This window comes from Lissotriton vulgaris, chromosome 12 (genome assembly GCF_964263255.1).
Source record: "Lissotriton vulgaris chromosome 12, aLisVul1.2, whole genome shotgun sequence".
Taxonomy (NCBI): Eukaryota; Metazoa; Chordata; class Amphibia; order Caudata; family Salamandridae; genus Lissotriton; species Lissotriton vulgaris.
In genome coordinates, this window is record NC_141700.1 from 699647198 (window position 1) to 699791376 (window position 144179).

The 144179-nt window shown below is 46.3% G+C and overlaps 1 protein-coding gene across 1 annotated transcript; it reads left to right on the forward strand.

Annotated features, from left to right (window-relative positions):
* Positions 1 to 19184: 19184 nt before the first annotated feature.
* LOC147678029 (uncharacterized) lies at positions 19185 to 98760 on the forward strand. The gene is made up of 12 exons (XM_086945929.1): positions 19185 to 19360; positions 39790 to 59886; positions 65053 to 65181; positions 65899 to 66014; positions 69013 to 69077; positions 75458 to 75591; positions 79448 to 79507; positions 81740 to 81908; positions 93079 to 93246; positions 94272 to 94369; positions 95238 to 95329; positions 96610 to 98760. Exons 1-12 carry the CDS (start codon positions 19255 to 19257, stop codon positions 96643 to 96645), a joined length of 21270 nt encoding a protein of 7089 aa, XP_086802055.1. The 5' UTR covers positions 19185 to 19254; the 3' UTR covers positions 96646 to 98760.
* The last annotated feature ends 45419 nt before the right edge of the window (positions 98761 to 144179 follow it).

Genomic DNA, 144179 nt, shown 5'->3' on the forward strand with positions numbered 1-144179 from the left:
ATGAGGCAACATGTAGGGCGAGGAGGCCGATGCCGGAGTAAAATAAAGAGAGCAAGCTGTCTACGTGGCATCTCGCATCCCACTGTGGAAGATTCAACTTTGAATAATTGCGCAATGGCCCACGACCCACTTGGGATCATCATTAAGTACTTCAAGTTCCAGAAGGCCACGCAAGTGACACGCCTACCAAGGCGGGAACCTGTACTCACCTGGTACTTATAGAACTGTGTTGCCGTTGCAGAATATGAGCGTCCACAACCCCTGAAGAAATGCTTATGGCATGAAACTGTCGGGTGGACAGAACTGTTGGCGGAGCAGCGAGCAGTTTGTGCTTTCTTCATCCTGCATCCTTAATAAAGGCGTATCTTCAATCTTTGTGTGGCTCCCCTACAGCAGGCACATTTTTGGTTTGATATATATATATATATATACACACACACACACATATATATATATCTTTTGGAGGGAAGTGGTTTGTTTATGTTTCGCGCCAAGCCAGGAGCGCGTCCCGGATGGTCCTGCTGACAAGTGACACGAACTAGACTGGCACCGCGCTGCTTGCAGTGAGTCTTGTGCTCGAGGGATCGAGTAGTTCGTTGTCCGCCAAAATTACTTGGGAAGGAGTGCTTGAGGTGGTAATTACCCCGTCAGGACGCTGTGTGTTCACACGGCTGTCCCTGCATAGCCAGAATCCACGTAACTTGGTCCAGCAGCCCGAGGGGACCTGAGGAGGCACTTTGGGACGCGGAAGTGTCAAAAAGAGTCACACCATACGAGGCTACAAAAAGACATTGGAGCGGACATTATTCTGCACCCATATCACCGGCCCAGCTGCAAGACCATGTTGCATGCTGGGAGTTGGAGTCTCTTCATACCTACGTGACGTCCAACAGGTGAGCCAACGCTTAAGGGAGGAGTCCAATGTCGACTGCAGCACTCGCAAAGCAGCCTTGATGGAATAATATGTGACTTTGTGTTGGGGCGTGAGCACTGAGGAAGGCTTTATGACAAGCCGAAATGCATTTGCTGCTACCAACGAAGGCAACCGTGAAATAAAGGGCTTTCAAAGGATCCCCCTCTGACCTCCGCGCTTTTCTTTTGGAGGGAAGTGGTTTGTTTATATTTTCGCGCCAAGCCAGGAGCGCGTCCCGGATGGTCCTGCTGACAAGTGACACGAACTAGACTGGCACCGCGCTGCTTGCAGTGAGTCTTGTGCTCGAGGGATCGAGTAGTTTGTTGTCCGCCAAAATTACTTGGGAAGGAGTGCTTGAGGTGGTAATTACCCCGTCAGGACGCTGTGTGTTCACACGGCTGTCCCTGCATAGCCAGAATCCACGTAACTTGGTCCAGCAGCCCGAGGGGACCTGAGGAGGCACTTTGGGACGCGGAAGTGTCAAAAAGAGTCACACCATACGAGGCTACAAAAAGACATTGGAGCGGACATTATTCTGCACCCATATCACCGGCCCAGCTGCAAGACCATGTTGCATGCTGGGAGTTGGAGTCTCTTCATACCTACGTGACGCCCAACAGGTGAGCCAACGCTTAAGGGAGGAGTCCAATGTCGACTGCAGCACTCGCAAAGCAGCCTTGATGGAATAATATGTGACTTTGTGTTGGGGCTTGAGCACTGAGGAAGGCTTTATGACAAGCCGAAATGCATTTGCTGCTACCAACGAAGGCAACCGTGAAATAAAGGGCTTTCAAAGGATCCCCCTCTGACCTCCGCGCTTTTCTTTTGGAGGGAAGTGGTTTGTTTATATATATATATATATATATATATATATATATATATATATATATATATATATATATATATATATATATATATATATATATATATATATATCACACAGACAAAGGAATATTGAAGCCTAATTCAATGAAACATCCTTGTTTAATGAAAGGTGTCAAAAGTTGCAGCACTTCCTGATGCATTTTGGCTCAATTAAACATCCGTCATTTGGCTCACTTGTGAATACATTTTAGAAAGGTGGGTGACCCAATATACCCTTGCCGGATCGGGCAAATAATGTAGTTTAAGAAGGTGCGAGCAAGGGAATTCGTTATAAGCTAATGCTTAGTTTACAGGAGTCAGATTGCAAAATTATCAAAGATTAAATCATCCGACTGAACCACATTGGGATCTGTACAATTTTTTTAATCTCAAACAAACCTATTTATGAGGCATGAGACAAGTAATCAAAAATAGGAGAAATAGCAACACGGGAAATCTTTGTATCAAAAGATTGTTTTATATATGCAAATATATGAATTTTAAAACTTCAAAGGGTACAAATTATATTGAAGATTCAATCAAAAATTCAAATGCCAAAGGAATAAACAAATTGTCCTCTCTAACATCTGAAATATAAAGCCCAAGCCAAATAAAAAATGACAGATGACTCCTATTGTTGTTATAATGAAAGTCAAATCCGTAATTAATAACCAGCAGCAAGATGGACTTTTTGTAAATAAGGCTGCATGGGAAGCTCCGAAAAGTGTCAGGAAATGCTACCACTTTTGAAAATCTACATTAAACATGGATGTTTCATTTAGTTTGGCTTCAATATTCTTTGGTTTGTTCAATTGAATTTAAGGGAGACTCCATGCCCGTTTGTGAAGCCACCCTGCAGGGTCAAAGGCCCCAATTATGGAGACTGTTGTTTGGAGATATATATATATATATATATATATATATATATATATATATATATATATATATATATATATATATATATATATATATATATATATATATATATATATATATATATATATATATATATATATATATATATATATATATTCACTTAAAAAAATTCACAGACAAAACAAAAGGTTAGAGGGACGTTATAGTTAGGAAATACAATTAAAAATAACCTTAGAAATTCACTGAAAAAAAATGGTAACTCACTGAAAAAACAAAGGTTACAGGGACATTATATTTATGAGATTTCACTTGTTAAAAGCACTGAAATTCCGGCAGGTATGGTTACCTTAGCTAACTATAACTTATGCCCCTGCAATGACATCAACTATTACATCACTCGTGACTTGGTCAGTGATATCACTGATAACATCTCAATTGACATCACAGATGTGAGTGTTTTGCAAACGTTTGTTGAGTTTAAAGATAGATTCTAAGCTACTACATAAGTTAAATGAGTATACTTAATTAGTACTAACAAGTAATACTATTTCTAACATATGTTATCTGGGTGGCTGTGTATGAGTGGGTGTCTCAGTGGCCATATGAGAGAGAGAGAGATAGAGAGAGAGTGTGTGTGTGTGCATGTGTGTGTGTGTGTGTGTGTGTGTTTGTGTGTGTGTGTGTATGTGTGTGTGTGTGTATGTGTGTGTGAGTGGCTGTATGGATCTGTCAGTGGGTGTGTTAGTGGCTGTGCTGCTTTCTCAGTGGGTTTGTGAGTTGCTCTACGGGTCTGAATGAGTATGTGAGTGGGTTTCTGGGTAAGTATTTTCTAAGGGTTTATAATTGTTAAACATATTTCATCATCATAAGATCTTTATTTCGGTAAAATACCATAAAAGCACAGATAAAAATGTATAGCAATAATATACTTGGGTGACATTCACAGTTAGACATAGCAAAAGACTTTACAGATCACATTAAAAAACTAGCGCAATAAATAAGTTTCTGATAAAAAGACTAAACACAACAGGATTAGTCACTTGACTTATATGTCTAACTTAGCCATGGGTAATTAAAACTGTGCGGACATGCCACATGGCTATCAGGAAATGTGAAACAGCAAAAACGATGGGTCCGGATGTGTCAGTCTTTAAAACTCTAAGTGCATGTGTACATTGCCGGAAACCAAGATTTTTACACAAGGGAACAAGCCAATGCTTCCTGGGTTTATGGTATGCAGGACAAAAAAAGAGGACATGTATCTCAGATTCGCTATCACATTCACAGAGAGGACATTTTTCAGGGGCAGGAGTAGACCAGTGACTAGTAAAGGCTCGTACAGGTAGTACTCCATGCCTCCATTGTACATACAATTTTCTGGCTAAAACTGGTTAAATGTCATCTAGGAATCGTGCAAAGTGGTAGGAGTCTTTGACCATAAGTAAGGAAGTAGTTCTAGAGCCATTCTTGGGATTGCACAGGGCTGCATTCAGATTCTCAGCACAAAATGCCTTCGCGAGCATTCCGGCCCGAAATCTCTTTACAGCCCCTCTCAGGATCAGCCCATAAGACAGGAAATCCCAGCCTTGTAAGTTCCTTCTTAATAAAGGTGAGCCAGAGAATTTTACATGCGCTCATACTGGAGAGTATTTCTCTGAGCTCCTGTCTGTAATTAATCAGCTCTGGTGTGGCCCTAAGCCGGCGCCAGTACCTTAAAGGTTTTAAGGCTAGCTCCTCATCGATTGGCCTAATCCCCATATCAAGTCTTAAAGGAAGAAGCGGGGTACTGGAGGGAAGGGCTAACAGGTGTCTTAAAAATAAATTCTTGACCCTAGTGATTTTGGTTTTATTGCAGTGTCCCCATAATGTGCCACCATACATGCTAGCACCCCTAGCTTGTGATTATAGACCTCCAGCGGGGGTCCAACTGGTTTTATCGTTGACACATTGGATAGTCTGAGAATTCCACCCACCAGTTGGGCAAGTTTTAGTTGTGATTTAGTTTGCTGGGGGCCCCACGACAAGCTCTCATTAATCGTGACCCCCAGATAAACAAAAGTGCTTACCCTTTCCAGTCTTGTTTTGCCTAGAGTAGGGTTAGGTCTTGTAGCTCTAGGCGGATTGAAGATCATATATTTTATTTTCAGCGAGTTGACCTCCAATCCCCGTGCTGTACAAAATTCTACAAAACCATTCAATGTACGCTGGATGCCCATTGGGGATCTGGAGAGCAAGAGGATATCGTCGGCGAACATTATCGCTGGTACCCTATTCCCGGCTAGCTTAGGCGCATTGTTGTTCTATACTCCATTTAGAGACGTGATTACCCCATTGACTTGGAGGCAGAACAGGGTCGGTGCAAGCACACAAACCTGCCTTACCCCCCGGTCAACGGGGAATCTGGGTGTCAATTCACCGCTCTTCCCGCATCTAACTTGGGCAAAGTTAGCCACATGTAGCCTCATCAAGACTTAAAGGAGATGAATTGGAATGCCCAGCTCTAGAAGGACTTTTCCCTGGGTACAAGTTCAAAGGCGGAGCGAAGGTCAACAAATACCATACAGAGGCTGCCACCCTCTATACACACCGTTTTCCAGTGCAGAAGCACTAGTCGAAAGATTTGGTCCACGTTGGAGGTATTCTTCCTAAACCCCGCCTGATAGGGGCTAAGTATAGCGAACTCCTCCATCCAGTCCTGCAGCCGGTCCAGGATGAGTCTCACAAAGATCTTCTGGGGGACATAAATAAGACTTATGGGTCTGTAGTTGGATGGGAGCAGAGGTGAGCCCTTTTTGAAAATGGGGATTATCTCTGCTCCCAGCCAAGTACTAGGGAGAGCCATACCTCTAAAAATTGCGTTAAAGACGATCCGGAGATAAGGACCCCAGATTTTGGGCTGGTGCTTAAAGAGGTCGCCCGGAAGTTTGTCCAGGCCGGGTGCTTTGTGTGAGGCAAGTTTATTAATGGCATGCACACTTCGGCCACCGTAACCTCACACTCCTCAGGCTGGATGGTAAAGGGGCCAAGGGTAGATAAATTAGCAGAGTCATCAGTGGGGGCCTCGCTGGAATACAAGGCCCGAAAATGGCCTTCCCATACTTCTGGTGCTAGATTGGGTTCTAAAGCTGTTTTCGGTTCACCAGAGCCTGTATTAATTATTAAACATATTTACTAAACTACAACAAAAGTTAAACTAGTATACTAAGTGTACTACTAATAAGTGATACTATTTCTAACATATATTATGTGAATGACAGTGTGATTGTATGTATCCATATGTGAGTGGGTGTCTGAGTGACCGTATTGGTGTGTGAGTGGGGGTATGGGTGTATAAGTGTGGGTTTGAGTAGCTTTGTGGGTGAGTAAGTGTCTGTGGGAGTTGCTGTATGGGTAAGTGAGTAGGTGTGTGAGTGGCCGTCTGGGCGAGTGAGGGGGTACCTCAATGTGTGAGTGAATGACTGGTTGTGTAAGTGGCTATATGGGTGAGTGAGTGGCTGTTTGAGTGGGTGTTTGGTTCAGTGAGTTGGTGTGTGAGTGGATGTATTGTAGAGTGAGTGTCTGTGTGAATGGGTGTATAGGTGAGTGAGCAGATGTTTGAGTGCTTGAATGGATGTGTGAATGGGTATGTATGAGTGAGTGGGTGAGTGAGTATGTGAGTGCTTCTATGGATGAGTAAGTAAGTGGCTTTGTTCTGAGAGGTTTTCTGTGTAAGTGTTTTCTAAAGAGTTTATGACTGTTAAACATATTTACTAAGCTACTACAAAAGTTAAATTAGTATACTAGGCGTACTACTAGTGAGTGATGCTACTTCTGACATATATTGTGAGTGGCTGTGTGATTGCACATAGCCATGTCTGAATGGGTATCTGAGTAGCTGTGTGGGTGTGTGAGTGGCCGTATGGTGGTATAAGTGGGTGTGTGAGTTGCTGTGTGGGTGAGTACATGGCTGTGTGAGTGGCTTTATGGGTGAGTGAAAGGGTGTGTGAGTGGCTGTGTGGGTGAGTGAGTGCCTGAATGACTGTATGAGTGAGTGACTGGGTGTGTAAGTGGCTATATGGGTGAGTGAGTGGCTATTGAGTGGGTGTTTGGTTAAGTGAGTTGGGTGTGTGAGTGGATGTATTGGAGAGTGAGTGTTTGTGTGAATGGTTGTATGGGTGAGTAAGCAGATGTGGGAGTGCTTGAATGGATGTATGAATGGGTAAGTGCTTGTGCGGGGGTGTGAGTGGGTGAATATGTGAGTAGTTGTATGGATGAGTGAGTGGCAGTGTTGAGAGGCTGTATGGGTGAAGGATTGTGTGTGTGAGTGGCGGTATAGGTGAATAGTTGTGTGTGTGAGGAGCTGTATGGGTGACTGTGTGGCTGTGTCTGTATGGGTGAGTGACCAGTTGTTTGAGTAGCTGATTTGGGTGAGTGATTGTGTGAGTTGCTGCATGAGTGAGTGAGTGGATGTGTGAGTAGTTCTATGGATGAGTGAGTGGTTGTGTGAGTACTTGTATAGGCCTGTGAATGTGAATGTGTATGTGAATGATTGTGTGGTTGTGTAAGTGGGTGTATGTGAGATTGTATAGAGGTATGAGTGAGTGTATAAGTTATTTGAGATGTCATCAGTGATGACACTGATCATGTCATCAGTGATGGAATATGGGAGGTCATAAGCAGTGTATTGTGGGGACGTACGTTATAGTTAGCTCAAGTAACTATAACTGCTGACTTTCAATGGTTTTGTATGAGTGAAACCTGAGTCTAACTATAATCAGGGCCACTGGAATTATGCGATTCTGTGGACGTGGTCATTTTCACATTACTCAGATTTTACAGTGAGGATCACATTATCACCTTTTCGGGCCACTTAATGGGCCATTGAGCATTCAAGTGGTTGCACTCATGATCCCCTGCAAGGCATGTTTACAGCCCATCCTCGTAAATCTGCCAGAAGAACCTTATGGTTTCAACCCTTGCCCTGCTGTAAAAAATAGACGAGCTTTAAATAATTACTCCACCCACAGCTTCTCCTTATAGAAACATGTTGGCAAATGCCACAGAGTAGGTAAAATATGAAAACCTGTCCATGTTATTTGTACAAAGTTACAGAAGGTTAAACTTTGTAATAATAAAAACAAGTGTTCCTAAAAGTCATACACTCTTTTTTCTATTTGGATTTTCAGGTGTAAAATGTCAGCCTGTGTTCACAAACAGAAGACAGCTGAACACAATGTAGTAGCTCTTAGCTGGGGATAAATTAAAGAAAGTTCTGCAGTTCAAACCAGGCCTTAAAAAACAGATAATGGAAAATCCTTTTGTCTGCATACCTTTATGAAAATAGCCCTTCTGAACTAAACATGCAGTTCACATAAAACCCCACCCAGTTTATTTTATGGATTGCCGACATGTCAGTATTTTTTTATCCACTAGCAAAAAATAAAACTCATATTTTTTGTAAAGTTGACAGTAATGTATACTGTAACTTTATGCAAATGACAATGAAGTCAGCCACTTGGTCTGTAGGTTGTTAATGCAATGTTACTGTGAAAATAACACACCTAGAGACATGCAGATGCTGTTAAAAGGTAATTAATTAAAAAAACAATGAAACTTTGACTTTGTTTATTTTCTTGTGCATAAAAAGCAGTGAGTGTAGCTGAAAATGTAATTCATTTTCATGTTGCTCCTTCCTGCTAGAGCCTTTCACTGTTCTCTATATACGTATGCTTAAGTTTGCAGCTCTTGTCCTCATATGTGTAAACAGTGTAACAAACTCGGCTGATGCAGATCACAGCTTTAGTGTATACAAACCAATTTACTCTGTTTTCCCATGTTATTACCCATAGGGATTTTGAACATGAATACAACCCGAATTGCTGGACAGAAAGGCATCAAATCTACCAGAAAGGTACCTTGTGGTCCAGAAGGCACATCATTTTGTAATTTTGGTGTAAATCCATTCTGTAGTTTTTGAGAAACTAAAGGAAAATCAGATTTGTATATTTAGGGACATGGATCCTCTGAGGATCCGACAGTCCCCGAGCTGATATCTGATTGGCTGTCAACACTTCAACTAGGAAGTGTTGGCAGTCATCTTAGGACACACCTTCAGCCAAGTCCCACCCTCAAAAAAATGTAAAAGAAGAAAAGGGGGCAGGGTAGGAATACCCTGACCACCTAGCCCTGGGGTCCCTCTTCGACAATGTTATGTGACAATCTTACATGTACTGGGAGAAACAACTGCGGCTCCTTTATTAGAGCATAGGGGGCGTTGCTCGCTCCTCCGCCCCCATCTTGGTGAAACGTGTACTGTTATTATAGAGTGTCCAGGGCCAAGTGAATTTATAACCCCAGAGGCCCATTTATCCCAGGTGAGGCCTCCTTTGCTTACAGGTTAGAGTGGAGACAGCACACTGACTGTTTTGAAATGAACTCCCTACTCTTTGTTTAAACATGCAGATACTATTTAGTTATTTATGAATGTTTATTTGTAGAAAGGGAGAGAGGATGTGGTGTACCGCCAAGAGCTGCCTACTTTGGAATTGGGAAATCAGGTTTTAGTCTCGGCATCGGCTTAACACCTTGTGAATCTGGGCAATTCACTTAACCCCCCCCTGCCTAAAAAAAACAACAACAAAAATTAAATGTTTCCATATGTGATGTTACTGGTTCTCATGTACTCCAGTACTTTCGGGTCCAGTTGGATTTATATAAAACTTTAAAATATGAGCCCACAGGGTTAAAAGACGATTGAGGCTCAATAAGCTTAACTTTTATAAACCCAACGCAGCCCCAACCACTACCCTGCCCATCATTCTTCAAGGGGCAGTAATGTCAGAATGAAGGAAAAAAGAGATTACGAAAATAGGAGATTTGTATGATGTTAGCGCCCAGCTTTACTCCTTTGAAGAGCTACAGAGATCATTTAATTTGCAAATGCCAGATTTATTTAAATACCTACAAGTATGAGATTTCAAATTTCAAGAATTTGAGATTTCAATTTCATGATGAAGATTCCGTTGATAGAGGCTATGAGACAGAGATATAGATTAGGAGCTATATAAGCAGTGTTAAATCAAATGTAAAATGATGATGTAAAGGTACAGAATGAGAAATTGAATCAAAGACTGGATTGTGAGGGTATGCATCTTCAAGAATCTCTAGCACTAGCCGATAAGAACATCTTACGACAAAACAGAAAACCTAGCATTTTGAGAGAGCATTTAACTTATACTACACCCTCCAAGAATGTCTAAATGGGGTAATTGTGATGGAAAGTGTAGGAGATGTGGCACAGAGCAGGTGGATATTGTGCATATGTTTTATTCATGCTCATAAGTGATACCTTTAATACAAGGGCTTGGTGAATTTCTGAGTAGTAATATTAAGGCGCCAATGGCGGTCACTTCATAACACCTTGGCTGCGGCGCGAATTCCGCCGCGGTGCTAGGCATTCCATTCGCGGACGTGGCTCGGAAGGCCCCCGGACGTCGTGCGCACACGCCCACTGTGACTCATGATGGCCGGAGGCCATCATGAGCACGGAAGGGGTTAATGATGATGATGCCCGGGGGTGGTAGAGGACGAAAATAAACTTAAAAATCAACAACACTTGGGGCCTTATTTATGAAGGCCTTGCGCCGCCGGTGCGTCACTTTTAACATGGGAAAAAGTGACGCACCAGTGGCGCAAGGCTTTCATAAATGAGGCCCTTAATTTTTATGGCGATGGCTGTAGCAAGATTATGCAGTGCATCAATCTGGCTGAAACCAGAAGGACCATGTTTTGAAATGTGGGGAGCTGGGTTCCTTGTAGTTTATAATGTGAAGATGTCTTTGTACAAACTCAAGGGACAGAGGCGGCATGGGTGGGAGGGGGGGGGGGATGAATGTGGTCCCCGGTAATAGAATGGATGGAGGGCTAGATATGCTTTAATTTGGGGATAGATTAGAAGAAAGCAATGTCCGATATGCAGAGATAGAATCCACACTGGATTTTCACTTTATTAATGATTTGTAAGTATGTCTTGAATCTCTATTTATTTAGGAAATGTAATTAAATCCCTATTTATATGTAATTTGCACGTTAAAAGTACTGTATAATCCTGTCTCAACAAATTCTGTATTGGATTCTTTACTAAATTAAATAATAAAAAAAGAATGAGACTACAGGGCCCATCAGAACCATGCGAGCAGGTGTGAAAGGCCCAGAGTAGGTATGGGCGGAAAATCCGTTTCGCTCGCGGATTTTGCAGATTTTCGGGAAATTCGCAATCCGCGAGATTCGCGAATCTCCCGCAAAATCCGCAAATCCGCGAGCAGCGGATTTTGCTCGCACTGCTCGCACTGTTCGCGTGAGTTCGCGGCTTCCCAGTACAACTTTGCGCCCCGCGAATAAGTGCTCAATTGCAGAAATACGATCTTAGCAAAACTGAAACTACTTACCAGGTTCAAAAGTTCAGGCTCATCATTAGTAGCCATTTCCTGTAGTGCTTCCTGAGGGGCCCCTCCAGAGTTCAGTTGCCAGTTGCAACTATTATGTGACCCTGCTCTGAACCTCAGAATAGTTACACATATGCCACAAAGGTCCTGAATTACAGCTAAGGGAGACAAGCAGGAGCCAGGCTGGAAGTTAAAATCCATTAATCAGCCCCTAATTCATTATTGTCAGTTGGGGCAGGGCAGGTGTTGTAACTAATTTTGCAACAATGAAAGCACTTAGCAAGTGCAAAAGATCACTAATCAGGGCGCACTAAGGAAGCAGGTGCCAGCTAAAAAAATATTCTGTGACACATTAATCAGCCCCAAATTAATTCAGGTCACTTGAGGCAGGGAAGGTGTGCTTTGCTTTGCCGAAAATAATGTACACTGGACAACCAGAGGGTGTGGTGATGAAACAGAGGGTGGCATGGGTGGGCCAGAGGGTGGCATGAGTAGTCAGAGAGTGGCAGTGGTGACAGAGAGTGGCAGTGATGAAGAAGAGTGTCCCAAACAGGCTGGACACGTAGAAACAACAAGTTCGTAAAACTTGCGACCCGACAGGTAAGTTTGCAAATTGCGAAATTGTAAAAACCCTCGTGAACTGGCAGACACACGGGCGAACACAAAAAAAAAAAATCCGCAAATTCGCGGGAATTCGCGGATTTTGCGGATTGCGAGTTCGCAAATCCGCAAAATTCGCGAACGCGAGATTCGCAAAATTCGCCCATGCTTAGCCCAGAGACAATCACTGGGTGTTATCCCCTTCAGAGCCAGGACAGGTTGCTGGACAACTGATACGTGTGTGTAGCATTCCAGCTTCGTGTCTGTTCCGCCCTACGTCAACATTCTTCATGACGTATTGAACGCATTAACCCTGCGTTCTCAACACGCAAAGGTCAAAGGCAAAGCGCCGCGCAGCGGCCATCTTTTACAACTATTTTTTTTTGTTTTGTTCTGATTTACTTCGTGTGTGTTTACCTTACACACACTATTTGGAAATACCAAACGGTGGCATTTTCCTCTCCGTTTTAAAACTGCACAAACGCTCAACTATATTTAATGAAACTGATTTATTACTTCCTTCACCTTGTTGAGTAAAGAACACGATTGACTTCATCGCAATTACCAAGAAACGAAGTTGACTACGGTGACTACGTTTATTTTATTAATTTATTATTTTCATTATCCATCCAAACATTTAACCAACCTACCTACATTGCATTTTTTTTTTAGTTGCTTTTCTCTAGTTTTCAACTGTTTTCATTTGTGCAAGCTTACTATTCATTACCAGAAATGTCTAACAATATTGTTGCTCCCTCTCATTTCCTACCCACTGCTGGGGATCCTAAGGTTGAATGGGACCTGTGGTATCCCACATTTCTGGCCTATGTGGATGTAGTAGAAGAGGACGGATGTTCTGCTAAAAGAAAATTAGCCTTGTTAAAGAATTGTTTGGGTGGCGCAGGTCTTAAGGAATTGGAAAACTTACCTCCCATCGATGGAGCAGGTGATTTTAACATTTTTGAGATCGTTGTAAAACAGTTGGCCACTAGATTTGGTAGGAGAATAAACGTAGTTATGGAAAGGTTCAAATTTTATTCCCGTGCGCAGAAAGACGATGAGTCAATTGAGAATTACATAGCTGTGTTACGAACTTTAGCTGCCTCCTGTGCATTTGAAACAATTAATTTCGAGCAGGTATTAAGAGACCAGTTGATGATGAAGACCAAAAGCAAAAAAATACAAGAACGGCTGTGGATGGGTACCGAGTCTTCCCTAAATGCTGTCATTAATATAGCTAAAGGGATTGAACAATCGGAATTCTTTGTAACTGAGATCAGAAGTCATGATGTTAAAAGTAAAGTAGTAATCCCAGAGGTTGCTTTAGTAAAGGAGTTCCATAACCAAAGAAAATTTCCCATTCCTCAGACTAGGTATTTTCCTAGAGACAATAGAGCCCCTGGTAAGAAAAATCCTATTATTTGTTATAGGTGCGGTGCGAATGACCACGTTGGCAATTATAAGGGTTGTCCAGCGTGGAATAAAATCTGTGTTAAATGTAAAAAAACGGGGCATTTCAGTAAAATGTGTAGATCCCCACAGAAAGTGAATTTGTTAACTGATCTCGACTATGAAGTCTCTGAAGAAATCCAAGAAATCAACACTCTGCTATGTGTTGGTGATTCTACTTGTCCAGGTTTTCCCAAGGATAAGGTTTTTATCAATGGTATAGAAATCACTATGCTTATAGATTCATGTGCTTGGTACAGCATAATTGGTAGTGACATTTTTAACAGGCATTGGAATTCCTCATGCTTACTACCATCAGATATTTGTCCAGGTGGATACACTGGTCGGAAGATTGATTTGTTAGGATACATGTGGGCAGATATAGGATTTAAAAGTAATAGCATCAAAGGGAAAGTTTATGTAGCATCCAAGGGTGCTTCTATTTTGAGTTGGCCACACCAACATGAGTTGAAAATCAAATTAGATCCTAATGCTTCCCCACCTGTATATATTGTATCTCCTGCTGAGGATGAATTTACTGTGTTGGTCAAGAACAAATTCCCTGAGATTTTCTCTGAAGTCTTGGGTGAATTTGTAAATTTTAAACACAAAATCATCTTGAAAGAAAATGCAACACCAGTCCGACACAGGGTCAGGAATGTCCCATTGGCATATCGAGATAAATTAAAAACTATTCTTTCGGATTTGGTGACTCGTGGCATCATTGAACCAACCGAGTCTTCCCCCTGGGTTTCCCCTGTAGTTTTGTCAATTAAAAGTAATGGGGAACTTCGTCTCTGTGTAGACCTCTGCAGTCTTAACACTGAAATTTGGGTGGACAGACATCCTTTACCTAACATTCATGAGCTAATTTCCACTCTTTCTGGTGCTTGCGTTTTCTCAACCCTAGATTTAGCCAGTGCTTATCACCAGGTTCTCCTCCATGAGGACTCTAAATTTCTTACCACTTTCATAACCCCTGAGGGCATGTTCCAGTTCCGTCGCATGCCATTTGGCTTAGCCAGCGCAGCGTCGGTTTTCCAACGCCTCATGAAAGAGGTTTTGGAGGGTTGTAATAGTGCTATTGCCTTCCAAGACGACATCTTGATATATGGTAAAGATCACGAGGACCATGACAGGAATTTGGACAAAGTACTGATGTCTGTCAAAGCTAAGGGCTTGACTTTGAAGCTTTCTAAGTGCAAATTTAGACAGAGCACTGTGGAGTATTTGGGACACGAAATCTCCGCTCAGGGTATCAAACCAAAACTCAACCACATTTTGAGCATAACTAAGGCGCCTTCCCCTAGCAACAAAGAACAATTGGTGTCCTTTCTGGGTCTTACCGAGTTTTATAGCAAATTTGTTTCAGATTATTCCTCCAAAGTTCATGTTTTGAGACTGTTATTGAAAAAAGATGCAAAATTTGTTTGGAAGGATGAACACCAAACTGCTTTTGAGTTACTTAAAAAGGAGATTATCAATGCCCCTTTCTTGAGACCTTTTGACTTGGGTAGAGAATGCATTGTGTGTGGACGCAAGCAACGTGGGACTTGGTTCTGTGTTGATGCAAAAGTGTCAAGGTGAGGAATATGTGGTCTCCTATGCCTCCCGTACCCTTCGTGGGGCAGAATTTAACTATTCCACTATAGAGAAGGAACTGTTGGCGTGCACCTGGGCTGTTGAGCACTTCAGGCAATTTATTTGGGGAACAAGATTCCGTTTGCGAACGGACCACAAACCCTTGATAAGCATGTTGACCGCTGGCGGTGGTCGTACTTTGACTGCACGCTTGGCGCGCCTGGCTGCTAAGTTACAAGAGTTTCAATGTGTGGTGGAATATGTCCCTGGTCGTCTAAACGTCCATGCTGACTGTATGTCCAGATTGCCTTGTGTTTCCTTAGTTGCCACGGACTCCCTTTGCGATGTGGATGTAGTTTTAACTGTTGATGATGTAAACGATGCCAGATGCAATACCACGTCCAGTGTCATCTCTGAGTCGAATTGGCGGGATGCCATGTCTAAGGATGTTTCCTTGTCCAATGTGGTGGATTTTCTGAAGCAAGGGTGGCCTGAAGAGAGGAAACTTTCTGGCGATATCCTCTCTTTCAGCAAAATAAAGGAAGAACTCATGTTTGACCAGGGTTTTGTAACCAGGTGTGATAAAATAGTACCTCCTTCCGGTCTACGTGAAAAAATAATTTCTATGGCTCATGAAGGTCACATGGGGATGTCTAATACTAAAAGACGTATCCGTGAGTTCTACTGGTGGCCTGGCATTGACAGGATGGTAGACAAATGGGTTAGTTCCTGTTCTCCTTGCTCCAGTAGTGATAAATCTGCTAAACCTCTGGCTGCCAAATCTGATGTTTCACCTATTGAGTACTCCATGTCCCCTTGGAAAAAACTTGGAATTGATATTGTTGGCCCTTTGGACTTGTCTGACAATAAATCTGTTTTTATTTTAGTTTTAATTGATTACTTCTCCAAGTGGCCGGAGATCAAGGTTGTGGACAAGACCGGTTCTTCTCAGATTGTTGAATTTCTTGATGAAGTTTTCTGCAGGGAAGGAATTCCAGCTGAGCTGGTTTCAGACAATGGTCCACAATTCATTAGTAGTGAATTTTCATCCTTTCTCAACAGATGTGGAGTTGTTCATAAAAGGGTGTCAAACTACAACCCTCAAGCCAATGGCCTTACTGAGCGCTTTAACAGGGTCATTAAAGAGTCGTTACAACTTGCTATTAAAAGCAAATTGGATTGGAGGAAGTCCCTTCGTGCTTCTCTTCTTTCATATCGTACTTCCCCTAACTCAGTTACGGGGTTTTCCCCTTTTGAGCTGTTAAAGGGTCGTAAACCTGGTTCCAAACTTCTACCTTGGTGGATGAAAGTAAAGATCCCTCCCTTGCCTAGTGCTGATCCTTCCTTGGTTAGAGACAAGGTGTTGAAATATCAAGAGAAGATGAGATGTAATTCCACTCGCCTTTCTAAACCTGGTATCAAGATTGGTGATTTGGTGCGAGTCAAGTTTGGTAGATCTTGTGGTTCAAGGTGGAACAAATGGTCTGATCCGTGTAAAGTCACTGAAGTCTTTAGTAAGGCTGTCAGAGTGGATGGTGGCAAAGTGTGGAATTTTCGCAGAGTCTCTCTGTGTAGAAAACCCAATGTGCTAATGAATTCTCTACCCTCCTCAAATTTTCCCCTTGGCGCTGATTGCCACCCCTCTGATGACTGTCACCCTGCTTTGTTGGATACTTTTTGCAGTGATGTTCAATCTTCCTCGAGAAACAGTGATGTTCTTGTTCCCAACATTGTTGTTCCTCCTCCCAATATTTTTGTTCATTCTGAACAGTTTTCCCCTGACAATTCTGTTCCTTCTCATGTTATACAATCTTCTGATGTACCCCTAAGAAGAAGTTCTCGCATCAGGTCAACTCCTGTTAAGTTACGTGATTTTGTGCACTAGTTTTCTTTTCTGATTTCTTTTATTTCTCTTGTTTTTGGTTATGTTTCTTTTTGTTTTTTTTAAGGGGGGGAGGTGTGTAGTATCCCTTTAACTGTGTGCTACTGCCTTCGCTCTAGAATTGTTATGCTCAGTATGTGCATTCTACATTCTCTGTGTGGTGGTTGACCATATCTCCTGAGGCTTGCCTACAAGTGGTTGTACAAGCTGTTTCCTTGGTACTGAATAAAGTACTCTTCTTCCAAACCGTGTTTCAGTTTACTTCAGTGTGGAGCTGGGATGGTAAATTCTCCCAGGTTAATGGTTAACGCTGCTTCCGATGCATCTCGTAACTCCCCTGCCAGTTCCCACCCCTCACTGAGGACCCCGGTGAATGTACAGTGCCTCACATGGCCCATGTTAGCCCAGCTCTCCTCATGTCACCACCACCAGGCCCTGCCACCCTCTGAGGGCCCTGGAGGATGTAAAGAGCCTGACAGAACGAATGGTTAACTTGTCAGTGTCCTCATCTCCCCTTAACCCCTTCTGCAGCCTGGAGCCCTGAGGATGCACCATTCCTGACAGGGTATCTCATAGGCAATCTAATCAATCAGTCAATCAATCAATCGTTCTTTATTCGATTTTTGTCATGGATACAAAACCATAAAAGCAATGTCACAAATAAAAACATTTCGCAATTAATGTTAAAAAGGTGTACATCCAATACGTTATCGTATTAAAAAATGTGGGATGAGGAGACTCATCACCATTTCACAATTACATAAAAATTCGAATTTTAATCAATCAGTCAAAATTGGTTGAATGCCCTTGCACCTCACCACTTTCAAAAGTCACTAGCCGCCACTGGAAGAAAAGTGTTTTTCTAGCACACAACAAAATGAATATGTCTGTAAATGAACTGTGCATATATTTCAGAATATATCAGAATTAGGAAAGCACAAATGAAACACCTTTTTTTGTAATTCGGAAGGGTGGTGGAAACAAATATATTAATATGATCAAAATAACTCAGTACATTTGGTGATGCCATTTCCACACATTATTGTTTGAGTGCTTTATTGTTTTTTCAGTAAAACTGCATGAGCAATTTCAATGGTCATTTCAATTGAAAATGTATTGTCTGTATTGGCACTGCGCTACCACACCATGCATATTCCACACTACACTACAACACTACACTCCACTCATTGCCACTTCACTCTAGGCCAGTCTACAACAGTCTACGCCACTCCACTCTACTCCTCTCCACTCATTGCCACTCCACTCTAGACCACTCTACTCTACGCCTCTCCACTCTAAGCCACTCTACTCCGTCACGCCACCCTACACACACGCCACGCTACTCTTCACCAATTTTCTCTATTCTACTCTAAGCCATGCCATTCTGTGCCACGCCACTCACTTTTAGCCATGCTGGTATACAATGGCTAAAACACATTTGGCAAAACCAATAATAGCTCTTGCACAGGCTAGACCTACTACCTTTGCAAATGCTTGCTTTCACACACGTAACCTTGACGCAGTGGCATTATAGTGAACATAACCATTTACTGGTCGAAACGTGTCGTGAGCTGTTTTCTGGAATAAATATTTTGAAAATCACTACATCCTGAGAGCATGTCTTCTTTCTTTAGGATTCGTTTAGTTCATGTATTGGCAGCTCCGCCAATCCGATGTGGCAACCCCGCAAGGCTATGGAATCTACTCCAGCTTCGACCCCTTACATGGTACAGAATTGACTCTCGATCAACTCATAATCTATATCTGGCAACTGGTCTGGAATCTCCTCCTGACACTATCTTTTATGTGATCCAGAATTTGTTCCCGATCTGCTCCAGGATGTAGGCCTGGTCTGAAGTGACCCGCTCAGGTGTCAAGAGGACACTGGACAATTCTTCTCTGCTCCGGAGTTGACCACTGTTGAGCTCCAGACCCTGGCTCATAGCGGAATCAGGATCCGTCCGACCTACTCTAGAATCTGCTTCTATTCTACCCTTTGACCTGTCCCTGGTCTGCACCACATGCTCCACTCGGATCTCCGTCACAATGTTACCCTGGCAGGCTTCGGAATGTACTCCTGATTGTCTCCACAGGGTGCCCCAATCTTCCCCAACATGCACCCCAATCTCCTCGAATGTCCATTCCTATTCCGCCTCCAAGGCTCGTGGTTGGAACGACGTCCATTAAAGTGTTAAATTAGCAAAGTATTGCGAAATGGCGTGTCTCATTCACACTGCAGAACAATGCGTGTGCCTAGAAAATCTCTGCCCGCTCTCGAGGCACAGGAATGCCACCTGAGCCTGTGAGCCTCCATGCAACCCAAGAGTGGTCCGCGAAGATGGCGGCCCAGTGACGCGCGCGGCTGGAATGCCTCCCAGGCACCCTCTCCCGGGCTATGAGACGGGGGCTTCTGCTGTGTCACCATACCTGAGAATGCAACACTATAACGCGCGGCCGCGCCCGCCCTTAAAATAGAAGTACGTCAGCAGAGGGTGCAAACAGGCAGCGTGCCAGTGATGGATGGCGCGGCGGAATCAGGTAGTGCCCGCATCTCTTATCAGCAGCAGGTATGTTTGCTGTTGATGTGTTCACTCCCCCCTTCATAAGGCACACAGCGGGCAGGGCGCGTCAGAGGCGAAGGAGCTGCGCCAGGGACTGCTCCGGGGATGGAGTCGGACCAGCGAGGTGTGGACCAGGGGAGGATGAAACGCGCTGCCTGGGCTCTGGGTGGCATCGTGGTGCTCTGCCTGACGGTGCCCCTGCTGCTCGTCGGTGAGTGCCAAATGTGCATAATCGGTGCTTTAAATGGGCAGGAACTCTCCGGTACCAAGTACATGCACTTCTCTAATTTGAAATGCAGGGTATCTGCACTTCTCCGCGCCGCTAGAATACATTTCCTGGGAGAGTGGCAGCACTTTTCAGGAGCAAACTAGTGCTCTGAACAGTGAGTACCAGAATGTATTTATTTACATTAAAAGCAGTGAATACATCTATTTCATTTCGTGGCCTTCACAGCGGGGAAATTCTTACCGCTTTTGGCAGGGTGTCTGGCAGCTGTCAGCCACCAGGGCACCAAACCGATGAGTTTAGGGGCTTCTCTCGGGGTGAGTGCCGCCTCACGTGGATCCTTTATGTGGTCTACATGGGTGAGGTGTCACGGGTGTCTTTAGTGAATCACTCGTATGCTCCGCATGCTCGTCTGTTTCAGTGTAGCTCTTACTGAGTGAGTTCCTATGTCTGTTTAGGCGAGTCCTGTGTATGTGTCTCGCGGTGGGTGAGTTGATTATATTATTTATTTATTAAGAGATTGTATAAATAGCCACGTGTCACCTTAGCCATTCCAGAGAGCTAGGAGTAAACCATGCACATTGTTGCTTCTGGGACGTCCTCTGCCGTCCCTTGATATGATTAGCGCTTCTTTAAACTGCTAAATAAAAGGAGGTTAAGGCACTGGATCCAGCCGGATGCAAGAACTGGTCCTAGAAGTGGCATACCTGAGGCTCCCCACATAAAAATCCCACCTGATTCGCTCACTTTTCAAGCGGTTTCTAAATCGAGTATAACCCTACAGATGGGACCTTTGGTAAAAAATGTCCTGATTCTTGAACCTAGAACATCCAAAGATCTGCCCAGTGTCTTTTTTTATGACAAATTCTATGCATGTTTTAATGTGTCTCTTACTGGGTGAGTTCCCGTGACTCTGCTTCGGTGAATCCTGTGTATGTGGCGTTTGGTGGGTGAGTTCTACACCTCTCTTTGGGTAGTCAAAAGTAGGCTAGCTTTTAATGTGTGTTAGTGAGTTCGCCTGACTCTGCTCCAGTAAGTCATATGGACAGGGTTTTTGGTGGGTGCGTTCTACGCCTCCTTTGGGTGTGGAAAAGGTATGTGTGCACCCTCACTGCTTTTGATGTGCTATCCTACAGATGTCTCCAAGTTGATGTTTGTGGATCAATCCATATTTGGATGCTTGACCCCCATTTTACGCCTGCCCCTGTTTGAATCGATGAGCGCTTACCTTTATGTGGAACTTGTCGAGTGAGTCATCATAGCTCTTACTATTGAAGGACTGGTCATTCTTAGCACTTGAGCACCCACAGCTTACAGTAAGACTCCTTCGACTAGCTGCACCCTCGCTTGTCCTCCTTAGTGCCGAGAAACCCTGTTGGGTAGCTGTGCGCTTTATAAATCTTCTAAATAAATCAAATAAGAGTGTCCAAGTGTCTTGTGGCCACTGAGCCCTCATGGCTCGTCGAGAGTGAGGCCGCGTGGCTCTTTTTGGAGGAGCCCCCGTCTGCATGCATGACTCTGAGGGTGGCACACCATGTATTTTTTTGAGTGAATCACATGTCACACTTTGAGTGAATCTCAGTGGTTCTCTTTGTGGGAATCCCAAGTTGATTTGTCCACTTATTCTCCCTTCAAGTGACAAGGCATGGGTTAGTCTCTTTGGCTTTCTTTGGGTTGGGTGAATGTTTGCATTCACACATGGTCTTCTAGTGGCTTGTTATGGTATGATCAGGGCCATTGGAATTATGCGGCAAAGGAGGATGTAACAGGGTTCACTTAATTATGTGGCAAGAAAATGCTAATTATACTGCATAATGGGACATTTTATGATGGTATCAGTTCATTAGTTTGTCATTTTTGCTCATTTTAACACCGAGAAACGTTTGTGCCTCATTAGTTTTAGTATGACACCAAAGCACAGCAAAACACAACTAAAAGGTGAACAGTCAACATTTGGAAAAAGGCCTTCTGTTGCTCAGCAACACATGTGGCAATATTTTTTGTAACTTTTGAACCGTTTGAGATAGAAACATATTTGCTTTTTTGTTAAAATCTGCAATTTATGCAGCAGATGTTGGATTATGTGGTGAATGTGCCCAAGTCATAATTATGCAAAAAATGCAGTGGCCTCAGAATAGCATAATTCCAGTGCCCTGGGTATAGTTCCTAGGGGTTCTCTTTCATTGATTCCCATAGCTCGCTCAAGTGTCAGTGAGTCCCATGTCTCCCTTTTGGACAGTCACTGTAGCTCTCTTGGTTGAGTCTCATTTTTTAAGTTGCTCTCATTGGGTGAAATCTCCTAGCTCTCTTAGGTTTGGTTCCCATAGATCCATTTTGGTGAGAATCTGTGCTTCTCTTTAGGAGAGGGCATATCTCTCTCTGGCTCTAGCTGAGTCTCTAAACTCTCTGCGGACAAGTTTCCATGGCTGTCTTTGGGCGAGTCTCTATGTCTATTGCTTTTTTTGGGGAGTCTCTTTGGCTTTTACAGGGTGACTTCCACTGGCTCTTTATAGGTGCCCCTTTTGGGCTTTTGTTGGGTGATGCCCAAAGGGACTCATTGGGTGTCTCTCCATGGCACCTGGTTAGTTCCCATTGCTCACTTTCTTTGGACGAGTTCCATTGGCTTTCTCTGGGTGAGTTTCTATGATTCTCCTTGGGTGAGACTCTATGGCTCTATTCGGGTGAGTTCCTGTGGCTCTCATGGTTTAAGTTCCCATGGTTCTTATTGGGTGAGCCTCTATGGCTCTCTTTAGGTGAGTTCCCATGGCTCGTTTTGGGTGAATTCCCCAAGTTCTCTTTGGATAAATTACCATGGCTCTCATTGGGTGAGGCTCTATGTTTTCTTTGGGTGTGCTTCCATGGTTCTCATTAGATGAGTCTCTGCCGCTCTCATTGGGCGATTTCATTGGTTCTCTTTGAATGAGCCTTTTTGAGGCATTTTTGGATGGGTTCAATTAGTTCAGTTTGGGTGGATCCCTGTGGCTCTTTTTGGGTGAGTCTCCATGGCTTTCTTTGAATGAGTTCCCTTGGCTCTCATTGGGTGAGTCTCCATGGCTTTCTTTGGATGAGTTCCCTTGGCTCTCATTGGGCGAGTCTCCATGGCTTTCTTTTAGGTGAATTCCCATGGTTCTCATTGGATGAGTCTCCTTGCTTTCTTTAGCTGTGTTTCCATGATTCTCATTGGATGAGTCTCTGTGGCTCTCACTGGGCGATTTCATTGGTGCTCTTAGAATGAGCCTTTAAGGCTTTTTTGTATGAGTTCATTTAGTTCAATTTGGCTGAATCCCTGTGGCTGTTTTGGGGTGAGTTTCTATGACTCTCTTTGAGTGAGTTCCCATGACTCTCTTTGGTGAGTTCATCTGGTTCTCTTTAGATGAGTACAGTTCCCATGGTTCTCATTGGGCAGTCTCTATGTTTTATTTGGGTGTTTTTCCATGGTTCTCATTGGATGAGTCTCTTTGGCCCTCATTGGGCGAAGTCCTTGGATCTCTTTGAATGAGCTTTTGAAGCTTTTTTGGATGAGTTCATTCAGTTCAGTTTTGGTGAATCCCTGCGGCTTTTTTGGTCCTTATTAATACTCAGCTCATTGCTGCATGCACTGGTGTATCTGGGCACCTGACGCAATGGCACTTTACGTAAACTGTGGGTCGTACTGACACTAGACCCTATTGCGTTCAGATGCATGAAGGAAAGACCACCTCTCCCAGGATTAAATCTCTGAAGCTTTACCCTCTCAGATCACCAGAAGCCGTTCTGCCTGTGCTATCCCAGAAGGGGGTGGGGGTGGGGGTGCAGTGCCTGGCCCTACCAGTTGCTGTCTGAGGCCCATCCATGGCCTTGGCGCCTGTGCAAGGCTGACTTGTGCATTAACAGCAAGGATGCCAGCCTTAACCAATCCAAAATTCAAACAATCAGAGTGACAAGCTGCTCATATCGTTGCTCTGATGTAATGTTTATTTTGTAGGAGTTTTCTCACCAGTTAAGAAATCCTTATCGCGTATGACACGTCACCGCTTAGGACTTTATTTAAAAGAGCACAGAATGGAGGACAGAGGCAACATTGATTCTTCCAGAAAGCTTCGACCATGCAGAGCAAATAGCGCCACTGACGCTGATTGAGTGCTATACAAGGGATAAAGGAGTTGAAAACCCACACCCTTGGAATTCACATGTTTCGACCCTGTGTCATTCCTTTGGCCTTCAACAGCCTCAAATTTGCTTCGGAGGGGCTTGCTGAAGAGCGCGGAGTGAACAGAAGAGAAGGGAGGCAGGGCTCTGGGAGCAGTGTTCACTTCCTCTTCCTGCCACTCCCTTCATGACCCTGAGAACAGGGGTAGCAATGGCTGTAGGATACACCACAACACCGTGTCTAAAATAAGTCTCTGAGGGAGTTATAAAAATTTATGAGACCCCTCCAGAGTTGGAATTGCAGATTTTGGTGTAATTTTGGTGGGACAGGCCTACTGTTGATTTGTAGTAGCAAGGGCAGTATCTGGTTTTCCAAATGGAAAGCAGGAGACAATGGCTGCTAGCCCTAAAAGACCTTCGTTATAGGGGTGATCTAAAGAACGAGCCCTGGAAGACAGCATTTTGATTGATTTGATTTGTCAATTTATAAAGCGCGCAAATGCCCGAAGGCGTCTTGGCGCTATGACAGACCCTCGACTCTCGAGAATGGTAGCTAGAGCTGTGCAGAAAACAACCAGGTTTTTACTTCCTTCCTGAAGGATTCCAAGGATGGGTTGATTTTTATAGAAAAAGGCAGATGATTCCAGGTTCGCGCTGCATGTACCAGGAAGCTTCTTCCACCCCAACTAGCTCGTCTGAATTTTGGGACCCTAATGAGTTTCATTTGGCCGGATCTAAGAAGTCTGGTTGGTTCGTATTGTTAAAGATGTGACTTCAGGAATTGTGATCCTGTTCCATGAAGTGCCTTGTATGCCAGGCACAGTGATTTGAAATGCACCCTCTTTGCAATTGGCAGCCAATGGAGGGTTTTTAGTTTGTGGCTGATTGGCTCAAACTTGGGTATGCCTAGAACCAGCCTGGCTGCTGCATTCTGCAGGCGTTGTAATTTGGCTATGATTTTTGTCCTAGCTCCTAGCATTACCCAAGAACATGTCACCAAGAGATGGCCTTCCACAGGATCTGCAGTGTGAACTATTACCCAAAACTGCTTCTCAGAGAGGCCACATCCCAGAACTTGCCCTGTGCCGTATTACACTAGAGAGTGTCACCGAGAGAAGACCTCTTCCCAGAATTTGCACGATGACGTTTAACACCCAAACAGCGTCACCAACAGATGGCATCTCCCCATGATATGAACCCTGACGTATGAGTTCATATGATACAGTGTCTCCCCAAAGGTCCCTGTCATAAGACAGTACCTCTCTCGCCAGAGCATGTACTGCAGTCTCGTCGATGCAGAGTGTCTCCTTGAGACCTCCGCGCGTCTCCCCAGTAGTGTGTCTCCCCGGTCTATGTAATGCTTCTCCAGCATATGCCATGTGCGTGTCTCTCACACAGTGTCCCCGCTCAGATAATGCCTTCTGGGGCTCAAGGCTTTTCCACAGCCATCATATTTCATGGATTTTGTTTCTCCACACAGGGCCTCACACAAGTATTATTCCTGTGTCGTCCCCTTCAACACAGGGTTTTAAAAACGGTGAGATGGAAATTATGCGGCATGGAGTACCACATGTGGCTGGACTGATTAAATTATGCAGCAAGACAAAGTTATGCAGCATAGCGTGGCATGCTTTGACTCAGTTTTATTACTTAGCTTTTTGGCCACATTTCTACTGTATCAGAAAAGGTTCACCTCCTTAGAAGCAGTTTTACACCTGTGATGCAGCATACAGCAACTGAGACGTGACCGGCTATTTTGCAAAGGGGGGTGCCACCTCGCAGTCCTACCCACTGGCCTTACCTTTATAACGTTTGACCCGTGTGAGATATAAACACTTATTTGCTGAAATCTGCTAAGCATGCAGCAGAATGTGCATTATAAGGCAATTGTGGTACTTCTAGAATTATGTGGAAAATGTCAAAGAATCGTATAGTTCCAGTTGCCCTGAGTATAGACGTGCCCCAGATTCTGTTGCACCTCTGCAGAAAGTCTCAAGACAGCCTCCCAAACCGTGCACCGCCAAATAGCAGCGCCTCTCTTGTAAAAAGTCTTGCACGACAATCTATGCCTACTGGTAACAAGGTATTACGGTCCAAAATAGAGAGAAACTGGGCCTTGTACATTAATGGGAGCGACAAGACCGCACTGTGTACATTTAGACAATTACATTTCACATGTTTACGAATTCATGAACTTTTTAGATTTTGAAGAAAAACACTAGCACTGTTCTTGTCTTTGCTGTGTCTTGGCCATGAAAATGACTTAGTTTGTGATATTACAGGCAGCTCACTGCAAAGGCGCATATAAGGGGTACTTGTTGTCAATTTAACTTTAACAGTAACTTGCTCCTGCATCGGAGTGGCTTGGGCGGCTTGTGATAGTGATTTTGTTTAATAATGAATTGTTGTTGTGGTAATCTCTAAATTAGGCCGACAGCGCCACCCTGTGGTAGACTGTCAAGCTCCAGTGTTGACAATTAAGTGCCGGTGCCGGGCACCGGAAACCACCGGCTCAAATTCAGCCCTTGATGTGTTTGAAGCAGTGTTGATGTGGTTCGTTGACACAAGAACCTTTAGTTTGGCTACCTCTTTGGCCAAATTCCTCATCAGCTTGTGCTTCTCGTGACACTTTGTGAAAATAATAGATGATAGCGACTGGTCTGTCTCAAAAGAGTGCCCGGAGCACCATCCCTTAGCGTCTTTGATGGAGGTCCCATGTAAAATGGAACCTGACTGGACAGATCGGTCGGTCCCACGCCTGCACTGTGGCATATCTGTATCCGTGGGCTTGGCCTTCAACATTGCCATCGGGCCTCCTGAAAATTATGTGTGATGCGATTTCATGGCTGGGCTACCACCTGGAACTGACTTGGGGGTCTCCATGGTGGTGACTGTTTACAAGTAAGGAATGCCTGAAAGAGACAAGACCAGGAAAGACACACAATGCAGATAGTTTGGTCTACAGCTGTGGTGGGTGACAGCACCATTGTGAGCCTGGAGTCCTACATATCAATAGAGCTACTCTACATTCAAGGTGGAAAGTGAGAGGAAATCGATGTCCCCTCTGGAATTATTATCAACAGTAAATTGTTATTTCTGAAAAGTAAGAAGCCCAACCTAACAGTTAGAAACTGTTAAAGAAAGTAGAAAAATGTGTCAAAAGTGCCTCGGATGATCCAAATAGATATTTATTTATCATAATCAAAAATATATGGAGGTGGCACGGAAAAAACAGGTGACGCAGCAACCAATGTGCACTAGTGTAAAAAAGTTGAAAATACAAATATTGAAATAGAAAACAAAGACTTAGAAAAAATGACACTTGTGCCTCTAGTTTGCCCCAAATGATCATTAGCAATCAGTAGTCAATAGCGTTTCAACTCCTTATATAGAAATTGGAATGGTCTCTGAATGTGAACCCCCCTCTTGAACATCCAGGTTTTGATCTTGTGAGAGACGGGAGGTGAAAGGTGGGAGAAGGTTCATAAAAGATGACAGTCCACGGCAAAGAGCTCCCTATGTTCCCCTGCGCAAAAGACCACGTGTGTACCCCGGTAGCTTTTTCGTTGGATAAGTGTGTACCCGAGTCAACCTGAGGATAATATATGGGGTGATTATGCTTCTTTTTGTGTTTTCTTTGAGCCGGCTGTTGAAAGCTGAACAAGGAACCCATGGCCAAGACTTTGCGGTGTTCTGTCAGCTTAGATATGCAGCTAAGTTTCCTCGTTGGCAGACGATCAAGCTTTGACCTTCTTTGCGTTGGAGCCTGGAATTTAGTGGAAATGTAGTAAGCTTAGGAGGGACAGGCAGTCCCTTGAGACCCTCACGGGTGAGTAGTCGTACTTGACAAGTACTGATTGATTGATTGATTGATTGATTGATTGATTGAGGAGTGGGATAAAAGTGTTCTTCACACAGATCTCTAACCAGGACCTCGGAATATGAGTCATGAAAGTATGATCATGCCTGGCCACTGTTACTCCATGAGGGGTTGTTCGTCCTTCTATATCCAGAGGTGGAAACAGCTTGATCTCAACAGAGTAACCCATCCTTTGGCAATGACCTTGCTCAGAATAAAGAAGTGGGCTAATTTAAATGTGCTGCACATTTTCTAGGAAACACGTCTGACTCTCCATCACAAGACAAATATCACCCTTTCCCCGATCCTTGCTACACAAACCACAGTTCATATACAATTCACATAATGGCTACTCGGTGGATATACTGGTCAACTTGTGTTTTGGCTCATTAGGCACAACTATAGGGCCTTCATCAGGGTAGACCACAGCTTTCCAAACTTTTCATGTTGGTGACACACCTTTTTGTGAAAATATTTTCAGGGACACGGTAACGCGAGCGAGCGCAGCGAGCTAGCCCGAACCACCCACAACCCCACACACAACCCCCCACACACACACAACCCCCCACACACAAACCCCACACACAACCCCACACCCACCCACCCACACCCACCTCCACACACACTCAAACAACACCCCACGCACACAACCCCACACACCACCCCACACACAACCCCACACACAACCCCACACACACATCCCCACACACACATCCCCCCCCACACACACACACACCTCCCTCGCACACACACAACCCCACACACAACCACACACACACACACACAACCCCCCACACACAACCCCCACACAAACAACCCCCCACACACACAACCCCACACACAAACACCCACACAGACCCACACACACACCCACACACACACACCCACACACCCACACACAACCACACAACCCCACACACACAAACAACCACACAACCCCACACACACCCACCCCCAGATAATGTACGTATGTTTTGTATGGATCTGAAAAAAAACACATTGTTCGTAACAGAGCATGAACAGGAGATTTGCACATTTGTGATATTACATATTATATATTTACAATCACAATACATTCCACACATATTTACAATTTTATGCACAGTGAGGTCAACTAATTTGCCCAGAATCACACATTTTAAAGTCAGGTGCCAGAGCTGGAATTAAAACCAAAAATTCCAGATCACTTGATTTGTCCAGTTTATTGGTAACATTTGCAGAGGTGGCTAAGGTTGTCCAGGAAAACACTAATGCCAGGAAAAGTCCAGGAGGAGTGGGACTGACTTGTTAAAATACTGAGAAGCAGTCCAATTTAGAACCGTACCTGAATGGTCCAAAAGTGCCCTGATGAAAAACGGGGCTTCGTGGCTCAAGGAATTGATGGAAAAAAAGCTGTGGGATCAAACTTGGATGAAAAAGTGAAAAAAGTCCAGAGACAATATAATCTGTACATCTATTTCGTAACAAAAAGCATAATGGATGTTTGGGACATATAGCCACAAGGGCTTGACTGTGTTCCTGTTTCAATACACAAGAATATGTGACAAAAGAGGTCATAGGTCAGGGGTAGAATGAGGACATAGGAAGATCTCAGATGGTAGAATGTTATGTCTTAAATCCTACTGATAATATTAATCAGGAAGCAAGAGAGGATGAGATTCACATGTGATCTCACAGCAGATATATTGTTTCCCGTAAGCCACTGTTTCACACCATGTCCCAGTAGCCCGACCAACCAGTCACATAAAAAAATAAAAGTCCAAAATACAGCACTCAAATTAGATAGCAGACTAAAACTATTGGACTTCTGATGTCTGGGTCATGTATAACTGGGCTTACTCACTTTAAAGTTGGGCAGCCAGGGAACGAAATTAAACATTTAAATATTAGTTCATTGGGAAAAGGCAGATACTACTTAAAACTGACCTCATTTGCCTTCAGTTCAGAATGTTTCTTTTATGTAAAAGTTCTATTCTTAACAAAAATGAAAAAGAAAGCTGTAACTGAAGCTAAGTGCTGCCTGCCGTCTGGTGCCGGTTTCTAATGAGATCACTTCTCACCTATCCGTTAAATGTCAAGCATCCCAGCTCAAGATAAGAAAGCTCGGCAGTAAACATGCAAATGGTATGAGAAACTAAGACTTGCTCATGCCAAACCGTGACAAATACATATGGATTTGTAATAGCGAAGGCCAAGGCATTATTTTAGTGAGGAGGAAATCTTTGAGATGACCAGCCTGGTTTAAGCTCCTCTTCTGTTTGTTCTGTCCAGGGCTCAAACAAGACAGATCGCCAGTGATGCAGCAGACATCGCCTTGCCACCCTCTCGGCTAAGTGAAATGCTTGTCTCCGAGATTACAGTAATTACCACCGCAGTGTGAGCTCCAAACACGCACTAAAGGAAACATCAGCACGTCAATGGGCAGATAAACAGTCATTCATGCTTTAAGACATCCCCCCCTTCCCTGCAGCCCTAACATGCGCGACACACCTACGCATGGGGCGCGACACAGTAACGTGTAGCGCCACACAGTTTGGAAAGCTGTGGGGTAGACATAGCTTAAATGCATGCGGTTTAGGCGCTCCTCTGCTCAGATCACTGACAAAATATAGAATATAAAAATATAGAAGACAAAAATATCGAGGTAAAAATATAGAAAGTAAAAATATCAAAGTCCTATCTTCAAACAGGTAAGTACAAAAATATCGAATCAAAAATATCAAGAAAAAAATATATAGTTAGACAAAATATCGATTTTTTAAAAATGTCTTAAAAGTAATTTAAAATGAATTAAATAATAATTATAATTAACTAAAACATATTTAAAAATACATAAATAACTTCAAAATTATTAAATAATTAATTTACGTTAAAAAAGAAACATACAATTTGATTTTTTAACACATATATATATATATATATATGACCAAGGCCACTGGGACGGCCGAAACGCGTCATGACAATCTGTCTGTTGGCTAAATAAAGAATGCTGAGAAAAAGGTGGTCCTTGCCTCGTATTTCGCTGATGGAAAGCGTAGCTGCTGCGAGGTATTGCAGATATATATATATATATATATATTAACATAATATTAATTAAAAATATACAATATTTTTACAGTAGAATAGCGGGAGGGTACAATTTACTATTACCACTCCAGCAACTGCAACAGTAGGGTAAACGTTGGATAGCGTAGGGGTAAAAATTACTATTCCCACTCCAGTGAGTGCAAAGTAGGGAAAGCGTTGGATAACGTAGGGGGAAAAATTATTATTCCTACTCCAGTGAGTGCAACAGTAGGGAAAGCGTTGGATAGCGTAGGGGTAAAAATTACTATTCCCACTCCAGTGAGTGCAACAGTAGGGAAAGCGTTGCATAGCTTAGGGGTAAAAATTACTATTCCCTCACCAGAGAGTGCAACAGTAGGGAAAGCGTTGGATAGCGTAGGGGTAAAAATTACTATTCCCACTCCAGAGAGTGCAACAGTGGGGAAAGCGTTGGATAGCGTAGGGGTAAAAAGTACTATTCCCACTACAGAGGGTGCAACAGTAGGGAAAGCTTTGGATAGCGTAGGGGTAAAAATTACTATTCCCACTCTAGTGAGTTTAACAGTAGGGAAAGTAAACATTTAATATATTATTACAAATACATTAAATATCAATACCAATAAAAAAATAATTAAAATATATTACAAATTTAAAATTATGTAATAATGAATCAATTAAAAATACAAATACATATTAGTTATTAAAATTAATTTCCTATTAATACAAATTAATTACCAATTAACAATTAAATTACTTCCCACCCTATTCCCCAATAAACACACAACCCCCTACGGAAAATAAATTAATAAAACTAACATAATTATCAATTAATAAAAATGAATTACCAATAAAAAAATAATACCAATTAAAAATTTATTAATTACAAATTAATAATTAATAAACAATGAATTCAAAATAAATACCAATAAATAAATTAACATATTTATTTAATTACAATTAAATTACTTCCCACCCTATTCCCCTATAAACCCACAACCCGCTACGGAAAATAAAATAAAATTAACATAATTATCAATTAATCAATTAATAACAATTAATTACCAATTAAAAATCAATTACCAATTAAAATTAATTGTTTACAAATTAATAATTAATCAACAATTAATTCAAAATAAATACCTATAAATAAATTAACACATTTAATTGATTACAATTACATTATTTCCCACCATTTTCCCCTATATACCCACAACCCACTACAGAATTAAATTACACAAAAATGAAATAACATAAAAAACACTTTAAAACATTTGATATTATTAAAAATTCGATATATCTTAATTATTATATTATATACTCCTATATTTTAACTTTCTATATTTTAAAAATTGATATTAAATTACTTACCTTCAAAACGATATTTTTCACCACTATATTCTGTCCATTCGATATTTTGTCCATTCTATATTTTTACTTCGATATTTGTGCTATTCTATATTTTTGAATCGATATTATGTCTGTATACCCACTTCTTAGAGATGCAAGTAGAGTTATATATCAATGGGGTGACCTGTGAGACAACTGGACCCGGGTAGTATATTGTACAATGAAGAATTGGTCACAGTGACAATCATTTAAACTTCGATATATTAAAAGCAGACTTAAACTTGCATTAGAAAAATAATTGAAATATCACCATAGAAGATCAACAAATGAATGTGATTTAATTTCTTCGCAATGTTAAGAATTAATCAAACATTTCTGACAATATATGTACGAAATCAACCATAAATTGGTGCTCAAGATAAGGGGGTGAGGGGGTGAGTGTTCAGGAGGAGTTGAGTGATGATGTGAAGGAGAGGGAAGGTAATGTGTTTTAATTACATCCAGAAATTATTAAATCTGTCCCACCCAAATGTTTGGCCTACACATACATTGTAAATCATAACACAGCAGGTACAGATTCAAAATCTCTGTTGCCTATGTTTGACAGTATATACATAAGACAATCTGTTGACGTTTAGACACCTGAAAGCATAAAGGTGATTTCCGCCTTATTGGGGGGTCTTCATCAGGACCATGGGGGACTTGTGAAGTGGGAGGGGAAAGCCCAAGCACCAATGTTGAACAGCATGATGTATCCGGCTGTGTAGTAAAATAGAGGGCCCACAGGGTCCTAGATGTTAGAGAAATGAAGGCCACATTCCTCAATTGAAAGTGGTTAGTGTCAAAAAGTACACGGATGATTAGCAACCTGACAGCAGCTCTGGTGGAAATCCACGGATTTGGTGATATTTCAATTATTTTTCTTATGCAAGTTTAAGTCTGCTTTTGTTATATCAAAGTGCAAATGATTGCCATTCTGAGAAGCTTGGTAACATTGCTTGCTGTGTGCTACCCCAGGAGTGCAAATGCAACATTTGGCAGGACAAATTAGAAAAGCATGCAGCAGGGACATCAGGATGCCAGCATGAATATATCAAAATGGTACAAACTGGACAGCAAAGCAGGAGCGATGTTGACATCTCTGTCTCTTTGTTTAGCATTCCCTGATAAGTGTTCTATCACAGTAACCCCTTGTGGAAATTCTCCGTGCTTGAATGAGCTCTTATATTGTATCTCCAACTCAAGGTTCCATGTGATAAGTTGTATACTATCGTGTCCTCTGGATAGAAATCAGCCTGAGTAGAGCCCTCTCGGATGGTGCTTCCCCTAATCCAGGGACCTCCTGATGAAGAGCTTCCCTGGCATATCCCTGGTCTGATGAAGAACCCCCCTGGCATGTCCCTTGTCTGATGAAGAGCCCCCCTGGAACATCCCTGGTCTGATGAAGAGCCCCCCTGGCATGTCCCTTGTCTGATGAAGAGCCCCCCTGGCATGTCCCTGGTCTGATGAAGAGCCCCCCTGGCATGTCCCTGGTCTGATGAAGAGCCCCCCTGGCATGTCCCTTGTCTGATGAAGAGCCCCCCTGGCATGTCCCTGTTCTGATGAAAAGCCCCCCTGGCATGTCCCTGGTCTGATGAAGAGCCCCCCTGGAAAATCCCTGGTCTGATGAAGAGCCCCCCTGGCATGTCCCTGTTCTGATGAAGAGCCCCCCCTGGCATGTCCCTGGTCTGATGAAGAGCCCCCCTGGAACATCCCTGGTCTGATGAAGAGCCCCCCTGGCATGTCCCTGGTCTGATGAAGAGCCTCCCTGGCATATCCCTGGTCTGATGAAGAGCCAACCTGGAACATCCCTGGTCTGATGAAGAGCCCCCCTGGCATGTCCCTGGTCTGATGAAGAGCCCCCCTGGCATGTCCCTGGTCTGATGAAGAGCCTCCCTGGCATATCCCTGGTCTGATGAAGAGCCCCCCTGGCATGTCCCTGGTCTGATGAAGAGCCCCCCTGGAACCTCCCTGGTCTGATGAAGAGCCCCCCTGGCATGTCCCTGGTCTGATGAAGAGCCCCCCTGGCATGTCCCTGGTCTGATGAAGAGCCCCCCTGGCATATCCCTGTCTGATGAAGAGCCCCCCTGGCATGTCCCTGGTCTGATGAAGAGCCCCCCTGGAACATCCCTGGTCTGATGAAGAGCCCCCTGGCATGTCCCTGGTCTGATGAAGAGCCTCCCTGGCATATCCCTGGTCTGATGAAGAGCCAACCTGGAACATCCCTGGTCTGATGAAGAGCCCCCCTGGCATGTCCCTGGTCTGATGAAGAGCCCCCCTGGCATGTCCCTGGTCTGATGAAGAGCCTCCCTGGCATATCCCTGGTCTGATGAAGAGCCCCCCTGGAACCTCCCTGGTCTGATGAAGAGCCCCCCTGGAACCTCCCTGGTCTGATGAAGAGCCCCCCTGGCATGTCCCTGGTCTGATGAAGAGCCCCCCTGGCATGTCCCTGGTCTGATGAAGAGCCCCCCTGGAACATCCCTGGTCTGATGAAGAGCCCCCCTGGCATTGTCCCTGATAGAAAGATCCCTGGTCTGTGCTGGTCTGAGCATGCCTTGTGGATTGAGGTGATTCCATGGAGAAAGAATTCCCAAAAATCCCTATGCACCTTATGACTGTATGAATTTATAAGAAACTGGCTAATGTATAATGTGCAGGGTGGTTGATTTGCATTGTGAAATAGCAGTCTTTCTCAGCAGGACCACTGCAGGTTTACATCAAAAGCATCCTTACTGTCAGCATGACGCTGCTGGTGACTAAAGCAGCTGGAATGGGGTAATGTCAGGTGGGGAAGGGCCGAGTCTGAGGCAATCCTGGACAACTCCAACCCATGAAGAAGTTGTGCAGTAGTGACTCATGTGTACTCTGCGGTGCGGGGGTTACAGGAATCCGGGTTGGACAAAATAGCTTTTAGTGCCACTGGGGAGGGCGCAGAACCTTGCATGACCAAACATTACCCGCACATTCCGGCCCGTTGCTGTTGAAGCGTCAATTGAGCTCCTGAGCCTTGTATAAGTGCTGAGCACCCTTCGGCCTTGATTCACAGGTTTGTTAGCTCGAAACTCCACCCGTGAATTTAGATGGTCTGCATTGAACCCTACCTGGCCAAATGACTTCACCGTCACGGGCTCAGACTTTCCTACAATGCCTTCGATGGGGTATGGGGAGGTCGCCCCCAAAATGTAATTTTGAGACTGCGTGTGGACTACTCCTCATAAGGCTTAGTGTAAAACCCTACTCAATTGTATAGTTGGAGTCGGATCTAACTTCTCACATAATGCCACCTTGAGATAGAGTGTAGGCTTCTCCGATATGGCAATTCACCCCAGGGTGGATGAGACATAAGAATGGTGTTATCAAGGGAGGTTCAGAAGAGCTATGGTCAGCAGGAAGGGACCGGTCCAGAATGGATGTGTTTAGAGTATGAGGCTTTCTCCGGAAGTTGTAATTCCATAGGTCGGGCTTAGAACAGCGGTACCTATAGAAACCTGGTACTTTTGCTTAGATGTCATTCGATTGACAGCGTTTCCCTGGCATTGACATTGTTCACTTTGTGCTAGGCAGATCTCAAGGAAGAAATTCGATCAGAAATTAACAATCCCTATATATTCTTTGGGTGACGGGGTCTTAGATACCACCCTCTCCAACATGCAGGTGACAAAGTGGTCATGAACTTCGGCCCCATGGGCCTTCAACAGGTTTTGGCAACCCTAGCTAAAAGAAAGGCAATCCACTTGGTTAAAAGAAAAGCAGTCCAATTTGTGACAGGGTAAAAAGAAAACAAATAGTGGGGATTAAATGAAACAGAAATAGAAATAGGTAATAAATGCATTCCTGAAGATTCACATTTGGAGGAAACAGCTGCCTCAAATCTCATATTCATAAGACTACCCCCAGAGGAAAGCAAAATATAAGTTGGATGGCGCACCTTTTCGCAAATTTGGTGAACAATTGTCTCATAATGTTTAAAAAGTTTGACCAAAAGATTCCCTCCACAGCACTATAAGGCAGCGAGATCCATACAGGCATCATTAATGGCCTCCGAGAAAGTGCAAATTACACATTTGTGGTCAATTCGGGCTACATACTGTGATTGTACCGGAAACTGACTAATTATCCACTGAAGATAGAGCAAGCCTGAGTGAGGCTGGCTGAACTTCACCTTTGATTTGCAAGTCAGGTAAACTTTAGGATTATGCACCCATGGTCCTCACAATTGGGCTGCCTTCCATCCGCATGAAAACCTGCTATGACGTGCTGGGTATCTCGTGACTGAAGAAGAACATGGCTCTCCAGTTAAGATTGGGGAGCAATGGCTGCTGGCGCCTGGTCAGCGGACGGGGACTCGGAATTCAAGGACATGCTCAGGGCAGTAGAGGTGGGTGAGGCATTGGCCCACAGGGAAGAATAAGGGTCCCATTGTGAGTAAGGCAGTCCAGTGGATTGTAGTAGGGGCGTGTCTGTGATCAGGGCTCTGGACATCAGTCTTTCTGCAAAGTGGGAAAGGTTTCCTGCATTGTCAAAGGGCCGCTGAAACATTCCTTACAAGTCTCTGGACTTGCATCTTTGCAGACTCCAGAATATCATCTTAACAACTGCCCATGCAGCAAAAAAAATGACATTATTGAGCATGCGACTTAGAAGATGGTAAACATTTTCTTTTTAAAACAAATGCTATTGATTTATTGTCAAGAAGTGCTATAGATGACAAATGCACTGAGCAGGGCTGCCATTCACTGAACTGAGGAAGGATGTCCAAGGAAAAATGTTTCCTTGTCTGGACAGAAGATGAAAGTGACCATTCAATAAATTGGTGTTACAAAATGCAAATCACGCAGACGCATAATAAATATCTGAATTATATAAAATGCTCTCTCTATGGCAATGAATTTCAGGGGTTTACTACAAATTTATTCGAGAAGCCGAGAGCCGAAAAAACTTGCAAGTGGTGCAAGTCGGACCGCTCTAAGATCTGCATCTTCCAAACAGTTTAGAGTTGTACAGACCCTGGTGTATTTTATGTTGACTTTTACCTATATAGCCAATATGCCTTCAAAAAAGCAACACAACAGAGCCATCGCTCTATAATCCTCTGTTATTGTGTATGGATGAAACAACATGTGATACAGATAGGCCTGTAGTAGTTGTTCTTATTAGAGTTTGCTTACTACTCTACTGTAATAAGAAAACAAGCATGGGCAAAGCCAAAAGGTCTACAGTGCCACTCATTTGGCTTTGGCAATGCTTTTTTGTTTTGCTAAATTTTCTTTAAAATATAATTTCTCAGGAAGCTCCTCATCAATCTAAAAAACTATGGTTAAAGGAAAAAATATTTTTTGGGGTATCAAAATGTACATTGTCATAGTAGTCTATGGGACCTAAGAGAACGACTATATTTGTGTGGGCGCGCTCCTTGTGAAAGGGTAGAATGCCATCACTCACAGTGAACTCAGCCAATAGGTGAAACGGGCTGCCCCATGCTGTATGCTGTAGTGGGTGGAAGAAAAATGACACTGTAACAGAACAATGGGCAAAGAGGGTTGGCTAATAGCCCCATATGTAATTACGTGATTCAAATAATTTTAGTATTATCAAAAGGATTTAGCTAACATTAGACCTAATGACATGGCTACTTAACTCTTATAAGTTATAACAGGTGAGGTGGTAATTAAAAAACCTCTGCAAGAAGCAGCAGACAGTGTGAAAGGCAGGTCACCAAGCAGAATTACAATCCCCTTTATACAAAGAAAGGAGAACTAGCTTTATCGTTTTTTCTATTGAACTAATTGTCACTGACAGTTCAAGGAAGATAGCTGCTAGGGAGAGAGTTATGTCAGTGTCAGGGAAACAGGATTCTATCTGCAGGTCATCGCACCTCCAATCAACAGCCTCTTTTGAAAATATCTTATTGCGTTGAAAAAAAATGCATTCTGTTAAGTATTATGGGTTGCATTATGGTGTTTCCTTCACAGAACTGTTGCCACACCAATACTGCATGTCTACAACCATCTTATATGGTTCATAAGAAGGAGCGAGAGAGCAGATAATGTAAAACAGAACTGGAGGAAGGACGATGGTGTGACCATGTATATAAAATACACCACTGAATTATATAGGGATATTGCAAGTCACCCTAAAGTTATGCTACTTTATACAGGGACTCAGGAATATAAAAAAGAGTTCGGCCAGCTGCTTGAATTATTCTCAGTCACTGGCCTTTACTTAGGGCCGCATCCCACCCTACCATTTTTTTACCCACCATGCCCCCACAGACAGGAACCAGCCATATGCAAATCAACCGTGGTCCTACTCCAATAGCAACAGTCAAGCCCGAGCTGTCAGGCCAAATCACATCTGACCCAGAACTCAACAGCAAAACCAGACACGTTTGGGCCTATTCGGGCCTCTTCAGAAGAGCAGCTTGGGGATTCTGTCTGGATTCAGGGCAACTCATAGAGGAATGTAAAGAAGTGATGGGTGGGAAGAATAGCTTATTACAATTTTTAAAGTGAAGCAGTTGGTTGAATTCAGAAGGAAGGTAAGTGTAAAAAAACAGACCAAATGAAGAAATGTATGCAGTTAATTAACTACCGTATAAATGTTGGACAAAGTAAGTACTGGTGCAGGTTGTAAATGGAAAGCTTCTTTAATTATTTATGCAAACAGTTAATTCAATATTGAAAGGGGTCTGTTAGGGGAGTGGACTGCCTCAAGTATGCCTGTTAGCCCATCTTATTCCAACTTATAACTCAAGAGACTTGGGGTAGGAATTGGCCAAGATGGACCTGATGAAATTTCTTTGATACAAATTAAGGGGCATTTATACAACAGATGGCGATAAATATTGCAAAGCGCGCTTAGCACTTTTATATTTATCGCCGTCTATCGCTGGAATTTATCGCTATGCGTGCCCTTTATTTACAATGCTTAGTGCAATGGAGATATAAATTCCAGTGATAGCGGGGTAATCGCCGTTTTGTTCGGAACATTGCTGGTTTTCCAGCGATGTTGCCTGCAAAAGGCGATATGCTTGTTGATACGACCATGTGGTCGTAACACAAAAATTCATCCCCCATGTTAGGTATGGGTTAGTCATGATTTTAGCAGACGTTAGTTATTGGCGAAAACAATGTTTTTCACCCAAAACTAACATCTGCTAAAATGCGTGGGCCACCGTGTAAATATTGCGATGTGCACATCAGCGATATTTACAAGGTTGTACTGCCCAGTGACGCCCACTTTGCATCTCATTAGAGATGGAAAGGGAGGCGTCGGAAAAAAGGGTTCTAACGTGTGCTAATGCATGTTAGCATCCTCTTGTAAATAGGGCAATATTTTTATCTCCTCTTTTTTGGCTTTAAAAGCCAAAAAAGCGGATATGGCCCTTGTATATATGCCCCTAAATCTCCTGACCCCGGAAACAGCTTCTGTGTTTTAGATTTGTGCACATTCACACGGGCACGTCAATGTTCATTCCTAGGCATGTTGGATCTATGGTTTCTGTTGTCAAGGCCCTAGGAGCATAGGCCGTGTCATAATGCTGTTTTTTAAATCCTAACCTAGAGGTGCTTCTAGGCATAGCAAGCTGTACGAGTTTTTAAATCTCAATGCCTCCCAACTCAATTATAGCATTCTGTACTTTCAGATAAAGTGTTCTTGGTTTAATTCTAGGTAAATTGTTGGCTGAGAGTGATAAGAAGAATATGATGTTTCTAATGAACACTCCTGAACTGGATTTTATGTTTTTATTGTGCTGAATGTTTCAAAATCATATAGATTGACGGGATACGAAAGCTTCATTGACCAGAGAATTTGTGTGCTTTAATTTGTATTTTGCAAAGGTTTTATCAAATCATGCAATAAAGTTTTCAAGTGAAGTGTGCTTTAATTCAAATGCATTTAAGAAATAGATTAACAACCAAAGGTTAGTAATCTGGGTATGATGTAGTCCGAACAGTGAGTCACCACAATACTCACAGTTACTTTTCATCATCAGATCTACAGAACCCTTGGATGCGGCAGGAGGAGCCAGTGAGGACCACAGAGCCAGAGGAGAGGACAGCCAAGTACCAAGTCGGGTTGAGCACCAATGGCCTTTGCACCTCCGAGTGTGGAGAGCACAGGAAGGATGGAGGACCACCCATCCACCCAGCACACCACGGGCATCAACAGATGCACCAGACAAAGCAACACAGGCAGCCAGGAGAGCTCCAGGAGATCTGGGTAGGTGCCAGCTACAACCAAAGACCGGAAGAGGAGACGCAGAAGACCAATCAGGAGGTGGAAGTGCGTAAGATCAGGAACCGGAGAGAGGAAAGTAGCAACAGCGCACCGATAGAAACCTCCTCGAGCAGTGACAAGATAAACGGGAGTCTGACTAGAGCTGATAGTCTAGACACCACCGTAGTGAGTATGGGCACACAAGAGATTGCGACAACACCAGAGAGTACGAGAACACAAGAGTCCATAAGTGCACTGGGGAGTAGGAGCACCTCTGAAAGTGTGACAAACCTAGGGAGTCATACCACACCAGAGATTATACCATCATCAGAAAGTCTGAACACAACCAAGAGATTGACATCATCAGTGAGAATAACAGCGCAACAGTCAATAGGCACACAAGAGAGTCTGAGCACACATGACAGGATGTCAACTCCAGAAGCTTCGAGCACACCAGAGACTCCGAGCACACCAGAGAGCCTGAGCACACACGAGAGCCTGATCACACACGAGCGCATGTCAAATCCCGAGACTTCGAGCACACCAGAGAGCCTGAGCACACACAAGAGTATGTCAACTCCAGAGAATCCGAGCACACCAGAGAGGCTGAGCACACACGAGAGTATGTCAACTCCAGAGACTTCGAGCACACCAGAGACTCCGAGCACACCAGAGAGCTTGAGCACACACGAGAGTCTGTCAACTCCAGAGACTCCGAGCACACCAGAGACTCCGAGCACACCAGAGAGGCTGAGCACACACGAGAGTATGTCAACTCCAGAGACTCCGAGCACACCGGAGACTCCGAGTACACCAGAGAGCCTGAGCACACACGTGAGTATGTCAACTCCAGAGACTCCGAGCACACTAGAGAGCCTGAGCTCACACAAGAGCATGCCAACTCCAGAGACTCTGAGCACGCCAGAGAGCCTGAGTACACACCAGAGCATGTCAACTCCAGAGACTCCGAGCACACCACAGAGTCTGAGCACACACAAGAGCATGTCAACTCCAGAGACTCCGAGCACACCAGAGAGCCTGAGCACACACGAGCGTATGTCAACTCCTGAGACTCTGAGCACATCAGAGACTCCGAGCACACCAGAGAGCCTGAGCACACACGAGAGTATGTCAACACCAGAGACTCTGAGCACACCAGAGAGCCTGACCACACACAAGAGCATGTCAACTCCAGAGACTCCGAGCACACCAGAGAGCCTGAGCACTCACAAGAGCAGGTCAACTCCAGAGACTCAGAGCACACCAGAGAGCCTGAGCTCACACAAGAGTATGTCAACACCAGGGACTCCAAGCACACCAGAGAGCATGAGCACACACAAGAGCCGGTCAACTCCAGAGACTCCAAGCACACCAGAGAGCCTGAGCACACATGAGAGCATATCAACTCCAGAGACTTCGAGAACAACAGACACTCTGAGCACACTGGAGAGCCTGAGCACACACGAGAGTATGTCAACTCCAGAGACTCCGAGCACACCAGAGAGGCTGAGCACACACAAGAGTATGTCAACTCCAGAGACTCCAAGCACACCAGAGACTCCGAGCACACCAGAGAGCCTGAGCACACACAAGAGTATGTCAACTCCAGAGACTCCGAGCACATCAGAGACTCCGAGCACACCAGAGAGCCTGAGCACACACAAAAGTATGTCAACTCCAGAGACTCCGAGCACACCAGAGACTCCGAGCACACCAGGGAGCTTGAGCACACACAAGAGTATGTCAACTCCAGAGACTCCGAGCACACCAGAGACTCCGAGCACACCAGAGAGGCTGAGCACACACAAGAGTATGTCAACTCCAGAGACTCCGAGCACACCAGAGACTACGAGTACACCAGAGAGCCTGAGCACACACGAGAGTATGTCAACTCCAGAGACTCCGAGCACACCAGAGACTCCGAGCACACCAGAGAGCCTGAGCACACACGTTAGTATGTCAACTCCAGGGACTCCGAGCACACTAGAGAGCCTGAGCACACACGAGAGCATGTCAACTCCAGAGACTTCGAGCACACAGGAGAGCCTGAGCACACACGTGAGCATGTCAACTCTAGAGACTCCGAGCACGCCGGAGAGCCTGAGCACACACAAGAGCATGTCAACTCCAGAGACTCTGAGCACACCAGAGAGCCTGAGTAAACACCAGAGCATGTCAACTCCAGAGACTTCGAGCACACCGGAGAGCCTGAGCACACACAAGAGCATATCAACTCCAGAGACTCCGAGCACACCACAGAGTCTGAGCACACACAAGAGCATGTCAACTCCAGGGACTCCGAGCACACCAGAGAGCCTGAGCACACATGAGAGCTTGTCAACTCCAGAGTCCCCGAGCACACCAGAGAGCCTGAGCACACACAAGAGCATCTCAACTCCAGAGACTCCGAGCACACCGGAGAGCCTGAGCACACACGAGAGCATGTCAACTCCAGAGACTCCGAGCACACCGGAGAGCCTGAGCACACACAAGAGCATTTCAACTCCAGAGACTCCGAGCATACCAGAGAGCCTGAGCACACACAAGAGCATCTCTACTCCAGAGACTCCGAGCACACCAGAGAGCCTGAGCACACACAAAAGCATGTCAACTCCAGAGACTCCAAGCACACCAGAGAGCCTGAGCACACACAGGAGCATTTCAACTCCAGAGACACCGAGCACACCGGAGACACTGAGCACACACGAGAGCATGTCAACTCCAAAGACTCCGAGCACACCAGAGAGCCTGAGCACACACAAGAGCATTTCAACTCCAGCCACACCGAGCACCCCGGAGAGCCTGAGCACACACGAGAGCATGTCCACTCCAGAGACTCCGAGCACACCAGAAAGCCTGAGCACACATGCAAGCATGTCAACTCCAGAGACTCAGAGCACACCGGAGAACCTGAGCACACACGAGAGCATCTCAACTCCAGAGACTCCAAGCACACCAGGGAGCCTGAGCAAACATGAGAGCATGTCAACACCGGAGACTCCGAGCACACCAGGGAGCCTGAGCAAACATGAGAGCATGTCAACTCCAGAGACTCCGAGCACACCACAGAGCCTGAGCACACATGAGATCCTGAGCACTCATGAGAGCATGTCAACACCAGAGACTCCTAGCACACTAGAGAGCCTGAGCACACACGAGAGCCTGAGCACACATGACAGCATGTCAACACCAGAGACTCCGAGAACACCAGAGAGTCTGAGCACACACAAGAGCATTTCAACTCCAGAGACTCCGCACACACAAGAGAGCCTGAGCACTCACAAGAGCATGTCAACACCAGAGTCTCCGAGCACACCAGAGAGCCTGAGCACACACAAGAGCATGTCAACACCAGAGACTCCGAGCACACCAGAGAGCCTGAGCACACACGAGAGCATGTCAACTCCAGAGTCTCCCAGCACACCAGAGAGCCTGAGCACACACAAGAGCATGTCAACTCCAGAGACTCCGAGCACACCAGAGAGCCTGAGCACACCCGAGAGCATGTCAACTCCAGAGACTCTGAGCACACCAGAGAGCCTGAGCACACACAAGAGCATGTCAACTCCAGAGACTCCCAGCACACCAGAGAGCCTGAGCACACACGAGAGCATGTCAACGCCAGAGACTGCAAGCACACCACAGAGCTGGAGCACACACGAGAGCATGTCAACTCCAGAGACTCCGAGCACACCAGAGAGCCTGAGCACACACGAGCGTATGTCAACTCCTGAGACTCTGAGCACATCAGAGACTCCGAGCACACCAGAGAGCCTGAGCACACACAAGAGTATGTCAACACCAGAGACTCTGAGCACACCAGAGAGCCTGACCACACACAAGAGCATGTCAACTCCAGAGACTCCAAGCACACCAGAGAGCCTGAGCACACACAAGAGCAGGTCAACTCCAGAGACTCAGAGCACACCAGAGAGCCTGAGCTCACACAAGAGTATGTCAACACCAGGGACTCCGAGCACACCAGAGAGCATGAGCACACACAAGAGCCGGTCAACTCCAGAGACTCCAAGCACACCAGAGAGCCTGAGCACACATGAGAGCATATCAACTCCAGAGACTTCGAGAACAACAGACACTCTGAGCACACTGGAGAGCCTGAGCACACACGAGAGTATGTCAACTCCAGAGACTCCGAGCACACCAGAGACTCCGAGCACACCAGAGAGGCTGAGCACACACAAGAGTATGTCAACTCCAGAGACTCCGAGCACACCAGAGACTCCGAGCACACCAGAGAGCCTGAGCACACACAAGAGTATGTCAACTCCAGAGACTCCGAGCACACCAGAGACTCCGAGCACACCAGAGAGCCTGAGCACACACAAGAGTATGTCAACTCCAGAGACTCCGAGCACACCAGAGACTCCGAGCACACCAGGGAGCTTGAGCACACACGAGAGTATGTCAACTCCAGAGACTCCGAGCACACCAGAGACTCCGAGCACACCAGAGAGGCTGAGCACACACGAGAGTATGTCAACTCCAGAGACTCCGAGCACACCAGAGACTACGAGTACACCAGAGAGCCTGAGCACACACGAGAGTATGTCAACTCCAGAGACTCCGAGCACACCAGAGACTCCGAGCACACCAGAGAGCCTGAGCACACACGTTAGTATGTCAACTCCAGGGACTCCGAGCACACTAGAGAGCCTGAGCACACACGAGAGCATGTCAACTCCAGAGACTTCGAGCACACAGGAGAGCCTGAGCACACACGTGAGCATGTCAACTCTAGAGACTCCGAGCACGCCGGAGAGCCTGAGCACACACAAGAGCATGTCAACTCCAGAGACTCTGAGCACACCAGAGAGCCTGAGTAAACACCAGAGCATGTCAACTCCAGAGACTTCGAGCACACCGGAGAGCCTGAGCACACACGAGAGCATATCAACTCCAGAGACTCCGAGCACACCACAGAGTCTGAGCACACACAAGAGCATGTCAACTCCAGGGACTCCGAGCACACCAGAGAGCCTGAGCACACATGAGAGCTTGTCAACTCCAGAGTCCCCGAGCACACCAGAGAGCCTGAGCACACACAAGAGCATCTCAACTCCAGAGACTCCGAGCACACCGGAGAGCCTGAGCACACACGAGAGCATGTCAACTCCAGAGACTCCGAGCACACCGGAGAGCCTGAGCACACACAAGAGCATTTCAACTCCAGAGACTCCGAGCACACCAGAGAGCCTGAGCACACACAAGAGCATCTCTACTCCAGAGACTCCGAGCACACCAGAGAGCCTGAGCACACACAAAAGCATGTCAACTCCAGAGACTCCAAGCACACCAGAGAGCCTGAGCACACACAGGAGCATTTCAACTCCAGAGACACCGAGCACACCGGAGACACTGAGCACACACGAGAGCATGTCAACTCCAAAGACTCCGAGCACACCAGAGAGCCTGAGCACACACAAGAGCATTTCAACTCCAGCCACACCGAGCACCCCGGAGAGCCTGAGCACACACGAGAGCATGTCCACTCCAGAGACTCCGAGCACACCAGAAAGCCTGAGCACACATGCGAGCATGTCAACTCCAGAGACTCAGAGCACACCGGAGAACCTGAGCACACACGAGAGCATCTCAACTCCAGAGACTCCAAGCACACCAGGGAGCCTGAGCAAACATGAGAGCATGTCAACACCGGAGACTCCGAGCACACCAGGGAGCCTGAGCAAACATGAGAGCATGTCAACTCCAGAGACTCCAAGCACACCACAGAGCCTGAGCACACATGAGATCCTGAGCACTCATGAGAGCATGTCAACACCAGAGACTCCTAGCACACTAGAGAGCCTGAGCACACACGAGAGCCTGAGCACACATGACAGCATGTCAACACCAGAGACTCCGAGCACACCAGAGAGTCTGAGCACACACAAGAGCATTTCAACTCCAGAGACTCCGCACACACAAGAGAGCCTGAGCACTCACAAGAGCATGTCAACACCAGAGTCTCCGAGCACACCAGAGAGCCTGAGCACACACAAGAGCATGTCAACACCAGAGACTCCGAGCACACCAGAGAGCCTGAGCACACACGAGAGCATGTCAACTCCAGAGTCTCCCAGCACACCAGAGAGCCTGAGCACACACAAGAGCATGTCAACTCCAGAGACTCCGAGCACACCAGAGAGCCTGAGCACACACAAGAGCATGTCAACTCCAGAGACTCCCAGCACACCAGAGAGCCTGAGCACACACGAGAGCATGTCAACGCCAGAGACTGCAAGCACACCACAGAGCTGGAGCACACACGAGAGCATGTCAACACATGAGACTCCGAGCACACTAGAGAGCCTGAGTACACACAAGAGCATGTCAACTCCAGAGACTCCGAGCATACCAGAGAGCGTGAGCACACAAGAGAGCATGTCAACTCCAGAGACTCCGAGCACACCACACAGTATGAGCACACACGAGAGCATGTCAACACTAGAGACTCTGAGCACACCAGAGAGCTTGAGCACACACGAGAGCATGTCAACACTAGAGACCTTGAGCACACCAGAGAGACTGAGCACACGCAAGAGCATGTCAACACCTGAGACTCCGAGCACACCAGAGAGCCTGAGCACACATGAGAGCATGTCAACTCCCGAGACTCCGAGCACACCAGAGAGCCTGAGCACACATGAGAGCATCTCAACTCCAGAGACTCCAAGCACACCAGAGAGCCTGAGCACACATGAGAGCATGTCAACACCGGAGACTCCGAGTACAACAGAGAGCCTGAGCACACATGAGAGCCTGAGCACACATGAGAGCATGCCAACACCAGAAACCCTGAGCACACCAGAGAGCCTGAGCACACATGAGAGCATGTCATCTCCAGAGACTCCGAGCACACCACAGAGCCTGAGCACACATGAGATCCTGAGCACTCATGAGAGCATGTCAACACCAGAAACTCTGAGCACACCAGAGAGCCTGAGCACACATGAGAGCATGTCATCTCCAGAGACTCCGAGCACACCAGAGAGCCTGAGCACACATGAGATCCTGAGCACTCATGAGAGCATATCAACACCGGAGACTCCGAGTACAACAGAGAGCCTGAGCACACATGAGAGCCTGAGCACACATGAGAGCATGCCAACACCAGAAACTCTGAGCACACCAGAGAGCCTGAGCACACATGAGAGCATGTCATCTCCAGAGACTCCGAGCACACCAGAGAGCCTGAGCACACACGAGAGCCTGAGCACACATGAGAGCATGTCAACACCAGAGACTCCGAGCACACCAGGGATCCTGAGCACACACAAGAGCATTTCAACTCCAGAGACTCTGCACACACACGAGAGCCTGAGCACACACAAGAGCATGTCAACACCAGAGTCTCTGAGCACACCAGAGAGCCTGAGCACACACAAGAGCATGTCAACACCAGAGACTCCGAGCACACCAGAGAGCCTAAGCACACACGAGAGCATGTCAACTCCAGAGTCTCCCAGCACACCAGAGAGCCTGAGCACACACAAGAGATTGTCAACTCCAGAGACTCCGAGCACACCAGAGAGCCTGAGCACACCCGAGAGCATGTCAACTCCGGAGACTCTCAGCACACCAGAGAGCCTGAGCACACACAAGAGCATGTCAACTCCAGAGACTCCGAGCACACCAGAGAGCCTGAGCACACACAAGAGCATGTCAACGCCAGAGACTGCAAGCACACCACAGACCTGGAGCACACACAAGAGCATGTCAACACATGAGACTCCGAGCACACTAGAGAGCCTGAGTACACACAAGAGCATGTCAACTCCAGAGACTCCGGGCACACCAGAGAGCGTGAGCACACAAGAGAGCATGTCAACTTCAGAGACTCCGAGCACATCACAGAGTATAAGCACACACAAGAGCATGTCAACACTAGAGACTCTGAGCACACCACAGAGTCTGAGCACACACGAGAGCATGTCAACACCAGAGACTCCGAGCACACCAGAGAGCTTGAGCACACACGAGAGCATGTCAACACTAGAGACCTTGAGCACACCAGAGAGACTGAGCACACGCAAGAGCATGTCAACTCCTGAGACTCCGAGCACACCAGAGATCCTGAGCACACATGAGAGCATGTCAACTCCCGAGACTCTGAGCACACCAGAGAGCCTGAGCACACATGAGAGCATGTCATCTCCAGAGACTCCGAGCACACCAGAGAGCCTGAGCACACATGAGATCCTGAGCACTTATGAGAGCATGTCAACACCGGAGACTCCGAGTACAACAGAGAGCCTGAGCACACATGAGAGCCTGAGCACACATGAGAGCATGTCATCTCCAGAGACTCCGAGCACACCAGAGAGCCTGAGCACACATGAGATCCTGAGCACTCATGAGAGCATGCCAACTCCAGGGACTCCGAGCACACCAGAGAGCCTGAGCACACACAAGAGCATCTCAACTCCAGAGACTCCGAACACACTGGAGAGCCTGAGCACACACAAGAGCATGTCAACTCCAGAGACTCCGAGCACACCGGAGAGCCTGAGCACACACAAGAGCATCTCAACTCCAGAGACTCCGAGCACACCAGAGAGCCTGAGCACACACAAAAGCATGTCAACTCCAGAGACTCCAAGCACACCAGAGAGCCTGAGCACACACAGGAGCATTTCAACTCCAGAGACACCGAGCACACCGGAGAGACTGAGCACACACGAGAGCATGTCAACTCCAAGGACTCCGAGCACACCAGAGAGCCTGAGCACACACAAGAGCATTTCAACTCCAGCCCCACCGAGCACCCCCGAGAGCCTGAGCACACACGAGAGCATGTCCACTCCAGAGACTCCGAGCACACCAGAAAGCCTGAGCACACATGCGAGCATGTCAACTCCAGAGACTCAGAGCACACCGGAGAACCTGAGCACACACGAGAGCATCTCAACTCCAGAGACTCCAAGCACACCAGGGAGCCTGAGTAAACATGAGAGCATGTCAACACCGGAGACTCCGAGCACACCAGGGAGCCTGAGCAAACATGAGAGCATGTCAACACCGGAGTCTCTGAGCACACCAGAGAGCCTGAGCACACATGAGAGCATCTCAACTCCAAAGACACCGAGCAGACATGAAAGCCTGAGCACACACAAGAGCATGTCAACTCCAGAGACTCCGAGCACACTAGAGAGCCTGAGCACCGACAAAAGCATTTCAACTCTAGAGACTCTGAGCACACCAGAGAGCCTGAGCACCCATGAGAATAAGTCACCTCCAGAGACTCTGAGCACACCAGAGAGCTTGACCACACATGAGAGCACGTCAACACCAGATACTCAAAGCACATCACAGAATCTGAGAACATATGAGAGCATGTCAACACCAAAGTCTCAGAGCACCCCAGAGAGCCTGAGCACACACAAGAGCATGTCAACACCAGAGACTCTGAGCACACCAGAGAGCCTGAGCACACATGAGCGCATGTCAATGCCAGAGACTCCGAGCACACCACAGAGCTGGAGCACACACGAGAGCATGTCAACACATGAGAGTCCGAGCACACTAGAGAGCCTGAGTACACACAAGAGCATGTCAACTCCAGAGACTCCGAGCACACCAGAGAGCGTGAGCACACGCGCGAGCATGTCAACACTAGAGACTCCGAGCACACCACAGAGTCTGAGCACACTCAAGAGTATGTCAACACCAGAGACTCCGAGCACACCAGAGAGATTGAGCACACACGAGAGCATGTCAACACTAGAGATTTTGAGCACACCAGAGAGACTGAGCACACGCAAGAGCATTTCAACTCCTGAGACTCCGAGCACACCAGAGAGCCTGAGCACACATGAGAGCATGTCAACTCCAGAGACTCTGAGCACACCAGAGAGCCTGAGCACACATGAGAGCATGTCAACTCCAGAGACTCCGAGCACACCACAGAGCCTGAGCACACATAAGATCCTGAGCACTCATGAGAGCATGTCAACACCAGAGACTCTGAGCACACTAGAGAGCCTGAGCACACACGAGAGCCTGAGCACACATGACAGCATGTCAACACCAGAGACTCCGAGCACACCAGAAAGTCTGAGCACACACAAGAGCATTTCAACTCCAGAGACTCCCCACACACAAGAGAGCCTGAGCACTCACAAGAGCATGTCAACACCAGAGTCTCCGAGCACACCAGAGAGCCTGAGCACACACGAGAGCATGTCAAGACCAGAGACTCCGAGCACACCAGAGAGCCTGAGGACACACGAGAGCATGTCAACTCCAGAGTCTCCCAGCACACCAGAGAGCCTGAGCACACACAAGAGCATCTCAACTCCAGAGACTCCGAGCACACCAGAGAGCCTGAGCACACCCGAGAGCATGTCAACTCCAGAGACTCTGAGCGCACCAGAGAGCCTGAGCACACACAAGAGCATGTCAACTCCAGAGACTCCCAGCACACCAGAGAGCCTGAGCACACACGAGAGCATGTCAACGCCAGAGACAGCAAGCACACCACAGAGTTGGAGCACACACGAGAGCATGTCAACACATGAGACTCCGAGCACACTAGAGAGCCTGAGTACACACAAGAGCATGTCAACTCCAGAGACTCCGAGCACACCACACAGTATGAGCACACACGAGAGCATGTCAACACTAGAGACTCTGAGCACACCAGAGAGCTTGAGCACACACGAGAGCATGTCAACACTAGAGACCTTGAGCACACCAGAGAGACTGAGCACACGCAAGAGCATGTCAACACCTGAGACTCCGAGCACACCAGAGAGCCTGAGCACACATGAGAGCATGTCAACTCCCGAGACTCCGAGCACACCAGAGAGCCTGAGCACACATGAGAGCATCTCAACTCCAGAGACTCCAAGCACACATGAGAGCCTGAGCACACATGAGAGCATGCCAACACCAGAAACCCTGAGCACACCAGAGAGCCTGATAACACATGAGAGCATGTCATCTCCAGAGACTCCGAGCACACCACAGAGCCTGAGCACACATGAGATCCTGAGCACTCATGAGAGCATGTCAACACCAGAAACTCTGAGCACACCAGAGAGCCTGAGCACACATGAGAGCATGTCATCTCCAGAGACTCCGAGCACACCAGAGAGCGTGAGCACACAAGAGAGCATGTCAACTTCAGAGACTCCGAGCACACCACAGAGTATGAGCACACACGAGAGCATGTCAACACTAGAGACTCTGAGCACACCACAGAGTCTGAGCACACACGAGAGCATGTCAACACCAGAGACTCCGAGCACACCAGAGAGCTTGAGCACACACGAGAGCATGTCAACACTAGAGACCTTGAGCACACCAGAGAGACTGAGCACACGCAAGAGCATGTCAACTCCTGAGACTCCGAGCACACCAGAGATCCTGAGCACACATGAGAGCATGTCAACTCCCGAGACTCTGAGCACACCAGAGAGCCTGAGCACACGTGATAGCATCTCAACTCCAGAGACTCCAAGCACACCAGAGAGCCTGAGCACACATGAGAGCATGTCAACTCCAGAGACTCCGAGCACACCACAGAGGCTGAGCACACATGAGATCCTGAGCACTCATGAGAGCATGTCAACACCAGAGACTCTGAGCACACCAGAGAGCCTGAGCACACATGAGAGCATGTCATCTCCAGAGACTCCAAGCACACCAGAGAGCCTGAGCACACACGAGTACCTGAGCACACATGACAGCATGTCAACACCAGAGACTCCGAGCACACCAGAGAGCCAGAGCACACACGAGAGAATTTCAACTCCAGAGACTCCGCACACACAAGAGAGCCTGAGCACTCACAAGAGCATGACAACACCAGAAACTCCGAGCACACCAGAGAGCCTGAGCACACACGACAGGATGTCAACTCCAGAGTCTCCCAGCACACCAGAGAGCCTGAGCACACACAAGAGCATGTCAACTCCAGAGACTCCGAGCACACCAGAGATCCGGAGCACACCCGAGAGCATGTCAACTCCAGAGATTCTGAGCACACCAGAGAGCCTGAGCACACACAAGAGCATGTCAACTCCAGAGACTCCGGGCACATCAGAGAGCCTGAGCACACACGAGAGCATGTCAACGCCAGATACTGCAAGCACACCACAGAGCTGGAGCACACACGAGAGCATGTCAACACATGAGACTCCGAGCACACTAGAGAGCCTGAGTACACACAAGAGCATGTCAACTCCAGAGACTCCGAGCACACCAGAGAGCGTGAGCACACAAGAGAGCATGTCAACTCCAGAGACTCCGAGCACACCACTGAGTATGAGCACACACGAGAGCATGTCAACACTAGAGACTCTGAGCACACCAGAGAGCTTGAGCACACACAAGAGCATGTCAACACTAGAGACCTTGAGCACACCAGAGAGACTGAGCACACGCAAGAGCATGTCAACTCCTGAGACTCCGAGCACACCAGAGAGCCTGAGCACACATGGGAGCATGTCAACTCCCGAGACTCCGAGCACACCAGAGAGCCTGAGCACACATGAGAGTATCTCAACTCCAGAGACTCCAAGCACACCAGAGAGCCTGAGCACACATGAGAGCATGTCAACACCAGAGACTCCGAGTACAACAGAGAGCCTGAGCACACATGAGAGCCTGAGCACACATGAGAGCATGTCAACACCAGAAACTCTGAGCACACCAGAGAGCCTGAGCACACATGAGAGCATGTCAACTCCAGAGACTCCGAGCACACCACAGAGCCTGAGCACACATGAGATCCTGAGCACTCATGAGAGCATGTCAACACAAGAAACTCCGAGCACACCAGAGAGCCTGAGCACACATGAGAGCATGTCAACTCCAGAGACTCTGAGCACACCACAGAGCCTGAGCACACATGAGATCCTGAGCACTCATGAGAGCATGTCAACACCAGAGACTCTGAGCACACCAGAGAACCTGAGCACACATGAGAGCATGTCATCTCCAGAGACTCCGAGCACACCAGAGAGCCTGAGCACACACGAGAGCCTGAGCACACATGAGAGCATGTCAACACCAGAGACTCCGAGCACACCAGAGAGCCTGAGCACACACAAGAGCATTTCAACTCCAGAGACTCCGCACACACAAGAGAGCCTGAGCACTCACAAGAGCATGTCAACACCAGAGTCTCTGAGCACACCAGAGAGCCTGAGCACACACAAGAGCATGTCAACACCAGAGACTCCGAGCACACCAGAGAGCCTGAGAACACACAAGAGCATTTCAACTCCAGAGACTCCGCACACACAAGAGAGCCTGAGCACTCACAAGAGCATGTCAACACCAGAGTCTCTGAGCACACCAGAGAGCCTGAGCACACACGAGAGCATGTCAACTCCAGAGACTCTGAGCACACCAGAGAGCCTGAGCACACACAAGAGCATGTCAACTCCAGAGACTCCGAGCACATCAGAGAGCCTGAGCACACACGAGAGCATGTCAACGCCAGAGACTGCAAGCACACCACAGAGCTGGAGCACACACGAGAGCATGTCAACACATGAGACTCCGAGCACACTGGAGAGCCGGAGCACACACAATAGCATGTCAACACTAGAGACTCTGAGCACACCAGAGAGCTTGAGCACACACAAGAGCATGTCAACACTAGAGACCTTGAGCACACCAGAGAGACTGAGCACACGCAAGAGCATGTCAACTCCTGAGACTCCGAGCACACCAGAGAGCCTGAGCACACATGAGAGCATGTCAACTCCTGAGACTCCGAGCACACCAGAGAGCCTGAGCACACATGAGAGCATCTCAACTCCAGAGACTCCAAGCACACCAGAGAGCCTGAGCACACATGAGAGTATGTCAACACCAGAGACTCCGAGTACAACAGAGAGCCTGAGCACACATGAGAGCCTGAGCACACATGAGAGCATGTCAACACCAGAAACTCTGAGCACACCAGAGAGCCTGAGCACACATGAGAGCATGCCAACTCCAGAGACTCCGAGCACACCACGGAGCCTGAGCACACATGAGATTCTGAGCACTCATGAGAGCATGTCAATACCAGAAACTCTGAGCACACCAGAGAGCCTGAGCACACATGAGATCCTGAGCACTCACAAGAGCATGTCAACACCAGAAACTCCGAGCACACCAGAGAGCCTGAGCACACACGAGAGCATGTCAACTCCAGAGTCTCCCAGCACACCAGAGAGCCTGAGCACACACGAGAGCATGTCAACGCCAGATACTGCAAGCACACCACAGAGCTGGAGCACACACGAGAGCATGTCAACACATGAGACTCCGAGCACACTAGAGAGCCTGAGTACACACAAGAGCATGTCAACTCCAGAGACTCCGAGCACACCAGAGAGCGTGAGCACACAAGAGAGCATGTCAACTCCAGAGACTCCGAGCACGCCACTGAGTATGAGCACACACAAGAGCATGTCAACACTAGAGACTCTGAGCACACCAGAGAGCTTGAGCACACACAAGAGCATGTCAACACTAGAGACATTGAGCACACCAGAGAGACTGAGCACACGCAAGAGCATGTCAACTCCTGAGACTCCGAGCACACCAGAGAGCCTGAGCACACATGAGAGCATGTCAACTCCCGAGACTCCGAGCACACCAGAGAGCCTGAGCACACATGAGAGTATCTCAACTCCAGAGACTCCAAGCACACCAGAGAGCCTGAGCACACATGAGAGCATGTCAACACCAGAGACTCCGAGTACAACAGAGAGCCTGAGCACACATGAGAGCCTGATCACACATGAGAGCATGTCAACACCAGAAACTCTGAGCACACAAGAGAGCCTGAGCACACATGAGAGCATGTCAACTCCAGAGACTCTGAGCACACCACAGAGCCTGAGCACACATGAGATCCTGAGCACTCATGAGAGCATGTCAACACCAGAGACTCTGAGCACACCAGAGAACCTGAGCACACATGAGAGCATGTCATCTCCAGAGACTCCGAGCACACCAGAGAGCCTGAGCACACACGAGAGCCTGAGCACACATGAGAGCATGTCAACACCAGAGACTCCGAGCACACCAGAGAGCCTGAGCACACACAAGAGCATTTCAACTCCAGAGACTCCGCACACACAAGAGAGCCTGAGCACTCACAAGAGCATGCCAACACCAGAGTCTCTGAGCACACCAGAGAGCCTGAGCACACACGAGAGCATGTCAACACCAGAGACTCCGAGCACACCAGAAAGCCTGAGCACACACAAGAGCATTTCAACTCCAGAGACTCCGCACACACAAGAGAGCCTGAGCACTCACAAGAGTATGTCAACACCAGAGTCTCTGAGCACACCAGAGAGCCTGAGCACACACGAGAGCATGTCAACTCCAGAGACTCTGAGCACACCAGAGAGCCTGAGCACACACAAGAGCATGTCAACTCCAGAGACTCCGAGCACATCAGAGAGCCTGAGCACACACGAGAGCATGTCAACGCCAGAGACTGCAAGCACACCACAGAGCTGGAGCACACACGAGAGCATGTCAACACATGAGACTCCAAGCACACTGGAGAGCCTGAGCACACACAATAGCATGTCAACACTAGAGACTCTGAGCACACCAGAGAGCTTGAGCACACACAAGAACATGTCAACACTAGAGACCTTGAGCACACCAGAGAGACTGAGCACACGCAAGAGCATGTCAACTCCTGAGACTCCGAGCACACCAGAGAGCATGAGCACACATGAGAGCATGTCAACTCCCAAGACTCCGAGCACACCAGAGAGCCTGAGCACACATGAGAGCATCTCAACTCCAGAGACTCCAAGCACACCAGAGAGCCTGAGCACACATGAGAGTATGTCAACACCAGAGACTCCGAGTACAACAGAGAGCCTGAGCACACATGAGAGCCTGAGCACACATGAGAGCATGTCAACACCAGAAACTCTGAGCACACCAGAGAGCCTGAGCACACATGAGAGCATGTCAACTCCAGAGACTCCGAGCACACCACGGAGCCTGAGCACACATGAGATTCTGAGAACTCATGAGAGCATGTCAATACCAGAAACTCTGAGCACACCAGAGAGCCTGAGCACACATGAGATCCTGAGCACTCATGAGAGCATGTCAACACCAGAGACTCTGAGCACACCAGAGAACCTGAGCACACATGGGAGCATGTCATCTCCAGAGACTCCGAGCACACCAGAGAGCCTGAGCACACATGAGAGCATGTCAACACCAGAGACTCCGAGCACACCAGAGAGCCTGAGCACACACGAGAGCATTTCAACTCCAGAGACTCCGCACATACAAGAAAGCCTGAGCACTCACAAGAGCATGTCAACACAAGAGTCTCTGAGCACACCAGAGAGCCTGAGCACACACGAGAGCATGTCAACACCAGAGACTCCGAGCACACCAGAGAGCCTGAGCACACACGAGAGCATGTCAACTCCAGAGTCTCCCAGCACACCAGAGAGCCTGAGCACACAAAAGAGCATGTCAACTCCAGAGACTCCGAGCACACCAGAGAGCCTGAGCACACCCGAGAGCATGTCAACTCCAGAGACTCTGAGCACACCAGAGAGCCTGAGCACACACAAGAGCATGTCAATTCCAGAGACTCCGAGCACACCAGAGAGCCTGAGCACACACGAGAGCATGTCAACTCCAGAGACTCCGAGAACACCACAGAGTATGAGCACACACGAGAGCATGTCAACACTAGAGACTCTGAGCACACCACAGAGTCTGAGCACACACGAGAGCATGTCAACACCAGAGACTCCGAGCACACCAGAGAGCTTGAGCACACACGAGAGCATGTCAACACTAGAGACCTTGAGCACACCGGAGAGACTGAGCACACGCAAGAGCATGTCAACTCCTGAGACTCCGATCACACCAGAGATCCTGAGCACACATGAGAGCATGTCAACTCCCGAGACTCCGCGCACACCAGAGAGCCTGAGCACACGTGAGAGCATCTCAACTCCAGAGACTCCAAGCACACCAGAGAGCCTGAGCACACATGAGAGCATGTCAACACCAGAGACTCCGAGTACAACAGAGATCCTGAGCACACATGAGAGCATGTCAACTCCGGAGACTCCGAGCACACCACAGAGCCTGAGCACACATGAGATCCTGAGCACTCATGAGAGCATGTCAACACCAGAGACTCTGAGCACACCAGAGAGCCTGAGCACACATGAGAGCATGTCAACACCAGAAACTCTGAGCACACCAGAGAGCCTGAGCACACATGAGAGCATGTCAACTCCGGAGACTCCAAGCACACCACAGAGTCTGAGCACACATGAGATCCTGAGCACTCATGAGAGCATGTCAACACCAGAGACTCTGAGCACACCAGAGAGCCTGAGCACACATGAGAGCATGTCATCTTCAGAGACTCCGAGCACACCAGAGAGCCTGAGCACACACGAGAGTCTGAGCACACATGAGAGCATGTCAACACCAGAGACTCCGAGCACACCAGAGAGCCTGAGCACACACAAGAGCATTTCAACTCCAGAGACTCCGCACACACAAGTGAGCCTGAGCACTCACAAGAGCATGTCAACACCAGAGTCTCCGAGCACATCAGAGAGCCTGAGCACACAAGAGAGCATGTCAACACCAGAGACTCTAAGCACACCAGAGAGCCTGAGAACACACGAAAGCATGTCAACTTCAGAGACTCCGAGCACACCAGAGAGCCTGAGCACATACGAGAGCATGTCAACTCGAGAGACTCCGCGCACACCAGAGAGCCTGAGCACACCTGAGAGCATGTCAACACCAGAGACTCTAAGCATGCCAGAGAGCCTAAGCACACACGAGAGCCTGTCAACACCAGAGAATCCAAGCACACCAGAGAGCCTGAGCACACACAAGAGCATGTCATCTCCAGAGACTCTGAGCACACCACAGAGTCTGAGCACACACGAGAGCATGTCAATACCAGAGACTCCGAGCACACCACATAGTCTGAGCACACACGAAAGCATGTCAACACCAGAGGCTCTGAGCACGCCAGAGAGCCTGAGTACACACGAGAGCATGTCAACTCTAGAGACTCCGAGCACACCAGAGAGCCGGAGCACACACGAGAGCATGTCAACACAAGAGACTCCGAGCACACCAGAGAGCCTGAGCACACATGAGAGCATGTCAACACCAGAGACTCTGAGCACACTACAGAGTCTGAGCACATACAAGAGCATGTCAACTCCAGAGACTCCGAGAACCCTAGAGAGTCAGAGCACACACAAGAGCATTTCAACTGCAGAGACTCCGAGCACACCAGAGAGCCTGAGCACACAAGAGAGCATGTCAACTCCAGAGACTCCAAGCACAATGGAGAGCCTGATCACACACAAGATCATGTCAACTTTAGAGACTCCGAGCACACCAGAGAGGCTGAGCACACATGAGAGCATGTCAACACCAGAGACTCCAAGCACACCAGAGAGCCTGAGCACACACAAGAGCATGTCAACTCCAGAGACTCCGAGCACACTAGAGAGCCTGAGCACACACGAGAGCATGTCAACTCCAGAGACTCCGAACACACTAGAGAGCCTGAGCACACATAAGAGCATATCAACACCAGAAACTCCGAGCACACTAGAGAGTCTGAGCACACACAAGAGCATCTCAACTTCAGAGACTCTGAGCACTCCAGAGAGCCTGAGCACAATTGAGAACATGTCAACACATGAGACTCCGAACACACCACAGAGCCTGAGCACACACAAGAGCATGTCAACCCCAGAGACTCCGAGCACACCAGAGAGCCTGAGCACACACCAGAGCATGTCAACTCCAGAGACTCCGAGCACGCCGGAGAGCCTGAGCACAGACGAAAGCATGTCAACTCCAGAGACTCCGAGCACATCGGAGAGCCTGAGCACACACCAGAGCATGTCAACTCCAGAGACTCCGAGCACACCAGAGAGCCTGAGCACACACCAGAGTATGTCAACTCCCGAGACTACGAACACACCAGAGAGCCTGAGCACACACCAGAGCATGTCAACTCCAGAGACTTCGAGCACACCAGAGAACCTGAACACACACAAGAGCATGTCAACTCCAGAGACTCTGAGCACACCAGAGAGCCTGGTAACAACAGAGAGGTTTAGCACACTAACGAGTATGACCACTCTAGAAATTCTGACAACCTTGTCCACACCAGTGAGTTTTACTCCACCAGAGTCAATAATCACACCACTCAGTGGGAGCACCCAGGAAAGCCTGAAACCCCCAGAGAGCAAATCAACACCTGAGATTCTGAGTACACCAAAGAGTTTAAGTACACCAGAGAGTCTGAGAACAACGGTGAGTGTGAGCACATCAGTGATTGTGCCCAAGCCAGAGAATCTTACAACCTCAAAGAGCTTGCTCACAGCAACAACTTTAACAGTATCTGAGTCAACAAGCACACCACACAGTCTGAGCACACATGAGAGTTTGAAAACACCAGAAAGGCTGTCAACACCAGAGAGCCTGAGCACACTAGAGAGTTTGAGAACACCAGAGAGTCTAACTAAGTCAGAGATTCCACCATCACATAGCCTGACAACTAATATGCAGACAGAACGAGAAAGTCGACAGACAACAGAGAGTCGTGTTACCACAGGGAGTCAAATGTCCACGGCGAGTACGAGCAAAACAGAGAGCTCCATCAGCACCGGCAGCCACATCACCACAGTGAGTAACATCACTGCGGCGACTCAAAGCACCTCACGGAAAACCAGCTCCACTGAGAGCCACAGTACTTCGAGATCCAGCAGTGTCAGTCTTTCCACGGCTCATTCTACAACCTCTGTCACTACTCGTTCAAGCACCTCTCTGTTTCCGACCACCACAAGACCCACAATAGGTAAGTGAGCTCCGCGCTCTTGTCAGCTTTTAGTAATCAGCCCCATTGTGGTTACCGAAAGGGTTAGGGCTTGATTTAGAGTTTGGTAGACAGGTTACTCCATTTTAAATGTGAGGGATATCCTGGCCATCTTATTACAAGTGCATCAAATTCTATAGCACTTGTAATGAGGTGGGCAACATATCCATCAAGTTGTTTTTAGAGTAACCCTCCAGTAAACTCTTAGGGCCTGATTCACTGCTCTCCATGCCACTGCACTCTCCTGTGCATCATTGCCCTCTATGCCACTATAATCTATTCTGCATCACTGCACTCTACTCTACTCTACTCTACTCCACTGCACTCTATGCCACTCTACTCTATGCCACTGCACTCTATGTCACTGCACTCTACTCTGCACCACTCTACTCCGCACCACTCTATGCCACACCACACTACGCCCCATCACGCTGCTCTTGCCCACTCTACTCTACTCTGCACCACTCTACTTTGCACCACTCTACTCTACTCTTCACCACTCTAATCTGCACCCTTGCCCTCTAGATCACTTCACTCTACTCGCACCACTCTACGCCAGTGCACTCTATGCCACTCTGCTCTTTTCTACACGACTATGCAGCACTGTACCCTATGCCACTCTGCTCTTCTCTGCACTGCTCTAGGCCTGTGCATTCCATGCCACTGCACATTCCTGTGCACCATACACCACTCTAACCTTCTCTGCATCACTGCACTCTACACTACTCTACTACACACCACTGCACTCTATGCCACTCTACTCTACCACACTGCACTCTAAATCATACCATTGTATGCCACAGCACTCGATCCCACTGCACTCTACACCACCCTACTCTACTCTGCACCACTCTACGCCACTATACTCTACTCTTCAACATTGTACTCTGTGCCACTGCACTCCTCACCACTACACTCCACACTCCTGCCTTCTATGTCACGCTAATCTTCTCTGCAGCACTCTAATGTACTCGGCATCACTCTACTCTATGCTACTGCACTCTGCACCTCTCTACTTTACTCTGCACAACTTCACTTTACGCCACTCTACTCTGCACCACTCTACTCCATGCCACTGCACTCTATACCACTGCACCCTACATCACTAACCCTATGCCACTACACTCTACTCTACAGCACTCTGTGTCACTCTACTCCACTGCACTCTACAGCATTCTACTCTGCTCCACTGTTCTTTATGACAGTCTACTTTGTGCCACTGCTCTCTACTCCGTATCACTATACTCTATGCCATTACACTGCAAACCCCTCTACCCCACTGCCCTCTAGGCCACTTTACTCTACACCAGTGCACTATATGCCACTCTACTCTGCACCAGTGCACTCTACACCACTGCACTCTATATCACTTCACTCTATGCCACTCTATGCCAATCTATGACACTCTATGCCCTCTATTCTATCAAAAGGAACAAATGATGGACGGAATGCTGAACAATGCAAACATTCACCCCCAGTCACAAGGATCTGGGTTTAATCCATCGTTCCTTTGCTCACCACGCCACCCTAGTTTGGACCCAGCCACATGCAAATCCGTCTTAACCCTGCCCCTCCTGAGAACAGTCCAGCCCGAACTTTCAAGCCAAGTCCTCCCTGGATCAGAAACAATCATTCTGGGACCGGTTTCGTGGCATCACCCCATATCAGCCAGCCTAGTTTGAATCCAATGGTACATTGAGCACGGGACCCACGTCAAGGCATACCCTCCCACTTAGTGCTCACTGCGCCACTGGATTCAAGCTAGCCTGACTCTATTCCACTCCACTCTACTTAACACCACGTCACTTTAAGCCACTCTATTCCACTCCACTCCACTCCACTCCATGCCACTCCACTACTCTACTTCATTCCAGTCTGCTGTTCAACAAGGAGAAAAGACATTAGCAAAGCCAATAGCTTTCATGTAGGTGAAACATATTGGCTTTGCCAATGCTGTTTTAAATATGTCTTCAGTCTGTGACCTATTATATTCTGTCAAGGGGACTTTCATTCTCCCAACCCAGTTCCATGAAGACTCTGTTCAGATCCTCCTGAACCCTCTCCCCTTGTCAAGCCTAAAATAATGTCCCATTCCTCCATTTGATCGCCCCTACGGTCGCTACGGTAGTCATATCCTAGAGTTGTTTAGATGTCTCATGTGTGAGCATCTATTTTCATGATGCCTATGATGTCTTTTGTCTTATGGCATGATGTCATATGATGTTTTATGTTTTATGATGTTTTATGTCTTGTGATGTCTTATGGCTTATGATGTGTTATGATGCTGACCAAATATTTCTTTAGTCACTTCTCTGGTTTGCCTTTAATAACTTTGTCATTCAGGCTTCTGAAAAGCGACTCCGGGCCTTATATAGAGTTTAGCAGACAGGATACTCCATCACAAATGTAACCGATGCCCTCCGCCATATTATACATGCATTATAGACTATGGCGCTTGTAATATGGCAGACGAGATATCTGCCACGTTTTGATGGAGCATTATTTCTGTCACCCTCTAAATAACCCTATCAGTGTTCTTACCTATTTTCTTACTTATCATTAAAATTGAGGTGACATATGTTCCATATTTAGAAGTTATCGCCCTTAATATGCTAAACATAAGACGTCAGTTTCTCCAAAGTGTCTTACACTCTTTCGATATGATAAGGGCGTTAGCTGACGTAAGCCCCTACATTACAGTGACTACAGTACCCTACTGTTTATTTGTCTGGATACTGCACACTACTACCCGACAGGGGGTGTTGTCTTACAATATTGACTATTGGGCATACCTATGCAAAAGGACTGGTTGGTGATGCCATTAATGTATAATACTGGTATGTGGGCGTGTTTATTGCTCAGTTCTGGTGTGATGGTTACTGCACTATACTGGCTTATTGGATAGTTAGTGCATTACACTAGGCATTATTTTAAGTCATGTACTGAGAAAAACACAAAATACAAATAGAAATGTCCATATAAATCCTTGTTTTATTTTCTGTCCTTTTCAAGGACGCGTGCAAAATATTTCTTCAGATAATTAGGAGCACATGTATTACAGTCCAACAGATAAATCGATGACTTTCTTCATATACATGTGGTAATAGAACACAGCCTCGATGACAATCTTCATATACATAACACAGCCAACACAACACGTGTTTCGCGAAAACATTACAATGGGTCATGTAGTGACTACTACCCACTCCAAGTGGACGGCAGTCCCCCTGATCTACAAGCTCATTGCATTCCTGTCCCGTCTGTGTTGATTGTCAACATTGCTAATCAGCAGACCCCATCAGATGTTGGCACCCTTTATCTTGAGTTGGTGGCCCCTTGTATTATATGGTGTTGGTCGTTTTCCCTTCTATTGTTACTGCTCTTGACACATGTTCTGGTGGTGGCACTGCCCCAGTGCATTTGGTCTCTCTGGCCATTTGTCGTTGGCTACTTTATCCTATGCCATATGTTGTGATGTATCTCCCGACCCCATAGCCTATGGGCAAAATACTCCTTGAGCAGTTTTTTTCCTGTCCCATGGACCACTGGTTGTCCTTCGCCGTGTGCTGTTGGTACCCCAGTCTCTTGAGATGTTTTATCCAATGAGCAATTTTGCGCGTGTGCTGTCATGGTGCAACATTGTTTACAAAATGGTACACAAAACATCATCTCGTCTCTTTCTACCTCCTATACAGAGCACCTTCCAAATAGGTACTTACCTCTGAAACAAATATCAAATTTGAAAGGAGCACACAGAGCCTGGGGCAAACCAGAGCCCTATGCTTGGGGGTGGGGTCCACGGAGAGTATTCCAGTTTCAGAAAATTTCAATCTTTGACCATTGGAGTGACAGTGCATTCCTGAGTATGCTTGACTGTAAGGATGTTTTTTCTGCAATGGTGGCAAGCTCAAGGCAGATTTGGGTGTGACTGTTACTGCCCGTGAGTGCTCACTGCTTGTGAGCAGGCTGACACTGTGATGGCTACAAGCATATCTGAGTGTGCCTGGTCTGTGTGTGCCTCGCAGTGTGCCTGGCTGTGCGAGTGGTTGTGAGTGTGCTCAGCTGTGTATGTGCCTGGCTGGGTGAGTGCTTGTGCTCAGCTGTGGATGTGCCTGGCTGGGTGAGTGATTGTGAGTGTGCTCAGCTGTCGATGTACCTGGCTGGGCGAGAGATGGTGAGTGTGCTCAGCTGTGGATGTGCCTGGCTGTGAGAGTGATTGTGAGTGTGCTCAGCTGTCGATGTACCTGACTGGGTGAGTGATTGTGAGTGTGCTCAGCTGTGTATGTGCCTGGCTGTGAGAGTGATTGTGAGTGTGCTCAGCAGTGTATGTGCCTGGCTTGGTGAGGGATTGTGAATGTGCTACGCTATGGATGTGCCTGGCTGAGTGAGTGATGGTGAGTGTGGTCAGCTGTGGATGTGCCTGGCTGGGCGAGAGATGGTGAGTGTGGTCACCTGTGAATGGACCTGGCTGGGCGAGCGATTCTGAGTGTGCTCAGCTGTGGATGTGCATGGCTGGGGGAATGAATGTGAGTGTGCTCAGCTGTGGATGTGCCTGGCTGTGAATGTGTCTCTCCGAGAATGTTACTAGGTGCGGCTGCGTTTTTCTGTGTGGGCACTCAGATGCCAATGTGCCTGGTTGTAAATGTGCCACACTTTGAGGTTGCCTGTTTGCGAGATCACATGTTTGTGTACTTCCCTGAGATTGGTATGAATGAGAATGTGCCAGGCTGTGAAGGTTCCTTACTGGGGTGGATATTTCTATTTGTGTGGCTTTGCGAAAGACTCTAAGTGTGCCATTTTGTGAATGTAGCAGTCTATGAATGTGCCAGTTTGTGAATGTACCTGTTTATGAATGTGTCCGTTTGTGAATGTACCTATTGATGAATCTGCCAGGCTGTGAATGTACCAATTTGTAATTGCGCCAGGATTTGAATGTGCCAGGCTGTGATTGTGCTAGCCTGTGAATGTGGCAGCCTGTGAATGTGGCAGCCCGTGAACGTGCCAAGTTGTGATTGTTCGTTTCAGATTGTGTACCCTGCTATGACTGTGCAAGATTGAGTGCCAGTCGGTGAACATGCCAGGCTGTGAGTGCACCTACCTGTGCTTCTCAAGTGTAATCTAATTCAGGACTGTCTCTTTTGTCGACAGCGAGCACCACTCCGGTGCCAATCGCCTGCCAGAATGGTGGCACCCCAAACACCGACAACACCTTCTGCCTGTGCCTGAGCAACTTCAACGGTCCGCTGTGCCAGTTTTCTCAGGACACCATCACCATAAGTAGGGCATTATATTATTTCTGTATCTTTAACTGAATGCCAGCATTTGTGAGCAAGGTATGAGGATGCTTAGGGGCAGGGCATGAGTGATTGAGGAGACCGGGTCTGGTGGCATAGTGGACAAATGCGTGTAGGGACCTGTGTTTCACCTCAAGGTCACAGTTTCAAATTCTGGCTGGTCCACTCAGACTTTCATCCTTCTGAGGTCGATAAAATAAGTACCATTAAGTTGGGTAACAATAGACATGTGCTATTCAGCACCAAGATGCCCTTCTGGGTGAACGTGCTCTTTACAAATACACATGTGATGCTAAGACATGAGTATGTTTTCGAGTGAGTGCATGACATGAAGCGGTTGCCAGTGCGTGAGAGCAGCAAAGCAAGACTGAAAACCAAAATCAACCCTGGCAAAAATGCACGACCGAGCCCTACCCTTTAGAAGGCTGCAACAAAGGGGCATGATAGCCTCACGGCAGCCAGTTAAACTTTGAAAGCTGTCCCCTTGTCTACCACCTGCCGTGAAAGTCCCAGAGTGTCATCATGGCCTGTCTACCCTAGGGGGCAGGATGTGAGGGTGTACAAAGGCAGGTTAAGAGGGATCTTGCAGGGAAGGGCATGTGGGTGTGTGGCAAAGCAGGGTAAAGATGTGCAGGGGGTTGATGCCACGTGTGGGAGACATCTTGGACCAGGGCACTAATGCTTTCTTCTCTCCTTCCAGCCTACATCAATGCGACCGTGGCTGTGAACGTGACAGTAAATGAAACTTTCAACCCCAGCTTAAATGACAAGCAATCAGTAACTTATATCAATTTTACCACAAGATTTGTCAATCAGGTAAGGAAGAGCAACAGCCAGGGAGAGATCCTCCTTTCACTGATTGCCTGGCACCTAACACCTGTCTCCTCCTGCTCCACTGTCCTGCCTCCTTCCTACACAATAATGTACAGCGGGTGTGGGATGCCATATTAAACACAACAGGCCTACAACATTTTGCATAAGCTGAGATATTATCAAGTAATAATAATCTTAAATTTCACTTTCAAACAACTTCTCAAATTAGTAAATGTTTTTATTAAGAATAAATCTCACAAAATGTGCAATGAACCAATGATTAATTGGATTTTGAGGTATTTATTCCAGATAGTCAAACTTTCATACACACTTGTTTAGAGGATTAATTTGAAGATTACTGTCCAGCAATACATGGTAGGTAGGTTTCTCCAATGAGTTCAAAATAAGCACACAGACAAGAATAATTGTATCAGCCTCTGTCTCACATATTCCCCAAAGCAGTAGGAAGGTACTACGAGACGGATTACGACTACGGCGGTCCATTGGATCGCCATAGTCGTGGTGGTGCACCCTCTGCCGCACTGGCTGTCTGACTTCCGTATTACGAGTGCGGCGGTGGGTCCGCCACAAGACCGCCAACTGTGGGGGATTCGGGATCCTGCGGCGGTGGAGCACCGGTCAGAGGCTCCAATATGCTGGTGGTGCCGCTGCAGCACTGACAAGAATATTATGAGTTACCTCCCTGCCCTCTTTTTCATGGTGGTGAGCCCGCCATGAAAAGGGTGGTGATGAGGAAACTCAGGGGGCCTTAATAGGGCCCCCTGTTGCCTCTGTGCATGGGGGTGCATGAAGGGGGGTGGGCACGTGTTGTGCCCTCCTGTATTTTTGCAACCCCTGTTCCTGCACGGGAAGAAATGCACAAAAATTTGCATTTCTTCCCGTGCAGGAACATGTTTTGGAAGTCCCACGGCAGTGCCTTTTTAAGGCTCACATGTGCACCTTAGAAAGGCACCGCCGAAGCAGAGACCACCCACCCAGGATTAATTCGTAATCCAGTGGGTGGTTTGACTATGGGCATGGCAGTCTTCCAGTGGGGCGTTGGCATGGCGGCCCACTGGAAGACCGCCTAACTCATGATGTACGTTGAAAAAATGTAAATTGTCCAAATCAAAAAAGCAGAGAATTTATATGTAGAGTGGCAGAAGGAAGTCTGGCAGAGGTTTGTGTACATGCCCACTTTCAAGATTTTACAGAAAAGTTGAAGATGGTGTATTTATTTAGAACAGTAATTATTATAATTCCTAAGAAATATGTTATTTCTTAACATTACTTTAAAGGGAAACTGAAATATACTGATGTTTAGCCATAACCACTGTGAATTAAATAAATATATTTTAATAAATTGTTAATTTAATACATATTTAATTTAACAAGTTAATGTGCTGTAATATTTCATTGCATTATTTCCTTGTTTATAATAAATATTTTAAATTAATGTACAACTATAGTAAACTTTAATATTTTTCCCTATACGTTTCCATAGGGAGATCTTTGCCACTGTGGCGGAGTCAGTGCCGGACTGGCTAACGGGCGTTTTGGAATGCTGCTGAGCTGAGAGCTGATTTCGTTGATAGAGACCTGCGTAACAAAATCAGCCCCCACCGCAGTGGAATCAGCCCCCAGCTCGGCAGCATTCCAAAACGCCCGGTAGTCAGTCCGGCCCTGGGGGGAGTTCTCTAACTGATGTGAATCGTTGCTAGTAGTAACTTTACACTCGTGAATCCGGTCTAGACAGCTCCACTTCTGAACTGAGAATGTGAACACATGTAAGTCTATGGTTTGGTTAAATTTGCACCCGGAAATGGTGACTATCAAAAATGTGTAGACATACCAAGGTCCAGTGGTAAATCAGGACATCTGTAAATCTACATATGTATATTTACCTTTGTGAATTGGGCCTATAGCTTCAATTCAATGCTACATGCCAGCAGCAAGGCCTATTCACAGAGGCAAATATGCAAGTGGGTTAATCTACACATGAAAATGCACTCTCAAACTTTACAGTGAATTCACTGCTTTTGGCTATCCACCATTTATGGCTGTAAATTTACTAGAAAGTATAGACTTAAACCTCACCACCCACTGGCATAGGGGGTCGAGCCAAATTTACAATTTTAAAGTTACTACAGACAAAAATGACCCAAAACAGTAGTACATGTTCTCCAGCTCATACCTGGAGTAAGTTCAGCACCTCCAATGGCCAACCACTGATACTACAACACTGCCCTAGAATATAATTGAGACAGGGACATAAAACAAAGCACCATAGTAAATAATGTTAAAAAAGAAATTAATTTACTGTGACTTTTATAATATATATATATATATATATATATATATATATATATATATATATATATATATATATATATATATATATATATATATAATATATTCACTGAAAAAAACAATGGTTACAGGGACGTCATAGTTAGGTTCAGATTTTACACACACAAAACCCTTAGAAATACAGCAGTTATAGTTATCTCAGGTAACTATAACCTGTGCCCTAAGGTAACAATAACTCATGCCCCTGTGAAACAGGGCCTTATTTAAAAGGTGGCATTAAGCCACATTAAGGGGCTTAGCGCCGCCTTGTAAGTAAGGCGAAGGGTTTATCGCCACAGGAACAACACTAGGAATGACATTCCTGTAGCGATAGGGGCTTGTAAATATGCCCCAAAGTTTTTAAAAATGTAGAGTGAAAACCTGGCCTGGCAAATCGGGCTGGACTGTTCCCAGGAGGAGCAGGGTCAAGACTGATTTGCATATGGCTGGGTCTGAACTGGGATGGCAAAGCGAGCTAAAGAACGACGATGGATTCAACCCAGATCTGTGACTGGGGGTGAGTGAATGAAAGGTTTCGGTGCTCCGTCCATCATCTTATAGTGTTTGCAGTGCACATGTATCTACAAATGTCTCCTTTCAATGTCTCCCTTCCCTTCACCATCTTCATGAACATACTTTCTTCTCTTCATAGATGGGAAAGGTGTACCGCCCTATCCTAGGAGATGCATACGAAACCGTGGAGATCATAAGAGTGAGGTGAGAGTTACCTGCTTCACAGAGATGTGTTTAAACTAATGATTCCGATCCGTAAAAGGATCTTTCTTCAGCCTGTTAATATTTTTCTAATGAAAGTTATAGAGTGCGCTATGGCCCAGTATGGGCAACTTCGCGCTAAGTGGAAAAAATGGCACTGTTGTCCCTATGGTGCAAGGAGGTAGGGACGTCATACTAATCCACTGGTTCCCAATCTGTGCGTCGTGGCACCCCAGTGCGCCTTCAAACCTAGTCTGGCGCAGCACACCAAGCAGACAGTTTGGGAATTTACATGAATTTGGCTGTTAATCATGTATTTCTAAAGCACAGAGCTCTAGTTTCACTCCCTCAGCTCTCTCTGGCCAGTATGTGACAAGGAAACATTAGGCCAGTCATCTGAAAAACATTTAAATCAGTAGTTTGCAGTTAAAATGTCAAAGCCAAGTTATTTATGATGCTCAGGGCGTAATTCACTTCAGTTATCACTGAAAAAAATGAATTAATTCACAAATACAAGTTTCATGCTAAGTGAAAAAAACATACACAGGCTATCCGAAGTGTTCAAAATTCATAAAAGGAAGGCATGGCATCTGCAGTATTAAGTGAAAGTTGATGTTGGAGTTCATTCAGATTGCAAAAGATGAAGTGAATATTCTGAGTTAGAAGCAGAAGTTGAAATTGAAAGGTCAGAAACTAAAGTGTAAAAAACATAGGACAAAGGTCAGAACAAATGCCCATAAATAAACTCATGTCACTGATGAGACAGAACTGGAGTCCTAAACCAAAATAATCGAAGTCCAAAACTGTGGCCAAACCAAGGTGACAGGAGAAACACTGGTAAAAAGACAGTGTGTGGTGGGAGAGACCTGGGAAGGACCCATCTGGGTGCCCAGGGAGGAGCTGGCACAGCACTGATGTCATCATCATTTTGGAGCTGAGAGAGAGGCTCCGGTAGCATGCTCCCGTCATCTCAGAGCCCAGAAAGATGCTGAGAGTGCATTTTTGGGATCTAGGAGCGGCCTGCGGTGCATCAATGGGAGCCCTCAGTTCTGAGCCATGAGCTCTCCTGGCAGGTACCAGGCCCTCCCCAGGGGGCATGCACACAGTCAGAAGGCATGATGACACAGACAGGAGGCAAGGACACCTAGTCAGGAGGCAAGGACACACAGGCAGAAGGCAAAAACAGACTGAGGGCATGAGGACAGATACAAGATGCACGACCACACAGACAGAAGACACGAGACAGACAGCATGCATGAGAATGCAAAGTCTGGAGTTAGGAAGAAGCAGACGGGGGACTACACAAAACACACTCCTAAAGAGGACAGTGCTAACCCCTTCCACGCGGGGCTAATTCCCCCGCGGTGCAGGGGGGAGAGGGGGCCGCGCACGGCGCCGCGGTGCTCATGACGAGCCCAGCTCGTCATGCTGCACTGTGGAGCTGTGCTCATGACGAGCTGAGCTCGTCACGACTCCGCCCACTCCCTTGGAGCGGCCGCCCTGCGTGGGCGTTCCGCGGCAGTTATGATGGGCTGAGCTCGTCATGAGCGTCAAAGGGGTTAAAAGGAAGCAAGCCAGACAAGGGTTAACCTGGTGTCATCAGACTGGAGGCAATAATGTGCAAAAACAGAAAAACTAGACAGCAGGTGCAGACTTCTCTATCAATGAACCCAGGGTCTGAAATATCATTCCTGTATCTATCAGGGTCTCACAAACCCTGCTCAGGAATGACCTAAAGACGCACCTCTTCAAAGAGCACTACATAACAATGCAGTAACAACTTCTCCAAGAACCCAGTGTCCCTCCAATCGGTTGTTGATACTGCATGGGGCTCAGTAGTGGAGTGGATAGGATTGCATCTCTGATTTGAATACCTTAATTGGCTTCATCCCAATTATTTTCAGGGAGAAAAATGGAAATACTCCTGAGGCTGGGCATACATCCCCCACCTGTCCCCCAAAAAAGTAACAGACTGGGGAGCTGCGGTCAGTGCCCAATAGGTCAAGGGAGCCGCAGTTCAGAAAAGTTTGGGAACCACTGTACTAATCTCTCATCACCAAATCCAACCTCCCAAATGGGCAAGTCGGATTTCCGGAAGTGTGCGGGGCCGCCGAGAAGCAGTTCGAAGTGACGGGCATTTATTTAGAAAGTTAATCAACATTAAAGAAAGCCGGGGCCTAGCTGAGGGACAGCATGGTAAACCAAACAGAGGACCTTGAACCCTGCGAATTGGAAGTCAGAGGAAAGAGGTGAAATGGACCGAGAAGGGAGAATAACCGAGGAGCTGCGTTTGAATTCTGGACAGTCTGAAAATCAAGAAACTAGGGACGCCCACTTAGAGGGAGCTGCGAAAATCGAGCTATTACAACATAAGAGCATGCACCACCATTTGAGAAGCTGATAATGGGAGGGATGGCGTCATTTTGCAAAAGCATGCAGTAAAGAAGGTGAAGGTACTTAAGAGAGAGTGGAAGGAACGTGAGGCTTTCCAGGGAAGTTTACAACTAGCATTGAAATACAGGAGACAAAGGGGGGGTATAGAGCTACAACTGTACAAGAAGCAGAAGGATGGCACTACATTTCCTTGAGAGGAGCCAGTTAGTAAACAGAGGTCTGTGAAGTTTTTATTTCTGCAAGCAAAGCCTCGTGTAGATCCTGATAGTGGGCCAATCTGCAGTTAGTGCTTAATTTGTGCCTGTGTTTTCCGGTGCTATTTTTTAACACCAGCGCGCTTACTTAGGAGAGTACACCACATGGTTGTGTTTGCAGCCTATTTTTTTTTAGCACAGCACAAGTGTTTAGCAATTCAAGGTATTACAAAACTATCAAACTCTCACTTTCGGGCCATACGTACAGCTTGGGGTGAACTGCAACGGTCAAAATATCACTCTTGTTTAAGGGAGGTAATGCTGGCACTGCCATTCTGCAGCAGTGGCAGCAGTTGTGGGTGGTGATAATAAGAAAACCCACATGCAGAAAAGTTTGTCAACTAAAGGTGAACTCAAGGTGGTAATCACATTATTTGTGAGAATTGCAAAATATTTGCAAGACAAAAAAACCTTTCAGCTTCCAACAACCCTATTTAAAATGAAGGTCACAGTGTTGAAGTTAACAAGTAGGCACAAACACACCATGCACATCTCCTTCTCATACATATGGTTATATGGAATCAGTACTGTAAGGGCTCGGATGTGCCCAGCTGCTGAGGTCAGCATTGGAGGTGGCAGAGGGGGGGGGGGGGGGGGGGAGTCTGATTTACAAAGGTAAACTTACTCTTCTGTGTAAGTTTACTTTTTTTTGGTATTCACAAACCATGAGTTTATTTTACTATTAGTCATTTTACGACGGTGAAGACTCTGCACATAAAAAGACACTAGTGTTTGTCCAAACAAAAGACATAAAAAACATACTATACAACTAGTTGTACCATGACTTTTTCATTGAATTTCATGAAAAGTGTGTGCACCAGATATTTTTTCACAAAATTCGGGATGCTGTTACATTGCCATTTTCCACCTGTTTTGAGCAATTCATATTTCTTGAAGTTCTCGTGGTACTTACTTGCGTGGTAATAACCAATTTGTAAAGTCTGCGAAGCCGAGTGGACAGGCTTTCAGCTACCGGGTGACCAACGTGGGGCCTTAGGTGGCAGGGATTGTCAAGCCCACTCTGCCCCTTATTAGGGTGTAATTAAACTTCCACAAGTCACTGCTCAAAATCCCTCCCTATCATCGTGACATATTTGTTTGCTAGTCGTCTCTACTGCTGCACCTGCTTCCAAGTTGGTGTGAAAAGGTCCAACCAATTGTTACCTTGGCTCTATCCCGAATTTTTTTCTAGATTTATATTTTATTGAGTTCTACTATGAAAGAGCACTAATTCGCCTTATGGATAAGACTGTGCAATATATAATGGATATAAAACCCTCAGACAATCATGAGAACAATTCTGAAAGTCATTGAGGTGTTGCGTGACTGTAGAGAGGACCTATGGCCGTGTTCCTTGATAAGGCCATTGGACTCCGAGGTGGCTTGTAATATCCTTATAATGTAATAAAGGGGATATTTTATTACTGGAAATATATGATAATATGATCACCTTTCCCACAAACTGCTTAAATCCAGTGCCAGGTGTAGGGCAGTATGCCCGGTACAGATGCACCGGCTGCAAAATTAATAGGGAGGTGAATCTTACGGGAGAAAAAGCACCTGCTGCATTGTTCTTGTGGTGACAAATGCAAAAAAACAGTTGATGGACAGAATGCAGAACAATGTCATACATTCATCCCAGTACAGAGATCTGGGCCTAAATCCATCGTTCCGTCCATCATCTTGTGTGTTTTGCAGTTCACCCTATGTGGGAAGGGTATGTCCAGAAGTGGGTCCCGTGCTCACTACGCCACTGGAGTCAAGCTATCCTGGCGGAAGATGGCTGATAGCCAGAAACCGGTCCTAGGATGCTTGATTCCGGTCCAGGAAAGACATGGCTTGGCAGTTCGTTCTGGACTGTTCCCATGAGGCACAGGGTCAAGACAGATTTGCATATGGCCATATCTGTACTGGGGTGACTTGGTGAGCAAAATAACAATAAATTAAACACAGATCTGTGACTGGGGGTGAATGCTTTGCCATTGTGCAACATTCCGTCCATCATCTTGTGTGTTTTGCATTGTTCTTGTGTGCCCAGTAATTTCCAAACATCAATATAAATGCCAAGAAAACTCTGGTGCGATCTGAGTTTTGCCCAGTGGCATGTTTGGCTCGTCATAAGTATTAATGTGCATCGTTCAAAGTCTGTGTGATATGCAGATCAGACGAATGCTTTCTATGTAGATAGGCCAATGAATCATTGTTTTTGTCACAGAGATGATTTTTGATACTTGTAGTTCATAAATTACAATCCTTCCTATATTGCACAGTGAGCTTTGAACTGACGTCATAGAGCTGCATGCAAACTACAATGGATGTGTTTAGAACCTTATATTTTTCCCCAGTCTTTCAGTATATTAACGTTGATAAAAAGGGCTTATTTTGGGTAGAAATTCATTCTTATTAGTAAAGCCAACCCCAACCACTGTGTTACATTTTAAATCCTGAGTTTTGGATTCTTCAGACCAAGCGGAGAGGATGTGGTCTGATGGCTAGAGCTGCCGACCTTAGAGCTGGGAAACCAGGTTCGAGCCTTGGCGTTCGGCTCAACATCCTGTGACTCTGGGCCAATCACTTAATCTCCCCATGCCTATCAACAATGAATTTGTCCTTGTGTAATGTAACTGGTGCTCATGTAAAGAGCTCCAATACCTTTGGGTCAAGTTCACCCTATATACTGCCTAGAAGTATGGATGACATGCATACATTTTGTAGTCCTCGTTGGCTTATGGAACATTTCCTACACATTGATTTACACAGTTGCATGATTCATTGACCCCAAAAAGCAATTCGTACATATAGCAAAAATATATTAGAATCAGTTTAATATAAATCCGATTTAACAAATGCGGTGGCCCAGCTTGAGTTGAAACATGCAGCTAGTCTGTCTTTATTGCAATGACAGACAGCCTGGAATATAGTACACATGTTGCCTTAAATATCTCCTTCCTGCTGATCACTTGTTCTTCTTAGAAAAATATGTAATCAGATGGAAAATCATTTTCTGGTTTCTGTGTTTAAACTGCAGCTGTAAGATGCTCTGTGAATTGCCTTTCACCCTGGGTGTTGGGTCAGACAGCAGGCATTGTGACACGAGAACTTAGATGTAATACCTTTTTACAACTGAGCAGCTACATCATTTCTTTATTACTGGTGATTAGAGATGTCACAACTCGACTGTAAGAAGGAAATTTATTCTCTTCTCAGTTGACAATAATGTGAGCAACTACCCTACTAGTGGTTGGGGAGGACTTGCTCTTAACCCCTCCCGTGCTCATGACGAGCTCAGCTCGTCATGAGGCACAGTTGCGCTGTGCTGATGACTCGCTGAGCTCGTCATGACATGCGCTGCGCTCACACGCGGGGCTAATTCCACCGCTGTGCTGAGTGCTCTGAAAAACGGGCGCGGGAATGACGAGCTCAGCTCGTCATCAGCACAGCGCCACTGTTGCAGCGTGACGAGCTGAGCTCGTCACAAGCACTGTGGCGCTGCGCGCGCCCCACCTCCTCCCAGCGACGAGGGGGAATTAGCCCCGCGGCGAAGGAGTTAATGACCCCAGAGTTCTGGCTGGACTACCATTTGACGTCAAGCCCAGAACCTTCAAAGTGCCTCTGGCACATATTCATCGGGGTGACGTGTGCCTGTGTTCTGTCATGCATGTGCCTTGAGTCATCAAGGTGTGATGAGTGCACTGCCCTAAGATGATCCCTATCTCTGTTTCTGTTTTCTACCAGCCCTGGCAGCATCGTAGTGAACCACAGTGTGATTTTCAAGGTTCCATTCAACAACTACACTCAATCCTACAAAACGGCCATCGACAACATCACAACTACACTCAATAACACCGTCTGCTCGAGCACCAGCAAAGGTATGTTCAAAGGATGGGAATGGGACCAGCAGGTAGAAACTGTGAGAGAAAAATCAGCAGGCAGAGACTGGGGAAGTAACTAGCAGGTAACGACTAGGGTTAGAGGTCACACAGGAAGACACCGGGGAGGATATCAGAAGGGACTATTGGAAGAAGTCAGAAGGCAAAGACCGGGGAAGAGGCCAACAGGAAGAGACTGGGGGAAGAGTCAAGCAGGCAGTGAGTAGGAAAAGAGACCAGCAGGCAGAAACTGGGGGGGAAGAGTCCAGCAGGCAGAGACTGAGGGAAGAGTCTAGCAGGCAGTGAGAAGGAAAAGAGACCAGCAGGTAGAAACAGGGAGGAAGAGTCCAGCAGACAGTGAGTAGGAAAAGAGACCAGCAGGCAGTAAGAAGGAAAAGAGACCAGCCGGCAGAAACTGGGGAGAAGAGACCAGCAGGCAGAAACTGGGAGAAAGAGTCCAGCAGGCAGTGAAAGGCAAAAGAGACCGGCAGGCAGAGATGAGGAGAAGAGACCAGCAGGCAGAAACTGGGGGAAGAGTCCAGCAGGCAGAGACTGGGGGAGAGTCCAGCAGGCAGTGAGTAGGAAAAGAGACCAGCAGGCAGAAATTAGAAGAGACCAGCAGGCAGAAACTGGGGGGAAGAGTCCAGCAGGCAGAGACTAGGAGAAGAGACCAGCAGGCAGAAACTGGGGGAAGAGTCCATCAGGCAGTGAGTAGGAAACGAGACCAGCAGGCAGAGATTATGAGAAGAGACCAGCAGGCAGAGACTGGGGGAAGAGTCCAGCAGGCAGTGAGTAGGGAAGCAACCAGCAGGTAGCGACTAGGGGTACCGTTCTGCAGGAAAACACCGGGAGGATATCAGAAGGCAGAGACTATTGGAAGAAGTCGGAAGGCAAAGACTGGGGAAGAGGCCAGCAGGCGGAAACTGGGAGAAGAGTCCAGCAGGCAACGTGTAGGAGAAGAGACCAGCAGGCAGAGATTAGAAGAGTCCAGCAGGCAACGTGTAGGAGAAGAGACCAGCAGATAGAGACCAGCAAGCAGTGAGTAGCAGAGGAAGATAGCAGGCAATGAGTAGAAGAGACCTGCAGACAGTGAGTTGGAGAAGAGGCCAGCAGGTGGGGAGTAGTGGGAAGAGACCAGCAGGCAGATTAAGAGTAGCGAGCAGCAGGCAGAGACTGGTAGAAAAGTTCAGGAGGCAGAAACTGGGGGAAGAGTCCAGCCGGCAATGTGTAGGAGAAAAGGCCAGGAGGTGGTGATTAGGGGAAGATACCAGCAGGCAGTGAGTAGGGGAAGAGTCTAGTAGGCAGTTAGTAGGGGAGGAGACAACAGGCAGTGAGTAGAGGAAGAGGCCAGCACGGGGTGAGTGTAGGAGAAGAGTCCAGCAGGCAGTGAGTAGGAGAAGAGACCAGCACGTAGAGAATGGTGGAAGAGGCCAGCACGGGGGGAGTAGGGGAAGAGTCAAGCAGACAGATACTACGGGAAGAGTGCAGCAGGCAGTGAGTGGAGGAAGAGACCAGCAGGCATTGAGTAGGAGAAGAGACCAGGAGACAGTGTGTAGGGGACGAGTCCAGAAGGCACAGTCTGGGGGAAGAGGCCAGCAGACAGAGACTGATAGAAGAGATCAGCAGGCAGTGGTAGGGGAAGAGACCAGCAGGCAGTGGTAGGGGAAGAGACCAGCAGGCATTGAGTAGAAGAAGAGGCTAGCAGGCATTGAATAGAATAAGAGGCCAGAAAACATGGAGTAGGAGAAGAGGCCAGCAGGCGGTGAGTAGTGGGAAGAGGCCAGCAGGCAGCGAGTAGGAGAATAGAATAGCAGGCAAAGACTAGGAGGAGAGACTAGCAGGCATAGAATGGGGATAAGGTCAAGCAGGCGGTGAGTAGGTGAAGAGTCCAGCAGGCGGTGAGTAGTGGGAAGAGGCCAGCAGGCAGCGAGTAGGAGAATAGAATAGCAGGCAAAGACTAGGAGGAGAGACTAGCAGGCAAAGAATGGGGAAAAGGTCAAGCAGGCGGTGAGTAGGTGAAGAGTCCAGCAGGCGGTGAGTAGTGGGAAGAGGCCAGCAGGCAGCGAGTAGGAGAATAGAATAGCAGGCAAAGACTAGGAGGAGAGACTAGCAGGCAGAGACTGGGGAAAAGGTCAAGCAGGCAGTGAGTAGGGGAAGAGTCCAGCAGGCGGTGAGTAGAGGAAGCGTCCAAAAGGCAGAAACTGGGGAAAGAGTCCAACGGGCAATGAGTGGGGGAACAGACCAGCAGGCTGTGAGTAGGGGATTAGACCAGCAGGCTGTGAGTAGGGGAAGAGACCAGCAGGCAGAGACTGGGGGAAGAGTCCAACAGGCAATGAGTAGGGGAAGATACCAGCAGGCTGTGAGTAGGAAAAGAGACAGCAGGCTGTGAGTAGAGGAATAGACCAGTAGGCTGTGAGTAGGGGGAGAGACCAGTAGGCTGTGAGTAGGGGAATAGACCAGCAGGCTGTGAGTAGGGGAAGAGACCAGCAGGCAGAGAATGGGGGAAGAGTCCAACAGGCAATGAGTAGGGGAAGAGACCAGCAGGCTGTGAGTAGGGAAAGATACCAGCAAGCTGTGAGTAGGGTAATTGACCAGCAGGCAATGAGTAGCAGAAGAGGCTAGCAGGCAGTGAGTAGGGGAAGAGGTCAGCAGGCGGTGAGTTGAGGAAGAGGCCAGCAGGACCAAGACTAAATGAAAGGAACAGCAGACAGGGCCTAACTAAAACGACCAGCATCCAGAGGCTGGGAGAAAAAAAGGCAGTAACTGTAGGAAGAGGCTAGCAGGTGGAAACTGGGAGGGATGGGGAACCAGCAGGCAAAGACTAAGGAAAGAAATCTGAGGCGATCAGTGGGTAGAGATCGAGGAAGAGACGAATAGGCAGAGACTGTGAGAGAAAAGAAATGAGCAGGTAGCTGCAAGGGGAAGTGACCAGCCGGTGGGGACTAGGGGAAAAAACCAACAGGTAGAGGCTACAGGAATACACCAACAAGTAGAGATTAGGGGAAGAAACAAACAAGTAGACACTAGGGGTAGAAACCAACAGGTAGAGGCTAGGGGGAGAGATCTGCAGGTAGGCACTGGGCAAGAGGTCAGAGGGCAGAGACTACAGAAAATAATCCAGCAGGCAATATCTGGGCAAAAGCATCAAACAGACAGAAACCAGGAGAAAGGTACCGGTAGGCAGAGACTGGAGTAAGAGACCAACAGCAGGGACTGGGGAAAAAGATCTACAGGCAGAGCCTGGGGAAAGAGACCAGCAGGGAGAGGTTGGGCATAAAGGCTTAGAAGGTAGAGACAGTGGGTAGAGAATAGTAGGTAAAGACTAGAAGAATATGGCTTCAGCCTAAGCCAGAGGAACAGTCTAGGAGGCACACACTGAGAGAAGAAACCAGCAGGCAGTTGCCAAGGAAGACATGAACAGGGACAGAATTAGGGACGAAACCAACAGGCATTGATTGACTGGGAGTAGAGACTAGCAGACAGAGACGGAGGAAGGGACGAGTGGAGAGAAACTGAGGGAAGAGACAAGTAGGCAGCAACAAGGAAAACAGACAAAGAGAAAATACCAACTATCAATACGATGCAGGTGCAAAGCTGCCACAGACTACCAACAAAGAGACACCGGAGACCTCTAGACAACGTTTCAATTAGGAGATAGCAGCTGCCCTGAGACAAAGTACCTAAGAAGGTACAGCAGTCACCCCAAGATAGACAAACCAACAAGAGGCAGGAGCTTGAGGCGATAGTTTGCCCAACATTTGAGAGTAACTACTTTGATAAACACCCTAATAAATGACTGCAGACTTGAGAGAGTAATCATTAGAATTTATGCATATCACAATTTCATATTTTTCAGAAAAGCTGTGCTTCAGACCGGGGACCACCAAAGTGCAACAAGTACCACTGGATATTGAGGGTAAGTGTGGGCCAACCCTATATACTCAGGAGCACCCCTGAGAGAGACCCCTACTCCCTCAGACAGCTATGGAGCTAGGTGGTACACCCATGGAAGAGGTCTCTATTCCACCCTACTGCTGTGGAGCTAGCCATATACCATATCCTGTGTCACACCCTTAAAAGAGGTCCCAGTACCCTCTCACTTCTATAGAGTTAGCCTGATACAATATCCTGGGATGTACCCTGGAAATAAGTACCTATTCCCTCTAACTACCATGGAATGTGCCTGACAATCTACCTTAAGGCACACCTTTAGAGAAGTTCCTTTTCCCACTCACTGCTCTTGAGTGTGTCTGGCACCATACCTCGCTCCCAGTACAGTGAAGTGTGCCCAGACCCAAACCCTGAGGGATGCCCTTCACAAGGTCCCTATTTTCTCTCACTGCTCTGGCATTTGCTCAACACACTACTCAGAGGTGGGTCCTTGAGAGCGGTCCTTATTTCCTTTCACTGCCTTGAAATGCGCCTCACATCATCATAACCTGAGGTAAGTCCTTGACAGAAGCCCATTTTCCTTCTCACTGGATGGAGTGTGCCATATACCATGCCATAAGGTGCACCTGGAGCACTTTCTATATGTCCACCATCTTGTAATATTAAAGAATGCAAACTTAAAAAGATACATCTACGGTCATAGTCTGATGACTAAAAGTAAACAACCATGTATAGAGCTACACAAGTAAACTGTGAATGCTGGGAGAAGTGGCGTAATGGCCATAGCTGCTGACTTTGGAACTGGGGAACGAGGGCCTATATATGAGCCAGTTTGCATCGCTCTTGCCCCACACAACATGGTGCAAGGGTGACACAGACCTGACGTGAGATGTATGAAGCCAAGCAGGCCACTTTGCATTGCCCTGAGTGTCTCCATTTTAATCAATGCAGAGTAAATCGCTGTGTTGCCTTACTCTGAGCAAGAGAGGCTTTCCCATGGTTTTTGACATAGTCCCAGATTAATCAGAACTGGTAAACCTGGAACAAGATACACCTTCTAGGACATGTGTAATGAGGAGAAATATTTTTATTTCTCCTCATTGCTTCCTCTTTTTATGTGTGCTGGATTCGGCAGCACATATAGAAAGAGGAGAATGCCTCTGAGCATTGTGTTTCTGCAGGAAGCTGCCCCTTCTTGCACAAAAACAATTCTGCATTCATTGCAGACCCCTTTTTACCATGATTCAAGGATGCCTGCGTTGGCGAAGCCTGCGTTGGCACTAGGCTGCCAAAAGGGTGCCGGAGCAAGGGAAAAGGTATGATACTGCCTTAAATATGGCACACTCCTGTTCAAGGTTACTTGCTGCATTGCATGACTTTCTCGTAAATAGGCCCCCAGGTTCGAGAACTGGTGTCGGCTCAACACCCTGAGATTCTGATCAAATCAAGTTGGGGCATGTTTACAAGTCCCTTTGCGTTGCTCTTGCACCACGCAACGTGGTGCAAGTTCGACACAACTTCAAAATGAAATTAATGAGCCACAAAAGGCCCCCTTGTGTGGCCCTGAGTGGCTTCATAAGTCTAGAGTCATGCAAAATAGTGAAAACCACTTTGTTGCATTTCTCTTCACCAGGGAGGCATTTCCATGGGTGGTGTGTGCATTCCCAAATTTACCAGAAGAAGTACACCTGGGAAGGCACCAAAAACCTACGCCGCCCCAGGTGAGGTGTAACGAGGAGAAATACGTTTATATCTCCTTATTTTTTCCTCTTTCTACGTTTGCGACAATCGGCAAAGCACATAGAAAGAGGAAAAGGCCTCAGAGGTTTGCTTTTGTGAAGGAAGGTGGCTCTTCTTGCCCAAAAACTATCCTCCTTACAATGGTGCACCATGGTGCAAGGGTGCCTTCGTTGGCACTAAGCAGTCAAAAGGGCACCAGTGCAGGGGAAATGCAGGAATGTGTTGAATTGACTTAAATACAGCACATTCCTGCCCTTCCCCTGTCATGCAGCGCAGGAAGGTGAATTGCCGCGCAGCACTGTGTGACTTGGCCATAAATATGGCCCTTAATCTTCCCATGCCTAAAAACGTCAAATGACCGTGTCATCGTGTAATGTAACCGGTGCTCATATAAAGCGTTCCAAGGCCTTCAGGTTGAGATCATGCTATGAAACACTGCAAAAGAACAGAAAATGCAAACTGCTGCAAGTTCTCAGCAGCACAGAAACTAACAAGGATTTTGTACCTTTCTTTCCAGGATCCTGTGCGACGTCTGCCGATATACAACTTGCATACAGGCCTTATTACTTTGGGATGAATGAGTCCAACAAATTCGTTTGTGTTTCCAACTGCAGCACGAAAAACCCCTACTACATCAATTGCAATAAGGGGCAATGCTCACTTCCCCCCAACGGACCCACCTGCTTGTAAGTACAAACTTCAGTCCTGGAGGGTGAGGACTCAGTGCTTGAGTAAAGTAGTTCATGAGAAGGAGAGCATTTTTCTATCATGGGCTGAGGTTTTACCACCGCCTATAACTAGAGAAGCATAGGATATGTCAGAGGAAAAGAACTGCTGCGGTGGTTGCATCCGCTCTCCTGGACAAGTAGAAAGCCCATCCAGAAGTAGGCCACCTAAACTGTGGAAATAGTGTAGGGTTGGTGGGATTCTCTTAGTGATCCAGCCTGCGTGAGAAGGAAGGGTGGCTTTGTGATAATTATAACAAGATCCCTACATTCTCTTAGCCACTGGCATAGAGAAGCAAACTCCGACAGGGTCTCTAACTCAGACCTGATTTAGATCTCGAGATGTTCGAACTGTGATTATGAGATTTATATTTCGGTGGACGGGATATCCACTACCTTTGTGACCGAGTAACCCGTCTGCCAAGATCTAAGTCAAACCCTCGGTTTTACTCGCCCAGGAGCTTCCCAAGAACACTTTGACCTGTCTGTGCCTCTGCTGTGGTATGTGAGCTCAGTTATAAGTCTTTCTATAGTGTGTGAACAGATGACACTTCTGCAGGATTGCAATGCTCGGAGGTGGAAGCTGCACCGAAAAGACCTTCATGAGTAATTTTGAACCAGAGGCAATAACTCGGGGGGAATAAGCTTCTGAAATTACTAGATTTTTAAATTGTGCTGCATATGTTACTCATGTGGCTGCATATGTGATTGCACGTACGCACGGGCACCAGAATCAGCAGAGACCTTCTCACGCCACCTTCAGCAACCTCCTTCCTATAAAACAATACATTGTCCATAGTAAATTAAGACAATAAATCATCAGCTAGTAACTGATCACAGAAAAGGGGGAGGGGGAAATAAAATGTCGAAGAGGAGAGGGAGGACTGAGGAAAGTCATAAGGCTGGGTAGCACATTTGTGAGCCTGCTGTGTGTAGATGCCCAGTGGACATTTTGAACATTACCTTTTTGCGTGATGGCAGTAGCGTAGCGAGGATGCCATGAGCCCTGGTGCAAGCAATGGAAATGGCCCTTTTTTTCTGCTGTCAGGGTAGTAAAATATAGCGATTATCAAGGTTTAATGGCCCTTCTGGGTTTTGGGCCCCTGTGCCACTGCACCTGTTGCACCAAGGGTGGCTATGCCCCTGGTGATTGTTCATCCTAGAGTCAAACTTCAGAGGATGACAAATGTCTGGGGATGGTAAGAGGAACTCCTCCACTTCTTGAGGTTGTCTAGAATCTCAGCAATTTGTCAGAAACACCTATTCTGTAGGGTTCTTTGGTGTCTCCTAGGGAAGAGATTATGGCAGTTGTTTTTACCTGCTGACCTGGACTTGAGAAGAGCATTTTCGGGCAAGTTCTTTAAGGTGTCAGGAGACCTTCAGATTGTCTTGTTGCTTATTTTATTGTGGTCCAAGGCGCTCGAAGGCTGTGGGTTGGCTGTGGTGATCTAAGCAAAGCAAAAATATGACTTTTGAGCAGGAAAAGATAATAGTTCACACCGTTAAAAGATGGGTATTGTAGACTGTTGATCTCTCCTGGACAAAACCAGATTCCGTTTGTGAGATGCAGCAGAGTGTCGTGCAAGCCAGCCAGTGTCCCGGCACTGATTCTTCTGAGACTGTGTGGTCTTTCGTGAGACGTACTGCTTCATGTCCCTGTGGTTACTTTTAAGTTGTTGCTGCTGCTGAAGTGAGGCGTGAGCGAGTTTAACACATTATTCTAACCTCAGTGACTTAAAAAAACTTTTTGTCTGGATTATTACCGCTGACCGGGAGATGCAGCCGACTCTAGAGGGAGGGCGGCTAACCTCCCCGTGGGCGGCAGACAAAGGGCACAGCAGCAGCAGGGCGTGGGAGTGTGCCTGAGAAAGGGTCTGCGAATGACATGGAGTGTTTGGGTTCAAAGGACCCAATCAAGAAACAGCAGCGTGGTCACTGGCATGGCCAAAGGCGACCTGGGCAATAGGCCCCCAGCTTTGTCGCCAGAGGAAATTGATGTGCTGAGTGAAATGAGCATGTTGATGACCAATGCCACCATGATAAGTGTGTACCAACTTATGATGCGAATAAACTGCAACTGTTCTAGCGCCACAAAGGTTTTGGGGCCCTATGTGCGAACACATTTTCCCATAGACATAGAATGGGTAAAACCCTTTGATACATCTGGCCCTTGGTGTACATAATGAAAGGGATAGGACGATCAACAGGAGGGCCAAGAGATGCTTGCACATCTGGGGGCAGTTTAGAATATTTTCGAGTTCAAGGCAGGCAATGAATGCATGTCTAACAGATGCACTTCAGTGCTCTCATCGCCTGTCATAGAATGAATGACAGCTGTGCATGCGAGTACCGTTATTTTGCCACAAGAGGGGGCCCTCTGTTCATCAATTCCATAGGAATGAAGGCTGAGATAGCACAGCAAACACAGAAGGGTGTGGGGGGGGGGGGGATGTTTAGGGGATCTTGTTTGCTGGCTTTCAAGACACCCTTCTCTGTGCCCTGAATTATTTTTTCCTGATACATTTCAATATTTTGAACCTAGAAAGAAAAAGATTTTGGAAAAAAAAACAGGGCAATTGCTTGTCCCCATTTACTTACATGAAAGCGTAGAGGATTTCAGGCGGATATAAAAGCCATTTTGGGTTAAAAAAATTATCTCCAGTCTGAATCGGGTCTGCTGGCACGTATGCTTTTTAATAAACGACTGTACTGTGCACATCTGACATAGGCATGACCCAGCCTATGTAGGTAAATAGGCATGTGATCTCACCTCCTCCTCATCATCATACCTGCGAACCCACATGGCGCTACCGTGTGTCACACATCGTGCAATAACCACTCCACGCATCAGTTTGCGTAAAAGGCCATTTATTAGGACAGGCATGACATTCAGAATAAACATAACATCATTAACTTTAAACAATCCCCCCAACATCCTGCCTTTCAACCGTCATCCACTCACATGCTCCACCAGCCACTCCCAAATCACACCACAACCTCTTTGCATCTCATTCACTTCCCCTTTTCACTTTCCAACTCCTCCGTCATTTCCATCCATCGCACTCCCGTCTACCACTCTCTCCCATCCTGCACCTGTAACCCCCTCCCTGAAAGGGTGATTCTGCCCGTTATGGACTCCCCACCCCTTCCAGTTCCCGGAAACACCCCCTATCGTGCCATCCTGTCCTAAACTGGCATGTTGCCCAACATGGCAACGTCAACAACAACACCCAGCTTCCCCTTCCAACCATGTAGGGTGTGTGGGTGGCAAAACTAACTTCTCCCTGAGGCACCGGGGACAGGAAAAGGAAGTTGTTCCCCTCCTGTCCCCCTAAATAGCCTCCTACCTAACCCCTCCCACCCCTGACCTAACCCTAACTACTTCCTGCCTGTCCCTGTCTCGCGCGAACTCCCCGGGGAAAAGACTGGTCTGCCGACCTGCTTTCCCCTGGGGGCAGCAATATTGCAGTCACGACTCCTTGAGGGAGTGCAGTGGGGTGGGGTGGGGGAGGGCCAGGGTTGGGGGCAATAAACTCCGGCATACGGCTGAACCGAGTAAAGTACATAAATAAATAAATAAATTAAACAAATTACGTTGCAGGCACTGCACCGCCGATTGGGTTGAAGCGCGCAATGTAATTTTATTTATTTATTTATTTATGTACTTAACTCAGTTCAGCCGTATGCCGGAGTTTACTATGCCCTAGCCTGCCCCTGCCCCGCCCCACCGCCCCACAGCACTCCCTCGAGAAGCCGCGACTGCAATATCGGCTCCTTTCACACGTTCACCCAGGGAGGAGTCAATATCACATGGCGGCACCCAAAGTGAGTTGAAACACCCTGCAGAGAGCATTTCGATCTCAAATTGTGTAGAGTCTGAGCACAGCTGATGTCTTGAGGAGGTTTACAGTCTTTCCTTGACGTCAGCGACAGCCTTTGAAGTCTTGAATTTTTAGGGAGTTGGACCTGGACATGGGCAATCATCTTCATAAAGCCCCACCCCATTCCAATGGTCACACTCCTTCACAATCAATTTCAATCCTGGGAGGTAATGGGCTCAAGGTTCTGCCCCTCCCCGAGCCCTGCCCCTCCTGGTGACCTCCTCTCTCACAGCTAGTTTTTTTTTCTGGAGGTTGGCGAGTCTGCATCATGAAGCTTATTCTTGCCAGAGCAACGACTAGCAATTTTAGGAAGGCGCTGGTGGCTTTTAGTGGACAGTGAGTTTCAGACAAAAACACCCTTACACATTTCCCATTGCCATTAGTGAAATAACTTGTCCATTCTGGCATACCAGGAGTGCCCCTTTTAGGGTGGCTAACTTTCGATATCATTTTGCAGGGCACGTTGCAGTTGCAGGGAAGCACTGCACAAATGGAGATATTTAGCATGTGCAAAGACATCAGAACACGTTTGTTGGGGACCCCATAGGAAATTCTTGTTAATAAAATTACATTATTTTACCTAGTTTAAAAGATAAATTAATGTAAAAAATATCTGAAAATATTTTTTTTTATTTAAATGTAACATAGTTTAGCAAACATTTTAAATAAAATATCTAAAAATAAAAACATCATTTAAATGTAACATAGTGATATAAACTTTTTTAAATTTAAGAATTAATGCATCATTCATTTTTATTAAAATATAATTACATTTTCATTAGTTCTATATATCGCTTTAAATCATTTTTAATACATAATAAAAAACATATTTTTTACCTTTAGCTGGTACTTTTTATGATTTGATTTTCAGGACAATAATTTTATTTTCATTTTATATAGTCATACTAATTACATTTAAATTAAGTTATTAATGTTGTTACTTTATTGTACTGTTCTAAAATGGAAATAAACATATTAAATTAAGTAATATTAATATTTAAATTAAAATATATTTTCTTTTTTCACAAAGTAACAAAAACTTATGTATAGAATTCAAAGAAATTCTTGTCTGTTTTTTATTCAAAAAGTTGAATTTATTTTCATTTATAAAAAGGTTGTTAAAATATTTTATCATTAAAAATGTATTTTTAAAATATATATAATTTTGTATACAATCAATTTAATTTATATATCCATTTAAAAAAGTCAAAATAAATTATTTAAACTAAACATTTTTCCAGATGGGATTCTATTTTAAGTCCCTGCCTCTGTTACTTTCTGTGGTAGGGTGTTGTAGTAGGTGGTTGGCCATGTGTGGTGCTGGAAAAATTACTGCTCCTTTTTGGCTGTAGTAACTTACACTCATAAATTAGGTTCCACCCCTGAATTCAGGGATGACGACATGTAAGTAAGTCAAAACCTTTGAGTAACTTTAAACACAGGAATGGTGGATATCCCAAAGAAATTACACTACTCAAAAGTGTAAGAGTAAACATACAGATGTAGATGTAATCATGTGTAGTTTACCTTTGTAAATAGACCCCAGCGTATCTCTGCAAATTGCCCATTACTCATTTAAAAGCTCATAACCTCACCTTTAAAAGTCATACCCTTGTAACCCAACAATACCTAAAAACCTACTATTGCTTCTCTATTAATACAGCCAACCATGTGCATGAATCCTCTCAAAGTAAAAATCACAACTAACTCCTATTAATTTAATCTTCCATTTAAAATTGGAGCAAATGCATGGAATGGTTTTCTTAAGCGCACAAGATTAATCTCAATAACCATCAATAACCACTGAAAAAACCTAGAGCAGTGTGCTGCCTGGCATGCTTCATCAGGGGTAGTACAAGCTATAAAAATGCAACTTTAATACAATACAAGTTATAGCCCATGTAGTCCATGCTAATACTAATACTAATTTTAAATACCGCCACCTTAGACCACCACAGCACCGCCTGACAGACAAGGATTTAACTCCTAATCTGGCCGGCCGCAGCACCGCTGCTTTGGCAGTCCTACAGCAGACGGCGCATTGCATTGTCTTCTGTAGGACCGCCAAAGTCATAATATGCCCCCTATACTAACACTAATACTAATATCATAGATCTCAGCAGTCAGGCAGTTGATTGTAGTTCATACAGGCTCCATAGTAACTCCCTTACACTACTTGACACTCTTTCACTCACATAAGACACATTTGCTTTGGGTCCATCACCCAGTACTGTACAACGACAGCAATAAAGCACCGACCGCCAAATGAACAGGCATGGAACTGCTGAAGAGATCTGCCACATACCGCTGACCAATGGAAAACATTAATGTAATCCCCCATTAGAAGGTCCCAACAAGCTCTATTCGACAGCTACTTTGGACCTCTCGCATTGACAATCAGATATGGGATGATATTACCAAAGTCCATCCCAGCAGATCTCGCTGAAATGTCTTCCTCAAGCATTTGCTTAGTCTAGACCATAAATCCTAAACTAAATATCTCAGAATAGACAACCCAGTGCAGTAACCAGCTAAGTTGGCAGCTATGATTATAAGAAATATCATAAAGGACCTGGAGAACTGCTCCAAGCTGCCAGCCTAGTGAAAGCCATAAGCTACGCGCCCCTCTATCTCACACGTCTTCATCCATCATACTGCAAAGTGATGCGGCCCATTACACGATAACTGCACCTCATTGGTCCTCACACATGACATGGAAATACTTCCCACAAAAGATCAAAACACAGATAACACACTTCCAAACGTACACCCTACACGGTGTAGTGTGACACCAAAGTAGGCAAGCAGCCCAGTGCCCCACATTGAAATAGTAAGTGCTATATACAAAAAAATAAAACAATACCCTCCTTCATTTGTATTTCTTATGTTCTATAAAATAGGATGAATTAAAACACTCTCAGACACATTATGCTTGCAAAGCCCCTACGCTCTCTGGAATAAAAATCTAACTTTGCATCAAGAGCATTAATGAGGGAACCTGGGTGACTTTTCTGTAGTGAGAGTACCTTGAAAACCATGACCCTTTTCTTGTAGAACTGGGATCAAGAGTTCTTTTGATGAATGTGACACACAGGCTGTGAGACAGATCTATGCAAGGAAAGGGATGCTGTTCCTTCTCTTCAGTATGGTCCAGGATATGACCAGTGATGCTGAAGTGGGAGAATGTTTGGAGTCTTACCATGCTCCAACCAAGCTCTCACAGCACACTATTGCATCTATTTCAAAATGGAGGCTGACAAGAATAACCGTGGCTAAACATACAGTAGCGTTGGTTGAGCTCATGGCTCAAATCACCTGAAGTGTTGGTAGTGCAGGAGGGTACTATCAGAGACAAAAATATTCCACCCAGAAGACAATCTGTTTTGGATGGTATTAATCTTCGGGTGGACGCCAACAATGACGAAAGCAAGTGCCTTAGCTGGATCCAGATAATCAAAAGTCTTTCTGCGACTTCCTCAGCCATAATCTCCTGATCATAAATGTATGATACACCAGATGCAAGCCCAATCAACCTTAAACATCTGGTCCAGTTGTATTTCCATGAGTGAGTCAGGCTGAGACCCTGCCCACTTGTCATCACCCTCCCCATTTCTTTTCATCCCACATCCCAGCTCCCAGATTGTTATGTACTTAGACCACTGGTTACAACTGCAAGCCCTTGCCTGCTCCTTTCTTTTGTTATGGTGATTTCTGTCTGAGAGAGGTAAGAGGTGTAAAGTGCTTTCCTGTGTATTTGCCTGGTTTAGCATTCAAGTAGTGGGAGCCAGGGGTCTCTCTTACTTTTTTCTTCACTCCCATGCTTAAGCTCTGTCGTAAGCTCGCCACGACATGGGGAGAGCACCCATCAATCAATCAATCAAACATTTGTAGAGCGCTCTACATACCCGTGAGGGTCTCAAGGCGCTGGGGGCGTGGGGGTTGCTGCTACTCAAAGAGCCAGGTCTTGAGAAGTCGTCTGAAGGCCAGCAGGTCCTGGGTCTGACGCAGGCTGGTAGGGAGAGTGTTCCAGGTCTTGGCGGCGAGGTAGGAGAAGGATCTGCCGCCGGCGGTGGCTTTCTGGATGCGTGGAACTGTGGCGAGGGCGAGGTTGGCTGAGCAGAGGCTGCAGGTGGGGGTGTAGAAGCTGAGTCGACCGCTAAGGTAGGCTGGTCCGTTGATGTGTAGGGCTTTGTGTGCGTGGATGAGGAGTTTGAAGATTATCCTCTTGTTGACAGGGAGCCAATGCAGGTCTCTCAGGTGGGGTGTGATGTGGTTGCTAGGGGGGGGGCATCGATGACCAGTCGTGCCGAGGCGTTCTGTATGCGTTGAAGCCATTTCAGGAGCTTGGTTGTTGTTCCTGCTTAGAGGGCGTTCCCGTAGTCCAGTCTGCTAGTGACGAGGGCCTGGGTGACGGTTTTTCTCGTGTCAGAGGGGATCCACTTGAAGATCCTGTGAAGCATTCGGAGGGTGTTGAAGCAGGAAGCGGAGTCGGCGTTGACCTGCTTGGTCATGGAGAGGGCAGAGTCGAGGATGACCCCCAGATTGCGTGCGTGGTCGGTGGGTTCTGGGGGTGTTCCTAGTGATGTTGGCCACCAGGAGTCGTCCCAGGCTTCGGGGGTAGACCTGAGGATGAGGACCTTCGTCTTGTCTGAATTCACCTTCAGTCTTCTCTCCTTCATCCATTCGGCGACGGCCTTCATTCCTTTGTGGAGGTTGGTCTAGGCGGTGCGGGGGTCTTCGGTGAGGGAGATGATCAGCTGTGTGTCGTCGGCGTAGGAGATGATGTTGAGGCTGTGCTGTCGGGCGACGTGGGCGAGTGGTGCATGTAGATATTGAACAGTGTCGGGCTGAGGGATGATCCCTGTGGAACGCTGCAGATGACCTCGGTGGTCTTGAAGCGGAAGGGGGGAGGCGGACGCTCTGGGATCTGCCGGAGAGGTAGGATGTGGTCCAGGTCAGGGCCTTCTCTTGGATGCCGGCGTCGTGGAGGCGTGCTGTTAGGGTGCGATGGCAAACTGTGTTGAAGGCGGCTGATAGGTCCAGAAGGATGAGGGCGACTGTTTCTCCTTTGTCCATGAGGATCCTGATGTCGTCGGTGGCGGCAATGAGGGCGGTCTCGGTGCTGTGGTTGCTGTGGAATCCGGATTGGGAAGGGTCCAGGATGTTGTTGTCTTCGAGTTAGCGGGTCAGCTGGCTGTTGGCGTTCTTCTCCGTGACTTTCGCCGGGAAAGGGAGCAGGGAGATGGGCCGGAAGTTCTTGATGTCCTTAGGGTCCGCCTTGGGTTTCTTCAGTAGGGCATTGATCTCTGCATGCTTCCAGCTCTCCGGGAAGGTTGCTGTCTCGAAGGAGATGTTGATTGTTTTCCGGAGATGGGGTGCGATGGCTGTGCTGGCTTTGTTGAAAATGTGGTGTGGGCATGGGTCAGATGGGGATCCGGAGTGGATGGAGTTCATGGTCTTGATGGTGTCTTCGTCGCTGACGTTGGACCAGGCGGTCAGGCGGCTGGTGCGGGTGCTGGTTGCAGAGGTGCAGGTCTCGGCGGCGGGGTGGCAGTGTTGAAGCTGTCGTGGATGTCGGTGATTTTGCTGTAAAAGAAGGTGGCCAGTGAGTTGCACAGGTCTTGTGATGGGAGAATGTCCTTGGTGTTGGAGCTGGGGTTAGAGAGTTCTTTCACGATTCTGAAGAGCTTTTTCCTGTTGTGTGCGTTGCTGTCTAGGCGGTCTTTGATGGCAGTCCTCTTGGCGGACCTGATAAGTTGGTGGTGTCTGCGGGTGGCGCTCTTGTGGGCTGTGTAGCTGTCTGAACTTCATGCAGCAGCCACTCTACCAACCCACAGTCTAACAATGCACCATAAAGAGTGTAGCCTCTCCCTCACCCACCCGGAAGTGCCTTGTGGCGCATCAGTGGCATGAAGCACTATGCATACGCTACAGTAGATTTCATGGGCTATGAACAGCCTAATCAGTTTTTGTTTTGCTCTGGGGGTTCATCTTGTGAGAGACAGGGCCTATGAAAAGTTCATGTTGTCTCCTTCCTTTCCATGGTGTTTAGGCTGTGGGAAGCAGGAACTGTAACAAGTCATTGGTGTTCCCCACCCTTCCTTGGGGTTCAAGGAGCAGGAGGTTTGGCTGTACAGTGCCTTGCTGTGTCTCTATCCCACTTAGGGAACAGGCAGAGGCTATTAGGGTCTGTGAAGGTTTCCCTAAACTCTTCAACTTCCTGAGGGTTCTTGTTTTGAGTGGTGTTGTGTTACATCATATTGTTGGTAGTGTCTACCGCCCCCAGGCTGCTTCATTTCACACAGCTGCACCGCTGGGATGGAGTTATGTAAAACAGTGGTCAAGTCCCCATGAGCAGGGCTTTAAGTGGACCGGGTCCTGCTCGTGCTCAGCTCCGGCAGTTCTAAAAAGCAGTTGCTGAGACAGGTCCCTATCGGGCTTTCCGTTTCTGCCCTCACCCTCAGGGTGTAAAAAAGCTTAACTTGGCAGCAGTACCGCTTCTTCACTGCCTTTGATGTAGCTTCAAAGAGATTCGTAATAGTTCTTTCAGTCACATCATTTCAAAACGGAAGCATTTTCAATATTATATACAATGAATGTATAGTTGTTTATTATTTATCTTATGCAACTAACAACCATTGGCAAAGCCAATAGTTTTGGCTTGTTGTATGTATAATGTTGCTTGTTGTAATATATGTCTGGATGCAATGACAGAAGCAGCAAAATAACTGTTGGGTGACACACTATCTCCCTGTATTGTTCCAGTGGGCAATTAAAGGCTCGCTCCATTCCTTTAGTTTTGCAGTGAAACACTAATGTAATGTAATGTAATGTAATGTAATGTATGTATACTTGTAAAGCGCACTGTTACCTCGTTACGTGGTGTCCTGGCGCTGTATACCGCTGGGGAACCTGTCCTGGCTTTCCCTGTGAGAGGGCACCCCCAAGGTGAAACCAGGCATCCCTGGCGCTGCTGGGGCCGTTGTGGAGATTAAGCAAGCTATTGCCCAGAGTTGCAGAGTGGGACCCATGGTTAGCGTAGGCACCTAGGCGAGAATTATCGAGTCCGCAGACATTGACCCAAGACCCTGCCGCGTCGGGAATTGAACCCTGGTCCCGGGCCGACTTCTGCTTCAGGGTCTGCCACTTCTAACCAGTGAGCCACACTTCTCCACTAGCTACATGTCCTTTCTTGCTCATGCGCCATCTGCTGGCACTTCCTTGACAGTGCTTCTCTGCTCTATCCACAGCTGCGAACAGTCGAGCTTCTACTGGTACTATGGTGACAGATGCCACTTGACAGTGGCAAGGCTGGGCGTGTACATCGGTGTGCCTCTGGGACTGGCGGGGCTACTCCTCATCATCCTCCTCCTCGCCCTCTTCGTGTACATATACAAGCACAAGACCTCTCGACACAGGTATGTGTGGCTTCCCTGACACATCTGCTGCCAGGGTTGTCATGGGCAGAGGGGCACAGAGTGGATACAACCAGTCTCACCCATAAACCACTGCATGCACGTGAGTAGTACTTTGGTGAGAATGTATTGGGTGTCGTGGAAGCAAATATGGATGCATTACCTTGGATTCTTCTGAGATTAGGACAGGTGACATTGGACAAAAGGACTAGTACCTAGTGCTTAATTTGAGCCGCTGGTTGCCAGTGGGGGCATTTTTGAGGACTGACACTTATTTTTTCTCATCAAACATCAAACATTTACATAACATTTATTCAGGGCACTGAGATTTAGTTGCACCACAGTGGCATAACACAAAATGATGTGTCCCCCTTACAGAATGTGAAGAGCGCGTCATTGCTTAATTTGTAATAAAATATGTGCCAGAGCCCTTGTCAGGTGGCCACTGCAGCTTTAACCACCCATTGCCTCTGCCAATGATGCCAATGACAATGCCTGTGCAACTATTAACCATACCACTGCTACAAGTGTGATAATTCAAACTATTCCAGACCCCCAACGCTATAAGAATGGCTTGGGTGGAGGAATGGTTAGTTTCTAATGTATATTGAATTAATAATCAGATGTTGTTCTGCTCATCTTTAAATTACACAGACAGCACCACCATGTGGCAGACTGTCATGAGTGCTGGTGTTCACAATTAAGTGCCAGTGTCAAGCACCCAAAACCACTGGCTCAAATTAAGGTACGGAGGGTGCCCTGAGTCTCCCATAGCTCACAGATATTCATTACCCTGGAGCTGAAAGGGGGTCCCCTATTGTATTTGGGGGCCCCTTCAAAGGTTGAAGGCTCATCTGCGCTGCAGACATTCCAGGGGCCTGTGTTATGCCCCTGTTGCACAATGCCGTGTGCTGGTGAGCCGAGATACCAGCACTCATTATTTTACAAATCAAGTTCTGCTTGTATTCCTAAAAATGGACCTCACACTGGAATCCTGCTACATGTGACATTGCTGTTTTTCTTTGCAGCCTGGCAGACCCTGAGGAGAAATGGTACGAGGATGGGTGGGAGTCTCAGTCCCCCCAGGGTATCGTGGTGAGAAAAACTCCATCTGCGAACTGGGCAGGTAAAAGTCTGTCTTCACTTTTGCTTCTTATCTTAGGCTCACAGGTAGCTCAAGTGTATCTCCCATTCCCTTAGCAACAATGTGGCTTTGAGGACCTCTGTAGCAATCTGGCACCATGTTGTAGCCTTTTTGGGTGGTGTTGTAAGAAGTTTTCTAAAATGTCCTTAATGGGTGCTGGCTCTTCTCGCGGGAGTGTGGGAGGTTACTGGAGCACCCCTTTATTTTGCACGTGGTTAACGGCAGGCCTTCCTGGCCCTCAAGCGTGAATTTTGGTTGTTTTCCCTAGCGTGGGTAACCCGTGCACCCAGAGTTGCTGTGGGCACCATCCTCTAGCCACAGTGCCAGCAAGGCAGAAGGATGGCAAGGTGTAAGCAGGGCACACGCTGTTGTTGGTCCTTCTACACCTAAGCAAAGCCAATGTCTGTCTGTTTAGAAAACATACCACATGCGGTTGTATGCATCCATACCCAAATAAATGTTGTTGTCCTAAAGGTGGAAAATGTATTCCATGTAGTTGTCTGAAAGGTAAAGAAGTGTAGATTTTCTATGCCGAACTCCACATACATGTACTTTGACAACATGTACATCTTCAAGGTGCAGATATGTATACTTCTTCAATATACACTTACATTTCAATATTTTGCCCAATATTCTGTCCATGATGTTAGTGTACCTCAATATTCCTAGCCTTGATATTCCGTATTAAAACCACTTGCTTGATGCCCTTCAGAAGGTTTTTATGCGACTGACTGAATCCCCTCTGTAGATTGGACGAGCCACCTAAGCCCTTACGGGCAGTCAACAAATCCCACCACGGGACCTTCTGCATTGCTAATTGGACACTTCTGATTTTTCTCTTGTCTCTCAGGGTCTGAGGGTGGCTCCTCCTCAACTTCATCCAGCGCTCAGCCATTCAGGCCATTCAGGCCATCCCTGGATACAGTGGACACCTCTGCACAGGTGAGAGGATAGAATGGAAGTAAGGCCTGCAGTATTCCATTTGTGAGTAGTTTGGATGATTTACTTCCTGGACTTTTCTGGGTTCTGGGATCCTCCCAGAGATTTTTCATCATTTAGGTTTAGGTGGGTATACATTTTTACTGTGCTCCCTTGGTTAGGTAAATGATAAAAGGCAAACAATGGAATGCAGAGGAAATCTAACTCTTGTGAACACAACCCCTGATATACTGGGGTCACTATCATCCCCCACAAGCCCAATATATGGTCTCTTCTGCCCTAGGATTCCTAATGAACATGAGACTCCTGTCCAGACACCCCCACTTCATGGACACTAGCAGTAGCTACTGTTGAGTTTCCCTATTTATGTTTTCCTCCCATCATAACATCCAAAGGAAACTCAAACCTGAGCTAATTTTCTTGAGTAGATTCAATGATAATCCTATTCTAGGCTCAAATGGATCATAACATCCAATAAAAGCCTACCTCTCATTTCTCTCCATCATTACAACCAATGAAAATCCTACCCTACACTCTCTCTTTCAAAACATCAAAGGACACTACTAGCCCAAGTTGTTCACCTTTGTTACCCCATCCAATAGTACACCTATTGCAGGCTTCTTCCTTCATAACATCCAATATAAATCTCATTCCAGGATGCTCTTTTCCATCAGATGTAATGAACATCCTCTCCCATACTTTTCATCTCCATGACACCCAATGTTCTCCATCTTCATAATGTTTAATAAGATTGTAGTCCAGTGTCCACGCCTTTGTATCCTTTAATGCATAAATAGTTTTCTCATTACATTCATGAGAATGTCCTATCCAGGCTAATCACATTCACTACATCAATTGAATACGTAACTCAGGCTCTTCGCCTTCATGATTCAATATTCCTCCTTGTACTCACAGCGTGTGACTCAGTTTCTTCTCATAGATCCAGTGAGAGGCACTTCTCTGACATCTAATCAAGGTCCTTTTGCACATTCACCCAAATCTGTATCTGTAGAATGTCTACATTGTATGCCATGTTTTTTTTGCACTTATCTAGAGGTTCTCAGCAAGTCTTTTTAGTATTTAAAATATGGAAATGCATCAAATAAATTCAAACCACTGCCAATATTACATAGTCACAAAGATGCTCTCACACTCCTTAGCAGATGGTACTAAGCCGGATGCAGCTTTCACGTCCTACCCGGATGCGTTTCTGCGATAGCTACTTATGATATGACCCACATTTAAGAAACCATGTTTTAATACCATCTACTTTCCATTAACAGCTTAGGATTGGAAGGCCTCAGTTGACAAGACTCTGAACCCTAGAGAACAAACCAGCACCCAGCTTGTGAAAATGACAACACACAGGGGTGCAGACCTGCTGCTGGCGGGGGTCAACCGGACAGGAAGTGTGCAAAGCGTGTGAGATGAAGCTCATGGGTTGCCGCTGCGCTATCTTCAGCTTCTCAAGCGTCGACCCTGGAAATGATGGTAGAAGTTAGGGTGCGGATGGCATCACCTCAGAGAACAAGCACTTGGACTTCACCTACCAATGAAGGCCGCAGAGAAGGGCGAGGTGGAGCAGAGCATGTTCTACTGATGCCACTCGGCATTGACCTGAAGAAAGGAGGAGAAGTCAGGACTTGTGTGGATCCCCTGCCTGGGATGACAGAGGACATGCACAGGGGGCATTTTTCAGATCTGGAATATTTTTGAGAATTGTAATGTTTAAAAAAAAAAACAGTGTTCATTTAGGTGGAAATCACACCTCAGAGCTCTGATCGAGATGCCCTCCTTACCCAGCTATTGATGAGGAATGAAGGGCCATATCTCACAAGTGTCACAGGTTGAGGCGAGCTGAGCCAGACCCAAGGGTCTGGTTTGGCCACTGGATCCAATGTCCTACCCGAGACATTAAATTATCTTTTAAATCATACAACATGTGACAGAGTACGGCAAAATATGTCAACTGATCCTTTTTTTTAAATTTCTAGGGGTATCATTTTAACACAATACAGTTTGTTACTCTAACAAGTGCCACGTTTTAAAATGTATAGTACCTAAATATAAACTTGGAAAGTTTTAAGAATGAATGAACCGCAGTGCTTAAGATCACAAGTGCCAGGTTTAGATCCAGGGTACCAGTTAGAAAGAATATTTAACTCGTTCCACTGGTACTCAGAGGAGGGTTCTCTTAATCTGTCTGCAGATAGAATGTTCTTATCCATTCAGTACATGCAAAGGAGGATGGGGTGATGAGCTGACTCTTTCTTTGAGCAGAGACATCTTTCCTTCCTATCTGTACAGAGCGGCATGCTGTTTTTATTTCTTTAGGTGCTGAAGTCAGTGGCCTTGCTCTTTCTGTTAGTGGGTGTTGTTTTTCTGTGCACTCTGAGAAATGTTTACCTGACCAAAGCAGGGTATTTTCTGAACATTCCTTCAAACTACGAGAAAGATGGGGTGACCACCTCGCTCCAGGTCCTTACGAACACCCCCTCCAGTCCTGAACGTTTCACCTTCAAGTTTCAGGTGTGCTGGCCTAATGAGTCCAATGGAGGCAAAACAAGACTGCAACTCCCAGAATGCATTAGGCTCTCACAGAAAAGTGCAGAACTGGAAACAGTGGGCCTTATTTATGAAGACCTTGCGCCACCGGTGCGTCACTTTTTCCCATTTTAAAAATGACGTACCGGCGGCGCAAGGTCTTCATAAATAAGGCCCAGTGTTCTCAATGACCTAGAGGGAGTCAGTTACCTTAATGTAATGGATAAAAAACAGGAGAACCAGGCACTCCCCTTGCTGCACTCGAACATGACTGAACTTTCCTTCCTTTCTGAATTATGCGGGGTGTAACCAAATAAATTTTTTACGGATCTTATTTATTTCGTTACTTATTTATTTGTGGTATTTTCCACATTGTGAGATTTCGTCCTACTGCCACTTCGTATCACTTGCCTGTACCTAACCTTGTATATATGTGGTAGATCTCTCCAGTGGGAGATATTGTGGCTTAGGACATCAATTTCAAAAGAGGTTGAAGTTTTTCCGGGTTAAACAGGGGTCAGTCCGTTGTTCAGGGTGATATTAGCTAGCGGTGAAGGTTGTTGTGGGTGGAGCTAGAGATGCATCGTGGGTTGCATACTGGAAGCACCCCGCGGTCGCAGCCTTGGTCCTCAAGGATTGGCTGCTCCTTCAGGAGGCGAGTCTTTGTACTTCCGGTGCAGAGTGTGACCCTGCAATTAGTGAACTAGACTCACACTGAGACACTTGCACTTTATTTTCTTGCATGCATTGGTTAGTTGAACTGACCTTGTTCTTGTACTGTATGTTTTCTATGTGAAAGCAGATACTGCGTTTGTATATTGAATCCCATGTATTTAAAGCCTTTTAAATTATTTGCCCTTTTTTATAATTAAAGAACTTCATTTTTTTAATGATTGCTGTGAAATGTGTTTTTTCTGCTTAGCCTCAATCCCTGTTGTAGTGAGTGGGAAATGCCATTGGGTCAGGCTGCAGCAATTCACCAGTATCAAAAGCTCCAGCTTACTTATTGGGTTCTGAGCTAGGGACATGCCCTCTGAGACAGACCCTGAGAGGCATGCCATGGCTGAGATGGAATGGAGGTAGGGAGGTGAGTTTAAGAGTGCCGGTGTAAGTGCATGTGTGTGGATTAAAGCAGTTGCATCTCTACAGTTTAACACTTTACCCTTCTTCAAAAAACAATTTCAAATGCTATAGCTGTGGCCTTACTTATAGGCCCGTTAGAAGAGGACTGGTCCATATTCCACGCTCCCCATCCCAACAGACCTACAGATGCCTCGGGTATCAGTAATATATTTATAACGTTTATTTTGGGCACAGCCCATAAAACACATGGAGGTTAAAACAACAAAGGCACTCATAGATACCTTAATAAATTGTGCAAAATACAGTGCATCCTGGTTTTAGTTACCACACTATAAAAACATGCCACAATTATTATTATTGAGCGCACAGCTACCCAGAGGTTTCCCGGCGCTTGCCTTGGGAATCCGTCCTGGCTTTTCCCTGTGAGATAGCCCCTACAGGGCATCCCCAAGGTGAAAGCCAGGCATCCCGCCGCAGGGGGGCCGTTGTGGAGATTAAGCTTAATGGCCAGAGTTGCAGAGTGAGAACCCATGATTAGAGAAGGCACTGAAGCAAGAATTATCGAGTCCGTGGACATTTGAGCTCCAGACCCTGCTGCGTCGGGAATTGAACCCTGGTCCCGGGTCTGACCTCAGCTTCCGGGTCTGCCTGCTCTACACCGTGAGCCACACTTCTCCACATCTAAAATCTTAAATCTAGAGACATTGTAATATGTTTTTAAAATGTTTGGCCAAGCATGGCAAAAGTTTAAGGTGCAATTTAGTAATTACTATAAAGTGCTATAAAGTGCTTAAGATGAGGTTCCAACTGCTACCCTTGATAACCGAACTGCTTACTAGCTGCTGCTAGGCCTTAGATCGAACACTTGCGATCAGTCTCTATAATAAGAGCATGTCCTCTGATGCAACTAACATTCAAGGAAATGTTCATGTGATTTCATAAGGGGACATGTACAGATAGCAATCTAGACAGAGTCATATAAATATATATAAAAACATTTCATGGTTGTTTGTTTAATCAATGGATAAAAGATAAAGAATAAAACCAACGGAAGCACTAAATATCCTACTTGGGCTAACTCTGTCAATTTAACTATCATGTTTTGCCATTGGCTAGTGCCTTCTTCCTTTGATTCCAGGCACTATACAAATACTGGGAGACTGCAAAGGCTAAACGTCCTCTGGTATCACTCTTAACCTCATGCGCCCTAGCGGTGTTCCCGCTGAGATTTAAAAAAACCCGATTTACATGACGAGCTGAGCTCGTCATGAGCGTCGAAGGGGTTAAAGAGTCTTACGGCTTCCCATTGGTGCCTCACTCCCATGAGTTTACATACAGCTAACAACCGTTTTTCCTGCACATTCTTATATCAGGGGCAAAAAACATTAAATGGGTCTGCGATTCCAGTACGTTGGGACAATTTGGGCAAGAATCGGAGTGAGGGGATACATTGGCCCATTTTGAAGTGTGAGTTCTCAGAGGTATTAGCCGACATCTAAATTGCACTTATAGGCATTTGGACTGGAATGGATACATTCTGTCCATGTATGGGTCGAACCTTGGTGCACACTTGTGGGTCAAAAACCTGCCTGTTAAACTGGTGTCCTAATGAGCCACCCACGTTTGCAACAGGACTGCCTCCCAATATAACTGTTTTACTCTTACTGCATCTCCTTTGGCAATTAATTCAGGGAGGTCCATAGCTCACTCATGCCTATTCTATACAATATTTCTTGTACTTACACTTGGAACTATGAATTTATTATAGTTTTCTGTATGTCTTGTTTATTGTTACTTATGATAAGAACCTCAATAAAATATTTTGAACACAATATTTCTTTGATGTTCTACAACCATGGGGTACTCTGGTCTCTATCAAGAACTAGCAGATCTTTTACACAGTCTCTGTATGTTGCCAGTTCGTGAGTGGACCACAATCTGACCCAATATAACAATGGTATCAGTAGTTCTGGCACAGATTTGGGGGGTGTGAACACCATATTACTTCTTAATGATGAATAAGATGTGGGAATCAGTGTTTCCAAGACGTATGACAAACCCAAGTACTACACCAGGGAAAAAAAATTGAAAATAGCGCTTGATTCACATGTTAAAAACAGATCAGGAGTACTCAAGCTACTATTTTAAGTAGTGATTTGTTTACCGCTTTGTGAAAAAAGAATGAATTGGCTACGACTCAAGAACTTCGCAGAGTTTAAAAATAAGAACGAGGATATGTGATGCAGAGATAGAAAGAAAAATATAATTGAATGACAGAAATGGGCTGAGACAAAAGCCGGGACTGGCCACCTGCAGTGGGTTCGATGCGCAGCCTGGCATATATTTTGTTGTATAGCATAACTGGACCATTATAGTGGTTTTGCACATATATATAACCACAAAGCAGGTGATGGAACTCTCAGGCACCAACTACTGAGAAATAGCAACACAACGGCAGTGGAGAGAAACTACAGGTACCATAGTACCCTGCATCTGTCTACCGTGACGCCCACCAGGGGGCAAACATTTGACAAACATTTAAAAACGGCAACTGTGGAGTACCACGTCTCTCCTAAACCACTTGTATGCTTCCAGCTTCACCCTTTGAGAAAGGTCCAGTCGGACCGAAATGCATCAGGGCAAACAATCTTGCGAACGCTGCTGTTAGAGAAACAATTAAACTGGATGTTGTTCTCTACTCGTCTTGTGTGCAGCTCACCTTCCTCTCGTCAGAGAGGCCTGTTTGCATATATATATGTATGGAGGACAGAAGGCAAACGCTAAGGCCTCGGACAAAACAACAGAACTACACCGCTCAAAGAACCGGAAGCGCAGAGAGCGGAGGAAGGCCAACAAACGTAGGGGGAACTCGCAAAAAGAGAGGAGGCTGGAACAAAAACAAATAATTCCCATCGACCTGGATAAGACTGTGGTAAACCTGGCAAATATTGAGTTGAGTCAGAGGGAAAAGGAAATACTGAGCCTGGGTCTATCATTTTGCTCGAGGAGGGATTTTAACTACGTCAACACCAGACTGGATGTCTTCAAGAGCACAAGAAAACTGAAGTTGAAAAAATACTTTGTTCTCAATAAACAGGAAGACACACGAACTACACTACCCAGTGACACCACTGTTGGAAATACAGCTTGTTCGCAAACAACAGCTGACTTAATGGAGGAGCTTGATGAAATGTGGCAATCAGGCTCATACAACGAGAGTGGGGAAGTGAATACACAATCTGTAGCAGGAACCTCGGGGCTCACCGTCTACCCGGCAGGGCTCAGAAAACCTCCTACCAAATTCAAAGCCAAGTCAACATTCAAGTTCAAGTTCAAAAGCTTTTATTCGATTTGTACATACAAATCATACAAGCAATAGTACATAATTAAAATATTAAAATCACCATATAATCTCTCCTAAAGAGGCAAAAAGGGGCTAAAGTGCAGCAAGTAGTAAGTGATCATGTCTCTTTAGGTCAACATATTATTATAAAATACGAAACATTCTTACATAGACAAACTGGGGATCAGTAGGAGTTACTCAATAGGCCTTTCCTGGGAACTGTACATTAAAATTATTAAATAATCATTCAATACTGTGGACCTCTACAAATATAATAATACCTTAATTACAGAAATTGATATAAAATTTAAAAATGAAAGCATATATATACAGACAGGAGTGTTAACGGTAATAGCATCATAAAACAGTTCCTGGCAGCTGTATAACATAAGTACAGACAGGTAAGTAAACATTATTATAATACAATACTTTTCCTGGCAGCTGTACATTTTAAAATAAAAGTAGCCAAGAAGAAACAAATCTCCTCGTTCTCTAATGAAAATAAAAATATCAATGCTGTTTGTGTGGTACGAATGTTATATTTGATAAAAATTGGCTTAAGGTATTTTAACCTGAGAAACTGAAAGAATTTACAAAAAAGTAAGAAATGGCAACTACTCTGCCGGGAGATACTATCACACGGACAGGGTATGTCTGAACTGGTTTTTGTGTTTGGAAAAGCAACCAAGTGGTGAACAATGCCCAATCTGACCCGTGTTAAAACATACTGGTGAGAGGGGCGAGTCACATATACAAGATAGGATTGGAGTCCCGGAGCTAGATTTAAATCTTTATAAAATTTCACAGTGACAAGATTGCCAACGGTTTTATCTCGCTCAGCCTTACGAAAGTTTAGGAACGTTGTCTTAATTTCTTTTTTTGAAATGGAAACAACCTTTTCAGGCTCACGGAACACATCAATGTTAAAAAGAAGGAGATACCAGCGGTGAATGTATCTTAACCACAATATACGCGAAGAGTGATCCAAACCTATACAATCAAGGATAATATCCTGAGTGAATCGAGTCTCTGGCTTAGCCCAAATAGAACGCCACAATAAGAGTGGCCGAACTGCTGCTAAGTCAGAAATGTACTCGATCCCGACTTCTTCATGGATCAGCTGGATGGAGGCAGAAGGGGGAACACATAACAACCTCCTTAAAAACTTATTTTCCTCCTTCTGCAGGGAAATACCCTCGCAGTGTCCCCACACCCCTGCCCCATACAGAGCAGAGGAGACACAACATACATTGTATATGTTCATCATATCTGAAATACTTCGTGAGCCAAGTTTAGAGGCAAAACGAAAAATACTACTAGTAGACCGTAGCATTTTTATTTTTACAGCATCAAATTCCGCGTTCCAGGACCCACTGTTATTATATGTTATTCCCAGATAACAAAAGGACTTAACAGAGGTCAACTTTTCCTTATCTAGAAAAAAAGTATGCTTTACCTGCTTGGCTGCCTGACCACATGACATTACATACGTCTTGGTTTTGTTCACACGAAGCCGCCTAGCTTGAATAAACTGCATAAAATTATCAATTAGGCGCTGGAGGCCCATCTGTGTTCGAGATAAAAGAACAGCGTCATCCGCATAAAGTAACAGCGGAACAGGTTTACCACCAATCAGGGGGGCATCTGCTGGGATGTCGGCCAAGGAACGGTCGACACCGTTAATAAAAAGGGAAAATAAAAGCGGAGCTAAAACACAACCCTGGCGTATGCCCCGAGACACTCTAAAGAACGGGGTACATTCACCAAGGGTGCCATAGCGGACTTTACATGAAAGTTTTTCGTACAGTCTAGCTAAAAAATAAACTATTTCCCTTGGGGCCCCTGCATCAAGCAGAACCTCCCAGAGAATATTATGGTTAACCAAATCAAAAGCGCTGCTCAAATCAGCAAAACATAAAAAGAGGTTGCCATTTTTAGCCACAGTATATTTACTAATTAAAAGGTCCAGATTTACACATTGGTCCAATGTGCCCAGGCCTTTGCGAAAGCCATATTGGACTCTAGTTAAGATGTTAAAATCAGTTACCCAGTCTTCTAGCCTCTTGAGCAAAATCCTACTCATCACCTTTACAGAGGCGTCCAATAATGAAATTGGACGATAATTAGAGGCCTCTGATTTGTCACCTTTCTTATGTAAAGGAATGATGATCGATTGGCCCCAAGTAGATGGAAATTCGCTTTCAGCCGCACAATTAAAAATCCTCACCAAAATGGGAGCCCATAAAGCTGTTTCATCTTTGGATAAATCCAGCGGGATCCCATCGGGGCCCGGGGCCTTGCCTCCTTTACTTAAAGAAATTGCTTCGTGGCATTCTTCTAGTGTTATAGCCATCGAAAGGGGCGACCATGGGGTTATATCTGGTGGTGGTGACTCAGAAGTTGACCCTTCTGGATTGAATATTTTAGAAAAATGATCAACCCAGTCGCTACATGCCACATATGAGGTCAGTTCTGGAACGTTTTCTTTATTGAGAAACGGGCTATTAATTGTTTCCCAATACAGTTTACTATTTTTGGTCGCAGCAGCCTCCTTCAGCTTATCCCACGCTTCAGTCTGTAATACCCTTTTCCTTTTATTAATTGCTGTTTTGTAACTGGCCCTGAAGTATTGTATATCCGCCTTGACACGTGGTTTGGTGCCTAAAGCATTCTTTAGATCGCGGAGGGCGACTATACAGGTCTTATCGAACCACCCCTGCTTTGGACCACTATTGGCTGACGGGGTCTTAGTGAAAATACCATCGATAATACTATTCATAGATACAAAGTAATCTATTAAGCAGCCAGAATCACAGTCATCATCCAAACAATAACTAATTTGATTCTTGCATTGAGTAAGAACCTCCTTCTGCTTAACTTTAGAGTTTAAACCAGTCCATTTGACCCTTAGGCCCTTTGGTCTAATAGGCACTATGTCGGTTGTACATTTACCACCTGGAACTAATGAGGTACCATGCCCCAAGAGGGTAACACGTAGGCTGTTATGGTCACTGAGGCTTTCTTCGTTTACATACAAATCAGTGTAGTCTCCACTGCTAGACAGCAAAATGTGATCTATGAATGAACCTGCATCTCTGACTGTAAATGTAGGGCATGTTATTGCCCGGTTGTTAGTATTGCAGTTTAACAGGGTCATGTCTAGCGTGACTAGCATATTATTTAATGTGGAACCATAACTGCAGTGTTGGAAGTGGGGAGAATCCTCCCTCGCCACCAGGTCTCCCCAATGGCTACTCGATGCTGCATCGAAGCCACAGATGTTCCCGTTAGACAGATGGCAGGGCTGCAAGTTAAAATCGCCAGCCCAAACCACCTCAGCCTTTCTTTTCGAGATATCAAGGGCCTTAGTAATTTCCCTTTCTAGAGGCAGTAAAATATCCCCCCTAGTAGCATCAAAAATATTGTTGTAGAAATTTACAATGACTAAATCAATATTCTTCCTACACTCCACCCTTATAACTTGGCTGTGTGTCCCCACGGTCGTACTATATTTGACCGTACAGTCACACAGCTTGGTTGACAAAAGCAACAAAAGGCCCCCCTTAGCCCTGCCCGAGCTGGATTTGGTTGCTCTAAGACAGTAGGATGCATACCCTTCGATATTAATGGGGTCTGGGCACCAAGTTTCCTGCAATAGAATTAGGTCAAATCCCTCTCCCATAAAGTTGGTCCAGAAGGGTGTACCTAATTTGCAGGTAAGGCCAGCGATGTTCCAGGAAATAAGAGAAAGTCCTGCTGGTTTACCAAAATCACCAACAACAGACGACTCCGGCTGAGATGCTGGTGGTAATAAGGCAGGACCATCTTCCCGAGAGGTGGTATCTGGGCTTAAGCTGGGGCTAGCAGTAGTTATACATGTATCAGAGCTACCCCATTTACCTATAGGCAGGGGAGGTGTTAGGGATGTCAATATTATAGATTCGGGAAGTGCGGCTAAGGACGTGACAGGAGAAGAAGAACACACCATATCAAGATAGGGCGTAGAAATGTTTAGATCCAGTGCTTCTGGAGGGCTGAGTCAGTCTACCTCATCTAGCACGGCATATCTATTTGGATGGGCGAATTGTGAGGACAGGGGGTCTTGGGAGTGGGGCAGGTCCTGCCATGTTTGTTGCCACGGATGTTTATCTAATTGTGGTGGCTGAAAAGATTGCTGCCACTGGTAAGCAGACTGAGGTAAAGGTGGCGGAAAATGAAAAGGGTGTTGCCAGTGAGATTTAACTTGATGCATAGGAAAAGGTGAAGCATTTGATAGCTGCTGCTGTAAATTAACATAATGTGGGAGAAAAGGAGGCGGATAAGGTGGTTGCAGCCAAGGTTTGGCAGCTTGCTGTGGAGGGTACCCAGGTCCTCTGTTACTTTGAAAAGTGGAACAGGGAGGGTTAGGTCGTGAGGACATTGGTAAAAAATAAGACAAAGGAAGTGGGTTAATTTGGGTCGCAGGACCACTATTGGGTGCATTACATATATAGCTTGCTGCCCCTACATCCCTAAAATTAACTGTGATTACGTCCCCTACTATTGTTTTCTTGCTTCTGCCCACCCAGTCCCCTCTACGCACGGTAAGAATTTCACCGTTCATGTTATTAGGTAGGGGTTTATGTAGGTGGAGCCATTGAGCACATTTATTTCTAAGCTCGGTAAACGTTTCTTTTACTCCCTCCTTCAATGGGGGAACTGCTGTCAACACAACAACAAAAGGGGAAACCTCTGGTGGTAAATTAATGGACCTAAAACGTGCCTGCTTTGGCTTAGGCCCTTCTGATTTGTTTGTAAGAAGGGATGCAGAGGATGGATTAGATTTCCCTGCAACTTCTTTTGCTTGAATAGTGGAGGTGGTAATATTATCAACAACAGGGTGTTGATTCGCCTGAACAGGAGCCTTCTCCTTTGAAATCGGTATATTTGTGGGTTGGACGGAGTTGTTCCCTGTTTGCGACACAAGGGATATAACTGGGTTCCCAGGGGCTGCAATAGCTTGAACCTTATTTGATACGTCTTTAGGGGGCTGGATACTCGATAAACATTTAGGGGCTAATTCTGTGATCCCTTGTAGCTGATCAGGCCCTTGTCCCTGCTTTTTGTGTGGCCATTTAGAGTGTAATAAAGATGTAAGCCTGTCCACTTTAGAAATTAAAGGCTTGATTTGTGCTGCTAAAGTGGCTTCAAGGTCTAGTTTTAAATCTGTTACCATGTTTTGCACCCAGCACGGAATACCTGATGTCATTTGTGGAGTGGGGGAAATCAAATTGTGATTCCTAACTGGTGCTTTTACTTTATTTTTACCCTTCGATGTAACCTTGGGGAGGTTAGGAGCCCTTCCCCGGGGGACATTAGGTACAGGAGCTGTTTCCGCATCGTTAAACCCGCTCAGACTCGGCACCGCTTTGTCAGGTGACTGACAGGTTTCTAGATCTGGTGTAACCTCCAGGTCTTCAAAAGACGGGTCTGAGTCTGATGGGGCAACCGATAGATCAACAGTATTTGGTACAGTCGGAGCACTATTAGTAGGCATGGTTATGGGTAGGGAGCAATTATTCAAAGTCTGCAAGGCAGGTGATTTAACCTTTGCCAAGGGGCCCAAAGATGAGCGCCTAGCATTTGCAAGGTCCATGGAGACTCTTTTTTCCAATAAAACAATACTTTGGTCAATAGTCTCATGTACACGTGAAATAAAAAGATCAATGGGTCCGGTCACCTGTGCTACCGCCGTAGCTTTTTTCGCGCAACTTCGAGTTCTGTTGCGTATGGTCGACATCTTAGACGTTATGGTTATCAAGGGCGAAGAAGCAGGGGTTCTGGGCCAGGGCCGTCCTCTGCCGTCCTTGAACGGCCTTAAACGGCCCGCTCTTTGCCCGGTCTTCGCCCCGGTAGTCGCCCCGCGCGCGTCCCGCGTGCGCGTTGCTGCTGCAGATTATATGGGAGGGACAGGTGGAGGGGCGGGAAGAGGACCAGCTGCGGCCGATCAGCGCCGCGCTGCCTGCTGGTCCTCGCAGTCCCGCCTCACGCCTTCAGGTGCAAATGCCGGCTCAACAAGGCTGCGTTGGTGCTCCTATGCACTCGGGGGGGTCCAGCAACACAAGACTGCCAAAGTACCTGGCCTGCGAGCGGCACCCGCGGAGCGGGGGCCGCGAGGCATGGGTGTCAGCAAAACAGGGAAACGAAGGTAAGGGAGCTGCACTCGCTGCACGTCAGCTCAAAGGAAAGTCCCTGGCAACTCACTCGGCACGATGGTTTTGACCGGTGGAGGGGCGGGAAGAGGACCAGCTGCGGCCGATCAGCGCCGCGCTGCCTGCTGGTCCTCGCAGTCCCGCCTCACGCCTTCAGGTGCAAATGCCGGCTCAACAAGGCTGCGTTGGTGCTCCTATGCACTCGGGGGGGTCCAGCAACACAAGACTGCCAAAGTACCTGGCCTGCGAGCGGCACCCGCGGAGCGGGGGCCGCGAGGCGTGGGTGTCAGCAAAACAGGGAAACGAAGGTAAGGGAGCTGCACTCGCTGCACGTCAGCTCAAAGGAAAGTCCCAGGCGACTCACTCGGCACGATGGTTTTGACCGGTGGAGGGGCGGGAAGAGGACCAGCTGCGGCCGATCAGCGCCGCGCTGCCTGCTGGTCCTCGCAGTCCCGCCTCACGCCTTCAGGTGCAAATGCCGGCTCAACAAGGCTGCGTTGGTGCTCCTATGCACTCGGGGGGGTCCAGCAACACAAGACTGCCAAAGTACCTGGCCTGCGAGCGGCACCCGCGGAGCGGGGGCCGCGAGGCGTGGGTGTCAGCAAAACAGGGAAACGAAGGTAAGGGAGCTGCACTCGCTGCACGTCAGCTCAAAGGAAAGTCCCAGGCGACTCACTCGGCACGATGGTTTTGACCGGTGGAGGGGCGGGAAGAGGACCAGCTGCGGCCGATCAGCGCCGCGCTGCCTGCTGGTCCTCGCAGTCCCGCCTCACGCCTTCAGGTGCAAATGCCGGCTCAACAAGGCTGCGTTGGTGCTCCTATGCACTCGGGGGGGTCCAGCAACACAAGACTGCCAAAGTACCTGGCCTGCGAGCGGCACCCGCGGAGCGGGTCAACATTCAATCCAGTCATGCTCAAAGACTCAATAGACTTGTTTCATGACAAAGTAACCAACCAGTTGAAGGTTCTAAACATTAAAATCCACATATTAAACAAAGAGAAGTCTTTGGGATTTTTAGGGCCTAGTGAATCTGAGGAAAGGCCATACCTGGCCTACAGGCTAAAAAACATTCCTTTGAGGAGCTGTGGTATGATATGAACGAGTGAATGAATGAATGGATAGATTTGCATTGCAATCTAATACAAGTGTGGACCATCTCTGGGTGATTGTTTGCCTAGCACCCATGTGCTTTATTTTGTCTGCCCTTTGCTATCCTCTCAATCAAATAGCTAATTCTTTCACCTGGAAACACTTCTTCCCAGAAAGTTCTTTCCAAAGTTCCTGGCCTTTTGATTGAGTTTTCTTTGCAGAGTGTACCTAGTATCCTTCAATGCCAGATATTCGGGTGTTTTATAAAACTGTTTGGGGTTGTAACTTGGAAACCATGAAAGCGAGATACATCAGGTCTTATTCTTAAAAAACATTTGGAAGTCTTCACCCACTGGCTTCCAACCCGGCTTGGGCGACATTTTCTTAATTTTTGGAACTCAAAAACGTTTTGTAGCATGAGAGGCACATGTTTATGGAGGTACTTCTGAAAAATGTTTGAGATCTCCATTTTCAGATGGAAAAATATAGACAAGTATATATTCTTATGAACAAATTTGCAGCGTTACCACAGATGCACTTGTTTCCTTTGTCACTTTGGGGATACTTTGTCACCTTTCATTATGGGGGAAACGTTTTCATCATTCAAAACCACCTCTGCTACAACCCTGCAAATTTTCGTAGAATATTCCTACTTGTCCCATCCTATCAAGTCTCCAACTCTTTCCAGGGTTGGTAGGGGTTTGAGATGAGTTTGTAATTCCAATAAACTTGCACTTCCATGATATTCCCACCCTGTAAAACACCCCCCCAGCTCAGACTAAAAGTTCCTCCTAGAAAATTCTTTTTTATGAGTAAATCGCATTTTTAGAGTAACAAAATTAGTTTTGTGCTCATTCAAAAACCTATGTGCAAAGTTAGCAATTTTTACACACAGAAATAGTTTTGAAACTGAGACACGTAGTTTTCTTTACTATTTTTCATTTTTAGCATTCTGGCTAGCGCTGGGCGATAAATTCCACTCCGCCGTCAGAGTTTATGGAGTTTTGCCCACTTCACATTATTCTTTTCACGCAGAGTTCCGGCAAAAGTCCGCCAATCACCCCATGGCAGAGTTTTTTACCGCATGCGGCTCATCACGGGTAAGCTGGTGAACGCAAATTGGGGGCCCCTATTGAGATTTTCTCAAAGCGGGCAGTCGGGGGCGGTCACAGGAGGTCATTGGCAGTCACAGGTGATCACGACCTTTCATGGTGGGAAAGCTGCTGCTCGAGTAGAAAATCTAATCAAGGGGCAGCAAAGAAGAATTGCCCCCTGGTGCACTTCGTGGGGCAGTTCGTGCTGGATTTACAGCACAGAACAAGCTCCCAGATCTAAAAATCAGCACGAGTAGCGTGACATGTCAATTTCACCCACTTGTGGAACTCCACAAATCTCACAAAGTTTTAATGTAACTCCGGGGAATTCTGCAGGGTGAAAATTCGTAAGTTCTGCCCACCCCTAGTACTGGTAAACTAAACGTAAAATGAACAAGTACTGTTTAAAATAAATCACCTGCTTGGATATTCGCCTTTATTTACTAGGATAACCTCTGTACAATACATTTTGTCTTTACCTTCACACCTCCTTTCATGAGTAAGTCTTCACCTCTCAACTATCGGTCCCAGAAGATGGAACTAATGGAGCATTGGGGAACTAATCCTGTTATTATCTTGAACCCTGGGCTTGTAGCAAGAGCCTGACATACGACCTTTGACACCAGCGGCTCATTACGATGACGGTCGGAGTTGCCTCAGACCAACATCGCAGAGGTCTCGGGACTAACCAACCTCCGGTCGGCGATCCCGACACCGCAATTACAATGCGACCGCGCATGATGTGGTCACATGTTCCAATTTCTCAATGGAAATTTGTGCTGTGTTCGGGATTCGCCTGTGGCACAAGTTCCATAAAGAAATGAGAGTTTCTGTTAGTCGCTGAACCGCATGGCAGGCACCTCATGGTGCCTGCCACATGGTGCAGGGATTAACAGGGGGTGCCATAGGTGCCCCTCAGATCACCAACTGAAGGAAAGGCCAACATGAAAAGCCTGTCAGAAACTAACATCATAATCCCTATGGCGGAAATGCCATTCATAGGGGATTATGTGCAGCCTCCGAATAGCCGGGTTAAATTCTGACTGCCTACATTGTAATTAGGCGGTCGTACTTTAAAGTAGGGTCCTAGGTGTCACCTACAACCACCAGAAGCTGGACAAAATGTCATGCAATACGTGTTGGTGGTTGTACTCTCACAGCATTTTTTTAAGTGCTCTATCAATTTGTTAAATACAAGATGTTTTAGGAGAGAATGTATTATTGAAATACATTTTCAGATTATACTGTTAGGTGTACAGTCCAAATCTGTGTCATGGTGCCTCATTATTTAGTTATTTATTTATGCATATTTATAAAGTACTGACATTACCCAAAGGTGCTAAAGTGCTTTAGAACAGAAATAGTTAATTACATGAAAATTATGGAAGAATAAATACTACTCAAAATACTACCATAAATAGTGACAATAGAGAATTACAAAATGGTGGATCATTACACAAATCAAAATGTTCAAAGACGTATATACAGCATTGAAAATGTTGTAAGAACCTGATGAGACAGAGGTAGTGTTTACCTCTGTGTCAAGAACATTGTAATTACACAGTGGGGCCTATGCAGTTCCATACGAAAGAGTGTTCTGTCCCTACTGATGTAGTGGCCATTCCACTGCAAGTGGCAGACCGCCCAGACCGGGACCTCCCGCAGGTAGGAGCAGCGTGTGATTTCTATCATCCTCAGAAGTGTCTGGGGGTCCGTGAGTCCCCCATATTTCCACCCCAAAGGATAGCTCGGAGGCGAGCCTATTGCTAGCCCTTTCCTAGCTGGTAGCTAGGGCGCGTCACACGAGCTTGTTTGCTCTCGAGTCCACATTGATAGCGCAGTTCTCTCAATGGGCAACAGAACCCCATGCAAATGAGGGAATGCTCTGTTATGTTGAACTACTGCAAAACATACACCCAGCCAATCGGTATTAGAAACCTGTGCAAATGTCTGTTGTTTCCTGGGGTGGTGTCATATTATTGATTTTGGGGACCCTGGCCAATAAACATTTTGAGGGCCCCTGTAAGGGACGATTTTTTAAATGATATATTTCTTGTTAACTCAAGCCTTAACCCCTTGCCTGCCGTCGGATTCCGCTCCTGTGCGGCACATTCCGATCGTGGGCGTGGTCGTGACGGCTCCCGGCTGTCATCAGCACACGAGCACTTTGTGCCATGACGGACGGGAGCCGTCACCAGCACGCAAGGGGTTAATGAAGCCAAACAATACTAAATTAGTGTTAAACATGAACAGAATCCCACTACACAGTTGAAGTATTTTTGCCTAGGATCCCAAAAATCGTTAAGAAGGCATGAAGTAGAAAGAAAAATACATTGGTGGAGATATTTGATATTTGATATTTATTGAAATTTGTATAGCGCAACTATCGCTCCCGAAGGAGCATCTTGGCGCTGAGCAAAACAGAGAAACCCGCATGGCGAGGCGAGATAGGCAGATGATTAGGTAGGTGAAGAAATGGAGTGGAATACACAGGTATTAAAATAGAGAGAACGTTCATGTTCTCAGGAGGTACCTTTTTAAGTGGGGGCTCTGGGCAGTTTCACACTTTACCCATGCCTTAGAAAGTCCCTATCCAGGGGCAAACAGAGGGCGCTTCCATGATCTGTCTACAGGTAGATCCTACAAGTAAATTAATTTTCAACACGCTCAAAAACAAGCACTTTACACAATCCGGCAAGATTCTAGGCAGAAAAGCATCAAAGTTAATCAGAATCACATTGCACATTTTTCTGCGTAATCCAGATCTCAAGTTACTATGGGTCTGACTTAGATTTCGGCAGATGGGTTACTCCGTCACAACGGTGACGGATATCCCGTCCGCTGAAATGTAAATCTCATCATATCCTAAAGGATTTATATTTTGACAGACGGTATATCCGTCACCGTTGTGATGGAGTAACCCCCATCCGCCAAGGTCTAAATAAGCCCCTATGTCTTCTGACCACACCATCTATCGTAATATAGGTGCTTGGGGCAGGAGAATTTCACTGGAATCAGAGGTTGATTGCTCTAGGTCATCGGATAACGGAAGACTTGGGAGAGCACACTCTTTTGGTCTGCACAGACTTTATCATTTTGGTCATAATAGGAGCCTTGTTGGTATTTAAACATTTCGACCTCATTTTCTAACTTGTGTTACTTGACACTTCTTTTTCAACCTAAAAATATTAAGACCTATAAGGGAATCTATTTTGGAAGTCCTCTTTTCTTCCCAGCTGTCCATTTGGTATGCTCACACACTAGAAAATCTAGAAAAGATGACTTCTCAAATCTTAGAGCCCCTTCAATGATCAACAGTGAATTGTTAAGTCCAACTGTAGGGATTTTTATAGTATGGCAATTTGTCAGTAGTAGGCACGTAAGAATAATTTAACATTAATATAGCTTCCATGCGTAACATCAAGGCCATCTGGGGACATATCAAAGGTGCCCTGAGGCGCAACTGGCATGTGCCCCACCCCCCCTTTTCGCACCCATGGGCACTTTGGTATTACAGATGGGGCCACAAATACTTGTACGGCCCCTTTTGAAATGCAGATCATTCCTGCACCTATTTAAGACTGACAAAAAAGCAAAGGGGTATTCACTCATTTGAATGAGGGGTGTGGGTTCATGCAAATGAGCAAAGGCTTTGTCTCTGCGCCGCAAGAACTGTCAGGGGATATACTATACTCAAAATATTTGGTATCAAACAGCCTGTGCACACCACCCAGGCACCCTTTGTAAGGCTCAAGAGAGGTCCTTCAGACCCGCCAGACAACTCCCTGCAGGTGGGTACAGTCACTCACTTCACTCGCCTCCAGATGGATCTCTGTTCTCGTTTCGACTGCAGGTCAGGTTGCCACCTGCAGAGTGGAAGGGAGGCCAGCTTCTTCAAGGCACCTGTCAGCCTTTCACTAATATGCTGCCCTCAGGGCAGCCACAAGTTCCCGGCTGTGCAGGGGACATCACAGTCATTGTGATGGGCGCACTGACCTGGTTTGTCCAAGTTAAAGGTGTTCCATGACACATGACAGTGTACTCTGTAATGTGGGTCCCTTTGTATGGAAGACAGACTAAATGCAGGACATTTCCAGAGGTAATTGGTTGTGAGGGAAAGTGGACTGGATCCTGGGCATTACCAAAGGCCACAAACAGAGAGATGTGGTGATAGAGGTACTGGCAGCAGGCTGTGGTCAAAGGGCACAGCCTGTATCTAGAGCGAGCTGGGTACAGTCACAGACCAAAGGCTTTGCCCAGGCTGTGCTGGGATAGGAGGACTGTGTAGGAGTAATGCCTCCAAGTCAATGTTAAAGGTCACACCTTGCGTCCAGACCCTGCTGGGTGCAATCAAAAGTCATGTACTACAGCCTAGCTATAGGGTGACTGAGGTTGAGCAGGGCATGGTTTAAGGCCCTGTAATCAAGGACCTCTGGCTATAAAGCATTTTGGCTCTGCCCAGTGAGATCTGGGCAAAGAAAGACATGGCATGGGGCAATGCTAAAGGCGGTGTCCCATGTCCAGCTGAAAGCTGCGCCCATTGGGTATAGAGGATAAGGGGGACTGACCACACAGTGTGAGCAAAGACCAACATTTGTGGTCCTTGTTTACTGGACATGGCCATATGCTTTGCCTGGCATGCTGAGGGACAATAATGGCCCTGCTTGTAGCATTTCTGAGTTTATTCCTTGCACCCAGAGCAAGGTGGGCCAATTTAAGGACAAGGCAATGTGTCTTTGACTGTAATGGGACTGGCTGCAGGGCAAGGCCATATGCCACAGCGTGTGACCAAAGTCAAAAGCTGTTGCCTGCAGGTTGTGGTGGTCAAAAGCCACAGCCTGTGCCAAAAGCCTATTGGGCCAAGCAGAATCTAGGTACAGAGCATTGTGAAAGGGTATTTCTCTGGTTCATCAGTGGGGGTGGCCATTGGCTGTGTCAAGTGGGGTTTGTCTATGGTGACTGGGTAGAAAGACTCTGGCCATGGTATGGCCAAAGACCACCACAATCACTAGGCAAGCTAAAACCACACCCAGTTGTAATGATGTAGTGTTATGGAACTAGAACTTCAAGAATACAAGGTTGGGAAGTGGGGAATGTAAGAGAGGCAGTTAAAAAAGGATGTGACAACTGTGAGTACCCGCATTGTATAACTGCAATAAACTATATAACGAGGCCCTCCTGTTTTCATGTCATCCATGAATATTACATATGGCGACGAGCGGAAATCATCAGTGCTGCGGAAAATACTATGAATTACATTCATTCATTTACCTTTTGAATTGGAAGCTGCAACTTTGAAAACCAACTTCTGGAGATAGACTGTAGCGGAGCACAGTGAGTACTTGTGCCAAAGCAGGTGCAACACACCATGCGTGTGGGCCAGGAAATACAATTTCGATAAGTTTAATAATCAAAAGATTAAGCAGGCCATGTGCACTGTGCATTAAGCTCTTTGCATTTCTATTAAAAAAAGGCAGCATGTAATGCACTCTAGCGTTTGAGTAGTGTGAGGAAGATGTTGCTCACACAACTGTGAACAATACAACAGCCATTTTAAAGTCAGGCAAATCTCGGCCTGAAAGAGTTCTCTATTGAGATTGAATCTTGTGGCCATTTTAAAGTTAGGCAAAGTTGTTTGAAGCCTGAATAAACAAAAAAAAGTGAGAGAGAGAAGAGAAACAAAACCAGTTCCACATTATTTCAGGAAAATATTCAAGAACATTATTTTTTTTATTTTTTTCTTCTTTTCTCACTTTATTCAAGTATAATGTCCAACAGGGAGTCAAGCAGTAAAATGAATGTCACACTGATATAGAAACATATAATGGAGAGGAGAACACAGACTCTGTGTCCAGACATTATTTCAGGAAAATATTCAAGAACATTATTTTTTTTATTTTTTTCTTCTTTTCTCACTTTATTCAAGTATAATGTCGAACAGGGAGTCAAGCAGTAAAATGAATGTCACACTGATATAGAAACATATAATGGAGAGGAGAACACAGACTCTGTGTCCAGTCAATTTTTTGGAGATCCTTCCCTTTTCTTTTAACTGGTCAACAAAATATTGCACATAGATGGGAGAAATGGCGACAAAGGTTTGAGCATTTTCTCTGTGCTACATGTGAAAAGCACACAACTAAACAGGCAAAAGATCTCTTACTTAACTTGGTAGGTGATGATGTTGAGTATTTAATTGTTACTTTCCCAGAACAACAAAGAACAACTTATAAAGGCTTAATCAATGTATAAATAAGACATTTGATCCACAAACAAATCTGGATCTGGACTTTGAAACATACAATTTCAGCGTGGCCTTCCAAAATGAGGATGAATCAGTGGATGTGTATGTAGCAAGACTAAGAAAGTTTGTGAATTTGAAAAATTCTATAATGAAGAAGCAATAAGATTAAGGATAATTCAAGGGTGCTCGTCTATAATATTTAGAAAACAATTGCTAGAAAAAACATATGATCGGCAAACGATATTACGCATGGCTCCAACAGAAACACAAGTGCAAAAACATGCTGATAATATGGAACAGGGTAGAATAAAAACTGTAGAACAGGTACGACACATGTTAAAGAAAGATATTAATACAGACAAAAACAGAATTGCAGAATATTGAAAAAAGATTGTGTTACAGATGTGGATTCTCTTCCCCACATTCAAAAGATTGTCCAGCATTAGGCCAGCAGTGCTGACAATGTGGACGATTTACTAATTTTACAAGTGTATTCAGATTAAAAAAAGACAAAGAAGAAGTGTGGAGTAAAAAAACAATTGAAACAAGCAAATGTACCCTGAAAATAAAAAGAAAGAAAGTAACGTTAAACATTTAAGACAAAGGCAAAGTATTGAACATTATTATGAGGATGAAGAACCTGAACAGTCAGAAAGACTACATACATTGTTTAAGAAAGTGGATTCAAGCAAATTAACATGATCAGAAGAGAGGATATTAAGAAGACACCTTGTGTGGATATCACGGTTGACTCTCAAAAAGTTTCTTTTGTGTTGGATAGTGGTGCAACATGTAATATAATGTGTGGTACTGTATATCTAAAAATAGAGAATCATCCGACTATAACCACATCCCATGTAAGAGTTTTTCAATGGGGAGAAAAAACACCCTGTTCTGTGCTTAGGAAAATTTGAAAAAACGTTGCAGTACGGAGAGAAATCTAGCAGAGAAGAAATAAATGTGTCAGAAGGTGAGGTTCCTGGACCATGTTTGTTGAGCAATGTCACGGACCTCTTTCTGTGTCAGCTAGCAATGACTTGTAACGTTACAATGGATCATCCTATTTTAAAAAATGACACACTGTTATTCACAGATCTAGGAAAACTAAAAGATAAAACAATAACTTTGCATAATAATGAGGCTATACAACCTGTTGCACAGACTCACAGGAGAGTTCCGCTACATTTGGAAACGAAAGTAGAGAACTAAATAAAGTCACTTCTACAAACAAGATATTATTGAACCAGTATCTGGGGCAACGCCATGGATATCTCCAATTGTAGTGGTCCCCAAAATAAATTCAGAGGAAATAAGAATTTGTATGGTTATGAAAGTGCCCAACACAGCAATTGAAAGAGAGAGGCGTCCATGTCCACATTCAAATGACATTATAAGTAATATCAGTGGTGCGGCTGTCTTCTCAAAGTTTGACTTGTATAAAGGGTACCATAAGTTAGCCGCCACCAAATGCTGGAAGAGTGAGTCCTCGACCCCTCACTTTAACGTTAGGCTATGTAAGGGCACCATCTGAGATAGCCCTGCACACCCTCTTAGTTACTTGGCATGAGCAACCAGGCTTATATCCAAGGCATGAGTGTTCAGTATGTGCAACCACGCTCACAGTAACCCCGTGATGTCATCACAAATAGACTCCACACGAGTATTGATAAAAATTAGTATAATCTTTATATAGGCAATTATACGCTACAACCACACGATACAACATCAACATATTAGAATGTGTAGTATTCTTTCCGGTGGGTTGGTAGGTTCTAATCACAACCACCGCTTCTTAACCAACAGTTAAACTCACTTCTAACCGTTCCCCAAAAGGTTAGGCAAGTTGTATTGCTAGAATCACACAAGTTGCAAAAGGAGACAATACTGCAATGCGTAACGATTTTCTCTTACATGGTGCAACAGAGAAACAATGCCATACATAGCGCGACAGTCAGGTACTTGCAAATTAAGGAATAATGCAATGCTTATCACCATCAGCATGCCCTGTACCAGGAAGAACCAAAGAAATGCGTCACGCTACAATCCTGTACGGTGCAATAAAGAAATACTACACTGTGCCACGTTATAATAAGATACTGCACACTGAAGAAATAATGCAATGCGCCACATCACAATCAGGTAATATGCAGGGAGAAATAACATAGTGCATAGCGCATCAAGCATAACGTTTGCCAGGCACAAATGTGGTCAGGCATCATGCAACAGTTTGATAGTTCGTTAACAGCAATTATGCAAAGTGTAATACGACAGTTTTACGTGCCCCGTTAACAGTGCCCCTGCTGTGGATCAAATGTTGACGTAAAAAGTACTTTTTCCCACTCCGGCCCCAGTACTTGCCCATCCAGGGTCAGCACGGGCCGGGATCCGGGCCGAAGCAACGGTTCGCGCAGCTGACTGAAGCGGGAGGCGAAAGAGTGTCCCTTCGGGCCCGCACCCGACCACAGGTGTTGATCCACATTACCTGGAGGGGTTCGATCCCACTCTCCTCCCTGACATCAGTGACTTGAGCCTTGATCCAGAACTCCATCACGGGTTGCAGCTAACTCGGGCCGGTGGCTCTGTTCTTCTGTGGCTGCAGGTCTGGGCCGCTGCTGATTGACTCCAAGGGCCCCAATGACTTGGCCCTCACTCCGGCGCTCTCAGTCCACACCAAGACCCGCCCTCAGCACTGTTGAGACTTTACTTCAATTTGGTGCACACCCAAACCCGGTACTCCTCAACAGCACCTTCAGGTTGCACTTCGACACGCCTATCACGCGTACGAGACTTGCCTCTTCTTTGGTGCTCACGATGATCCAGCGCTCTTCACCAATGCTCCACTTGAACCTCAACGTGCACCCTGCGCGTTCGAGCCTCTCCTCTTCTCCTGGTGCTCTTCACCAACGCCCTAGCTGCACTTCTTCTTTTGGTGCCTATGAGGCCCAGTCTGTCTTCACCAACACCCAGGCTGTACCACGACACGCAGCCTGCACATCCAAGGCTCACTTCCTCCGTTAGTGCACACGATGTCCAGGCGCTACGCACCAACACCCTGGCTGCACCACGACATGCACACTGCGTTTTCAAGTCACGCTTCTTCCTTGGGTGCACACAAGGCCCGGGCGCTCCTCACCAACACCTGGGCTGCACCACGACACGTAGCCAGTGCGTCTGAGTTTACCTCTAAACTCCAGGTACCCAAGATCACAGGGCAGAACTAGCGACGGTCTCAGGCTAGACAGAGCACGCGCACCTATGGCGTATCTGAGAGTCTTCTCTGGAAACTTTTATATTCCTGTGTTTCTAAAACAGGGAGCCAGCTCACCTCCGGGTTTCAAGACACAGCACAAAGCACAGTCTTCTTCAAGCAGGGGGACCCAGCACGTCCAAGCACAGTCCCAACAGCCTCTTTCTTAGTTAGAACAGAAAACTGTAGACCAGCCCCAGATCACGAAGCAAGGATTGGTCTATACACCACAGTCTCTTCAGTTGTTCCTTCTTTAGCAGAGGTTCCTCTTGACCACAGAATGGGTCCAAGCCTTTTCAGTCTCAATCCATATCTGTTTCATTCCAACGTTCAGGGTTTTCAGCTCTCATAGTTATACCCCTTACTGTATTTGATGTTTGTATGTGCTCAGGGGTCCCTTGCCCCTCCCTAAATCAGTTCTGGGTGTCTCCCTCTCAGTGTCACTTCTCTCCCTTTGATACTGGGGGTCTGGATCCTTAATCACTCAGCAGGAGATGGGTCAATTGGTTTATAGCACCAGCCCAGGCCTTTTCACCTCCCGGGCTTCTCCTCCCCCTACTCTCCAGATGCCTGGCAGACTGGTGCCATCTCAACCCCTCCCTGGGTCAGGACCTCTCCTAGCTCCTCTCACCTCTCAGTTCTAGACAGACAATCCACATTTCAGAGTCACACAGAAATGTTCAGAGCACAAACTCGGGCACTTTCTAAAAGAGTGGCTTATAAACACACAGTGACAAAACCACCTTCATAGAAAGATGTGTTAAGTTCATGCACACCAAACTTCACCTCTCCATTATAAACTGACAGGAAACTAGGCTAACTAACAAAACACTCTGCCTCCCCCATTGTGTGGGCAGAAGGGCCTTTCAGCAGTGAAAAACAAAATGGAGAGTTTTTCAATGTCAGAACATAACACACACACAGCTTATGTTCTGCCTTTTATCTACACTGCACCCTGTCCAGGGGTTACCTGGTACCTACCACAGGGGTACCCCATGTGTAACGGAAAGTCAGGCCCGACAAGTGGTTACATTTGTCAGGACTACATGCTAACTTAGCATTCTGCACGCAGGCCCTGCACTGAAGTCCTGAGTTCCCTTCTCTGCGTGCCCTTGCATTACTAGTCCTTGCACACACAGTGCACATCACTAGGGACTTTTAATAGAAAGGCAACATACCAATCATGGCCAACCAATCGCCATTACATTTTACATAGGGAACTCCTGTACTTTGGCACTGATCAGCAGTGGCAAAGTACCTAAAGCATCTAAATTGGCATCTCTACGTCAGGAAAAGGGTCTGGGGGAAAGCAAAATGTTTAGGGAACTTTAACCAAAAAGGCCAAGTCCTACAATCACACTTGTTACATAACAACATTCTTGACGCATTTAGATCTTTTTAGACATAAAAGACTGAAATTTGGTGTATGGTTAGCTGCAGAAATTTTTCAGCAAACTATAAAAAATATAATAAGACCACTAAAGAATGCCATGAATTAAAGTGACGATGTCTTGATATTTGGAAAAATCAAGAGGAACATCATCATGCCTTAAATGAAGTTCGTCAACAACTTTAACAGCTGGTTTAACACTCATTCTTGAAAAATGTGAGATAAATAAATCTGAATTAATATTTTATTGACCCATATTCTCTCACAAAGGTATGAGACCTGATCCTAAAAAAGTATAATCTTTAAATTTGATAGCTATACCTAAAGAGACATCAGAACTATGTTCATTCCTTGGGATGGACAGTTATGGTTCGCAATATATAAAAGATGATGCTACCATAAGTACACCGCTTAGAGAGCTAACAAATGGGATCTGAACTGTGAACAAGCATTCACACAAATAAAACAAGATATATTGTCTGCAGCTAATTTGAAATATTTTGATCCACAATTGTGTACAGAACTAGTGGTGGATGCTAGTCGTGTGGAGCTTGGTGCAATATTTGTGCAGCATAAACCTGGGAGGGAGAATCCTCAATGTGTGATTTTGCATGCTAGTAAACGTTTAACTGATGTGGAGCAGAGATATTCACAATCGTAAAAAGAAAATCTGGCAGCTGTATGTGCCGGTGAGTATCTTCATGATTTTACATTTGGCAAACAATTTGTTAAAATAATAGGCCATTAAGCATTAGTTGCAATTGATTGGAATCTAAAAACTAAAATGCCACCACTTATTGAGAGATTGGGAATGAGCTTCATGGATTATGACTTTAAGACCATCCACAAGCCAGGAAAATAATTTAACCCAGCAGATTATTTGTCTCGGCACCCCACTGAAACACAGATAAAAAACGTTTGGAAGCAGAAGAATATATATGTGGTGAGTTATGAACATATTGGTCCCGGTCAAGGACGATATGAGCAGAGGAAAATTGATATAGACTAGGAATCAGTACTATATTTTTGCTGTCCAGCTGGACAGGATCTATTTAATATTTAAAATATTTGCAAAACATAAAGTGGGGACATGATCCTGCATCCAACAAGGTATACATAAAACAAAAACAAAACAAAGGCTCAGGCAGAACATACGCTTATAAGTCATACAGTAAATAAAACAAGCATAGATGTGCGGAGACACTATAACACATGTGTAATGACAGAATACATTGCTTTTACAGTGTACAAAGAGTCAACAACGTTTCGATCCCATGAAAGCAATTGTGGGAAGAATATATATGTTTCATTTTGGGTCTACAGTACTGAGAATCATTTCAAGAAGGAGTTAATCGAGAAGACTAAGGAAGGTGAAAAACCTAAAGAAGTGAAGAGAAATATACTTGAAAAGTAGTGGAGACTAGTTAACACTGTAACACGATTTTAATTGAATGTCTAAAGAAATGATATCCTAGCATTTAATAATATACATTCAGAGGTAGCGATTGCATCTTCTGGAGTACTTTTAAGAGGAAATAAATTGATCATTCTGCAAGGTTTATAAGGACGTGTAATTGATTTGGCTCATAAAAGTCAGCGACAAAGAAGTTACTTAGAGAAAAAATGTGGTTTCCACAATTAGATAGTCAAGTAGAGGAAGTGGTAAGAACATATCATTTATGTCAATGCACCTCGAAGGAAAGAGCAATGGAACAGTTGCATATGTCTAAATTGCCAGATGCTGTGTTGTCTAGCATTGCAGCAGATTTTTATGGACCACTAGATTCAGAGCATTATTTACTAGTGATAATTGATGTGTACTCTCAGTTCCCAATTATGAAAGGAGTATTGTTAACATTTGCATCAACTGTGCTTCCTGTTCTTGATGATATTTTTGGAACCTGAGGGATACCAGATGTTAAAAGCAGACAATGGGCCGCCCTTCAATTCAAATAAATTAAAAAAATTATGGGTTATTTGGGAATAACTCACAGAAGAGTTACACCAATGTGGCCACAAACAAATGGTATGGTGGAAAGACTGATGGCCACTATCAAACAAGCCTTTGTGTGGCGAGTCTGTACCAGTTAGGTCGTTTTTCTAACCAATCACATAACAAGTGGGCGGTGCATCAGCCAAGCCCCTCCTACTGCATCCCTTCTGTCTCAACCATCGTGCACTAGCTTTCCAATTGCCTCTCTCTGCCTCCTGTAACGCAGGATGCCAGTGGTCCCTGCAGGGGACCCCATAGGAGGGCAGGCACCGTAGTATCTTGGAGGACGCAGCAGCCAGCTCATCCGGGGGGGCGGTGGGCGAGGTGAGGGGCAGGGGAGAGGGGCGGGGTTACAGGTATATAGGGGAGGCCCCTCCTCATACGCGCCCTCTTTGTCTGCTGCCCCCTCTCCCGCCAGGTCGCATCCTTAGCTGCCACCAGGCCCTTCCAGCCGCATCGGCGGTAGCCAGTCCCCTCCACCCCGTCCAGGTCCCTAAATCCCCCTTTTTTGTCATCTGAGCTCCCCACCGCTCCCCACTTTGTGGAGCACCGTCGGGATCGAGGTAAGCGTGACACTCTTACCTTCCCCTGGGCCCCGTCCTGGGGCAAAACCCAAGTTGTACGGGGCTCCGTGGCTATAACCCACGGCGAGGTGGAGGCGTCCTTGGAAGGGTCGGTTAGCATTGGGATCGCGCAGGGGGGAATATAGTAAGTGGCTGGGAGCTTTGGAATATTGGGCGCTGGGCACACCGAAGCTGTGCGGACCTGAAGGTTGATCGTACACCCCGGTTGTGCGGTCGGCGAAGCCACGGCTGACTGTTACGGGTCAACCGGCTGGGAGCAGAAAAGGGCGTCGCCTTAGCAATTGAATTGGCTCTGTAATGCCACAGGGGATGCGGGGGCCGCTTTAGGTCACAGGGACGCAGGCATTGAGAGGGCCGTGCGATGGCCGCCACGCGGTCGGGTGGCCCGATGGAGGGTTCTTGTTGCGGGCCGCAGTGTGTGAGTTTAGCCGCAACTGGTCCATGGCCCCATACGTGCAGGGCCCGCGGTAGAGCGTGGATACTGGGCCTCACCGGTGGCAGTCTTGCGCCCTGGTGACCTGTACTTATGTACATTTAGTCTTCCGGCGGCCCCGCTCCCCCCCGGCAGCAGCCAGCTCATCCGGGGGGGGGGGGGGGGTTGCGGCGCAAGGGGAAGGGGAGAGGGGCGGGGTCCCCCCACCCCGTCCAGGTCCCTAGATCCCTAGATCCCCCCCTTTTTTGTCATCTCCCCTCCCCACCGCTCACCCGCTGAAAAAGGGGGGAAGTGGTGAGGGGGGGACTGTATTAATGTTTGTTTTCTTGTTGCAGGAGGAGTTACAGGGCGATCCCGACACAGGAAAGGCACAGGAACAGAACATGAAGCCTCTAGTGCTAAGCACACAGTGCATAAGTCATACAAGCTTCAAGGGGTCCTTCTTGGGAACTTGGAGTACGACAGCGCCCCGTTAGTCTTTAGGGCGGTTGTAAACCTGAACAACCGGGGTTTCGCTTTATAGGCTCCGCCCAGCTGGGGAAGGTGTGAGTCACTCTCCCTTGTTCAGCGGGCGGGGTTGGTGGACCATAGGTTCACCGGTGGGAAGAGTAAATCCTCCCAGGTACCACACCGGGCTATAGCCGCTGGTGTCTTTCTTGGCTGACCTTCAGGTGCCCTGCAACGAGGGGTTGCGGGGCGAATGGGATCGCCTGTAAGATAACCCAACTTTTATTTGTATACAAATAAACCTGCAATTTTATCTTCCAATAACTTTGTGTCTGTGTATTATTGTAGAGTTTGTGGGGTTGCGGGCGGCGGAGTAATGATGGAGATACTATGGAAGTCAGTTAGAGCTGGCAAGGCTGAGGCAATCGTATTTTGGTGAGGTTCTGTGCCGGGAGGTAAGGCCCAATTTGGAGAAACTACTGCTTTGTTCAGGAAGTCTGCAAGCATGTTTGCTCGTCATTGTGCCTTCCCACAGATTTGTAAAACTGCTAAGTTTTTAATAAACATATGTAGTTTCTAGTTTGCAAGCTTTGATATCTGCAGTGTTTTTAGTAAGCACACGGGTCATTCTAATTTATTGTGTGTGTTTATTTAAATGTTATGTACCCCGTGCGTTGAAAATTTGCGGGACATGGCAAGCAGATCAATAAGTGTTTAGAAAAAAAGTTGAAATCTCCAGTTTTAAAGTATCAAAGATTCTGATTGCTCTGTGAGTTGAACATTCGCTGCTGAAATGTGCTGCGAACTGCCAGCCGGTCTGGAGTATTGACTGTTCATCAGTTCTCTTCATTGCTCAAAGTCCTACTTGTCCTCATCCCTGTAATTACTGAGGATAGACTCCAGTCTCACGAGTGAAAACAGATCAGGAATGTTTTGACACTAACCCCACCAACCCTCAGCTGTGTCCTGTAAGAAAATAGCGTTCACTTAGAACATCTGGTAATCCAAAACTATGGCAAAGGGAGAAACTAAAGGGGGTGCGCTGGTTGTAATGATTGGGACATGTAGGACTAAAAGTAATGTCTCGGCATATAGTCCTCATCATTACCAATGAAGTAGAACAAAGCAATAATGCCTTTGACAAACAAACACTAAAAATAATGCAAAACACAGGGGCTTAATTGCAGTAACAGTGATCAGATCCATCTAAAATGTAAAAGGCATGTAAACTAGTTTTGCAGATTGTAAAAAGTGAGGTTTGAGTTTTATTAATAAATACAAAAATATAAATAAAAACAACAGCAATATTGCCATTTTAATTACCGCTAAACGACTGAAAATGAATAGCGGTATTATGCCTTTTCAATAAAAGTGCCTGTGCTTTATTCAATGTTGCAATATAATTTAAAGAACAGATTTCTGTGAAATCATGTGAGACATAAATACCCAAGTGTCTTATTGGGCAAGTAGCAGAATAATACTGTTCTATTTTTATGGGCATTATTTGAGGGCAGTATTTGAGGGGAGCATAAAAGAGTAGCACTTCGGACTTGCTATTGTTGCCCTTCTAGCCCCCCATTGTTGGTAAATGTCTGACGCCTTGCAAATGCATTACAAATGTTTTGTTCAGTGAGTCCCAGGGAAAACAATGAGGTAAAATGAACCGAGGCCAGCAGCAGAGCACGTCTGGACTATGGCGGCTATTTAATAGATTGAAGATGTGAATTATGCCACGTGTAATCTCAAGTGGATGCCTAATGCTCTTTGATCCCGGGTGCTTTCGCGCTGCTCATATGGACGGAGGGTTACCTGAGGCTTGCTGGCGGAAAAAGGGTCGATCCAGCTGTCTGTGAAGCTGCCTCCACCACTTCCTCTCGCTGTGGAAGCTGCAGTGCCCGCGCGCTACTGGGAGATGAACAAGTAACCAGAGACGAGAATGCAGAACAGAGGCAAGACGGGGGCACTTATTGCAGCACAAGGAATCAACATGGACAGACGCAGGGTGAGTTGTGTGTGCACGTGCACACAAGTGGACCACGAAAGTGAAACTTATTGCAGTCCAGATGGCACCACAGACGGTGAAAGGGGGCGAGTGTCGCGTGCATGCACACGTTCCCGCAAGCTAAGCGCTAGGCCATCAAAAGCATGGGGTAGCACTTGAAAATCCCGCTTACTAAATGTCTCGCCGAGCAGCGCATGTTTTGGCTCAGGTGAAACCTAAAAAGCTATACAAAGAGAAAAACTGTCTCAGATTTCATTAACCAGTCGTTATGTCAAGTTGTATGAGACTACAGAAATACTACTCATGGTTCTATAGGTAGATGTCCTTCTGAGTAAATGCTTGGGCAGACAAGACAAACACGTTTGCCACATCTTCCATCTGTTTCACCAAAAGATTATATTGAAATAATTAAAAAGGATGCAGAAGCAAAAAGAACAAGCACTGGCGTTGCCAATAGGTTTCGCCTTTGGAAAGTTGGAGCTATTGGTTTTGTAAATGACATTTTATATTTATATATTGTTATTGACAATGCCAATAACGGTTTATAAATATAAAATGTCATTTACAAAACCAATAGCTCCAACTTTCCAAATGCGAAACCTATTGGCAACGCCAGCGCTTGTTTTAAATGACGCGGCATGGCACAGGTAAATTGGCCGCAACACCCCGCTGCGCCATTTCCTTGTAATTATAGCCCCCTGTTCCTTCCTTCCCTCCCAGGTGAGGGTTGTCCTCTGCTGATCCTGGCGAGTGCGCGGGGTCAAAGGTTGCGTTTCACTCAGTGAAAGGCAGTAAATAAACTGGAACAGCCTCTAAATCAGCTCCCACCAAGAGGTGAGTGACGGGGGGGGGGGAGGGGCTCAGAAGGAGGGGGGCAGCCCCGGCAGGGGGCCCACGGAGCGCTGCAGGACAGACCTTCCGGATGGAGGCCGGAGCCAGGTGAGCAGGGCGAAGATCGCGATGTCAAGGTGCATTATGATGTATATTCGTATATTTAGTGGATTGCATTGCTTGGTTCATATTTTGTAAACGGCCAGTGAGATCCCCGGGGCCAGTGTGGCGGGAGGAAGCCAGGCAGGACTTGCAGTTAAAGTTCACCATCAGGCATCCGATCTCTAAACAGAAACAGCAGGAAAGCCCGTCGGCATAGCTCAGTGGGTTAATGCGCCTGAAAGTGAGATGTATCTGCAACCTGCAGCTTACACGCTGGAGGAGCCACTTGGGCCTTTCATCCTTCTGAGGCTAATAAAATGCTGCGCTCCGAGTTTGCATTATAAGATGACTCGCTCTTTGCAGCATTTCAAAGATAAAACTTGTAGCTGCGAGCACTACATACAAAACCTTCCATGCTGCACCCAATTATCCCACAGAGGCCAATGTACAAGCAACACGCTACGAATCCTGCACCACGAAAAGCGCCCAGGGGGTCAGTGAAAACGGTAGCGCTTCCGTGACCAGGACAGGGCCAGGAAGCGCTAGACATACACGGAGTAGCCACTTAAGAAGTGAGGAAGCGCTTCAGGCCACAAGGGGGTACGGGTAGCGCTATGTAAATAATATTAAAAATGCATCTGATGCTCTGACGAACGGGCGGACTTGGGGCGCAGGTGGGGGATGACTCCCCCTCCTTAACGTGGCACTGGGGGCAGTCGGTAGGTAGGCGCCAAGGGATGTGCTGAGAGCCTCCCGGGCACTGTGGCCCTCATGTGGGCACCGGCTGCTGCATGGTGTTCGGGCACAACAGAACGGAAGCCACGCCAGTGCAGAGTCGACTCTAGTCTATTGTAGGCAGAAGGGGAGACTGGCCCTGCAGAGGGGGGGTTGGGGTACAGACAGGAGGATGCTCATGTACCGGCATGATGGGGCCGGGGTAAGAAGAGGGGTGACAGGCACAAGAGATGCAGGATAATCAAAATCAAGAGGAGCACCGCCAGCTGGACACAGGAGGAGAGGGTGACAACACCCGCAGACAGACAGCGGGACAGCCAGAGATAGGTGGGGTGAGAAGGGCACAGAGTTAAGCAGAGGGGTGAGAGGCACGGGCGCCCTCAGGGACCCAATCACTCACCACGTAGGAGGACCCGCCCTCCCCGCTGCGGGTCTCGGTCTCTGGGATGGAGAAGTGCATGTCCCCCGGTCTCGCGCACCACGCTCCTCTCTCCAGGCACGGCACGCGCCGTCTCGCGCCTGCCCCTGCCACACACCTTCCCCTCTCCTCACAGCATCACAGACAGTGGGTGGGAGGGCGGGAGGTGGCACGGACAGAGGGCGGGCGGGGGGTGGCACGGACAGCGGGCGGGAGGGAGAAGGCAGGACAACGGGAGGGAGGGGGATTTTATTTATTTATTTTATTTATGAAGGCATCGGAAACGGACAGTGGGCGGGCGGGAGGGAGGAGGCACAGACAGTGGGCGGGCGGGAGGGAGAAGGCAGGACAACGGGAGGGAGGGGGATTTTATTTATTTCTTTTATTTATGAAGGCATCGAACATGGACAGTGGGCGGGCGGGAGGGAGGAGGCACGGACAGTGGGCGGGCGGGAGGGAGAAGGCAGGACAACGGGAGGGAGGGGGATTTTATTTATTTCTTTTATTTATGAAGGCATCGAACACGGACAGTGGGCGGGCGGGAGGGAGGAGGCACGGACAGTGGGCGGGCGGGAGGGAGAAGGCAGGACAACGGGAGGGAGGGGGATTTTATTTATTTCTTTTATTTATGAAGGCATCGAACACGGACAGTGGGCGGGCGGGAGGGAGGAGGCACGGACAGTGGGCGGGCGGGAGGGAGAAGGCAGGACAACGGGACGGAGGGGGATTTTATTTATTTCTTTTATTTATGAAGGCATCGAACACGGACAGTGGGCGGGCGGGAGGGAGGAGGCACGGACAGTGGGCGGGCGGGCGGGAGAGAGACGGCTAAAAAAACAAGGCCAAGGGAGAGAGGAAAATCCCTTAACATCGTGAAAGAAACAGGACCCACTAGTTGATGTATCTAGGATGTTTCTGTTTTGCATGTACTACACTAAGGGGATACTCTCATCCATCACTCTGCCAGGTTTGTAGGAGGATATTGGGTGGTGGTGTATAAAACAACTGAGAGGGAAAGGGAAGGTTCAAGGTTCTATAGATGAGTTATAGGGCCGAAGGGAATGGGATAATATGACTGGGAAACTACACAAAAAGTGCCTTTGAAAAATCATGTGCTGACTGGCTCAAAGTAGCGGGCAGAGCGGAGCAACAACGTGAGTGTGTACAGGAAACAATTCTCCAAAACGTAGTGTGCTGGCCGGCTCAGCTTGAGTACGTGAGCGGAGCAGCAAAACATACGATAAAAAGAAATGATGGGAACTCTGAGGAGTGACACCTATGACACGGCGTGCTGACCGGCTCAGGAATTAGGAGCGTAGCAGCAATGCGCGTGCAGGCAGAGCTCACGAGCAAAGAAATATGAGGCAGGGGGGGGTCGCGTGCTGGCCGGCTCCAAGTTCAAAAGGGGGGGAGCAGCAACTCGAATAAAGGCGAAAGGGAGATGCCAAAATTAAAGGTGTGGTGCGCTGACCGGCTTAGAAGCGGGCGGAGCGGAACAGCGACGTGCACGCCAACAGGAATGTACCTCTCTTGAAAGGGGGCCAAGGAGGTCCGCAGGAGTCCGGGGCCAAGGCTGGATAAACCCATAATTAAAGACGGGACGGAGAGCTGGACAATACACCAAACGCGCAGCAACCAGGAACCAAAATGAAACAAGGGGGGCGTGGTCACGTGTCAAGAACAGTAAGCCAAGCAATGGCTTACGTAGGAGATGGCCTGTTACGAGCCTCAGGGGCCATCTCAAAAGTACTCGCATCAGTGGATTTCACAATCCCTGGCCATGCATTAATGTTCTACCAGTTTGTAGTCCTCTGGAGGCATGGCGCTAAACCTGGTTCCTAACACACTAGAGATGTGTCATAAGTGTAAGGTGGTCCTGCTTTGGTGAGGGGGCGAGATAATAAAACAAGTCAGGTCCCGGGCCGTGCTGTGATTGGCTGACGTCACGGGGGTGTCCCGGGCCGGCAGCCAATCACAGCGCGGCCCGGGAAATGACGTCACGGGGGTGTCCCGGGCCGGCAGCCAATCACAGCGCGGCCCGGGACAAAGGGGCGGGACTTAAAAAAAGCCTGAGAAACGCCCCCGAATCGCGTTTTCCCGAGAAAGCGTGATTGACAGCCTCTGTCTCCCAATGGCTAGCCTCCATTTATGGAGCTAGCCAATGGGAAACAGAGGCGGTCCGAACATCCCTACTGTAGACAAAAGTTTTCGATCTGGGAGGGGCACTGCGTGCCCCTCGCCAGGTCGAAACCTAAAAAGGAAATATTATACGGATAGCAAAACCAATTTTTCAACGAGTACTATAACATAGGAGACCTGGTATTAATGAGACAACAACAAATAAAAAAACCCTGAAGTAAATTTCATCCTACTCCTTTGAAAGTAACTCAAGTTCATAGAACGGCAATTGCAGCCAAAAAAATGGCAGCAGAGAGATAACAAGGAACAAAACATTTTTCAAAAACTGTAATTCAAGCACTGAAGAACAAGAAAATGCATAACTAGATGGTCTAAGTTTGAAGCAATTAAATAGAATATCTGAGAGTTTCACAGAAACCAAATCAATTCATAGAGCATTGCTGAATATTGATTTATGAAACGTAATGATGTCTAATTTATTTTTCTTCTTCATTTTTTTCTCTTCTTTTTCTTTTTCTCTCCCTTTCATAAAAAACGGAGGTAGGAGGGGAAATATAATGATGTAATGATATGGAACTAGAACTTCAGGATTAGAAGGTTGGATAGTGGGGAATATAAGAGAAGCAGTTAAGAAAAGATGTGGCAGCTGTGAGTTCCACGTTGTATAACTGCAATACACCTGATAAAGAGGCCCTCCTGTTTTCGTGTTATCCATGAAGATTACACCAGTAATCACTCATGGAGCAGGTACAGGCAAACTCCAGAAACTGTTGAAGTGCCATGACAAAAACCTCACCTTTCCCAGCAAAAAGGTGTGGATACTCCATAAAACAATGTTATGATTAAACACCGCTACAACTCGACTTATTATTTGTCAGAAGAATGCCATAGTTTGATACTACCACAGAATGCTAAACCTTAATGTGATTTGCCAAGTTTTTAGGTCTCGCCTATCCCAATCCGCAAGGAATGGATAGTCGAGAATTATAGGAGGCAAAAAAGTTCTCAAACCATCGGGCGGTTTTCAAACAGTTCATGTGAACACAAGCACGCGCATTTCCCCACATCAAAGCCATCAGCCTCCCTCCCACAGGCTTCCCCAGCGTGCGCAGTGCGCGCTGGCCTCAATTCTCCTCCCTTCTAATTGCTTTCACTTTCACGGCCACTTCAAAGGGATCCTTTCCCGGCCGCTTTTTTTTCTTTCAGCAATGTTCTTGTTTAGACAGGTGCTGTGTTGAGGGCGCCTTCCACTCCTTAGCTCTGCATTACTGTATTCACTTTCACGGCCGCCAGGCCGTGTCTCGCATTTCTCCTCTCACCAGTGACATTGTTTTCAAATATGTTACACATGCCGTGCAGCGCTTTGTTTACTACTTTGTTTATTGCGTGTGAGGTAAGCTCTAAATCCTTGATACAAAAGCAGCATGTTTTTGTCCGTTACAGCTTTGTCTGCAATCTGCTAGCTTTTATATTTATTTGGCTTCTTTGAACACATCGCAAAGTTAATTTTTTATAGGAGTGCCTTTCCCGAACTTTCTGTTGCTTTTGCTTGCCCACATCGCATAGTTTGATTTTGAGTTCACTGAATACTTTTAGCTATTATCTGTGCGTCTTCTATACTATGCAAAGCTTAGCCAGTGCTAACTACACCCTGACTGGCAGCACCAGGACATGCAGCATAGTGAAAGAGAGAGATAGGCTAAGGTGCGGAGCGGCCGACTTCAGAACTGCAGGACTTGTTAAAACGAACTGTGAGCTGTGTGTTGTTTTATCCAGAATGCCTCCTCTCCCCCGCCCCCTCTGCGCAAATGTCTTCCTCTTTCATTCTTTCCTTGCTCTCCCCCGCCTCCTCTCCCCTGCCCCCCTTTGCGCTAACCCTGCCTGATTTGTGACTGGAAAGTGCCGGGACTTGTAATTTAACAAAATTCTGTATTGCGCGAACTCGACTCCAAGGTATCAGAGTGCTTTGCATGATCACAAGTTGCATTACAGAAGGACACAGTATATATACTTTCTAAGGCACGGGCTGATTTGCAGAGAATCACAGGCTCGAACCTGGTTCCCCAGCTTCAAACTCGGCTGCTCTGATTGTTAAGCCACTTCTTAGCTCTGCATTACTGTTTTCACTTTCACGGCCGCCAGGCCGTGTCTCGCATTTCTCCTCTCACCAGTGACATTGTTTTCAAATATGTTACACATGCCGTGCAGCGCTTTGTTTACTACTTTGTTTATTGCATGTGAGGTAAGCTCTAAATCTTTGATACAAAAGCAGCATGTTTTTGTCCGTTACAGCTTTGTCTGCAGTCTGCTTGCTTTTGTATTTCTTTGGCTTCTTTGAACACATCGCAAAGTTAATTTTTTATAGGAGTGCCTTTCCCGAACTTTTTGTTGCTTTTGCTTGCCCACATCGCATAATTTGATTTTGAGTTTACTGAATACTTTTAGCTATTATCTGTGCATCTTCTTTACTATGCAAAGCTTAGCCAGTGCTCACTACACCCTGACTGGCAGCACCAGGACATGCAGCATAGTGAAGAGAGAGATAGGCTAATGTGCGGAGCGGCCGACTTCAGAACTGCAGGACTTGTTAAAACGAACTGTGAGCTGTGTGTTGTTTTATCCAGAATGCCTCCTCTCCCCCGCCCCCCTCTGCGCAAATGTCTTCCTCTTTCATTCTTTCCTTGCTCTCCCCCGCCTCCTCTCCCCCGCCCCCCTTTGCGCTATCCCTGCTTACTTTGTGACTGGAAAGTGCCAGGACTTGTAATTTAACATAATTTGTATTGCGCAAACTCGACTCCAAGGTATCAGAGTGCTTTGCATGAGCACAAGTTGCATTACAGAAGGACACAGTATATATATTTTTTAAGGCACTGGCAGATTTGCAGAGAATCACAGGCTCGAACCTGGTTCCCCAGCTTCAAACTCGGCTGCTCTGATTGTTAAGCCACACTCTCTTGGGCATGAAACCCCTGAACACGCAGCGGCACGCACCCTGTTATCCTGGACAGACTTCACACAGATACCACATGAAAGCAGCCGCAAAATTGAACGCATTTTTTTTTCCGCATCGTTCAGGAGTACATGTTTGGGACCTGGACTATCTATATGGTGCATTGAAGCCTATCAAAATATTATATTAGGAGTGGTAACCAGTGCGACTCCTCTCCAATCTGGCAGCCATGATGATATTATGTTGCAGTGAAAAGGTCGCACCCCTTGCATTTTTAATCACGAGTGACAACTGACAAATGACTCCTTTTTAAAACGAACTGTGAGCTGTGTGTTGTTTTATCCAGAATACCTCCTCTCCCCCGCCCCCCTCTGCGCAAATGTCTTCCTCTTTCATTCTTTCCTTCACACACCCCACAACCCTCTCACCCTCACTCACCCTCACCCCCTCACACTCACACTCACACACACCCTCACCTTCACACACCACATCACTCAGGAACAACACCACATCACTCAGGGGCACCACCACATCACTCAGGGGCACCACCACATCACTCAGGGACACAGCCACATCACTCAGGAACACCACCACATCACTCGGGGACACCAAAAAATCACTCGGGGACACCACCACATCACTCGGGGGCACCACCACATCACTCGGGGGCACCACCACATCACTGAGGGGCACCACCACATCACTCAGGAACACCACCACATCACTCGGGGACACCACCACATCACTCGGGGACACCACCACATCACTCTGGGACACCACTATATCACTCAGGAACACCACTACATCACTCAGGAACACCACCACATCACTCAGGGGCACCACCACATCACTCAGGGAAACCACCACATCACTCTGGGACAACACCACATCACTCGGGGGCACCACCACATCACTCGGGCACCAACACATCACTCGGGGGGCACCACCACATCACTCAGGGGCACCACCACATCACTCGGGGACACCACATCACTCGGGGACACGAGACATCACTCGGGTACACCACCACATCACTCGGGGATACCACCACATCACTAAGGGGCACCACCACATCACTCAGGAACACCACCACATCACTCAGGAACACCACCACATCACTCAGGGGCACCACCACATCACTCAGGGACACCACCACATCACTCGGGGGCACCACCACATCACTCAGGGACACCACCACATCACTCGGGGACATCACCACATCACTCAGGGACACCACCACATCAATCGGGGACACCACCACATCACTCGGGGACACCACCACATCACTCAGGGACACCACCACATCACTCAGGGAACACCACGTCACTCGGGGACACCACCACATCTCTCTGGGACACCACCACATCACTCGGGGACACCACCACATCACTCTGGGACACCACCACTTCACTCAGGGACACCACCACATCACTCGGGGACACCACCACATCACTCTGGGACACCACCACATCACTCGGGGACACAACCACATCACTCTGGGATACCACCACTTCACTCAGGGGCACCACCACATCACTCCGGGACACCACCACATCACTCTAATGCACAACCACATCACTCTAATACACCACCACATCACTCAGCCCAACCACATCATCACTCAGCAACACAACAGCACTGTCTTTGCTTGCTAACAACAAGCATTGCCATAGCCAATAGGACTCGCATTAGGAAAGTGTAAGCTATTGGCTTTGTGAATAACAATGCTATTAATTTATATAGTTTCAAAGCCAACACATTTACAATACCAATAGCTCACACTTTCCTAATGCGAGACCTATTGCATTGCAAATGCTTGTTCTGACTGCTGTCTACCAGCTTCAGCCAAGCAGAAGCTAAACACAACGTACTGATGTGTTCTTATTCTGAACTGCAACACAGTTCCGAACAGAAACACTGGGATTGCAAAATGTCCACAAAACACACCCGCTTTGACTCACTAACGACAATTGCAACGGCTAATTGAGTAATACAGAAGCTCACAGCATTTGTCATTTATAATAAAAAATATGTATTTACAAAGGCCTTACAGAGAATCACATCAAAGAAGCACATATACATTACAATCTGGTTTATGAAGGTAAAGACAAACACAGTAGAACACTTAATTATTTTGGTGACAGGACTCATGACGTGGACCTGACGCACCCTAAGCAATGCTGGAAAAATAATTTAAGGAGAGTCCGTTTCACTCTCTGTGTGCAGGGCATTGTATAGAAAGCTCCACACAGAATAATAAAACAACACAGTCCTTTGTACAAGCTGTTTGCTCCCACAAGACATGCACCCTGTGGTTCTTTCCTTGGAGAGAGATATAGAGTAGGGGAAGTGACATCATAGCAAAGGCAGAGTCTACTGCGATTGGCCGTCCTTCGCTGTCATTCAACTAGGTGTTACCTAGTGTTCTTTCACCACCTTGTCACTCTTGTGTTACGTTCAGCACAGGAAGAGGTCGAGATTGTTGTCTTCAAGCTCACACACTACAACACGGGTAAAGTGGAGGTGGCATGCTCGGCCTTCACAGCAGGGGTGTAGTAAATCCCACCCCTCTCACCCCGTACCACTGCTTTAGTAGCTACAGCAGGGGTGGTGCTTTTTATGAGCCTCTAATGCAGGGATGTAGTTTTGGTGCAAGGTGTTTGGGGTGTTACACATCCTTTTTTAACGCTTTGTACGCTGATGATGGAACCGCTCCGTCATCAGCTGCGGTGGCGCTGTGCTGTTGACGGAGCGGTTCCGTCATGGCCCTGCCGCCGCGCCTGCGCGGCGCGAATTCCGCGCCTGCGCTGGGCGTTCTATTGAGCAGGCGGGGCCATGACGGAATCACTCCGTCATGAGCACAGCCCAACCGCGGCTGATGACGGAGCGGTTCCGTCACCAGCATGCAGCCGCCGCGCGGCCGCCCCGCCCCTTAGCACTGCGGCAGAATAGCCACCGCAGTGAAGGGGTTAATGTATTCTCTAGTAAATAGTTGGGTACAGGTGCTTTCGGTCGGGTATGGTGAGGTGTCTGTGCAGATTTCACCTGGGATTTTTACATGTGCTCACAGACAAAAACATATACACACACACTCTCTCTCCTCTCTGTTTTGAAGTTCTTAAAAATGTTGATCAGTATACAAAATATTATGCTTTAAGTACCCCTAACAATTCGCACTGCTCTCGCTTTCTTCTGCCTCATAAGCTCCCTCATGCCTTGCTTCTCATATGTTTATGTTTATGTTTGTGCCATTTTTAGAGCGCGCAAATACCCGGAGGTGTCTCTGCGCTGAAATACAGAACCATCACTGAGGGGATAAGTTACACTGGGAAAAGCCACATATAGGTATTTTGCCATTAAATGCAAGAATTTGTTCAGGAAATTTGAAACTCACCCCCCAAATCTTACTGACCAAGCTATGCCCATGCTCTTCTGTCTTCAACTCGGCAGACAAAAGCTCTTAGTTAAAGCTACAAGTAAGAAACAATAATGGGTTTACAGAAAAGGGAATAAAGGCAGGAAGGTTGAAAGGAATTAAAGGTAAAAGTAGGAAAGGTAGGAAGGGTGGATGCCAGGCTTTATTGGTGGATGGATAAGTCAAAGGATGGATGTAGGGATGTTTTGATGTGTGGATGGGTGCGTGCATAGATGATGTGTGAACAGATAGATGGAATGGCCAATGGATGGTTGGAATGTTCAAAGTTTGTATGGTGACAACATGTAAAGGTGAAATGGTGGATATCAGTATATTGATGGAAGGCTGAACGGATGAATGGATAGATGCTTGGATGGAAGAGGCAAGGCGGCTCTTCTAGGGAGGACCTGGCTCTGCTTTGCTTGTTTAGTGCCATCAGAGCTTTGGTTAAAGGTGGGGGATATTTTAACATTTAGGCACACAGATCACATGGGGTTCAGCCTTGATGAATACTATTATTAATCGCATAGAGGGAAATATGAACATGTCAGGCAAAGGAGAAAAACTCAAATAAACAGTATAATGCTCGAATTACAGATAAATTGCGTGTCCAAAATAAAACACAGGTCTAGAGATCACATGACAACAATGCAGAAATTAGCACAGTGGTGTAGCTAGACCGTTGGCCACTGGAGAGGCCCCGGCGTTTTCCACCTGCTGCGGCATGTAAGAGCGGGGGGGGTGGGTTTGTTGGGAAGGGGTGCTAGCATGATATCCGCGAGGCTACCGGCCCGCTACGGCCGCAGGTATGAGCGAGGGGGTGGGGGGAGACCACCACCCCCAATCATCATGTCGCCCGGGGCAGTTGCTATGCCACTGAATTAGCAATCTTCATCCCACAAAAAGGATGTATGAGGTTTGCTTATAAATACTGCCAAACAAATGTCACCTTTCATAATTTCCCTACTTCCATTACATCAGTGGGCAGAAGTGCAGAAGTGTTTTTATGGAATTGTGACGACCACCCCAATCTCTTTCATGCAATGTCATGCTAGAGGCAGTCACTTTACATAACTGGGCTTCACATATCCCATTTTGCACTGATAATAAACCTCGTTGGGTTTGTTTGTCATCAACCAAAGCTGCGCCCAGCACATGCCCTATGTCTGCAAGTTTTCGTATGCACTGAAGAGGCAGCAGTGTGAGACACAGTGTGGTCTTTGTTGAGGGGCTAAGGTGGAACCCCTCTCCATCCACAGCCTCAGCTTTCGTAGCGTATCTCACTTTCACTATCCCATTCTTACTGTCCAGTCCTCCCTTTCCCTACCTACCTCCATCTTCACGTCTCTCTCCCTTTCCTCTCTTCTGTTCACCTTCTCTCCTCCTCACTTTCCCTTTCGCCCATGCCTATCTTCTTTTATTCACTCGGGGTCTTATTTATGAGCCCGTGCATCAGAAGGGTAAACTTTGCGCCATGTTGTGTCATATTTACAAAGTGACACGTCTAGGTAGTTGTGTCACTTTGTAAGCCCCTGCGCCACATTATACCTGCGCCAGGTATAATGTATGCAGAGTGAGCATATTGACGCAAGTAAGCCTCGTAGAAGTGACGCAGCGAAATCTATCAGATTTCACGGCGTCACTTCTAGGACGCAAATGTGTCAATATCTTACCCCTGCCTTAATGAATATTTTAAAAACAGGTGGCGGGAACAGTATAACGCCACTGTTTGCACAGTTGGCTTCAAAGTTGCAAATGTATCATTATGATATTGTACATGTTCTGGGTATAAATAATTGTGTTGCTGATGGGTTGTCACGGTCACCAGTGGAATCGTGTAACGCACAGGAAATGGATGAGAGTGGATGTGATAGCGCGTACACGTATGAAGATGTGATTTGTGGTAGGAATAGAGATGTGGAGAATGGGTTGGAGCTGTCGGAGGTGAAATGGATGGAGGGCATGAAAAAAAATGTGGTGCTGTTGAGTGTAAAAAAATTCATTGTAAATGGGTGGCCATCTGAACGACAATTGCAAGGTGAATATAGCACATTTTCGAAGGTAAAGGAGGAATTATCCATGTGTAATGGTATTGTCCTATGGGGAGACAGTTTTGTACCTCCTATTGGTAGTTGCGAGAACAACATCAAGTTAGGACATGGGGGATGACAAGCACGAGGAGGAAAGTTAAAGAATACTTTTGGTGGCCTGGTTTAGATGGTATGGTGGTTCATTGGCTGAGAGAGTGTAATGCATGCAAGTCAAGTGACAACGTGATGAAACCAGTGGTGGTACCTTTGCAAATGGTAGATTTACCTGATGGGCTATGACGGAAAGTAGCAATTGGTTTTGTGGGGCCATATGCCACGTTGCTGTCCAAGAATGTTCTCATTGATTATTCTTCTAATTGACCGGAAGTTTGTATGGTTGGCAGTGTGACCACAGAGGTGGTTATTGATTTTTTGGAGGATGTTTTTTTCCAGGGAAGGCATGGAGTCATTAGTTTCTGAGAATGGAGTGCAGCTGACATCAATTAAGATGCAATAGTTTTTGGAAAAGTGCGGTGATAATCACATGAGGCCCTAAAATCGAATTTCTCCCAATTCGTTCAAGAAAAAAGCACCACAGGATTGCAAATTACACGTTTTCATTGGTGAAATATTCAATGCTCAATTTGTAGTACATTTATGAATAATTAAGTTCTGGGGCCCAAACTTTGTCCTGGTAGTTTGCCGCTGGTGAGGCCTAATGCTTGTGTGGCTGAATGCAAGGCTGGCTAGTTTAGATTCCATACCCTGCTTCTTTCCTCCACTGTCCTCACTTCCCTGCCTCTTTGTTTGACTCCCCGCAGGTTCGTTTTCACCCTGCTTTCTCAGTGCAGCTGTTTTTCCTGTCGTTCTGCCTTCTCTGCCTCTCTGTCTCTTGATCTGGGCCTATGTGATGATGATGAATAACTATCGGTCCCCAAATCAGAGTGCAGTCATCAACCACCTGCACACACTGAGCTCTAGTAACTACAAGTGACCACCAGAGGGCGCTGTTAATCCAGCCTCGCCGATGATAAAGACATGCATTTGGTAAAAATAGCAACACAGCCCTCCCATCAGACAAGGCGCTGCCATAATATTTATTCTGAAAAAAAACATACATGGCCAACAAACGACGAGAAAGGTCCCTCCCTGCGTGTGAGGCAGCACAACAACAACCCAGGCTGTGACTTTCAGAGCCAGGCTCACACCTCGGCTAAGTGGAGGACTTTTACCTCTCACAAGAGGTAAAGACCCCCAGAAATTAGTGTGGGGGGAGGTGAATGAAAGGTAAAAGTGACTGCACGGGTAGCAGCCTGGATATGTTCTTCCAGTGTCACTGAACATGGAGGTATTTCTCGTTTTGTCGAGTCAGGATGTCTGCTGACAGCGGTGTTCAGTGAGCAAGCCCTAAATCTGTTTTTAATTCAGTTGCTCGCAGAGCAGTAAGTGGAATGAGGAGAGTTGAAGGGCAGTGGGGGGTCTATAAAATAGGCATGGTCTATATAAATATGGCGATAGCTTAAAAAAATCAATAGAATCCAACAACTTCACCTAAAAATGAACACAAGTACCTAACAGAAGTCAGATGTGTTGGCTCTGACACACCTTGTTAACAGTGATTTTTGTCCAATATCTGACAAATGAGTAACAACTTAAATTCCTTCCTTTCACATCACTTTCCTCTGCAATCTTCTCCTCTCTTTTATTTACTTATGTCTTTTTCTCCACGGATTCCCCTCCAGTTCTTCCATCTGCATGGCTGCTTCATCCTCTTCTGCATGTACTTCCTTTCATCGCCTCTGCTTTAGGCCTGGGTGGTAAACTCTGCTCGGTTCGCGGAGTTTGCAGAGCACGTTGGCGCTCGCGAATGACCAAAATCCAATTCTAGACTACCTCCCAGTAAGATTTCTCGATGAGGGGGGTCGAGGATGGTCGTGATTGCGCACTTTGAGAAACCATCTGTTCACGTTGAGGGAGCTGCGGCTCAAGTAGAACATCTACTCGAACGGCAGAAAGAAGCAGCTTCATCTTGCGCTACACATGGTGCTGTTTGCGCTGATTTTCCAGTGTGGGATACACACCTGGTGCTAAAAAAACAGAGTTAACAGTGCAACTTAACGCATTCCGACACTTGCGGAACCCCGCTTAGCTCCGCAGAGTTTTTTGATCACTTGGCAGAGTTCCGCAAACTTCGCCCAGGCCTACTCGGCTTTACAATCTTCTCTCTCACTCACAAAAACAAGCTCTACATTATCTTTCCCATTGATACGGTCCATATTTTGTCAGCCGTGTATCTCATTCACACACTTTCCAGTAGATTACATGTTAAAATTATCTTTTCTCTTCATCTTTCCAAAGCAACTTTTCTAATGCCTATATCTAAATACAGAGGATGCAATAGAGCGCTAGAGGAAAGGGAGGCTAGTCCTTCCAAGAATCTACTCTCACATAAACCTGTAAGGTTGGGGCTATGGTTTGGGGTAAGAAGAGTGAAATTCTTTTAAAAAGACTCCAACAATCTGCCTATGTTTCAGCAAGGCCATGTTAATGTGGGATCACCATGATAAAGAAGGTGGGACCTTGATCCCCAGATAAGTAAGTGAGTCAACTCTCTCTAGGACCTTCCCCCCTAAAACTAAGTTGCCCTTGACATTTCTGTGATTGGTGAAGACCATACATTTTGTTTTGGCTATATATATTTCTAAACCACCGTCATTACAAAAAGCACCAAATTTGTTAAGAAGTTGCATGAGAGCCACTCGGAGTTTTTGATATTAGCAGGGCATCATCTGCCAATAGCAAAATTGCAATTTTGACATTCGCTAAGCTATGAGCATCTGCAAGACCATTTAAATGCAAAGAAAACAAGCATTTGCAATGCAACAGGTCTAGTCTTTACCAGAGTTCGCGCTATTGGCATTGCAAATAATAATGCCTAATGTATGTGTTGGTTTAAAAAAAAAAAAAATCATTGTCACTTACAATGCCAATAGCTGAAACTCTCGCAAATGTGAGACCTATTGCATTACAAATGCTTGTTCCTGTTCTTATTTTGATAACTAGCAAATAGTCCCAAACTGCTAAATCTCGCACAGCAGTGTGACCTATGTGACCAGTTTCTGGGCTCTTTTCTTCCACTGGGAGGGGCACATGGTTAGAGGGAGGTGGGGAAGGACAATTGGAGAGCAGAACACTGGTGCTGGGAGTGGTAGTAGTGTTTGACACAAAGTCTGTTATGCTAATTACATCTTTTCTCACGTGTGCACTATTTAATTTGAAAACAAACAAACAGACATAGGTTGATGCTACACAGACTTATTTCTATTGGAATATGCTGCCTGTGCGCCTTCCATCATCCGCACACTAAAAGCACAAAAGGACAGTACAAATGGTGCACGTTACACCAAACAAAATGTATAAGTCAGTATGGCTGCCTCGAAATGCTTTAAACAAGAGGCCCATCGGCTCAAATACAAACTGAAAGCATAATGTACAAAACATAGGTAAATAAGTAACTGACAAGGGAGCTCTGGTGCACTGTCTTGCTTCAGTGTCTATCGATCTGTAAGACTGGTGATCATGGTAAAAATATATTGTAAACAATCTGCAGTTAAAAACGCAGGGTTCTGTAGAAGAAATAAATCTGTTGAAAAAAATAACTGAGTGACTGGCCCCACTGGGTGCCTCTATCACACTGTGATGAAGGGAGTGGGAGTCATTTTTAGCAAAGTCTGTTCTACCAATTACATATTTTGTCGAGTGTAAACTATGGGCCATATTATTAAGAATGGACGATAACATTATCTCCGCTTTAGCTGCCGGAAACTGGTGCTAAAGCGGCGATTAGGAGGTTGATAATATGCCCTAGACAATTCCAATAGAGGCCCAGGTTCTGGTGGGAAGGACATCAAACCTGGGCCTCTATTGGAATTCTCTAGGGCATATTATCAAGCCTCTTATCGCTTCTTTAGTGGCAGATTCCTGCCACTAAAGCGGCGATAATGTTACGCCTGTTCTTGATACTATTGCCCTATATGTTATAATTTTCAAAAGTTTTTTAGTAAATGAGGGGCATATTACCAACGCTTAGCGATATTTACCGCTAACGATGCTTAGCAACACATTTTTTAACGCTAAGCATCGCCGGAAATTATCGCAGAGATAACTTGCTATTAGCAAGGTTTATCTCATAAGTGATAAAAATCCTCACGCTAACTGCCAATTGAGAGATTATCGCTAGAAAACCAATGATAATCTCTCAAAGTTTGGCGTTAGCTTGATGATAGGGGCTCACAAACTTAACCATGAAATCCACCTTCCATAGGATATCATAGCTAAGTCTGGAAACTATTAGTTGTAAAAAAAGCAGCGCTAACCGCGGTTAGTGCTGCTTTTTTTTATCAGGGTTAGCGAAATCCTTGATAATAGGAGAAATGTCGCTTAACAACATTTCTTCTATTATTTTTCTCTGAGATGCAAGGGGAAGCGTAGAGAAAAAGGGTGCTAACATGCGAATTTGCGTGTTAGCACCCTGTTGCTGATAGGGAG

What these genes read in the sequence shown, in the direction of transcription:
- LOC147678029 (XM_086945929.1), top strand. Translation starts at nt 19,255, where the DNA reads ATGGAGTCGGACCAGCGAGGTGTGGACCAGGGGAGGATGAAACGCGCT. An exon ending in GTGGAGATCATAAGAGTGAG is followed by an intron (nt 69,078 to 75,457) that starts GTGAGAGTTACC and finishes GTTTTCTACCAG; the next exon opens with CCCTGGCAGCATCGTAGTGA. An exon ending in CAGTGGACACCTCTGCACAG is followed by an intron (nt 95,330 to 96,609) that starts GTGAGAGGATAG and finishes TTCCATTAACAG; the next exon opens with CTTAGGATTGGAAGGCCTCA.